Source organism: Musca vetustissima, unplaced genomic scaffold (assembly GCF_032173495.1).
Source record: "Musca vetustissima isolate MV318-11 ecotype Yass unplaced genomic scaffold, APGP_CSIRO_Mvet_v1 utg14379, whole genome shotgun sequence".
NCBI classification, from domain to species: Eukaryota; Metazoa; Arthropoda; class Insecta; order Diptera; family Muscidae; genus Musca; species Musca vetustissima.
Genome location: NW_026875551.1, coordinates 15,007 through 159,185, shown reverse-complemented (window position 1 = coordinate 159,185; position 144,179 = coordinate 15,007). Strand labels below are relative to the sequence as shown.

Below are 144,179 nucleotides of genomic sequence, written 5' to 3'. Positions count from 1 at the left end.
AAAAAAACTTTGATTTGATAAGCTTGGGACATTTTTTGTCATTGAAGATTTTTTCTACGGATTTTTTTGTTGTTTTTATTGTGACCAGAAAATAACAAACGGAAAAATCAATATTTTTCTAAAGCAAGCCAGCCATGCTGCTATTATAGCTGAAGAAAAACGTAGCCAAGATAAAATCTATATGCCTATTGAAATCAAATTTTCTGATGAAACATAATCCCCATGTATTTTATACTGTCGCGGGCATAGAAATCGCAATGTGTTCGAATGATTATGCGATTATTGTATCGGATCCCATTATTGTAGGCATAGGTGAAAGACAAAGCATCAACATATGTGATTTTTTTACTTTCTTCCATCTGCGGAATATGAAAATATACGATGGATCTATTCCAATGACATCTAATAGGTCTACCCTGACTTAATGTTAGTCCACTCAAGCCTACACAAGTAGCCAGAACTATTCGCTCCCACTTCGTAAGCTTTTTCATTTCATAAGACGAGAAATCAAACCCAACTGGCCGGATAATCGTTTGATATATCAACAGCATTACTTTGGGAGTTTTCCCGCCGCGCATCTTCAACAAGCTATGGTAGCTAAAGAAGACCTTATTTTTCCCTAGCCAAGATAAAATCTATATGGCTGTTGAAATCAAATTTTCTGATGAAATATAATCCCCAGGTTTTTTGATACTGTCGCCAGGCGGACATAGAAATCGCACTGTGTTCGAATGATTGTGCGATTATTGTATCGGGACCCGATGGGACCCTAAGCATCAACATAGGTGATTTTCTTAGCATCTTAAATCTGCAGAATATGGAAAAATACGATGGATCTATACGAATGCCGCCTTATAGGTCTACCCTGACTTAATGGTAGTGGTAAGACGAGAAATAAAATAATCTGTTTATATATCTGTTTATATATCAGCAGCTTTACTTCGGGTGTTTGTCCGCCTCGCATCTTTAACAAGTTATGATAGCTGAAGAAGACCTTTTTTTTGCTCTAGCCAGGATAAAATCTATATGCCTGTCAAAGTTTCGAATGAAATACAATCACCAAAACAATAGACCGTGTCAAAAGTCTGGGAAAACGTCGATAAACGATGCACAAATAATGTTGAATAAAAATAATTTTTGGTAAGAAGCTTCGTTTTTGTCTAGATGCGGCGCTTCTGATTGCATTTACACATAGGCATACTATTAAATAGACGCACCTTTAGCCGTCAATTTGAATATCTATTCAAGGGTATCCTTTCCTACTCGTATATGGCATTTTCATTATGGGCATTGTGCGTTAGTTATTCACATCCACTTCCTAAGCCTTTCCATCTGATAAGAGGAGATGTTAAACCCAACTGGTCAGATAATCTGTGGATATATCGTCAGATTTATTTCGAGAAAGAGCTAAATACCTTTTTTGCTCTAACTCATTTTCTGATGAAATATAATCCCCTGATATTTTATACTGCACACAGGACGGCATTGAAATCGTAATGTGATCGGATAATTAATTGTGTTCCAAACATCGAGACCCTATGAATATTTTCATATTTTCTTAATAAATATTAAAAAAAAATAATAGGAAATAATGTTTAAAGGCTCACGAAGATCCATCTCTTTTGCTAGTTTGTACTAGGAAACTTGTAATCCCAAAGAGCTTATGTTTTACTATATCCCATTCGAACAGCTTGCAGTTTCATGACAGATTTAATATTAAGCTATTAAAATTCTGTTGGAAAAAACTAATTTCATATTCAGAAGGTCGCACTCTGTCTCTCTGCATATAAGAATGACAATTGTGGATAACTGTATTTTTTATCCTCTAGCGGTGTCAGTATGATAATCGCTTCTTAACGGCGGTCATGTGTACCAAACATCAAGAGAGTATGCAAGAAAAACAAACAGAGCAAATAAAAGCCACCCAAAAGTATGGCGTAACCACCACAACGACAAAACCAACGACCCCATAAACACATGTCCACCAACCGCTAATGCCACAAGCAATCACGGACGCAGGACAAGTGGCAGAGGGATGCTGATGGGGAGACAATTTTTAAGGCTTGCTGTTTATTTGTTTGTTGTTAAGGACATCAGAGAAAATAAAGAAAAACAAGGAAAGAAAAAACCCAAAACAAGTTGACTGGGGATTGCAAAAAAAATTGGTAAAACAAACCTTCCAGCAGCGGCAGCCGAACCACTAGTTATCATATTTACATACCTATCTACTTTTTGTGTATGTATCTAGGAAAAACAAGATATTGACACACAAATATAAAAGTTTTCCTTTTTGTGATTCTTGTTAAGGGAAACGAAAAAAACAAACGAATGCTTGTCAGATTATTCATAGGCAACAAGAAATAGATCCCTAAACCGAAAGCGTACCAAGAAAATGTACTTTGGCAAATCTTGTTGTCAATGTCCTTAGTAACTATTATTTTATCCATGTATTCTTTTGGGGGCTTGACAAATTCTATGAAATGTGTACATAGAAAAATTATGGTGTAAGAGAGAAATTTAAACAGAGGTTTTTATAAACCCAAAATAATAAGAAACTAAACTTAAACGGAACCCAAAGAAATATTTTTGAAGTCAACTCATCAGCTTACCGTACAACCGAACAGTCATGTTCGTTAAACCACCGCACAGCATACTTTCAATTATAATCTGAAAAAGTGTCCCTGGATATTGGTACCGGCAGCATCCCCAACCACCGTAATTTGCAGTATGTCGCTGCTACTTAAGAATTCCACTAATTCGGTGACCAGGACCCTGTGAATTTTTAGTCTTTTCCCCTATCATAGGTGGATTTATTCGAATAACGACTAATTGTTCTACCATGATTAAATGTTAGTCCACTTATGCCCACACAAGCAGCCAGAAACCTTCGCTGCCACTTCCTAAGCCATCTGATAAGACGAGATGTCAAACCCAACTGGCCGGAGAATCTGTTGATATATCAGCAGTTTTACTTCGGGAGTTAGCCCGCCGCACATCTTTAACAAGCAATGATAGCGGAAGAAGAACTTTTTTGATCTGGTCAGGATAAAATCGATATACCTATTGAAATCACATTTTCTGATGACATATAATCCCCAGGTGTTATATACTGACTAGCCACGATAAAATCTATCTGACAGTTCTACCTTGACTAAATGTTAGTCAATTTCAAGCCTGTGGATTCTCTAGCCTCTTCCCTATCATAGGTGGATCTATTCGAAAGACGTCTAATAGTTCTACCCTGATTAAATGTTATTCAACTCATACCTACACAAGTAGCCAGAACCCTTCGCTACAAATTCCTAATCCTTTCCATTCGATAAGACGAAATGACAAACCCAACTGGCCGGATAATCTGTTGATATATCAGCAGCTTTACTTCGGGAGTTAGTCCGCCGCACATCTTTAACGAGCAATGATAGCTGAAGAAGAAATTTTTTGTTCTAGCCAGAATAAAATCTATAGTGTTTATGTGATAGCATAAAAATCGTAATGTTTTCGGATGATTGTACGAATATCGCCAACATATCTGATCTGTTTAGTTCCTTCCATCTGAGAAATATGAATATATATGTCAGATTCATAACAAATTATTTCACCATAGAAGACAAATTTTGAGTATGTAGTTTGCGTAGAAGACCAAAACGTTTACTCATCGAAAGGCAGGTAGTTTCATACGAGACCACTAGTTTTTCTCAGAGAAGACCAATAAATGTAGATACTAACTATAAAAACCGAACAGGCATCTTACTACAGAACAAAAGGTAAATTCTCTAGTAGATCTTCTCGAAGGTCTCGAATAACTTCTCATCGAAGATCATAGCTTTACTAGCACCGAATTTCTAAGGAAGATTTTCAAGATTAAATTTGGCAATTTGAAGTCTAATTTGAAGCAGATCAATAAACCATTTTCGTTTGTTTTTCCCCTCAATTCGGAACGACATTAGTGCAGTAAAGTAATTCCAATTTTGAATTATAAATCATTTAATACATAAAAAACTATAACTTTATCGCCAGCAAAACAACACATTTCAAATCTAATCACTTGATTATTACGGCAACGATAAGATTATAAATCCAAAAGCAGAAACTTCTAGGGGAATAAAACAAAGTTTTATTGCCGCAATGAGTGGTAATTGAACCAGCACTTCGTCACTGTTCAAATATGTGTCATTACTCGACGATATATACGGCGAATTGTATTCGTGCAGCAATCACTTAACCACAAATCAATATGAATATAAATGCAAAAAGTTTTATGACCATAGAGAGATAATCTGACGAGTCGAATCGTTGCTGACGGAAAAAATACTGAATGCAGTCTGGAATAGATTTCACATGAAAATATTAACCATATCAGAGAATGTGATTATGATTCAATGTTTCATTTGTTCATTTGCAGTATCTGGCGATACAATAAAAATCCCAGGCAATAAAAAGGAGGGGTGGAAGATGATAGCTTATTTATATTTATTTATTATCGTCTCGAAGTCTGCTTGCTGGTCTTTTCATTATGAAATTGCAAAATAATACAAAAAATATACACAATTGCAAAGCACCGCCATCGTCATCATCATCAGTTTTTTTTTCTTGGTTATTTGTTCCGACTCATGATTCATATCTCCATCTCCCCAGGCCCAATTGAGTGTTAATCAATTGACTAATGACCATTGTGATTTGCATATTGTTATAGGCAAAATGTGTTAATTGAAAGCAAATTTTTTATATCGATTTGTGAATAAATTGTCCTAGGCATTGAATGAAATATTGATATTAAATAGGGAAGGAAACAAATCATCGATAAGGAGGAGGAAGAGGACGGTCTTCATTAATATGTGTGAGAGTATATTTCTGGGGAATTCCTGATGAAATAAAGTACACCAATACAAAATTTGTCTATATGTATGTGTCGGCAGACGATGGTTGGGTCCCGTTAAACTTCTGTAAATACATGTAATGCCTATCTAATATGAGAACCATTGGACTTCTACGAAGAGAACTAATGCTGGTCTATGAATTCTAAATGGTGTTTATAATTTCTATGAGGAAATCGAATTCTTATGGTATTATATAAGGAGATCAGTTGGTTTCCTATGAGAGTATATATTGATATTCTTCGATATGCTTCGATAAGAACAACCTATAGTATATCCTCTGTGCGCAGTTATCCTTTAGTTGTTACATATTTCTTAATATATCAGGATACCGAATTGTAGTCCATAATTATATAATTTTTTGAGTGTTTAAAGCAGTAGTTACATTCAAATTTTGTAATTTATGAAACTTTCAGCAAAATGTTTGAAATCAATGAGATTTCTTTTGTCGGATATTAGTCAGGTACCTAAAATAGAATGCTTTTTTTAAACAAAATATGATTCAATTATCATAAGGTAAGGTTCAAAGAAATTATCATAAAGTGACCTGTGATAATTTCTTTGGCATATTGAAATCTTATTAAAAATTATTCCAATCGTAAGGGGTAGGATTTTTATAACGACACTCGGTCTTCTATGAACAGTACTTGGATCTCTACGATCTTTTAAGGTAGTTTATGTTCTCTATTTGAAAGTATTATTTGAGGAGAATGCCAAATATATATATATATATTACATTTTGATCTTGTATCTAATGATTCGTTATGAACATCCCATAGTAGCTATGGGATGTCCTCTATGAGAAATCTTATTGATCATTCATTGTAATTAAGCCCCATTGCTCTTCCATTAGACAACTTATAAGTGTCTGTTAAACCCAAATTGATTATAGGATCCGATGACATATTCTCAGCGAAATTATTCCACATAATTGACCTGATTGACTATTGTGAGATACATTTTAGGTCTTCCATGTCTGTGAGATGTCTTTTTGATTTCTATTAGAACACACACTTTACCGAAAGACGACATACCGATTAACCTTTCTTATCTGATACTTGAGAAAATCTATACGGCGTACTTGACTCTCTCGTACGTTCCGGGTCTATGAAATGAGGTAAAGGTTATTTACATTCCCAAAGCGGATAAACCAAGTCACTCTGCACCAAAGGACTATAGACTATAGATTGATCGACCTGGAGATTAGGAGTCGTGTAGATACCATTTATCTTAGCAATACACAGCACGCATATATAAAAGGCAAGTACGAAAATCAGGAAAACAGTAACAAGAGGTACTCCTCAGGGCGGGGGCTCTCACCGTTGCTATGGCTATTGGTAATCAACCATATTCTGATGGAACTGGACGGGAAAGGTATCAAAGTCGTAGCGGACGACGTGTTGATATTGATTTCCGCAAAATGTCCGTCAACAATCTCGGAACTTATGCAAAGAGCCTTATCGACGCTGTCACGTTGGGCCAAGGCTAACGGCCTTGGAGTAAATCCAACAAAGACAGTACTGGTAATGTTCACTATGAAACGTAAGCTCGGCGTCTTTGCTCCACCAACACTGGATGGAGTGCAGCTTCATCTGTCGCCCAAAGCAAAATAACATAGCACAATCCTGGACTGTCAATTAAGATGGAATAGGAACGCGGAGGAACGGACGAAGAGAGGGTAGATTGCACTCTATGCATGCAAGAACTCTTTTGAGAAAAGCTGGTGCTAAAACCATCGACTATATACTGGTTGTATAACACGGTGATAGGACCCATCCTTTCCATAGATTCTCTTGTTTGGTGGCACTGCTTGCGCCACAAGTCGATATCCAGAAAACTAGACAAGGTACAAAGAGCCGCCTCGATTCTAATAACTTCTAATAACTGGAGGCTTCTTTGTCCCAGCATTAGTTGTGAGGCAGCGCGTAGTGCCCTAAGGCACCATGAACAAAATCTATAGCGAAATTGTAACTACGGGCATGGATGTATCCTGAACGAACTAGGTATGAAATTGGACAAACGCGTAAAACTAAGCGACTATATATAACCAGTCGTGAGATTTGACGATAAAGATGTCGTTATCCCTAGTAGAGACGCCTGGAACCGTAGCAACCCTCCTCTGGACGGTGTGGCTTTATATACTGACGGATCCTAGATGAAAGAAGGGACCTTTACCAGGGGCCTTCAGAGCATTTACCAGTAAATGGGAACGTGATGTTACTGTTTACTGCAGACTCTGAGCTGACAAGGAGGAGACAGAGACAATTGAGCATATTCTGTGTCGCTGTCCAGTTTTGGCCTATAGACGGCACATACTAGTGGATGCTCACTTTCCATAGTCTCTATGATTACTTTGTAGAGGACTTTTATAATAAATTCCCGGGAAATTCTACAGATCGAACATCCTTTATACAAAAAATATAGATCCTAGAAACTGTTAATAGTGAAAATTTAAAATAAACTGAAAATAAGAAAGGGAAGATCGAATACTTCCTGCACTACAGGAATTTTTTGCTAACATCGGACTTTTTTACAAGGAAATTCCAGAAGAGTTCTATGGATCGAAAAATACAGCATAGAGACCTTCAATAGGTTAAACAAAAGGCCAAATTTTGCCTAGATACAGATACAGATCGGTCCTTTAGATTTCGTATCCTCCAAATATATGGATGGACTGGTTCAATTTGAGATTAATAGACTTATAAAAAAATTGTTGCATTTTTTATTACGCTTCGACATAAAATAATTATAACCTATTTCAGAGAGACTAATTGTCCAAAAAATGGGGAAAAAAACTCTTATCGCAGAAAATTCTGTTAAAACAAATAGACCTCAATAGGAATAAATAAAATACCCTCCCTCCTCCCCCACAAAAATTTACAGACCAGACACATAAAATTCCAAACAAAAAACAGTTTATTTTTCTTCGTCTGAAATTGAAGTTTTATTTCTTCTTCTTCTGCGGATGGCAATAAATTTCAAAATACGATATCGCAAAATGTGTGGCTGGCTGTGTTTGCAAAAACTATGGACATGGAATGGCTGATGGTGATGATGTTGTCGAGGACGCTAACTAGGCGAATAAACAAGAACTGAACATTAAAGCGCAAATGTCATGGAAACACACACTCGCACACTCGCTCAAACATAAAAAATTACAAATTAGAAACAAAAACAAGAAAATGTCGCGCTATGTACCGAAATGCGTACAAATAATTAAAAATGTTATGTACTTATGTATCTGTATATATATATATATATATATATATATGGCATGTGATAGATATATAAATAACCATACATACAAACTAACTTTGGCATAATCAAGCCAGCTAAACGGTTTTATGCTGCTGCTTTACGCGCCGCTCAAGGTCTTTCTGTTAGGTTTTACCAGCAAATATCGACCGGCAAGCAAGCAAGTCAGGCAACCAGCCAGCTAGTAAAAAAAAAACAGCCAAAAGCATAATGGTCTGACGATGTTACAGAACATGATGTCGTTTTTTTAATGTGGGCTTGTGCTGACTTAGCCAGTCGGAAGGAAACAACGATTGTCACTCTTCCGTGAAGGCAAGGCGACGAGAAGCTTGCTCTAAGGAATGGGTTATGGCTGAGAGGAACCTCAAAAGATATGAAAATTAATTACAATTTCCTATTAAGATCTTGAAGAGGGTATTCTGTATAAATATGCTCGGCAGTGAAAAAAAAATCTTTTCAGGAACGGCAATTTTATTTACATATGTTTTTAAGTGACATTTCTAGGCGTGAAATTTTTTAAAAAATAATTTTCAAGCTCCTTTAAAATGGAATAGGAATGTTGAGGAACGCTCTAAGAAAAGACTGATAGCACTATATTCTTGCAAGAACTCTATAGGAAAGAGCTGGGGACTAAGACCAGAGATCATACACTGCCTGTATGTGACGGTCGTTCTCCCCATTCTTACATACGGTTGCCTTGTATGGTGGCAGGGGGTCAACAAAAAAGATATTGCTGACAAAATTAAATTCAGTACAGCGATCGGCTTCGATCCTGACTACCGGAGCTCTAAGAAGTACACCACAGGCAGCCTTGAATGCGATCTTGAATCTCCAACCACTGGACATTCTGATTAAATTCCAGGCTAACAGATGTGCCCTGTGTCTCCGAGAAACGCATGCCTGGAAATCGCTGAACTATGGTCACGTTAGTATCCTCAACATAACGTCAGGTTGTGATTTACTGAGGAGAAATACTCCCATTAGTGACTATATTCACTCTTTAATGGCATCAGAGTAGTGTTTCCTAGTAGGGAATCCTGGACTAGTGGGGCTACTTACCTCTGCCTGGGCTATCTACAGACGGGTCAAATATAGAGGAAGGTTCTGGTGCAGGCGTTTACTGTAGGGAATTAGAAATATACATCCCATATAAACACAACAATTTTTGTAGCGTTTTTCAAGCAGAAATCCTTGCAATCACGAAAGTGGTCGAGATAGTCAAAACACTTACTTTCAATAATACGGCATCGATGACTATATATGTCGATAGTCAGGCGGCCAATAAGGCTTGGAAGTCGTGCACTATAAACTCAAAATCAGTTTTTGATTGCAAGTCCGCTCTGCATGATATACGACGTAAATTTAATTTATGTTGGTTTCCAGGGCATAGTAACATAGAAGGGAACCAGATAGCCGACGAGCTTCATCGAGGGGGCTCACAGTCATCCAATCTTCCGATTTAGAGATCTGTGCAACCACTTATTGGCTATTTCATTGACAAAATCCGATTTTTCTACGGCGAGGTAGTCGGTAACAGATGTTCGAGAGAACTTGGTTGAAGAATCTCAAAAGCTATCTGGCCTGAATTCTCTCGCCGAAGAACTTCTTCGCTGTTGGCACATAATAAGAGAGGGAACAAAATCATTGTGGGGATCATAACAGGTCACTGCAAGATTAGATCCTTCACTTTAAAATGGAACTCCATCGGAGAGGATTACTTTCGTCTACGTGAGGACGAAGAAGTGCTAGAAACAATTAAACATATCCTCTATAGATGTCTATCGCGGAGTTACAGAAGACATAAACAGTTTGAAAGATATGAAATTGATAATCCAGCCTTCTTTTCCAAAATAGACCCCAAACAGATTCTGGGCTTTGTCAAAAATCAGGCATGGCTAAAATAACCATCTCTAGGCTCTCATTCTCCTACTATTTTATCCTCTCTTCCACTCTATCTTCTTTTCCCCTTTCCTTTCAGGTATCAAGGATGATCACAATGGCCAATGGTCTCCGAGTGAACGGTTGTTGCTAACAATCGTAAATCCCTAACCTAACGTATGCCTGGATTTTTTAAAAATATATTTTCAAACGTGGATTTTTTTAAATATTTTTTCAAATTCCATTTATTTTTTACAACTCCATTTATAGGATTGGATTTTTTAAATTGTTATTTATTGAATCTTCAACATTTATTTAATTCCCTGTTCATATACATCAACACTTAACCTTCGATGGTCGAATGTCTTTTAGCCGATTTTGTAAATATACAATTATTACATTATGTCATGTCGTGTCTAGGCAATTAGTCGGACACGTGTTGTTGTACGACGAACGAAAATCAATTGACTCGATGCAAGCAAAGTGGTCGAAATTTTTTTTGAAACAAATACAAATAACTAAATGAGGTAGTTAAACGGTGTGTTTGCATTTGGCAAACAAACGTGGTGGGTAGGTTCGCGCCATAATTGCCGCACAATTTATTCTCATTATTTGTTTATATTTTTTTAAAAGCTTAGTACTGATTCTATTTTTGTTGTTGTAACGGAAATGGAAATGAAAAGAAAACAATTTGTTTGTGTGTGTAAACATTGAAATTAATTATTGCAATTGTTTCTTTTTTAAAGAGTTGGGGGGGCAAAAATATGTTTCTGGTCCAGCTCGAAGGACCAAATGTATAATGTTTTGAAATATACATACGTATAAAACGTTTCTGTCACCACCATTAGAAATAATTTCATATTTTTACTCAATTGTAATATAAAGTTTGAGCAACAGATGCGAATAGTTTATATGGAAATATTTAACCTCTAGAGCAAAACCTCTTATGAAATATTCCATTCCATATAAAATAACCTATACCATTTATTTTTAAAATAGTTTACATTTGTTTTCCCCTTTTTTTTTTGCAAACACCATAAACATGACAAACATTACAAAAGAAGGAAGAAAATACAAATCACACCACCTACAATTATTATATCACATTGTGGAAGGCCGTTGAAAAACTAAAAAAATATGAAAACAAAAATTTAGAAATAAAAATAAGTTCCGCGTCCGTTCAAATGTGAGATGATCTGGAAAGGTATACTGTTTTGAAAAGAGGCCACGATAATAAAAAAAATTTTCGTATTTGGGATTCAGAGAAATCGGATAATTTGATGCTCTCTTTGGTTTGACGGAATGACTGTCATCGTCAATACGGAGCATTATGGTTATATGATTACTGAATTTTTTGCCTGCCTATGGAGAATACCACTTGGGAAAATTACCTCAAAAGAATCAATGCTTGCAACAGTTCGCATATAGATCTACCGAATATGTTCAAAATTTCGTAGAAAATTGATTTTATAATACTATCCAGACTATCCGATTTGAACCAGACTTTGCGCACTCTATCCAAACATGAAAAAAATCTGAAGAAGATTGGTCCACTCCTCCCCCACAAAGAGGAATGTCCAATTTGATCCAAATTATTCACATGTAATATTTTTAAAACCCAAATCCCTCCTCCTGCCTTTCCACTCCGACAAAATATGCTTCAAAACTGCCATATTCTGTTTGTTTCTATTATTTATGCAGGGACTGTGTATATCCGTTTGTTTTCATAATAGAATTTAAAAAAAATCCCAAAGATGAAGAAGACATTTTCCACTTCGTGCCAGATTTTAAGCCTAGAATGAGGTGTATTAAATGTTATTGAAATGAAGTTCAGATCAGGGATTATCTTGCAATTCTATGTGACATGTAGCACTTGGCATACTGATTGCAAGAATTGCGGAAACACATAATTACCGAGATATGGCCTCAAAATAAATTACGAATTTACGAATGCAAAAATAATAGCTATTAGGATTCCGTGAACAATGCGGGCAATGATGATTCGCGTTTGACTAGGAGCACGCCTCCCGTTATCCAAAATTTATGAATCCAATATTAGTGGAATGGAATGTCCGATTTGAACCAAACATTGCATAATCTATTATCTTTAAAAAGCCTAGCTCAAATCCGAAGATTAGACCCATTGGTTCACTGCCTCTACCTACACAAATGTTCAACATTATCAATATCTATGAATCCAATATTAGGCCAATGAAATGTCCGATTTGAATCTAGACCTCCATCAGAAAGGGGTCAATATTTTATAAACTTGTAAATTGTATTTAATTTAAGCCAATTGAATACGTGATTTGATCAACATTAAATCCAAAACTTGTTTGATAAGAACATTTCTTATATAAAGCGAATAATAAAACGTGTGTGCAATTCCGAAGACCTCCACAAACCAAATGCTGAGGGTAACCCCGACAAACACTTTTTTGAACCAAACAAACCAAAGTCTATACTCATTTTGGTTAGAAAATCTTCCCACCAAAATTTTTCAATATAAGCCCAAGTTCCGGGATAGCTCCCATATAACGATGCCCCCACTATAAGGTTGTAAAATCTGACTAAAAAAAATATTGGTATTTTAAAGATGTTATAAAAGTTTTTCAAACGAATTTGCCCCAATTTGATATTTCTGATACCCTCCCCCACAAAGTGTCAAAATTGTGAAAATTTATTAATCCAATATCAAGTGAATTGAATGCGCCGATTTGATACGAATTGTGCACATCGGTATAATTTTAACAATCTACTTATCCATTCCGACAAAAAAAAAATGTTTTAAAATTGCCATGTTCAGCTTGTTTTTATTATTTTTTACAGGCACTATAGATTAGGTTAGGGATGTACGGTTTTTAGTAACAACCATTCACTCGAAGACTGTTGTCCATTCTGATCATCCTTGATACCGAAAAGAAAAGGGGGAAAAAGGAGGGAATGGAAGAGAAAACAAAATAGTAGGATAAGGAGAGCCTAGAGATGGTTATTTTAGCCATGCCAGATTTTTGACAAAGCCTAGGATCTGCTTGGGGTCTATTTTAGAGAAGAAAGCTAGATTATCAATTTCATATCTTTCAAACAGTTTATGTCTTCTGTCACTCAGCGATGGACATCTACGGAGGATATGTTCAATTGTTTCTAGCTCTTCTTCGTCCTCACATAGACGACAGTAATCCTCTCCGCTGGAGTCCCATTTCGAAGTGAGAGATATAATCTTGCAGTGACCTGTTAAGCGGATTTTGCCATTGAAATTGCCAATGGGTGGTTACACAGATCTCTCAATCGGAAGATTAGAGGATTGTGAGCCCCCTCTAGCAAGCTTATCGGCTATCTCGTTCCCTTCTATGTTCCTATATCCTGGAACCCAACATAAATTAACTATCCGTCGTGTGTCATGCAGAGCGGACTTGCAATCAGAAACAGCTTTTGAGTTTATAGGGCACGATTTCAAAGCCTTGAGGGCCGCCTGACTATCGACATACAGTGGTGGTCACAGAATTAAAACATTTACTGTGGTAAACATTTTTTGATCAGCCCTCGATTCGTTTGAAGTATTTTTGAAATTTTTTTCATTCAGAACACTTCGATATACTGCACTTAAGAGATTTAGTGTGAAAATAGAAAATTTTTGCACGCAATTTTTCCATAAATAACGGTTTTTATGAAAATACATCGACTTTGAAGTGGCCATATAATTAAAACATTGTGTGGGATTTTTTACTTTACTGCATTTTTTGAAAATATTTTTAGAAAATCTCTTTAATTTAGTTAAATTATATAAACTAAGCACCGATAAAATCATTTACAGATACAAATTGTTGAAAAAATCTGTAAAATCTATCAAAATTGCCAACAATTTGTACAGTACACCTTACGTTCAGAAAATCACCCTAATTATCACCCTAATTATAGAAAATAAAGGTCCGAATGCACCAGAAATTGCTAGAATTAGTAGAAAACATTCACTAATTCTCAAAATAAAGAAATATTTGAAATAAAAACTCAAAAAATTGGAATTAACCTAAAGGAACGATTCAATTTCAATAGCCTTTACTGAAGAAGGCCGGAATATTTTTGCAGTATGATTAAAATCGATTGATATTTTTTATTATATCAAATCGACTGTTCGAGTAGTACAGAATATATTTTATCAAAAAATATATCTTGAGCCAGAGATCAACGCCTATGTATATTAGTAAAAGTTTTGGCACACAGCAGCATGTTTGATGGTCATATAAAAAATCTATTGAACATGACAATATTTTTCCAATATAATATTTTTTGATTCGAATAACTTCCACTTAATCTATTTTAGTATCAAGGAAGTAAACATTTTACAGTTTGACAAATATTTGAAGTTTGTGTTGAACATCAAAAATGCTGCTGTGTGCCAGAAACTTTTACTCGTCAACCTAGGCGTTGATCTTTCTCCTATGGACATATTTTTTGATAAAATATATTCGGCCACAGTCATTTGATATAATAAATACCAATATCAATCGATTTTTTTCTCCCAAAATTATTCCAATTTAGAAAGACTATTGAAATTGAATGTTCCTTTAGGTTAATTCCAATTTTTTGAATTTTTATTTCAAATATTTCTTTATTTATTATTAATTGTTTTCAAATATCCAATTTCTGGTGCATGTTTATTTTCTATAATAAGGATATTTTCGCAATCTGTACAAATTGTTGGCAATTTTGAATATTTTTTCAACAATTTGTGGATTTTACGGTGCTTAGTTTATATAATTTAACAAAATAAAGAGCTTTTAAAAATTTAAAACAAAAATTATTTTTTTATGTAGACCTGCCAATTTGGTAATTTTTCATAAATCCTATATCTATTATTATGCAATTTTGAGGGCCGCCTGACTATCGACATATATAGTCACCGGTCCTGTTTTATCGGCAGAAAGTTTTTGGCTATCTCGTCCGCTTTAGTGATTGCAAGGATTTGTGCTTCAAAAACGCTACAAAGATTGTTAAGTTTATATGAGTTGTATATTTCTAATTCCCTACAGTAAACGCCTGCACCAGTGCCTTCCTCCATTTTTGGCCCGTCTGTGAAAAATGGCATACCTTACAGAAGTAAGGAGCCACTAGTAAAGGATTCCCTACAGGTAGGCACTATAAATATTCATCTAATTTCATAATAGAAAATCAAAGTCCCAACGATTAAGACGAAATTTTTCACTTCGTACCATATTTTGAGCCTAGAATGATGTATATTAAGTTTTGTTGAGATCGGTTTAGATATAAATTTATGGTAGAGCTATATTTAATATAAATGCCGGTCATTTCTAAGCATATTTTACAATTTCGGTAAAGTTTTTTAAGTAGACGACCTTCCACCGGGGCTTTCTCCTATGGACAGGCAAAATCACGGCCACGCAATCTAATTCATGTTAAAATCCAATTTAGAATTCAGATTATGCTAGCCAAGGCTTAATACTATCATTTATAGACAAATATCCACATGTGGATACGCAATCCAATCCAAAATATCACATGTGGATACGCAAATCCATGACATGTAAATTTAAAACAAAAATTATTTTTTTATGTAGACCTGCCAATTTGGTAATTTTTCATAAATCCTATATCTATTATTATGCAATTTTCTTTTTCAAATAGCATTTTTAGAGTGCCATCCAGTTTACCTTTAACATGAACATTCAAAGCCCATAATTCGGAATGTATGAATTTCCCCCACACACAAACTGTATGTCAGTGTAATTTCATTTCGAAAGGACTTCCTAAACCTGACTTAAGCCCTTTTTATCCGGTAGTAACAAAATTCTTCCAAAAATCGGCAACACTAAAATCGATTTATCACCAGAAAAAAGGCCGACATCAAAATTAAGCGGTAATTCTCAAAGAGAGCAATTAAGGGAAAACGCCGCAACAACACAAATGTCAGAGAGGAAGTAAAAAAAGGAAAAAAATATACACATTTATTATATATATATATATATATATATATATGGAGGGACAATATTATGCAAGCAAAAAGGATATTCATTCCATAACCATGAAAACCCAGAGGAAAAAGGCTCGCTCTTTCTTTTTCATTTTTGACATTGACAGCCAGCCAACCTGCCTGACTGCCGTAGTTGTTGTTGTTGTTCTTATAAACCAAAAAAAAAAAAAAGAAAATCGGGAAAAATACTTACAATTCTTTAATCAGCATTTTGATTTAACTCTTTCTTGCTTTGTACTTTCTTTAAAGATGTTTAACTTCTGCTTCTTATTGTTCTGTTTCTTCTTCTCCTGATGGATTATTGCCCCTCTCGTTCTTCTTTTTCTTTCAAATTTATTTGGTTTATGTTGTTGCGTTTTGGGATATTTTTGTTAACTTGTTTTTCTTTAAACGAAGAAAAAAATACGGGGAGGGAAAACACAAAATTTTCACTGTTAATTTTCTCTGTGGAATTATGGGGGAAGAAAACTTAATTAATTTGCACTTTATTTTCTCTGCTTAACAATTATTGTTGTTGTTCGGTTTACTTCTTTGGCAATTTGACACACTGATAGCAGTAGCAGCAGCAACGACGACGACGGCGGCGATAACGATAACACCACCAATCGAACGACCAACTAGATTAGCAAAGCAGAGCAGCCAGCCAGCATTCACTTTCTGTGTTCTTGTAATTTTTTGTTGTTGCTTTTTTCTATTTTTCTTTTTACTGCGTATTCTCGTTGTGGTGTTTTGTTTTTGGTCTTATTAGAGGAGAGAGAGATATTAGGAATAAAGGAGAGCGAACTACAAAAAGGGGAAATAAACTACGAGAGAGCACAATTTAATCAACACACACGAGAGTGAGAATGAGAGAGAGTAAGGTCGCCAAGTAACTTTGAGCTGGCAAATGAAAGTAACTATTTTTTTTTTAACTGGAGACAACACAAGAAATTAAAAAAAAAAATTAATCAAAAAGGAAAACCCTTTAATTTAAAAATGCTTCTGCTTCTAAATGCAAGCAAAAGAAAACCATCGATACTCCAACTGGAATAGCGAACGCATAGCACACAAAAAACATCCAATTGGAATAATTATTTTATCTATGCGATTTTTTGCCTGCTTGCTTATTTCATTGAAAGAATTGCCGAAAAAATAGTGTGATTTTTTCCATTCTCATTATTTTTTGTCGGTCGGTCGGTCGTGGCTTTGATGACGTATGTTTCCGTAACGTTTTTTTGCTTTTCGTTCCTCTATTTTTCTATTGCAAATTTTTTTCCGATATTTTTCCACTATCGCCTCATTGTGACACACAATACTTGTTTTTTTTTTCGTTCGTTTTTTGTCTTCCGCAAAAAGCAAGGTGAACCATGAACTTGTTTGCAGTTTTACCGTTAAATTAACAATTTCATTTAATTCAATAGGGTTTTTGGTTTTCTTTTAAAGAATTGATTTTTATTTCTTTTTTGTATTACTTTTTTATCTTAACACCTTCGATTGCATCGATTTGCAAAAAATACGTGTGTGCTTCTAACCGCTCGAAAAATCCAATGAATTTGACATGCTACTCCTCTTGCTGTATGACACGGAGGTTACTTGGGTACATATGCAATTGTGTGAGTACTCAAGTAACCAGAGCGAAAGAGATTGGCAGTGTTGCTAATGTGTTGAGAAAAAAGCGCAAAAATAGTTGACAGCAAATATTGTGGGAGAGACTAAATGAAGACGTATAACGTCAGAGGGATATATACACCTAAGTCTGTTTTTACACGGTAGATTGGTTCCAGAAGAAGTCGTGTAAAAAAATACATTGATCTTATACATAAAGGGAATTCCCCTAAATTAGTGCTATTCACATTTGCTTTGCTATTCACATTTGAATTCACTTAAATTATTAAGCTAGTGTTCGCAAACTATCGATACTATCGATGGTTTCAGACTTTTTTATTTCATAAATACTTTTTTGTGATATGAACATACTTCGCAAAAGTTAAATTTGACAAAAAAATAAAATCGTCCAAAAAAATTAAAAATATTCAATTTTCACACCGCGTTATATCAAAACCGTGTACAAAAAGACCATGTAAAAACATACTTAGGTATATATATATATATATATATATGGGAAATTAAGTGTATTATGTTTTATTGGACCATACCAATACGCCTTCAGACCTGGCAAGCCCACCATTGACCAGATTTTCACTCTGCGCCAAATCCTGGAAAAAACCCACGAAAAACCCGGTAAAAGTTCTAATGTAAATGCCGTTTTTAAGTCGGAAAGGACCTCTCGGAGCCCTTTAATACCGAACGAGGTATCCTGCTGGAAAATGTCATACCAGAGGCAGAAGCCGATCTGTGTTGACGGTGAATATCACCGTCGAATGAACCATGAGCTGTACCAGCTATTATCGGACATCGGCATTGTTAGACGGATTGAGCTGCAGCGACTACGTAGGCTAGGTCATGTTGTGAGAATGGATGCAGATGACCCAGCCGAAAAGCTATATAAAAGCGAACCATCTGATGGTTCACGCAGAAGGGGAAACCACGAATAAGATGGAAAAACTGCGCGAAAGACCGACGCGCCTGGAAATATTTTTAAGCTTATGGAACGAAAGTTCTGTCACAAGCCAGCTAAGTAAGTAAGTGTATTTTGTATCTAATTGGCTTATAGGGTGAACAATGTGGAAATTAGTACTTTTCTAGATACCATTATTTTGATAGATCATGGGTAAAGGCGAGTACAAACTATCAATCTAGACTGTAAATTTTTTATCAATAACTAATGTCAGATGAATGACGGACATGAAAGGCCATACTGGCCCATATAAACTAAATTCAAAATAATAACCTTTCATTCATTTTTCGTGTTATGTGTGAAATGCGTGTTTTTTTTATATTTTACAGAAGAAGCCACTACCTACATAGTTGCTTTTTTGTTATTCACCATGCTAACAACACAGAACTCTTAGAAGTATAAGACGATATTATATATTAAATATATTTTTGGTATATAAAAAATAGGGTATTTCTCAATTTTATAAAAAAATACAAATTGAATGTTCAATTCATCAATGATATCAGTTCTTTAGTTGTGACTCACAAAGTAGGGAATTATACGAACGTAACATATCACGTTAAATTTATTTCCAGACACTACGACAAATGAAATATATTTTTTACATATATAAAATAGGGAATTTCCCAACTTTATAAAACAATATACACATAATAAATGTTGAAGTCATCAATGCAATTCGTTCAACGTAGTGACTCCAAACAGCAGCCACAGAACCGCAAAAACATAGAGAACAATGGGAAACACCGTATCATCTCATCCCTTTCCACATTTAACGGATTGTGAAATTTATTTTGGTGGACACGGTCACGAAAATGTCACAGTATTCATTGATCTCATTCAGCAATATAAGAAACGGAGAGATATTTGTGATCCTGTTGCTCTGGATGAAATGGAACGTTTATTGTATGGTCCAGCATTGCAATGGTGGAGGAAACAAAACAAACGCAATAATCTAAAGGAATGGGAAATAGCCTTGGAAATGCTCAAGAATGAATTTATATGTAGGAAATAAATTATTTTTTGTTTTATTATTTAAATACTTAAAATAGTGTTCGTTATTCCCTAAAATAAGGGTAATTTGTGACTTAAAAAAAGAATATTAATTACAGAATATTAATTATCCGACAGGGTTCCTCGACTGGACAGAATAACTTTTGTATAAAGGATACTAGCGTTACCATAGTTCAGCGATTTCCAGGCATCCGCTTCTCGGAGTCTCAGGCACATCTGGCAGCCTGAAATTTAATCAGAATGTCCAGTGGTTGGAGATTCAAGATCGCATTCAAGGCTGCCTGTAGTGTACTTCTTAGCGCTCCGGTAGTCAGGATCGAAGCCGATCGCTGTACTAACTTTAATTTTGTCGGCAGTATATTTTTGTTGACCCCCTTCCACCATACAAGGCAACCATATGTAAGAATGGGGAGAACGACCGTCACATGCAGCCAGTGTACCAGAAGCCACAGAAGGGGAGCTCTCGTATGCTCAGGTATCCCTTTAGCTTACGAGAGCAAAATGGATGGTCTTTAGCTTCTCATTGTTGAAAGCTCCCTCAATATAGAGGCACGCTGCCAAGGTGTAGCCAGAGGACTCCATATTCTTCTCAATGCGTCCAACCAACTCATGTAAGGCCGTATCCACCTTTCTAAAGTCTTGAGTAGAAAGGAAGAGAGGCTAATCGGTCCATAGTCCTTTGGTAGCGTATGACTCGGCTTCCCGGCTTTCGGGATGAAGGTCACTCTCTTTCCATGGACTAGGTATGTACGAAAAAAGTATACAAGCCCTAAACATGTCTTGCAGAGGGGCTAGAAGAAGATCAAGAGTCTCACTACGAGAGTTTGTCCACGTTCCGTTTAGCCTTCTTGATTTCACTCTTGTACCTATTAAACTGTTCTCTATAAACATCCCAATCTGTACTGAGTTTTGTCTTACTAGTTCTATTGTATGCTTTTCTTCAGCCTTCCTCAAGACCACCATACTTGCTGAAATCTTTTCCCGGGGTATGTTAGTGGACAAGAAGCCTCATAGCTCTTCAGAAGAATGACCGTGACATTGTTCACAGCTTCCTCAACATCCTCAACCGTTATGAGATCTTTATGACCCAGGACTGAGGCTGCTGTTTCGGCTTTGAATTTGTCCCAGTTTGTCTTCCGAGGATTCCTATAAGGCTTCTGTTAATCTCTGGAGGCAGGAATCTGGAAAAATATCAGTCCATAGTCCGAAAAGTAGCATTTCTCAGATACTTCCCAGTTCATAACCCCAGAGTCGTCCATTTTAGTGAGGGTTATGTCGATGACTTCACCTCTTAACGAACGTTGGTGTATTGCCCATATTAGATATTCTAAGATTATAACTAAGTATAAAATAAAAAATGGACTCACCTCTCGTATTGGCGAGGATTCTCCACCTCCTGATGTGAAGGCCGTCGTGTGATGGTTAGGGTTGCACGGCAAATAGCAAGCCAGCAGGAACTGTCTACTCAACAACACATTATGTAGCATGACTAACAAAATCCTGATCTCTTCATGGAGGTTGCAATTCTGAGTACATTCGTTTGTAATGTTTTCAAAGATCTCCACTATGTGTAGGTTCCAGAATAAGGCTGCATAATTAAGGATGAAAATACCGGTGGTCTAATATGTCGTTACCAATGTTTACTTGTCTTTGTCCCAGGAGGAGGACTGCCAGAGCCTTTAGAACTTTGTTCCAAGCCTTCACAGAAAATTTCAGGATTTTGGTCAGATAACCCTGCGCTGTTGCACCAAACTTCATGAACTTTCTAACATTGCTGGGCTCGAGACATAATATTTGTTCGATTCAAAATTAAATAAGAAAAAATAACCGCCTCAAATGAAGTAAAAGTTCCGATATTTTGTGATAAAAAAAATTAATGATATGTGATTTTGGAAAGGACGATAATTTAAGATTTTTTTAAAGCTGGTAATATTACTTCGTAGAATGAAACAAAATTCAAATTTATTTTTGAAATGTTTGTCTTCTTTTGTGTTTTTTTATTTATTCTTTTCTCATATACAAAAACGATTTATTTATAATTTCTTTTTTTAAAAATTGTCTTCATGCTTCTTTTTCTTCTTTTTCGCTGTTATTATAAAATAATGCCTTTGTTCTTTGTGTTATTGTTGTTAATTATTACAATATATTTACTCTACAATGTATGTATTTATATAAATAATGAATTACATTAAGTATTACAAATTAACTATGGATAGGAAAAAAACACAACATATTTATTTATTTGTTTTTTATGCAAAAAACAAAAATTATTTCGTTTTTTTATATTTCCTTTTTTCGTTAAAAGCTATAAATTGCAATGTCTAAAAATTGTGTTTTCTAACAATAATAGTTAACAAAAAATAAAAAGAAAATTACATGTCTAAACAAAAAGAAAATTATTATTATTTAATTTTATAACTACATTAATTTATAGGAGGAAAAAGGAGGGAGTGTTTGCTGCAAGTTGACATTAAGAAAAAAAAAAATAACAGTCTAAAATATTAAGGTTTTTTAAAATTATTTTTCGTTTTTTTTTCTATTTATTTTTGTTTAAAATAATTCTAACAACATAAAATCACAAGCTTTTTATTTGAATAGGAAAAAATTTCTGTGTGTGAGTGTATGTATGCATGTATATGTGTAAAATGAAACCCAAAATATTGGTGGTTCGGATATAGTATAGTGTGGATATGTATCCCAATGGTTAACAGATATATGGTATACGTTTTTAATTATAACCAAAAAAATTAATTAAAAATCAACTAATCAAATTTTCGGACATCTTTTTTAAAAATCACGCAATATTTTGATATAATCTTTTATATTTATTTTTTTTTTAATTTTTTTAACAGATCATAATTGGACTTAATCCTGATTTATTACAGGCTATTATAATTACCTCTGCCAGGAATTTCTGGCAAATATACTGCAATATGTCTAAAATAATTGAAAAAATGTCCGACTCAAAATTATAGCTGGAAATGTTTTAAGGTCAGTGTTATAATGCTGCAAAGAAGACTGTCAATGTGGTAAACATGCATTCCGAAGGGGTTTAATATCTGAGCCAAAAGATCGATAAAGAAAAAAAATGTTATTTTCGATGTTATGGGTGATATATTCGAACTTATAAATATTTACGGTAAATTTGCCATAACATTGAGGAAAAATAGGTTCGTTCGTTTACACAATTTTTACAAATTGTTACCAAAAGTTTGTTCGTTCATCCTAAAAGTCCAGTAAAAGAGAGTTAATTGAGAGAGCATATTTGACAGTTGTGTTACTGAGCATTTGCAAATTCTTACAAGCAGAAATATACCATCAGCTGTTTTGTTATGTTTTGTAAAGAAAACAACATTTTTCTCAGGAAATTTATTGTTTTGTGAATTTTAGATTGACATTAAAATGGATGATGAAAACGCAAGTATTTATAAACAAGATTAATTTTCCGCTTCTTATCCATTTTTTTTAATAAAAATGCTGTTTTTTTTCGCCAAATTGTTTGTTGTTTTAATCAGCTGTGTCGATACAATCTTTTTACTGGATGTTGTTCGTTTACTTTTTGCAATTTTCGCTCTTCAAATAATTAAATTTTGCAGTGAACACTGATGCCATATGCCGAAGTTTAAGGGAACATAATCCCAAAGCTCACGGCTCAAGAAAAAAGGGATATCGATCATAATAGGGGTAAGTCTAAAAGTCGAAGACGACTTTTGATAATTGAGAAAATCGCAAAGTCGACTTTTCAAAATCGACTTTCGATTTCTTCATAAATACTAGGTTTATTATCACAAAGCCGAAATTGCCAAAATAATTACTTGTGTTTAATTAATTTAATTTGTTGACAACAATTCATATAAAAAATCAAATTTTTAGTCGATTATGCTTTAGTCGGTAAAAGTCGAAAATCGATTTTGAACAGGTTGACAAAATCGAAAGATCGAAAAGTCGACTTTTAGTCAAAGGCTAAAATCGATAAGACTAAAAGACAACTTTTTGGTCAGAGGCAAAAATCGAAAAGTCTGACTTTTGCGCTCGACGACTTATGCGATCATAAGTCCTACTCAGAATTTCAAAACACAGAAACTACAAAACTCAGATTTTCACCCAAAATATATCTCGAAGTCTGGAAAGGTATTCTCAAAATAGAGATTTCTTATCTTGTTCGAATATGATGCATCGGAACGCGATAATCCATAAAAACAAAGTAGGAAAACTTGGACGTAAAACCTCCACGTAATAATTTAATACGTAAAAATAGGACAATTTTTTTAGATCATATGGGAGTTGCTATTATTTTGAGAGTACTTTTTGATAAAAAAAAGTTTTTTTTTTGTGTTTGTATGAATTCAGTGTGAATTCAGGGGAATCGAAGGCTCATTGTCAAGCCCCAACTACATGTTTTTACTTGAGCCACATTTTGGCAATCTATGATCTATTTGTGGTCACAGTCTCGATATTTAATGAGTTCTGAATTCTCAAAAAAATATTCTGTAGCATAATAGTCTCATTTGAAAATAACTGTCTCAATATAATTTCAAACTCTCCCTTAAGAAATATCCAACATCTTTAAGTAACCAAAAAAAAATATTTTTTTATACAACAACAATGAAAAAAGTTAAAATCAATAAAATGTATATATAATATATGTATATACAATTGGTAATATATATAAAGTGTATATTATTGTGTGTATATAAATGTCTGTGTGTATGTATTTCTTATAAAGCGTTTCATTTTGATGGTGTTTGATTTGAAAGTAGTAAATTAAAATCTCTCTCTCAAACTCTTCTGCTCTGCTCTCTCTTTATATATGCCACTTTCTCTAGATGTATTTTCGTCTTTTTTAAAAAGTTGTGGACCATTATTATACCTTAACTTTCATTATTTTAGGATAAAATAAAAAAAGAAACATGAAATTTAAATTTGATCTGAAAAATCCGTTCAAAAACAAAAGCTAACCTATAATAATGATCCCATAAAATATTAATTCAAAAAAAAAAAAATGTTAAAATTTGAATTGTTTTTTTCTACAACTTTTCAAATACCACTGTAATATATTGCATCCTCATCTTCTTCTTTATCTGTTGCAGTTAAAAGGTAGGTTGGTTGATTGATTCTTTTCTAAAGAATTGTATTAATAAAAAATTGCATAGAAATAGCTTACACTTCCGTTTCTTGCTGTTTAAAACAAAAAAATAATATTTGGTTTCATTTATCATCATAATTAAATAACATAAATACAAGGCGCGCGGGCGTCGCCTTTAGCTCTGTGCATCTTATAATTATTGCTATAAGTTTCCTTGGCAAATTGTTTTGTAGTTGTACTTGTCCTTTAGTTTATGGCTTTGTTGTTGTTGTTGGATGTTGATGCTATTGCCGTTGTTGTAACTTCAATTCTCATGAATTTGCATTTCCAATTCAACATCGGTTAAATTCACTTCACGTATTGAATTTATAAACATATAACGGGAAAAATAAATATATAGCCAACGGAACCATTTCATTTGCGATTGATGTTTTTTCATGGCATTGCGAACAATTGAAGACTCCTGCCAGCTTAAAATACACCTGGAAATGAAATGGGGATTAGTAATGTATTTAGTTGGATATTAGTTGATCATTGAATTTATCGGTAGTCCGATAAAGATATCTTCATAACAAATAAAAAAATTTGGAAGAGAGTATTATGTGGGGACTATTCTATGAAGTGCAACCACCACAAAATGCTGACTTTTTGTATTGAAAAGTCTAAAAGTCGAAATCGACTTTTGATCTTTGAGAAAATCGCAAAGTCGACTTTTCAAGATCGACTTTCGATTTGCTTCATAATTTCTTGGTTTAATATCACAAAGCGGAAATTGTCCAAAAAGTACACATTCAGAACTTTTTTCATCTGTTGACAACAATTCTTATAAAATATTAAATTTTTAGTCGATTTTGCTTTAGTTGGTAAAAGTCGAAAATCGATTTTGAACAGGTTTGACAAAATCGAAAGATCGAAAAGTCGACTTTTTAGTCGAAGGCAAAAATCGAAATGTCTAAAAATCGACTTTTTGGGCACAGGCAAAAGTCTAAAAGTTGACTGTTGGGCTCGACTACGTATCCCTTGGTACTTTGAACGTCAATCTTAAGTGAACCAATATTGATGATTTTGGGTGGGACGATTTGAGGAACAGAAGACCATTTAGTTCGAAGTGTTATATATCGGGATCAAATGCGTATGGATCTATGCGTATATTTGCTTGCGTCGATGAAGTGATATGTTAGAAGTTTTGCCTTGGCCTGAAATATATATCATATGAAAAAAAAAAACAAAACAATTACTTACCAATATCTTGACATAAAACATGTACAAATGATATCAAAAATTGATAAATATTTGCGCACTATATTAATGGAGTCCAAGGTATAAAATTTACAATCTGAAAGTAAAATAAAAATAGATATAAGTTTTGGTTTTTAATATATTTCAAAAGAAAAAGAAGAAGAATATATGAAAAAATATATGTAACTAACTCGTAAAAGCAATGCTACACTAATCCTTGAAGTTAAATCTAGAGAATGGGTTGTGGTTAATGTCCTTAGGTTACTAATTGCTTCTTCGTGCATTCGGCTATCAGTCGGAATAAATAGTAATCTAAATTTATAAACGTCCGCATTTTGTTCTTGCAACTGCAGATCTTACACATTTTCACGAAAGAGGGGTCTACAATCCGAAACCTACTCGGCCCATTGTGTAAAAGTAGTAAAGCTTGCGAGTGGCGACGACCACCTGATTGGACCACTTTGTAAGGGCGATCATTACTGATCTGATATCCGACATCACGAATTCCACCCGATGAATGATGTGAAGCGGTGACTTGCCAATTTCTATAATGTTCGGCAAACGTTCTTTGAGTTCCGTAACCAAAAAGCCAAATATCTCAAAATCAAAATGGGAGCCCCGCAAGGCGAGGCGCACTTCCCCACTCCAGTCATTTGGCCACCATGACTAACTTCTTCCAGGACTCAGAAGGTGAAATCTAGGAACAAAGTTCTAAAAGATATCCTGGAGAATAAGGACATATAAGGCTATCGGTCGTTCCATCCCTAATTATGCAGCCCCAGTATGAGCATGCTACCTTAGCGACACACAGTGGATATCCTTTCAAACATCACAAAATAACGTAAAATGAATTGAAATTTGTTGTATCCAGGAGACCAGAATACTGTCACTCAATCAACATAATGTGTTATTGATTAAATATTTCCGGCTGACATATTATCTGGCGTATCATTCCAACTATCACACAGTGATCACCTGCAATTTTAGACATTAAGAGACATCTTCCTAGAAAAACTCCTTCTATTCTGGCACAACTAAGGTCAGGATATAGTAATTTTTTTAACTCTTATGTGGGCATTGTTTCTGAAATCCTTCCTGCCAGCAAAGCCCTCACGACACACATTTTACAACAACAGGTCCTCTGGAGAATGTTGAGTATGCACGTTTGAATTGTGCAACGGCGTTTTGACATGTTTGAACTGTGTAACACTAGATTTCGCGGATCTCATTGACACCGCATATCTGACCCAACCATCGCTTTGGTCAGCAAGGTTCCCTTGTCTACGCCCCAAATGCTGTCGGCTAGCGACTTAAGGACCTAATAAATTATTTTGATTATCGCAGATATCTGAGTCTTGCACAGACGTCTACTGGGAAGTTTGGAATTTTTTTAGGAAGAATATTAGATGCAGACGATATGTGCCAACCATAGAGAAATTAGCCTTCTTCCCATCGCATATAAAGTGCTATCCAGTGTGCTGTGTGAACGATTGAAGGCATATAAGGCTATCGGTCGTTGACATTATTGGACCATACCAATGCGGCTTCAGACCTGGCAAATCCACCATTGACCAGATTTTCACTCTGCGACAAATCCTGGAAAAGACCCATAAAAAACACATCGACCCATACCACCTATTCGTCGACTATAAAGCCGCATTCGACAGCCCTATCCGTTCAGAGGTGTTTAAAGCCATGTCTACGTTCGGCATTCCTGCAAAATTAATACGACTATGCAGGATAACATTAAGTGACACAAGGTCAGCAGTTAAAGTCGGAGAGGACCTATCGAAGCCGTACTATTCCGAACGAGGATTCAGACAAGGTGACAGTATGTCGTGTGATCTTTTTAACATCCTGCTGGAAAAGGTCATACGAGACGCAAAGGTGAACCGAAATGGCACTCTGTACATCAAACAACAAATGTTAGTCGCCTACGCCGATGACATCGATATAGTGGGTCGAACATTGCGAGCGGTACAGCCACCTTTGAACAAATTGAGGAGTCTTACATAGTGGGTTCTGACAGTAAATGGCGAGAAGACCATGCTGATGGTATCAACGCGCAAGACGTCCAGTACGCGCAGACTAGGACCAACTGTGGAACATGAGAACTACAGCTTCGAGGTAGTTAAAGATTTTATATACCTTGGTACCGTCATAAATAAAACTAATGACATCAGTTTTTAAATCCGGATAAGGTCTAAGAAACAAGGCCACCTCCCGCCAGACCAAACTCACACTTTACAAGACGCTGATACTACCAGTGCTGTTATATGGACAGTTTCTGCTGACATCATACGGTGATGGCTGCTTCATCTGCGCTACACATCCTTCAGGACTTCACGTGGTACCAATCTCCGGACGTCAAGTGGTATCGGCCTCCGAAGGCGAAACCATAAACGGCTACAGATGCAATAAAGTACCAAAACAACATCCTCCTGCAATTTCGGACAGTGAGAGTTTTCTTCCAAAAGACAAACTCGTTATATTCACACACAACTAAGTTCCGAATGCAGTAATTTTCTAAACTCTATCAAGTCAATATTGTTCCTGGAATCCTCCTTGTCAGCAATGCCCCCACATTACTTATTCCTTTGTACATCCGAGCCAATAAATATTATTTTCATGGACTTATGGCTACAGCCTATATTGGGGGCACAATTCCCCGGCTACCCTGATTTTCGATAAGTTTTCTTCCGTTTTTATTTGAATTTTTTCAGGAATGAACTTTCCACCACAGCGAACCTGTTACAATTGCAGATCCTCTGGACTAAGTTGAGTAGGCTTGGAGGATGAGGAGGCAGTCTGTTGCTGTTCTCACAAGTTTGACCTGTTTAACGGCGTTTTGAAAGGTTTGAATTGTGTAACACTAGTATTCACAAAACATACCCAGCTATCCCTATGGTCAGGAATGTTTCAATGTTTGCGCCCCAAGTGCTGTCGGCTTAAGAACCTAGTTAATTTTTTAGCTTATCGCAAATAGCTGCGTCTTGCACAGATTTACTTAGTGGCGGATATTTTTTATATTCCTCAGATGAAAAATAACCATATCCTGTTTTTTTCTTATATTATACGACATATGACACTTCCTTACGCCTGTCACTCCCGGGCTACTCTATTGGGAAGTTTAGTATTTTTCCAGCAAGAATATTGCGGCTGGATGCCGCTGTGAAGGCACGGCATTTAATTGCTGTTAGCCAATCATCAGAATAATTGTTGAATTCTCAGAAATTTTGTAAATAGCTTTCGCGGAAGCTTTCAATGGTTGTGAAGGCGTGTGGATAGTTTATTCCCGGAGAACTACGGAAATCTTTCCTAAACCGCTGTCACGTTATAGCTGAACATTTTGGACGGTAAATGGTCCAACGATTAAATTCCTCAACCGTTACCGCATACACAAGAGTCCAGTTCAAGTGAGAATAGACTTCGATTTAATTCTAAACCTAATATATACCTAATATAATATATACTGATGTTGCTCGATTCAATATTTTTGAAAATATCTCCTTAGATATCCCCATCGACCTTGTCATTTCCATTCCCCCCACTCCATACATACCTTTTGGTAACAAATTGGCTAGACACAATGATGCTGCGGCATAATATACTGCACAATGATTTGGATGCTGGCTAACCCCATCACGATCAAACGTAAACAAGGCCTGAATACTCAGCGTTTCCACCGTGTGTAGAATAATGCTGGCCACCGCATCGGTTTTCCAATCGACATTTGGATCATCGGGTAAATTGGTGGCATTGACTAGTATAATATTGCCCTGAGGTAGACCCAGATGAGTGCATGAATGCCATAGTTCTTCGCGACGCTTGGAAGATTGTTTTTCATAGTTGCCTAGCAAAAGAGAAGAGGAAACAAAATTATATTTTTCAAACCCAAATTAACGACAATAAACACAACAACTCACCATTCGATAAACACAGCAAATATACTTCACATTGTTTCTGACGCGTCAGTGAATAGATTAGCGGTCCAAAGAACATACACTCATCGTCGGGATGTGAAATCACGAATAGAACTCTTTTGGCAGCTTGTGAGGTAGGCCATGGCAACCGCAACTGACCCAGACCCTTGTAGCGGAAGATCAGCGTATATATGGCTAGGCATACTAGAAAGTATGCTATCGAAGCGTAGGCTAAGTGCTCCAGGGCTTCGGTCGATTTGTCCAATAGACGTAGATAGACAGTTCGCGGATGTAGGGCAGCAAGGGTGGCCTGCAAAACACTCAGCCCCGTTGAATTTCCAATTAGCAGGCTGCGCTGCTGCTGATAAGCACTGTAGATGTTTGTGGCCGCTGTGCCACAAGTTGTCACTGTGGTATTAATAACGGAACCAATGAATGTATTCAGCCAGGACACATTCATTTCATTGCAAATGGACCCGTTTTGAGCGCAGCGTGCGTTTTCTGTCTGTGTGAGATACGACGGACAAGACCAAGGCTAATAGGAACAGCTGATTTCAATTCCAATTGGAGCTGTTAGATATCAATGGGAACGGTGCGGTGCGGTGAAGGTGGCGGCGTTACACTGCGTGACCAATAAACACAGTTTTAGCACATCTGTCACAATGCAAGGGATCGATGTCGGAGCAGTTTTATTCTTAGCCAGAATACGCTAACACGAATCGTTGTCATAAAAATACGGAATTGTTTATCGGCTTCTTTTCCAAGCTTACTGACACTCGCGCTTTATGAGACCATTAATTTTTTGTTTTGTCTATCTTCACAATTTTCGATATGTTTTACAGCCGTGTATGGTCCCCTAGAATTCTGCTGTTTGGTGGATTTTTCTCTTTTTTTATTTTTTAGTCCTCATTTGCACTAATCTAATATTTAGCATGTGTTTGTGTGTGTATGTGTGCCTGTGATTTGGACGTTCAATCAATGAATTTTTTGACATTTGTTTTGTTTCCAATTTTCGTTTCGTGTCGGCTGACATATATTATGACATCCAATCACTAATCAGCTGATTAATGAAATTCTTATAGTTGTTGTTGTTGCTGTTTTATTAACCCCTATGTGACACAGACAAAGTAGAAATTTAAGCAAGCGTTCACACGGATATATTTTTTTATTTTATAACAATTGTCAATAGAACTGTTTTTGTTTTCCATTTTCCAATAAAATATTTTTATAAGGTGAGAAAGAGAGATTTTATTCTCCACAATGGTTGATTTGATATTTTCGTCGTTGACTATGTATGTTCTGTCAAATATAAAATTAATATTCGCAACATGTTTAAGTGACATTTTTTAACACATTACTAATAACACGAAAAAATAACGAATGAATATGATTTCCTTACAAAATACAGTAGGAAATGCCATGAAATATTTGTTTCATCCTTATCAAAGAAATTACTTCTAGACGAAGCCGGAACAAAATCATTGTTGTAATCAGGATCCTTATCAGCGTCTTATAGAGCGTGAGTTTGGTCTGTCGGGAGGTGGCCTTGTTTCTAAACTACTCACTTAGATCATAGTAGCATCTGTTGGCCAACGACGACGTCGGATCATTAGTTTTATGTCGTTAGTTTTATTTATGGCGTACCAAGGTATGTAAAATCTTTGACTACCTCGAAGCTGTAGTTCTCAAGTTCAGAGTCTACTGAACGCCTTGCGCGTTGATACAATCAGTTTGGTCCTCTCGCAATTTGCTGTCAGACACACTTTGGTAGACTCCTTCTCAATTGGTTCAAAGGTGGCTGTTACTGCTCGCAATGCTCGACCCATTATATCGATGTCATCGGCGTAGGCGAGTAACATGTGTTGTTTGGTGTACAGAGTGGCATTTCTATTCATCTGTGCCTCTCATATGACCTTTTCCAGCTTGTCTGAATCCCAGTTCGGTATTAAAGGGCTCCGATAGATCCTTTCCGATTTTAACTGCAGACCTTGTGCCAGTTAAAGTTATTCCGCATAGCCGTATTAATTGTGCAGGAATGCCCATGGGAATGCCGAAACCAGACATAGCAATTTGCAACCTTTTTGATGCTCTGTAACTCTGTTTGCCACTTTTTAAGCTTTGTGTGACTTTTCTTTCATGTTTTTCTTAGGTTATATTTTCAATTTTATGTATAAATACAAACTTATTTTGATTCGTCGTTTTTGAGGTCCAAGGGTATCTGACATATTCTAAGAACAGTTTTATTGACGATTTTACTTTTCTATGCGACTTTTTTCAAGGAAACGATTTTTTGTACAATTTTTTTAAATTCCCAACGATAACACTGATTTCCATTATGAAAACGTAAACAAAAGCCAAATTTTTGACATTAGACTTGAGAAAAAACAGCTGACTTTCGCTAGCTGGGTGACGTTATTAGTAGATCATGAGACATGACTTTAAACATCGCTGAAAGGATAAGGTTGTCGACTACTGCCTTGTAGTCGACGAAAAGATGGAATGTGCCGATTTGTTTTTCGTTTGTCTTTTCCAGGATTTATTACAGAATGAAAATCTGGTCAATGGTGGATTTCACAGATCTGAAGCCGCATTAGTATGGTCAAATAGTGTCACCATTGACTTCAGTCGTTCGCACAGCACGCTGGATAGCATGGGAAGAAGACAAAAGGCAAAAACACATAAGCAGACTTCATGCTTGGTATGTTAAGTTGGCTTCTTTTATTGTAAAAGAATAAAGGAGAACGACGTACAAAATAAAGTTTGGCTCTGATATTCCTTCATAAATTGACATTTCACACAAAGCCAACTTAACAGGAAAGGCATGAATCCTCGTATGTGTTTCCTTCTTTATTTCTTTACAGTTGGCACAAATCGTCTTGTCTCCTTTTTTGTGCACGGTTCCAATCATTGGGTATGCATTCCTCTAGCCAAATTGTACTTATCCGCCGGTGAATGCTCCTGCCCAGCATTCATTGTTTTTATAAGGTCCATTGTCTATTAATCAGATCACCCAGAAAGACCATCTGCGTCTAACGTTTTCTGTCAAAACTCAATTGTTTGCATAAAACAGTTTTTTTATCTGCCTGGGTGATCTTATTAATTGATCTTGACCAATAGTGCGTTTCTCTTATATTTTTTGCCAATTCCATGGCATATACCTCACCTTATAGTACGTTTACATTGTATCAGATTTAGTTAACCAGCTCTTCCATGCAGCTCTTCTACAGGAAGAAGAATACCTGCAGCTCTTTCACCGGAAGAAAAATACTTGCAGCTCATCGACGGAAAGAGGAATACCTCCAGCTCTTCTATATGAGATCAAGTAGATTTCGTAGATCTAAACCACTAATGCACAAAATAGTACGATAGCGGTGATGATTCTCTTTGCTTCTCTCTTAGCCAATCATTTTTGAATGGGATCTTTCACTTACGCTCTCATACACTTAGTCTGCTTTTCCACAGGCAGATTTTTATTTGGCAAATTTTTTGTTTTCTCTTTTGAAATTTTCGCTTGCTTTTCCATTAGTAAATTTTTCTTTGCCAAATTTGCGAATCAAAATACAAAAGAAAGAAAATAAAAGTCAAAAGTGTTTGCATTTTAAAGATTTTTTTAATATTTTATTTATTTTTTATATATCTTATTATATAAATTGCAAAAATTAAAAATTAAATTTCACTTGCACAAATTAAAGCAACAGGTTCGTAAACAAAAGCCGGCTGTGTGTCAGTAAAGCGAATAGGTTCAAAAGGAAATGTCAACAAAATTGTTTTCAACGAACAGAGCAAAGCAGAATTTGCGTGTACGGCAAATTATGAACAGGCAAATTTTTGTTTTTCTCCCTCGCACCCCTCTCGCCTACAAACTCAGTATTTGCCAAATAAAAATTTGCCTGTGGAAAAGCAGACTTACTCTAAATTTAATTCTGTTCAACTCTGATCTAAACGTACTTTTAAACAACTACAGACAATGTGGCAATATCTGCAAAGCGAATGATAAATAATGGAACAAGATGAACTAACCAAGTTACTAGTTCCAATCGTTCCCTTATCTGAAGAGTTCCTATGAACTGGTTCGTTTCGGAACGACACAAGTGAAGTAGTCGTTCTATCCGCAAAATATTTTTTGTGGTGATTTTCTGTATTAAAATTTAATTGAAGAAATATTAAATATTTTAAATAATTTTATCAATGTGAAATGGAATTCAATTAATATTGGAAATTGATTAAAATTGAGGTGATTATACGACAACCGGTCCGGTCATGCCGGACGACTTGTTCAAGAACCAACGTGATGTGAAGAGATGTGAAACGTGATTAAAGCGGTAATCATCACACGCACTTTACACCGTACCGGTCGGTCGGTCGAGACACATAACATAATTTGCTTAAGGAAAATGAACCTCCGTCAAAATTTGGAGCACCTCACCACCGTTTATGAATCCGCCGTGAGATAATTATGATGAGACCAACCACCTCGTCTATTTATTTTTGCATAGAAAATAATCTATAATTAAAAATTAGAACCGTGTAAAAAATTGATACATATATATAATACATATATGTGTGAATGAATGTAACCGCGAAACAAAAAATCTGTAGATAAATACGAGTATTTTTTTTCCTAATTACTAAATTATTTTTCTATATTTTTTTTAAATAACACCTGCATTTTCTTTGCAATTGGGTTTGGGTACAAAAATCATGTGAATATACATACATACCTACGTACATATCTTTTTACTGCAAGTGAAGAAAAAAGAAAAATACTCCTTTAGCCCATTACCCAACCAACCAGCCACCCACAAAATAGAAACCAAAAAACCGGCACCGGGTGTGTTTGTGTGTGGTACATAATTCTAAAAAAAAATAATCCCGAAAGTATAAAAATAAAAATGTTGATTGATGTGCGTGCGGGTGTTTGTGTGTTTCTGATGATAATGTGAAAGATCATTGCTTTTACAGGTTACCAGATAGAGCGCCAAAAGAAAGCGAAAGCAATTGGTTCATAAAAAACGACAACAACAAAAACTATACACTGACTGTCCACATAAATCATAGATAAATATACTAAGTATTCGGAAACATTGTTGTGAATAGTTGAAAATTTCAAATAGAATTGAAATTATAGAATAATAAAAAGAAAACCAGGAAGACAAAGTAATGACACAACACGTACAAGATCCAGCTGTGTTTGAGAGGCGTTTGCGTCCAATCTATGGTAAGTTAATTTAATTTAGTGTATGTTGTATCGATTTTTATTGAAAATTCTTCTATTAAAATAGAACTTGAAATTACAATTTGATTTAATTTCCAACTTGTTGTCCAGGTCAAATATTGTTAAACAATTACTGCTCAAGTCTAATTTAATGGCCGGTTGTGTATCAAACTTTTTAACATAAGTAGTTTTAGAAGCCATTATTACAATGACATACTTATTTTCTTGTGGAAGTTCATATTTCCTGAGATATGGTCCTCCAAAGTTTTATAGATTGGAACAACTCTAGTTTTGTAAAAACGATCAGATTTTTCTAAAAATGTTTCCAGAGGTAGGTATTTTTACCCTAGTTATGGGGATATCTTTTTTTCTTGTACGACGTTCCCCCCAAAAAATGATGTGGTTGTAATCAGCTCCAAAAGGACTATCTGCTGTAAAATTTGAAACGTTTCGGAGTGGTATTCGTAAATATACTTAATAAAAAGTGGGGGTATTTTTTGAACTTTGGAACCCCATATCTCGGGAAGTACTTTTTTCCCCCCGAAAAAATTATGTTGCTGTAATCAGCATCAGAAGTGCTACCAACTTCAAAATTATCTGAGAGGTGTCCGTAAAGTGCATTTGTTCCTCTCAAACCGTTTTGGAGATATAGTCAAAAAACTGGGTTTTGGTCCCCGATTTTTTTTTTTTTTTTTTTGAAAAACTCCCTAAAAGTCAAACTTAGGTTTTGGAGATATAGTCAAAAAACTGGGTTTTGGTCCCCGATTTTTGTTGAAAAACTCCCTAAAAGTCGAACTTAGGTCCATTATAGTCGCTCTTCAGTCCTGAATCAAATGATAGATCACAATTTGCCCTTTCAAAAATAGTGCGATATGTGGCTATATCTGTTGTGGATCAAAAGATATGGGTCTTAAAACCCTACAAAAACAAGGAAATTCTGTCGCGTAGACGGTGTTGGCATCTGTCCATATGAGAAAGTCTTAAATACCCGGCCGAAGGCCGGCTACACAACAAAATATTTTATTCAGAATGAGTTTCTGCACATGGACATGATGTGGTTATCTCAAACCGTTTTGAGATATAGTCAAAAAACTGGGTTTTGGTCCCCGATTTTTTTAAAAACTCCCTAAAAGTCGAACTTGGGTCCATTATAGTCCCTCTCCAGTCCTGACTCAAATGATAGACCACAATTTGCACTTTCCAAAATGTTGCGATATGTGACTGTATCTGTCCCCCAAGAAAAAAAGATATCCCCATAATTAGGGTAAAAATACCTACCTCTGGAAAACATTTTCAGAAAAATCTGATCATTTTTACTAAACTAGAGTTAAGCCAAAATTAATTATTATTCTACGGAAGAAATCAATAATGTTGTGTTAAAATTGGGATATTGTTGCGTAGCCTGTGTTGTCATTTATCCGTAGGAGATTATAGACTTAAATCCCCAGCCAAGAGACGGCCACCGACAAAAACTATTATTTTTTAAGTAGCCGATCTATTGTTCCGCACATACGACTATGTGGATTGTTGATAGGTAAGATAGGTAGCAATTGATATATGGAGGAAGGAAGGCTATCTGAATAAAAAAAGTTTCCAAAATACCACCTTCGCAAAATTTATCTTAGTATAAATACATTTTAAATCAGAGACGTTCGGTCGGAATTTTAGGATTTTGCCAATGGATAAGAGCCAAACACAATTACTTCCTTCACATCGAAATCCATTTTGGACGACCGTGATTAGAGCTTATCCCCTGGGCTTTGTGTTCATAGTTCAATGAAATAAAATTTAAGGCTCAAGTCTGGGCAAATATTATTTTCTCACACACTCTCACTCAATATAACGATCTCGATTTAGCTATGTCCGTCTGAATGTTGAAATCGTGATAGATATTTAAAATAGATGCATGAATGCATGCCACTCTTCCACAGACAGAAAAATACTTGCAGCTCTCCACAGGAATAATAATACATAAAGCTCTTCCAATTGAAAAAATTGAATGTTCCAGGGGAAGAAAAATACTTGCAGCTCTCCTATAGAAAAAAGAATACCTGCAGCTCTTACACAGGAAGAAGAATACCTCCATCTCTTCTTTAGGAAGAATACATCCAGCTACTCTATATAGTTTCTTTATAGGAAGAAGAATTCCTCCAGCTTTCCCATAGGAAGAAGAATACTTCCAGCTCTTCTATAGGAAGAATAATACCTCCAGCTATTCTATAGGAAGAAGAATACCTCCAACTTTCCTCCAGTTCGTCAATAAAGCACAATCCATCACGTCTATAAAGGCTCTATTTAGCTCGTTTATAAAAACTCCCCCAGCTCGTCTATAACAATTCTTACCGTGTCGCCTATAAAGTCTCTCTTCAGCTCATCTATAAATAAACTTCTGTTCGTCCATATATACTCCGTCTATCTTATCTAAAAAGAGTCCCGTCATCTAGTCTATAAATATTCTCTACATTACCACTACTTCCAGCTCGTCCACAAGTACTTCGTTCAGCTTGTTCATGAATACTCCCCTCATATCGCCTATAAGACTCACTTCTGGTCGTCTTCAATATTTCTATAAAGACAATCCCCCAGTTCGTATATAAATCCACCCTTCACTTAGTTTAAAAAAGTTTAGGCAATCAACCAGATAACTTAATATATTTTAATATATGCATCTCTAATATTATGTATTTTAAAAGTCTTACAATCATTTTTCTATTATTCTTTAAAATATTTACATTCTTTGCAATTATATATTTGAATATAATCATCTAATTAATTGTCTACTGCACTGTACATACATACTAATTCATTCACTCATTCAGTCACTCACAATCTTAACAAAAATTATTATGCATATCACTTTAGCCATAAAAATTTATCATAAACAAAAAATATTTTGTTTTCCTACGTTTGTTGTTTTTTTCTCTACTATATTTTTAGATAATTTGGAGGTTGGCAACAATCGCAAGGCGCTACAAGAATCCGAAAAAGTCCTAAAGAAACATCCAAATCTATTATGCGCAAAAGCACTTAAAGGTCTGGCGCTATTACGTCTGGGACGCTATGAAGAAAGTCATGGGTATCTGCAGGCAGTCGCCGATGAGAAGCCGGTGAATGATGCTACATTGCAAGTGCTGTCATTTTGCTATAAAGAATTGGAGCAATGTACGTTGAGGTTAATTAATCTTAAGAAAATAGTCAAAAATAGTTGAAAGAAAGCAAAAAAAAAAAAAAAAAACAAGAAACAAAATTTTGCATACAAATTGTATTAAATTGAAGGCGTCGTTTGGTAGTTGGCCGTTCGTTCTGCAAATGACATATTTCAAATCTTAAAAATTATGCAGCTGTTGTCTGCTAATGGTACAGTGGAAAATGTTTAAAAGTGTACAATTAGCTTTGAATTTTAATAATACTGATTTTTTTTATTTTAGGAGATGTTATATCTATTGTCTATAAAGGCACCCTTTGATTAAAAAAAAAACTCCATACAGATTTCATTCCGGAAGTCTATTAAAACATTAACTAATCTTTCCAGCTCGTCTATAAAAATTCCATCCAACTCTTCTCTCGGTCCCATGCATTTATAAAGAGTCCCTGTACCTGGTCCATAACGAATATTGTCTGCTGGTTTATAAAGACTAGAGTCTATAAAGACTTCCTCCAGCTCGTCTATAAAGACTCCCTCCAGCTCGTCTATAAAGACTCCCTCCAGCTCGTCTATAAAGACTCCCTCCAGCTCGTCTATAAAGACTCCCTCCAAATCGTCTATAAAGACTCCCTCCAGCTCGCCTATAAAGACTCCCTCCAGCTCGTCTATAAAGACTCCCTCCAGCTCGTCTATAAAGACTCCCTCCAGCTCGTCTATAAAGACTCCCTCCAGCTCGTCTATAAAGACTCCCTCCAGCTCGTCTATAAAGACTCCCTCCAGCTCGTCTATAAAGAAACCCTCCAAATCGTCTATAAAGACTCCCTCCAGCTCGCCTATAAAGACTCCCTCCAAATCGTCTATAAAGACTCCCTCCAGCTCGCCTATAAAGACTCCCTCCTTTATAGACTTTATATACCTCTCTAGTGGTCTATAAAGACTTCTCCAGGTGGTCTATTAAGATTCCTTCCAGCTCGTTTTAAACCCCCCCCTTCAGCTCGTCTATAAAAACTCGTCTACAAAGACTCCCCTGGGTCCAATTTTTTTACCAGTCTTGATTTGCCACCCTATCTATTCATCTCAGATCTCATCAGATGATTTTTAACTAAACATGTTCCACTGTAAGTCAATCAAAAATCATGATACAGCTAATATTTATGTTGTAAACATTAAAAACTATGTTTCGTATTAAAAAACACTAAATTCTCAAAAGCATTTACCGTTAGCATTTAAAAGAGTAAAGACCAGATTTTTTTTTTTTGTTTTTGAAATTTATAATTCAGATAAGAATATATTTTAATAATTTAATTTACAGTGGACAAAATTGTGGAAATTTATAATTATGCGGTTAAACAATCGCCAAATAATGAAGAACTGTTGGCACATCTTTTCATTTCGCACGTACGCATGGAGGATTTCAAATCACAGCAATCGGTTGCCCTACAAATGTATAAAGCTCAACCCAAAAATGCCTATTATTTTTGGGCTGTCATGAGTGTGGTGTTGCAGGTTAGACACATTTTTACATAATAATGTGGAATAATTATCATTATTTAATTCAATCTATTTAATTTTTTTTTTTTTTTTTTTGTATTTCATAGGGTATTCGTGGCCCCGAAAGTACAAATCCAACTAAACGAAAAATCTATTTATCCTTAGCCCAACGTATGGTCGATAAAATGATCCAGGAAAATAAATTAGAATCCGAACAGGAAGCATTTTTATATTTGCACATTTTAAAGTTGCAAGAAAACTATAAAGGAGCATTGGATTTCCTTAACGGGCCGGTTTGTGAGAAAGTTTATCCCGGCGCCCCAATATATTTGAAAATTAATTTGCTCAAATCACTGAAAATGTGGTCCGAGTGTAATGAGCTGCTAAAGAAATTATTGAAAGAAGAGTGAGTCGCAATAAATAAAAATATTTTGTTTGTTTTTAGTTTTGATTCCTTTTGTTTTTCAGTCATGATCGTTGGGATTATTACAAGGATTATATTGGCACCTGTTTTGAATTGTATGACCTACAAAAATCAGAAAAATCTGATGAAGAAAACAATAAAGCCGATACTAAAAATCCTCTTGAAGAATGTAGAGATTTTCTAACCGAGGTAATTAAAATTTATGTAGTTTGTTCAGACTTCCCTTCTGACTAAAAAAAACGTAATCCCCCTAATTTTAGTACCTTTAAATTGCACGGGATTGCAATTGTCAAAAAGTTATAATGTAAATACCTATTTTTTTGTAAATATATGTTCATGCACTAATATTTTAAATGAAGATACTGATCAAAGCTTAAAGCATCGTAAAAAGTAACTTCCCTCAATTTTTAATTTTTTGTGATCAAAGAAAAGTCCTTATTTTTGATGGCGGGTATGATAACTCCTCACTGGAACATCGGAATCCGAAAATTCAAAAGGTGTTAGAAAGAGTACTTGTCTGGCTCTCGTATGAACTAGGATTATTGACTTCGCACAACAATTAACAAAATGGCGGAATTTTGATTTTTTTTTTTTTTTTGGAAAATCGCCTATTTTTGACCACAAACTAGGTTAAAAAATAAGGAAGATCTTCACCTATTGGCTTTATCCTAGTTCATACGAGAGCTATATACTCCTAGAGAAACGTGTCAAAATTTGGGACCGATTGGATTATTAGTTTTTGAGTTATCTCGTCAGACTACCTTCTGACTTCTATGAAAAATGTAATCCTCCAGTTTGTCTATAAAGACTTCTTTCAACTTGTCTCCTCAGCTCTATGAATACTCTCTTCAGCTCCTTCATAAAGACACCGTCTATAAAGACCCCCCACAAACCTCCTCCTCACCCAGCCCTCACCCAGCCCCTTAAACTCATCCTTTCAGCTGGTCCCCTACATGTGGCCTAAAAAGACACCCTCCATCACGCCTATAAAGAGTCTCTCCATCACTTCCTTCCCCTTTTTTTTGGATTTTCGCTACTAAATTTCATTCTATTACTTTCAGATAATTGAAACATCAACGAAAAAGGTAAGAGGTCCAAATTTGGCACGTCTGGAATTGCATCAACGTTTGCGACAACATAATTTAGATGCCAACACCTTCATGGGAGAATTCAGTGAATTGGTAATTAACTATTTCCGATTGTTTGGCGATAAACCATGCTGTACCCACGATATCTCTTTATTTTTGCCGGAAATATCTTTAAAAGATAGACAAGAGCTGGCCAATAAATTGTTAGCCGAAAGTGGCATTAGTTCGACAAATTTACCAAAAGATGTAAGTCAAATGCATACAAGAAATTTACTATTTTTTAACAATTTTTTTTTGTTATCTCGTTACAGAAAGAATCAATGCAAAAACATATTTGCGCCCTGCAAGTATCACGCATTTGTGGTTCCCATTTGGATTTAGATATTGAACACCGTTTAGCCTTTTATACATCACTGAAATTGCACTACGAGCATGGTCTTAGTAATTTTGGCAAAGATTTGTTACCCACAGATATGGGTCCCTCAGATCCATATGCCTTATTGGCAGGTTAGTCCAACACACACATTTGAAATATTCCAAACAATTCCAATGTATTTATCATTTGCAGCTAATGTTATGTACGATATAAGTCAACAGGAACAAAAATCCGATCGCATCTTTGAGGCTCTGTGTCTATTGCAATATGTTTTACGCAACAGCACCAGTAATTTCCACGTAAAACTGTTAAGTCTTAAGATATTCCATATGTTGGGCTGTCTACTGGGTGCCCAAGAAATGTATGAATATTTGGAAATTAAACAAATACAATTGGATTCAATGGGCTATGTTCACTGCAATCCCATGATATTGGCTGGACGTTTCTCAATGGCCCGCTCCGTTTATGATACCACATTGAAATTCTTTACGAACAGCTATAAGGAACGTCTCGAATATATAGCTTTAACATATCGTTTTTGTACGTTCTCCAAATTGGAAGAGTTCATGAATTTCAAGGAACGTCTAACCAATAGTTTACATTATGTGGCCATATCGGTGGAGGCCCAACTAACCGATTTGGTTATCCTCTATGGAAATGTGCAACAAAATCTCAATACATATATGATAATGTCCATTGATCCGGCCGAAGATCGCATTTCATGGAATGAGCTGAGAGATAATCGTGATTTAACTGCCATGATTCGATGGGATCCCGTACATTTGGTCGACACCGAACGCGAACGTAGCGAATCGTTTAAACAAGAAGTGGAAATATTGCACATACGCTCGTTAATGTTACGTATGGTGGCTTCATTCGTTGATTTATTCCATCCAAATTTAAGTGTGAAATATTGTCGAGCTGCAGCCGCATCTGGTCCCAATTTACAGGCCCTCAAAGATGCTTTGCCCGGTGGTGCCAAAGATACTGCAATTATTGAATCGTTGCGTGATTCATGGTTAGAATTGTTTAAACGTTTGCGTGCGGCCGCTGAGGACTTGAAACCTCTGCCGAATCGTTTTCTAGTCGATTTATTACCAACACGTTTGCATTTACTTTTACAAATGCCCTACGAGAAATTCTTTAGTGACTTAGCCCAATTGGTGATTGAAATGTATGTGGGCAATAACAATTTGCCGCTGCAATGTAAGGTCGTGTCGGATAATGCTGTCGAGGTTGTCAATTGCATTGAGGCCATTATAAAGGAGAGTAATGCCGCCAGTACAGATGGTCTATGGCGAAGACGTGAATGGCAAAGCAAAGTTGGTTCATGTTTAGAGGTGAGTTGAGTTAAGGTTTCCTTAAATTGATTTTGAAAATGATAATAATTTCCTTGTTTCCCAGATGATTTCCCTCTATGCCTTTGTGCTTCAAGCAATCTACGAGAAACTGCAAGCATCCATGAAAACGAAACAAAAAAGGAAACCCTCTGCCGATGGTGTAGAACAAATAATGAATGAGAAGGAACGCTGTCAATTGACAGTTGAATTGATGCGCCAATTGAAAATTGAATTCCAACGTTGTGATAAATGTTTACGTAAGTAGTGGGAGTGAACAATTCTGTTTAAAATCAATACAATTCTTAATTTTTGTCTCTCTTCTCGTGAAATGTGTTCATTACAGTTAATTGGAATACTCCCGCACTGCCACGTAATCTAAATTCATTTATGGCCGATATGTCATTGAAACCCGAAATGGAAGCTATACTTATTGGTGATGTTGCATCGACATTCAAAGAATCGCATGAGTTTATGATTACCGAACTAAGGAATCTGTTAAAGGATAAAATACGCATGGTTACCAAGTAAAGACAGACAAAAACAAAACGAAGTGCGCGTACATATTTTTAATATGTGTGCTATAAGCTTAAGCGCCTTTTCAAAAAAAAGCTCACTCGTTTGGTTATCTAGAAAAAGGAAATGTCAACGTCAAAATAATAAACACGTTACTGGACACAACATAGCTTTGTGTGTGTTAATACGCGTATTTTATTGATGACCCCAAAACTTTTTTACCAAACTCGAGCTGTGAAATATATACATAATTTTTTTCAACCATCAATAAAAAAGTCTACAATCAATATCCATTCGTATTTGTATGAAGAACAAGATAATAAAATAACAATTTTTTTGCTGTGCAAATTCTTTTTTTTCTCTAATATAATTCAATTACAAATTTCTATTTAAAATCATAAACAGAAAAAGTGTGCAAATGATGATGATATACAAAATCGTGGTTTAAAAAATAATAAACAATAAATGCATAGTGTTTTTCTAAAATAAAATACAAAAATTAATAATAATTTGAAAAGAAAAAAAAAACTAATTTTTTGGTAATTCAATAAAAAAAACTTTTAGTAATTTAATATAAGTTTTATATATGTATGTATGTTTTTAAAAACATTGTGATTATTGTGTTTGGGGTAAAAATAAAGTTCCTCCATTTGGATTATGTGGATGATATCGGCAAAGAGGTAAAAGAGTGAAATATAGAACCATAAACCCAAAATTCTTGGTGTGATCTTCGATAACCTCCTACATTTCTTCTCGCATTCCAACTACATTAATCTGGAGGTGAAATATAGGAGCAAAGTACTAAAAGGTTTAACGTTTGGTCGTTCCATAGTTTATTATGCAGCCTCCTTCATTAGTGACAAACAGTGGAGATCCTTGCAATCTACTCAAAATAATGCTGCTGTGCATCAACATGCAGCATTAAGTTAAATTATTTTCATTCTCTTCTATCAATATTTTTCTAGAAAGACCATTCAACAACAGCCAATCTATTAAAACAATTATGATGGGAAATGACTCGAGTCTCACTCGGCCAACGTCTTCCAACCCAACAAACCCATTGTGTAACAACAGTAGGGCTGCTACAACAACAATAAGGAGGTTATGTAACTACGACACACGGCGGTGTTATTACGACCCTTACATCGAAAAAGCGCTTACTATTGTTTTTGAAATCGCTCCCTCATTATATTTTGTGCTAGATTATCGATCAGTCATTTAAATTGACTGACGAAAAGATAATACGGGTTTAGCGATCACCTATTTTAAGTGCCCTAGATCAACAGGCCTATTGTAACTCCTTTGAACCTGAAAATATAGTAGTCTAAACCGCTTATAAAGACGTTCAAGGGATCGAAAAAAATGGATCGTTATAAACGACATGTCCTTATAAACAATATCAATAAGTATTACCATGGAAATTCCGTCCGAGCTCAACTCTTTGCCACAGGTGGTCTAAGAGCCAAAGTTGTTGCTTATTCCTTACTTAGCTGTCTTGTGACAGAACTTTCGTTCCATAAGCCGAGCTTAAAAAATATTTCCAGGCGCGTGTGTCTTTTGCGCAGTTTTTCCAATTTGAAAGACCATGCTCGGCAATGCTCGCGACCTTAACCTTCTGCGTGAACCATCAGTAGGTTCGCTTTTATATCCTTTTTGAGCTGGGGCATCTTCACAACATGACCCAGCCAACGTAGCCGCTGCAGCTCGATACGTCTGACAATGCCGACTCATGGTTCATTCGACGGCGATATTCACCGTCAACGCAGATCGGCCCACAGATCTTTTTCTCTCAAACACTGCAAGAGCTGCGTTTTGTAGAGTGTGAGTTTGGTCTGGCGGAAGGTGGCCTTGTTTTTAAACTGCTTACTTAGACCATAGTAGCATCTGATGGCCAACACTATCTGTAGTACCACCAAATTATAATATTTGGTTGATTACAAATATTAACATTATTTTTTATTGGAATATCTATCACAGCCGAATACACTAAAATATATATCTAAACTGTTACATATTTACAGATGGATTTGTTGATGGTCCATTAACACGAACGCTGTCTTCGTCTCGCTTTATACGTTTCAGCAATATTTTTGATCTTGGATCGTTTGAATGCAATAACGTTTCCAAATGGGCTCTTAAATGATGGGAGCGAGAAAAACGTCTGCCACAGAGTTCACAGCTGTGAAAGATAAGAAGAAGAAAATTATTTCGAATTAACATGTAATTGTAATGTAAGTCTATTTTTTTTAAGTTATTTCGACAGATAAAAGATGAAGTCCTTCCTAACTGAAAATATATTCGAAAATTTTAAATCTATATAGTTAATCGATGTTTTTTGTATTTACATACTTGTAGGGCTTTTCTCCGGTATGTGTCAATTGATGAACTTTTAGAACACTGGAATAGGTGAATGTTTTACCACAAGTTTTACAGGCATACGGCCGTTCGTTGCGATGAATTCTGTAAACGAAAATTGTTGCAAAATATATCTCGGAAACAGGTTCTTCTGGTCATTTGCTACATACCTTTCATGTTTTGTTAACGTTGAACTGTCGCCAAATGTACGTTTACAATATTTACATTCATATGGACGCAAACCGGTATGCTTACGCATATGTCGTGATAATTCAAAGTTACTATGAAATGCCTGGCCACATATTCTATTGGAAAAATTAAGAATTAGACAAAAATGAAAATTAAAATGAAAGATCTTTAAATTATAAGAATTAATATCCAAGGCCTGAATAAGGTCGGCCAGTAAGTGAATTCATAGAGAAAAAATGCCGTCAAGGCAAGTATGGAAATTCAAATCGCACAGCTAGGAAAGTACCTTAAAACATATTTTTAACCAGTAAGGAAAGTAGTAAAGTCGGACTGAGCCGACTATATGATACCCTTCACCACTGTGGGTATATTCTACATATGTCTACTAACAGAACAATATCATTTCATTTGAACAAGTTTACACTCAATTCAGTACGTAGTGCCAAATTTCGTGCAAACCGAAAGACATTTAGGGACCACTTATATAAAAACTATATATGGTAGGTATATCTAAATTTGAACCGATTTTCCCGAAACTTAACACATCATACTTGACTTAATTCAGTGCTCTATATCAAATTTCGAGCAAATCGAAGGATATATAGGGAAGTTGGTGCACCATTCACATTAAATCGGACGAAAATATATTTGGGAGCTATATCTAAATCTGAGCCGATTTTCGCGAAACTTAGCACACATCATTCTAGACTTAATTCAGTTCGATATGCCAAAATTCGTACAAATCGAATAATTTAGACGGACTTTACATATACAGGGACTTTACATATATATATATAGGAGCTATATCTAAATCGACTCAGAAAGTGAATCTATGCATATTCTCAAAAGGAACCACGGGTCTATCTCGATTATTTTTGCCTGTTACAAACATATGCACACAGTGTGTTGAAGGGTATAAAGAAGTCGCGAAGTCCTTCAGTCTTCTCCATTCTCACCCCCTAAGATCGGTTAGTCCGTGAAGAGTGTTATTTCCCAAGAATTGTTTACGAAGGCATGTAAATGCGGGGCAATGGCACATAAATGTTCCAGCGTTTCACTGTCTTCCCCACACGCTCTGCACATGCTGCTACTTTCGCATCCAATCTTGAGTAGATGTGCCTTCAGGCTGAGGTGTCCCGTCAGAATACCCGTTAGTCAGCTTATTTTTTTTAGGATTTGCTTAGTTTGTTCTTTATTTGGGTCACTTCATAAGATTGTCGTGATTTTTCCTGTCCCCTCATGGGTCTCATTCGCACATTTCCCGATTTCTTGGCGTGTTTCGCTAAAGGGTTTGGCGGTATTCACATCTATTGTGGTTAGTGCAGTAGCACTCCTAGCTAGTTGATTTGCTATCTCGTTGCCTATGATTTCTTGGTGACTCGGTACCCATATAATTCGTACAGGTCCTTGTTGTGAGAAATCATTAATGGTATTAATACATTCCATAGTTTTGAATTTAACTGTTTTGGAAGATTTTGCCTTTATAGTTCGTTTGCCATCCGTAATAATATTTATTGTATTTGGTACAACTCGTGGTTCATTCGACGGCGATATTCACCGTCAACGCAAATCGGCCCATAGATCTTTTTCTCTCAAACACTGCAAGAGCTGCGTTTTGTAGAGTGTGAGTTTGGTCTGGCGGAAGGTGGCCTTGTTTCTAAACTGCTTACTTAGACCATAGTAGCATCTGTTGGCCAACATTATCCTTCTCCGAATTTCAAAACTGATGTCATTAACGGCACCAAGGTATATAAAATCTTTGACTACCTGGAAGCTGTAGTACCACCAAGTTATAATATTTGGTTGATTACAAATATTAACATTATTTTTTATTGTTTTTATAAAAAACAATATCTATCACAGCCGAATACACAAAAATATATACCCATATAATTCGTACAAGTCATTTCCCACTGCTATGTATTATTTTTTATTGCAATATCTATCACAGCCGAATACACAAAAATATATACCCATATAATTCGTACAAGTCCTTGTTGTGAGAAATCATTAATGGTATTTATACATTCCAGTATAGTTTTGGATTTAACTGTTTTGGAAGATATTGCCTTTATAGTTTGTTTGCTAATAATTATAATATTTATTGTATTTAGTTCTTGGTTTGAACTTAACCAGTGAAGAAATTCCGTTATAGCTTCAACCTCCGCCTGTAGGAGGGTGCTGTGATCTGTAAGACAAAGAAACATTTCTGTACCCGGTTCTTCGATAAAAAGTCCCAGTCCCAGTCCCACTATTCCATTGTTCTCTATCTGGTAATCGCACCGTGTTACTACTCTCGTTTCAGGTATGCGATCTGAACCAAAGGTATTAATTCTTGACTCTGTAGTTGCCTGTAATATGTTTTTGTGCGGTGTGTTCTGTCCGGTGTCTATCCACTCGTCTATTGCTTTGAGTCTTAAAACTGATACCGCCGCTTCAAATTATATTTGGATGTTTATTGGATGTATATATAACATTGTCTCCAAGGCCCTAGTTGGTGTTGTACGTAAAATACTTACTCGCATTCAAAAGGTTTTACATCATGATGTCGACGAATGTGTGCCTGCAATTCGTAACGGCGTCCATAAGCATTTCCACATATTTCGCAGGTATGAGTCTTTTTTGGATTATTGCCAATAGGCTTTGTACTATTATTTTTCTTCGATTTTTCAGCTATAATAGCAGTACCATCCGATGATATCGCAAGTATTTTTGATGATGTTATGGTGACAGAATCCTTTGTTATGCTATTAATCAAATCCTGTTGTAGTGGTACATCTTCTGTTAAAGTTTTATCTTTGGTATTTTTCAATAATTTATATTGAATTTGTGCAGGACGATCAACGGGTAAGGATGATTGTATTTCTTCCTCTTCATTATCATAGCATTCCATTGTGGTAATATTTTCTTCAGAAGGATTTTGAAGTTCATTTTCTTCATGATCATCTGCTTCTTCGATTCGCTGACATTCTTCTACAATTCCATCACATTGTACGTCCTCCTTCAGATCATCATTCATTATACCAGTTTCCAAAACATATTCATGAAGATATTTTTGCGAATTGCGACAGATGGAGGCAAATGTATGTGCAATATTTAAAAATATAAGGCAATTTTTACACATCAATGATGGCAACTTTTGGTGATTTTGAATCTGTTGGAAAATAAAATACATATGTAATTACAACAAGAACAAGAAAAAAAAATCCAATATCTTGGAAGAATACCTTGATGCCAGTACAGTTTTGAATTTTGTCACATATCAGCAATTCATCGGACTTATTGTTATCCTTTGATTGAAATATGGGAAACATTGGACATGTCTCATTTTCCTCCTGACTTTGTAAACATATGCGACAGGCCAATATTGGAAACTCAATGATGGTTTTTTGCGGAGAATTGCAAGTGGATACAATCTTTTCTACCGGAAACTCAGTCACACTTTGAACGGATACATTAGGAGTTTCCGCAGTCGGACTTTCAACTGAATCCATTTAGGCAGTAGAAATTTGATGCAGTAAGGAACTTCCAATGTTTAGAATGAGGAATCAAAACAAAAAGTATAAAATTAATGAAATGTGAATGATTGCCACTCACAGGGATTTGATGGCGCATGGGGTGGTAATAAACTGCGTGAAACACCCTGTAGAAAAAATTGAAATATTGATTAAGTTTTCAAGAATTTAATAGTACGTTTACATTTAACCGGATTTCGTTGACCCAGTGGGTTTCAATTTTTCAATTCCTTTGCATATATGTCAAATAAATCCTCATGAAGTAGGCTAACCTGGTGAAAAGTTCTAATGTATAACCCCAGAAAACTCCAGGGTGGGAGAATTTACTCTTGAAGTCAACAGACCAGTATGCTAGGACAAAAGTGACTAAGCTTTGGCAATACAGCATTGTGGCCGGAACAAGTAAATTGTGGGCAATGTTTGTCACTCTCGAGCCTTGGAAGGATGGACGACAGGACGGCTATTGCATTTAACGACATTAAAGCGACAGATCCGAAGGGGTGTTATTTTAACCGACAGAAGACATAAACAGTTTGGATGTTATGAAATTGATAATCTAGTCTTCTTCTCCAAAATAGACCCTAACCTAATTCTAGGCTTTGTCAAAAAATTGACTTGGCTAAAATAATGTCTCTTCCGCTCCCACCTATTCTGACTACCTCTCTCTCTACTCTTCCACTATCTTTTCTTCTTTCTCTTTATAGGTACACCTATACATAAAGGATGATCACAATGGACATAGTTTCCGAGTGGACGGTTGTTACAACAGCCGTACATCCCAAACCTAACCTAACCTAATATAGCACTCCGATATTGACAAGGTGAAAAGGAGTGAGCTACGTCGAATAAGAGCCCTCCAACACAATAAAAAATGGAAGATTTTGCAGATATCATCAGGAAAGCTATGTCGTCCAAAGGGTTGGAGGGAGAGTTAGTTGACTACAGTAATGATTTAGCAACTGTATGAACCAGGGATGCAAAAGTTGGTACTAATTTTAGCACTATTTGGAAGTCAAAAATACAATAGCACCCCAGTGACATATTTAACACTTTTTCTACATTGTATCAAACTATTCTCACTTAAAAGTATTATAAGTGCTTAAACATACAATATGAAAAGGATCGCCATCCCCCGCTGTCGTTACGAATGGATGAATTTACCATAGTTTAAACTTAGTGTCCTATGCCAATTCAGAATTCAGTATTCCCGATCAGAATGATAAATACAGTAAAGATATTAATTATTATTTTTGTAACAGTTTTATGAGAGAGATGATTTTTCATTGTTTCAGGAATATTTCGGTACAGATATTTCTGTTGTTTTTAAATACTCACCAACTCGGTGGCTTTCACGTCAAGAAGTTATTGAAACAATTTTGGCGCAGTGGGAATCACTTCAATATTATTTTAATAATGATTTCGAAGCTGATTCCTAAAAGTTAAGGCTCAATTCTATTATTTCAGAATTTTCAAACCATTTTTATACCCTTCACCACACTATGATACAGGGTATTATGTCTTTGTGCATATGTTTGTAACAGGCAAAAGGAATCGAAATAGAAATTGGCATATTGTATTAAAGAAAGAGTACATGTCTGGATATTGTATGAACTAGGATTGTTGATTTCGCACAACAATTAACAAAATGGCGGAACTTTGAAATCGATTGGATTATTAGTTTTTGAGTTATCGTGCCCGCCATTCTCAAAAAACTCTGTTTGGAGAAAAACGCGTTTAAAGTTTGAGAAGCCCTCATGCCGTTACTTGATGCTAACACAATAAATCGGCTATATCTTAAAAAATTGTTGAGATTTTCATTTGAAAATTTATGGAGACATTCTTGAATTAGTGTAGGTGGTTGTGTCTTATCGGTCTTCTTAATTAAATCAAAAAAATACAAAACTAAATTTTTTGAAACCGAAAATGGGGGGGTCCCCTTAAAGTTGCATAAACCAAATGGTGTATGGATTTAAAAACAAAAGACACCAAAGAATCCAAGTCTGCCATGCCATTTTTGATATGCAATTTTTCATTGATTTCAGAATGGTATGTATATATTTTTTTAATATGTACAAATATCTATATTTTAGCATCTCTTGTATGTACCTAAAGTGGTGAAGGGTATCGTATAGTCGCCCCCGTCCGACTTTTGAACTTTCCTTACTGGATACTGGTATTTTTGTTCTTGCAATATGTACAAAAATTATAAATAATATCAGATTAGAAATGTTGTCTGAGGATGCCAGAATGCATGTAGAAATTTTTAAGTCTTTCAAAAAGGACAATATATGCACTTGTTGGTCAATGGTGACTGAAGTCAAAACTGAACTACACGAAGATATGTTTCCTTATATATCACAAATTTTTAGATGGTTATTATATATTCCACATTCATCTACAAATGTGGAAAGGGTATTTTCATATCAAAATATAATTAAAACCAACGAAAGGAACAGAATACATGCTTCGACTGCTGCCAATCTTAATTAATTTTTTATGTATGTTTTTATTAATTGTTAATAACAATAAAAATTTTATTAAAAAATAAATAAAAAGTACAATCGGACTGAAAAAAGTACACTTTTTATTGAAAGTCAGTACAATTTAAATAATTTCATTTCGCATCCCTGGTATGAACCCAGATTCGAGTATTTAACATCAAGTAGGCGGGATGGTACCGCAACTATATTTGTAAATTTCAGTCATATATGGAATTCAAAAAAAGCAACTGTAAAACAGAGTTGTCTTAGGTGGGATTTCTCGGAGTTGTTCAACCTTTTTATTGCTGATATTCTATATCCACCGGACAACAAAAATATGTTGTACTCTGCGGAGGAGTACGCTACAAGCAGCTCTGAGCGCAATGCTGAACTTAAAGCCTTTGGTCCTCAGCATTAAGTATCAGACCGCACGTAGCGGCCTAAGGCTGCATGAACGAAACCTCTGGCGAAGTTGTACCTTTAGGCATGGTCGTATCTGAGATTTGACGATGTAGATGTCGTTATTCTTAGTAGAGAAGACTGGAACCGAAGTGGGCTGTGGCTGAGATTTGGCACCCGGGGTTGCAACCGCTGCAGAGATATGCCCTGCCGACGCAGGCACCTGCTCCGCGCTCGCTACCTTCGGCGCATCCACTAGCAACTGCCAAATTGTCACAGCCTTGGGTATCGGCTTTGGCAATTCAACAGAAGGTGGTTGTGTCTTATCGGTCTTCTTAAAGGTCTTTTTACGGGCTCTCCTGCGGGCCGACTTCGAGAGCCCCCTACCTCCCGTCTTTGTGGATGCTGGTGTCTGGAAGTCTCAGTACTCAGTTTACCCTTGAGGGATGCTGAGGGCTTAGAAGTCCCAGCCTTCAGCTGCCTATGTGTACTAGAAGTCCCGACAGGTTTCTCCTTCTTTGAAGGGACTACCGTGGCGGTCTTAGTACTGGGTCGGGGGATCCTTTCAATCAAGAAGTCCCTCTCAATATCGTTCGGATAGTTCCTGGAGAACTTCCGGATAAATTTGAGGTGAGAAAAGGAGTTCCTTTTAATCAAGAGGAAATTCTACAACGAATTTTCCATCATTTTATTGAAGAAAATAGTAATATATAGTCGATTCCTTCTTTCTTATAATCACCTTCCTGACTCACGTCCATCACATTTATGTGAACGGGCCCCCCGAAATTTGGTAAAGTTCTCTATTTTTGATGGTAATAAATATTATGAGACACCCTGTTGTTCAAATAAGCGGTTAACATACGATTAACGGTTTCTCATCTAGTGTGCCCTTTTAACAGCTGATTTTTGTCTATTTGTTTTTATTACAATTCTAAACAAATCACTGTCTTCTCGTTCTTCTTTATTTCATTTCACATGTCAATCCGTTAAAACCCCCATGGTTCCAACCGCCACAAACACGTGTACATATTTAATAATTTTGAATTAAACCGACCAGTGCAAGTGATGATATTGATTAGTGGTTTATTAAGAAGTTTAAAGGCAGGTATTTAGACGATAAACCCAATATTTAAATCATCTTTTTAACATAATTCCCCATTTGTCATTCATCTTTCGTAGAACGCCTAAAACTATTGGATCATCTAACAACAGTACGTAACAAAAGTTTCACAGCCGCAATGTCTGAGGCATTGGATATATTGGAGCAACAGCAGGAGCAGAGGAAAAAAGACAAGGAAGTGGCCATAGAAACCACCAAGGAAATGAAGAAATTGAAACGGAATTTAAAGCGTCGCAAATGGGTTGATTGGAAAACAGAAGACGATGAGAAAACTGATGAAAAACGTGCCGCCTTCAATCCAGCCGATCGGGTGAAGCGAAAAAAGACAGCCATATTATTGTCATATTCGGGGGCAAATTACTTTGGTATGCAACGTAATCCCGGCATGGCAACCATTGAGGAGGAGCTATTCAAGGCAATGCATAAAAATAAATGGATAACCGATGAGAGTTTTGAACAGGCACAAACGTGTCTGTTTCAACGGGCTGCCAGAACAGACAAGGGTGTTTCGGCGGCGAGGCAAGTGTGTTCCATGAAGTTGCGTAAGTTCTTTTTTTTTTGGTATTGGTAGAATATGTTTTTGATTATCATTTTTTTTTTTATTTTTTAGCTGAGGATTTGGATATTGATGCCCTGAACAAAGATCTTCCCGAACAGATACGTTTATTTGGCATAGAACGTGTCACAAAAGGTTTCAATGCCAAAGATCAGTGTAATGCTCGAACATATACCTATACAATGCCTAGTATAGCATTTGCCGATTTCAATGAAAAGACAGAATTTGAAAAATTCCGTTTAACGCCGGAAAGAGTTAAGAAGGCACAAGAAGTCTTGCAGCTGTTTGAGGGTACAAAGAATTTCCATAATTTTACAAGTCGCAAGTAAGTTGGAACGCAACATAACATATTCTACACCAGACAAACAAATTCGTCCGATTTTATCTAAATGGTGTAACAACGACCCTAGATTTGTCCGACCCCCCCGAAATGGGGTTAGAATAACGGGTGTCAAGTTTTATACAAATCGGCTAAGATTTAGATATAGCTCCCATATATAACTTTGTCCGATTTCATTTAAATTTCGTAGCTATACCTCTACTTTTATCCGATTAACACGAAATTTCAAATAGGGTACCAAATTGTGTCTTAAGTGACTCGTTTCAAGTTTGCTTCAAATCAGTTCAGATTTAGATATAGCTCCATATAAAATATTGTCCGATTTCGTGTAAATTGTGTAGAAACGAACCTACCCTTATCCGATTTTAACAAAATACTGCATATGCTACCGAAATTGGTTTAGAATAATGTGTGTCAAGTTTTAATAAAAATCAGTTCATATTTAAATAAATGGTGTAGCAACGACCCTAGGTTTATCCCATGCATATAAAATTATGCATAGACTACCGAATTAGAGTCTTAAATTATGTGTGCCAAATTTCCTTTTAATGGTTCGGATCTAGATATATTAACAATATCAAATTTGGTTTGATTTTATGTAAATGGTGCGCGAAAGTCCCCACGATAATGTGTGTTAACTTTGGTAAAGATCGGTTCAGTTTTAGATATAGCTCCCATATAATGTTTCAACCGATTTCATGTAAACTGTGTAGCAACGACCCTACGTTTGTCCAATTTATACCAGTATGTGCGATTGAGTTTAGAGTATTGTGTGTACAGTGCGATTTCAATCGATTCTTAGGTATAGCCCTCATATATGTTTTTGTCCTAATCGGCTCAGAATTAGATATTACTTACTTAAAGGCTACACCAAAGATGTTTATTATGTTTGAGCGAGGGATAATTTCAAATAACTCCCTCTATATAACCTCTTTTATGAACTCTGGTGTAGAATATCATAAAGTTGACACTCTCCAAGTTTTGTACCCTTCGTACTATTTAATTAATTTTTCTGCATTATTTCTTTTTCACAGGAACTTTTTGGATCCCTCTGCCAAACGTTTCATTATGTCATTTACATGTACCGAACCATTCTTAAGTCCTCAAGGCGTTGAATTCATAACGGTGAAAGTGAAGGGACAAAGTTTTATGCTACATCAAATTCGAAAAATGGTTGGTCTCACAATAGCCATTGTTCGTGGTCACACCGATGTTGCAACACTGGATCGAGCTTTAACCGAGGAACGCTTAGATTTGCCCATGGCACCCGGTCTTGGTTTGGTTTTGGACACGGTACATTATGAACGTTATAATGAACGCTATGGTCAGGACGGTATACACAATCCATTGACATGGGAGAAACAAGAACCGGAAGTTCGCAATTTTATAGAAACTAAAATATTCGATACAATTTATCGAACGGAATGTGAGCAGAAACCATTGTTGGAATGGTTGGAAACACTGCCGTTACATTCCTATGATGCGCGTCGGGATGATGCCACCACAACGAATAATGATAAAACTAATAAAAATGATGATGACAATGAAGAATAATCGAATTAAGTGTGTATGTATGTGTGGTTTCAAAGGCATAATACAAATGCACAATTTTACTTTATTCATATATAAAAAAGTATTAAAATAAAAAAACAAATTCTGAACATACAGGCATGATGTTTGCCCTTGTGAATGTTCGGTCGCGTCATGTCCAAGAAACCATCAATAATCCGTTGTTTTTTGTTTTGTTTAGAAGCGGTTGTTGCCCTTCTTCTTTTTGTGGCCACCCTTGCGGTGTTGCTGGCGGGGTCCTGGGGTGGGCTCTTGATAAACGGGAGTGGCAGGTGAATTCTTACCCAAATTTGCACGATTTGACATGTCACTGAAGAGAGAGAGAGAGAGAAAATTCCCATTAAATCCTACTCTATTACCGAGCAGAAAAATGAAAAAACTTACTATTGCTCAGCTGCTTGCGAGGACATGCCCTGGGAACCCTTGATAATTTCCTTGGTTCTGCGGTCACGTTTCTTGCGATAACCGGTCCGTTCGTATTTGGGCAACCATCTTTCGGGATCTGGTGGCACCTCGGCATTATAGTTCTTGGGCAATTTACCCTTACGCTTACGTTTGTTGTTCTTCTTACGTTCGACAACTGGGGTGCCGGGTGACATTTCAATTTTGGCATTTGCCGATTTTTTAGCTGCCTTAGTTGACATTACCCAATTGGCCGCCTCCAAGGCGTCAATTTCAGAGGCCGTTGTCAAGGTCTCCAACTTGGGTAATTTCTTGCTAACTTCCAATGCCTTTTTGGGATTAAATTGGGCATAGGCTATAACCAATTGAGCCAGCACTTTCATATCGTTGGGTTTCAATTTGAGTAACTCTTCCAGAGAGCTAGCCGCAGTTTCAGTGGCTCCACCACGCAAATGGAATTCAGCAGCCTGGCGCCACATATCCGACAAATCAGCACTGCTGACATTATTCTTTTTATACCAATCAACGGCCGTCTTTAGGAGTTCCGATGCAGCTGGCTTGTTGTTGAGACCCAAATAGAGAGTCACCAAAGCCGATACAATACCAGGCTTGTATTTATTTTCACCCAATGATAGGAACACCTCAACGGCACCCTTGCGATCACCCTGAGACAAAAGTAATTGAATAATTGCAAATTTGGTGGCAAATGCTTGATCCTTGTCCTTAGTGTTAGAGGCATATTTCTGCAATAGATCAATGGCCTCCTTGTGTTTCTTATCCTTTGACAATTGTGTGGCCTTGATCAGCACCGTTTGGAATTCCAAGTCGGGATATTGATTGGCCAGCTTGGCGCAGAATTGTTGTACTTGTTCACTTGAATTGGTAAACAATGCCAGGAGACAATTGTTCAAGGCAATGGCCTTCTTTTGACGTGATGTCAACTTGTGTTCGCATGCCTCAGACAAGGCTGAACGGATTTTCTTCTTCGAATCAAATACATGTTGGTCTTTGTTAATGGCCACCGAATTGTTGCTAGCAACAGCAACTAATGCCGGATCCTTGGGCTTGTTTTTCAACACTTCAGCATAAATGGCAGCTGCCTCCTTAGTTTTACTTTGCATTTGCAAGCAGTAGGCAATCTGGACACGAATAACATCCAATTCTTCACGGATTTCCTCCTCGGAGGCACCATCTTCCTCCAATGTCTCACGGCACAATTTCTCACTGGCACGCAATTTCTTCTCGGCCTCAGCATACTTTTGACGGTTAGACAAAATACAAGACCCATTGAAATGTTGTTCATAGGTATCTTCCGGTATATCGGGAATGTCTTTAGTTTCATCCAGAGCCAAATTGGCGGCAACAGCACTCAGGTTAGTACGCCGTTCATCCTCGTAATCATCACTGGTATTCTTAATGATTTCCTTGTACGATTCGAAACATTCTTCGTAACGCTCCAGGCGATAGAGAACTTGAGTACGCAATTCCTTGAGATTTGGTGGTAACGATGGTAGACGGGCCTCGTCAATAATTTTCAAAGCATTTTCAGGTTTATTCAAGCGATATTCACAATAGGCTTTTTCGAAAATCAATGACGATGAAAGCTTGTTTTTGTCAATAAACTTGACGGCCTCCTCAAATTTGGAGATTTGTATCAAACAAATGACTTTGCAGTGTAAGGCTGTCTGATCGTCGGGTGCAACACCGAGTACTGTAAGTAAGAGTAAAATGGAATTTTATTATAAATTAGATAAATAAAAATATACGTGTACAGTGGGGTGCGTCAATATGTTCGATTACTTCATTAATAAAAAATGACTCTCCTTGGCTTACAAATTAACTGTGGCTATAAATTCATTAGCATCGTTGTATATTGAGCCCCATCACTTTGGGGCAAACTTTTTTTTTTGACAAAAAACGAGTTATACCGAAGACTGAATTTTGGAGCCATGGTTCCAATTAGAATTTATGTATGTTTGCAATTGTAAAATCGCTTTAGTTATATTAGTTCATCCATATGTGCACGCGTAGAAGAGATTCCGAAGCTTGTTTCCCCATCAATTCCTGGTCTCATGGACTTTTATTCAACTCACTTCTATTGACAGCCTTCATAGCCTTATCGAACTCTCCATTTTGTCCGAACTTATTTACATCAGCATATGCAGCTTTGATGATGGATTCCTTGGGATTTGCATCTTTAGACATTTTCAATGTCTATTTCACTTGCACTTTTCTTTATTATTTTTTTTAAATTATTTCAATTAAATTAAAAAAATCATGCAGCACTTTCGCTTCGTAAGGTGCAGTCGTGTTTCGTGGCAGTGCGATTTGCTGTCAAAAAACTACAGGGTAACACATTGTCTTTATATTTTTGAACTGACATACGTTTCATATATATATTAAGGGTTATTTAGACTAAAGGTAATATCTCCATGTGATAAATTAAAAAAATAAACACGTTGTTAAGCGGTGTACACAAAAAAAAATCAGTCGGTATATTTTAATCCCTTGTAAAACGAGTGACAAATTGGGCTTGGACTTCTTTATAATGAGTCGCGGCATTTATATATCAAAAATGGACTATGTAGAAAATGGTTTGCGATAACGTTCAGAACAAAGTGGAAACCTTTAACATATATGTAATGAAACTTTGTACAGTGTTTTGGTTCGTACTTGTTAGCAGACCTCGAATATCTTTTACCGCTTGTTCTGTCTCCCTTGGGTCTTCTGGGGAGCCTCTGCTGGGAACATTCCTTTTAATTCGAATATTCATCCTAAAGGGATATAGCGAGCCGTGATTCCTCTCAGTTACCTCAGAATTTGAGGACATGGTTAGCTCACTGCATCGGCAATCGGAAAACTTTGTAAAACCAAATCGGACACCTTCTTTGGAACAAGTCGGTTACTCTATTCGAGAGTTATTATGCACACCAGACGGACATTCATAAATCGACCCCATATTGTCTCAAATAGATTTGATCCAATGAATTTGTGTACCCTCCTTTCTATAGCTAATGAGGGTATATACACTCAGATAAAACAATAAACAAATATTGAAATTCTTAAACATTGACAATGCTTATTTTGAAATTTTGGTTTTTTTAAAATAGAATTCCAGTTATTGAAATTTTTTTTCTATAAATGTAAACATTTTTCGATCAATAAAAAAGCAGTTTTCATCAATTTTTACCGTTTTCAATTGGCACAGATGCACATAAAGTCCATACGTATTTGGTTAATACGGTCGTCTTACAAACTCTGTATAGGTGAGAAGGTGAGTATTTTTGTACACCGCGCATAATTGACAAACATAGGGTGCGAGATATCCAAACATTTTGATTTAAATGTTCAATTTAAATGGAAAAAATTCGCGAATCTGCAGACTATTTGATGAATCTTACTGAATGTTGTTTGTTTACTTTTCTCAGTATTAATACAGAAGAGAATAAAAACGGCTTACTCTCTGTTGTAACTTATACTATTGTCAACGTCATTTGACAGAAAAATGTAAACAAACAAACCAATTATATTTATTTTAAAAATGTAATATTTCGAATCCTCAAAGAAAATTAAAAACATCAAATTTATTGGTCTATTACAGTATTTTTTTAATAGTAAATCTAGTAAATGGGAAACATTTCAAAATTGCTCTCAGAGTACAAAATAATTTGAAAAGTTCGGGAACGCAAATCTAGTAAATATGCCAAAATTAGATGCCAATACTTCAAAATCAACATAACAGCCAATCAGAAGTAGGCATTCCTGTTTACCATTATTACTCGACCAAATTTCTCGAGTTAAAAGTTTTCAAAGTTATAATTGAGCCATTGCCACTTATAAGTGTTACACATATGAAAATGTAGAGAATTGCGAGTTATTCCATGAAGAAAGATTTGCTTCCTCAAACTTTCCCAGCTGACAGATTGAGTAAATTGGATACGGGATCATATTTGATATAGAACAATTTCAAATTGTATGCGTTTCCAATTTTCCTGTTAGGTGATTTTTAAAAACATAATTTGTCAAATTCATATTGACACTAGTGTTACGTTGGAATCAAATCAGCTGGGATTTGCTGTTACCTTTTATAATTGTACCATGGCAATCAGTGTGTTCTATCAAATGTTCTATCATATGTTATCATTTCACATAGCATGCAAACTGGGGAAAGAATAGGGATACGTAGGTCAGTAGTCACACGGGCAAATTTTGTGGTAAAGTAAATTGAGTTTATGGGCGAAAGAGGTGAGAGGAATAAAAGGGGGTACATACATACTTGTACTCCGCAATTCTCTTTTGTTTCGTTATTCGTTGTAAACAACTGAAGTTGGCTGCAGAAAAGTTTTGCATTTTCTTTCATTTTATTTTTTCTGTCTGCAAACAAACATCAAGGCAGTTATTAAAATTAAAACCTTTTGCGAGAAAAAAAACTACATAACAGGTCTTCATTCTATGGCTATAGCTTCTTCGAGTAATTCAAAACTTCCTTTTATAATTAAGTTTTTTTCTTTTAATTCCATTTTTTTAATTTTCATGAACAATGGTCAAACGAGAAAATGAGTGTGTGGAAGAATAAGAAAATTCATAAATTTAATGCAAGGGTTATTTGCGTGTCTAAACAACAATGCAATTTTTAAAGAAATTGAGAAGAAAATTTGTCATGAAATTTTGCACGTGTGACTACTGACTAGTCGAGCGCAAAAGTTGACAAATATGGGAAACAAACTATAGGGACTATTGAGAATTTCAACAAACAACAACATGCATGCATCAATTGTATCGGTAAAAATGGTCAGCGGTATTAGGAGACAGGCGCATGGTTTTGTATGATTTTAAAGACTGACTTTCCCTCTGACTAAAAAGTAGATTTTCAGACTTTTCGAATTTTGCCTTTAACTAAAAAGTCAACTTTTCGATCTTACGATTTTGTCAAACCTGTTCAAAATCGATTTTCGACTTTTACCAACTAAAGCAAAACTGACTAAAAATTTAATTTTTTATAAGAATTGTTGTCAACAGATGAAAATAAGTTCTGGAAAGTGTAATTTTTGACAATTTCCGCTTTGTGATAAAAAACCAAGTATTTATGAAGAAAATCGAAAGTTGATTTTGAAAAGTTGACTCAAGATGTATTATAAGGTCACCAAGGTAGCAATCAAAATCGAAAAATATCTGTTTTTCTCAAGTCTAATGTCAAAAATTTCGACTTTGATTACGTTTTCACAATGGGAGTCAATTCACAATAATGCATTTTGACAGCAAACTTGAGTGGCGCAGATATCCAGCTGGTCTCGCTGGGTGACCTTATTTATAGGCCATGAGTCGACTTTACGAATTTCTCATAGATCAAAAGTCGATTTCGACTTTTAGACTTTTCAATACAAAAAGTCGATTAATCGATTTTTGTTTTGTGTAAATTATGAAGGAAAAAAGTAGTTGTGTCCACGGTACAACTATTCAAGGTAGGCCATTGCATGGTACAATTATACAAGGTAGGGTAACTTTTGTCAGAAAGGAGAAAATACACATATACCTTATGGGCAATAATGTCAGAATAAAAACAATTGCAACTAGTCATTCTGTTCATTTGATATATTTTATTTTTAACAATTTACAAAAAACGCGAAAAATGAATGGAATGCCAGGTTTTCTTTTCAAAATCAAGTTGGGGATATGATTTACATGTTGATTCATTCACAAATCATACATTTCATACAATCAAGGTACATAGGGCAGCTTGAGGTGAATAACAAGAAAGCAACTATGCTTTTGTGGCCTCTTCTGCCAAAAATAAAATAAATATACGGAACAAGTGTTTGTGTTTATTTGACATTTTTTCAACACAAAACTAAAAACGCGAAAAATGAATGAAAGGTTATGATTTCTTCCCAAAATCCCGTAGGGAATACCATAAAATGTTTGTTCCATCCATAACAAAGTAATTACTTCCAGACGATCGTGTTAAATTTCAATTAAACTTGAATATATTTCAATTTATTTTGAATTTATTTGACATTGTATTCAACAAAACAATACACACACATACACAAAATATGTAGTTTGATTTGATGGAACAAGCCGCCTTGAGAAAAAATCAGTTGGTAGCTGTGCCCTACCTTGTAATAATTATACCATGCTTAGAATGTTGTAAAATTCATCTGTAAACAAATCGATTTTCGAATATATTTTGTTATATTTTTTAAAAACTTGCACACTCACAGTCACACATTTTGTATGTGACTTTGGCATAACAAGCCACAGTATGGAAAAATGTAATTTATAGGTTGCTATGGCCTACCTTGAATAATTGTACCATGGGTACATTAATGCAGAGGTCTACTTGCCACAAGTAAAATTGGGGCTGTTTAAGCAAGAATCGCTGTTTAAAATAGTTAAATAGTTAGCCTTTAATTTGAAAGGCCGTAGCCGTTGAAATCTGTCTACTCCCTTTTATTACACCCTTGTAATAGTATGAGGCTGACAGATTTCAACGGACTTTTGTTTACATTTTGAGTTTGCGCCACCTTTAGGCATCTTTGTGTCAACAACATTGTTATTAGTATTACTTGGTTAACTTTCGTCGTTACCGACTGGCCACGCACATATTGTTGTGATCGGGCTTAAATAGTAAGCCACCGTACATATTGTTGTACCATACAGGTAATATTGTTTACCAATAAATACTCGGCATTGGTCGAAACCTTTTATTCATAAACATATTGTGTTTTATTTCTGTTTCTTTTTTGGCTCACGAGTACGCATTGGACGTACTGACTCTATTGGGAGAATCATTGCACTGTACCTGCCAACCACCCAAGTCCCTATAGTGCGGACTTAACAGGGGCTATTATATCTATTAAATGGAAATCATTCAGAATCTATATAAATCATCGATTTTAAAACAGCGTTAAATTATTAAAATTAAAGAAGGTGCACGAACCTGATAAGTGCAATCAATTTAATTAATTTAATATAATATATTAATTTGAATATATTAAAAATATCTATACGTGTGATTTTCTGTATTGTAATTATGTTACCCTACTGAAGAAGTGGCAAAATTTTCCAATTTCACACTTGGTTTATTACTTATTATACTATTTAATTAAATCCAGTACGATGTAAACGAGAACGTAAACTCTCTTATTTTATAGTCCATCGAACAATGTTGGTCTGTTCCCGTACTGCAAGAATCTACGAGTTTTTACTATTTTTTCCGATATCATAAAGGAAAAAAGTGTTATTGTAGTAAAAAATGGTAGATTCTTGCAGTACGGGAACAGACCATGTGTTATCATGTTATAGTGAAGTGTCATTCAATAAACTAGTTCGTTCCGGAACTACAAACAGCTGAGATCAACTGCTCAAATTGTGATCAGCTGTTGGTTGGTCCTCTCGTTTGTTTTGATTCTCATTCGCCACGGTTGGTCCTCGTCTCGTTTGCTTTGACCTCAGGTTTACAGGGTTGTAATTAGCAAACTCTGAATGTGTGCTGAACTGAACACATATCACGCAGTTTTCTCAGAGTGACACCATTCGTAAACAAACCAGCTCCCATTTAGTCTCCATCCCACCTCCTTCGTAACTTTCCGTCTTCTTCTTTGACTTCTTCTTTACCGGGCATTTTGTCTTATCCCATCCCATTCGTAAAGGTGGAACGTTTTTCAATAAGTTTTCTCAGAGTGACAAAGGGGGTAATAACTTTTTTGTTTTGTGTAAATTATTGAGGAAAAAAGTAGAAATTGCGTTATAATTCTGGCAATTAAACGCATTGGGCGACGCTTAAAAACGTAACAAAACTAAAGAAATAAAAACCACAAAGAATTCCAAAGAAAATCAATTGTAAAATAAGAAAAAAGTGTTGGGTGGTATTACAAAATAAAATTAATTATTCTATAAGAAAAAAGTGTCATCACAAAGAATTGCATACAACAAAAACAAATGCAATACAATACTATTAGCAATGTGTAAAGAAATACAATAAAATTATTCATCCCGAAATAGAGAAGAGAAGCAAAATTGTGAAAGTGCCGCTGCTCGCTCTGTAGTCAGTGCAACGTGATAAACGGGAAGAAAAACGAAACGAATTCCCAGTTTTGAAAGTAATATTTCGTCCCCATCGCCCGCACTACCAACAGCGACTACCCATATCATCCATCGCATTGATTGGAGAAAACAAATATGCAGGTTTTCAAACGGCAGCAGCAGTCACATAGTCATTTGCATTTCTTTATAAAAGTTTTCATATACTGCGTCATTTGGTGGAGTGGCAATAATGTCGGTATGTAAAACAAGAAATATGTTATAGAACGCCCCTTCATTGCAAAAATATGTACTATTTGCATTGTAGGGCAAGTCATATGCTGATAATAATGTTCGTTTTGTTGTTGTTTATTTAGCGGATGCCAGCTTTGTGGAAATCCAGAGTTCCCCGTCGGCTTTAGTGGGTTCCACGGTTAATTTTACAGCTACACTTTACGATGAAAAGGGTAAAATTTCGCCAAAAGATGATTATCGTTATACATGGAGGGACGATGCCAATCCCCAACATAAAGGTGTAAGTTAAGAGATTTTTATTATTCATTAAAAAATGTTTCAATATTTAAATATGTTGGCGGAAGTAATTGTGATTCCTGTTTATTTAAAACTGAGAAGGAGGGTCGTGTGACAATTTGACAAAAAATTACAGTATCTTTGGGATATGATGGGATTTCCAATTGGATTTAATAGATTTTTATATACCTTATGTTAATTATTTTATTTGGCTGACCTATCTCACTAACATTTTGCACCGTGTCTTTAATACATATGTACATATTTAGAGAATGTATTTCAGAGGAGATTTTCTAAAATCAGACGAGCATTGGTAATACAGAACACCATTCGTACAGGCTTACCATACACACAGTAGGTCATGGACTCTAAAACACTGATAAGAAAATTACATTTTTATCGTTGCCTGAGCCCCTCAGAAATGTTGAATGTTGAGTGTTCAAGTCGGTAAAACTTCTCGAAAAATGCCGCTCGAAATCTTATTAGAAAATATGTAATGTTGGTAATTTTTTACATATTCTTCATATAGTCCTTGGTCCATTTTCCACCGAATTGAAAGATCAAACACTTTTTAGGGTTTCCATCATAAATGCTTGCTCCGAAATTTCGTTTTTTGTGCAGTTTTGACACGTTTTTAAATCAAATTGCTTGTAATTTAGTATTTCAAGTTCACATTGGGTAGAAAATTTTCCTAAGAAAAATTATTATTTTTGTGTCCTTTTTCAAGGTAGCCACCATTAAACGGAAAATTTTAGGGTATCCTCACACTCCATTGCTTGTAATTTAGTATTTCAAGTTCACATTGGGTAGAAAATCTTCCTAAGAAAAATTATTATTTTTGGGTCCTTTTTCAAGGTAGCCACCATTAAACGGAAAATTTTAGGGTATCCTCACCCTCCATATAGCAAATCTTCCTACCAACCAGATATCCCATTATCTTAATATTGGATTAACACATTTTCAAATATTTGGGGTTATAATTATATGAGGGCTAATGTCAATTTCGAACCGCATATTTTTGTTTTTGTGTCTCAATTCTTTCCTTCAGGAGGTATTATTATATGGGGGAGATGTCTGAATGATGGCCGACATATTTCATTATCGCCAGGTTCGAGTTTTTTTATCACGATTTCCTTAGAAAGCGGAATAATTATAAGCGTAGGCTAAATCGTCATAGAATTTCATAATTTGTTGGGTAAAACTAACTATTTCGTGTAACGTCTATCCCCTATACTATGGTAGAACACGCCTATATGGGGACAGCCCCTACACATGGAACTAATCAGCTATCTATTTTAATATAAGAAGGGGGCGAATATTAATAATTTTTGGTAGGAAGATTTGATGACTACAAAATACCAAATTACAACGAATTCGGTTGAAAAAGGCGCTCAAGAACCCCAAAATACCGAAAATTAGGGGGTGGCCTTTAATGGGGGCTACCCGAAAAATAGACCTATATCTGTAATTTTTAGTGAATAAATTTGGTACCCAATATGAACCCATTGTACCGAAATTCAGCGAATTCGGTTTAAAACGCTCTTAAACCCGCCAAAATATCGTAATTGTGGGGCTACAGTTATATGGGGGCTACCAGAAAAATTGGACCGATATTTATCATTTTTAGTGGAGACATTTGGTACCCAAAAATAAAAAAAAAATAAGAAACCCAAAATACCGAAATTTTGGGCTGCCCTTATATGGGAACTATGCCTAAACGTGGACCGATATATCCCATTGAATATAAGTATTTAGTTTCTTCTGAGACTTGAAGTGGATTTTGACGAAGAATATTTTATTCTTTGACATTATATACCTAAAATTAAGTTTCATTTACTTTAATGCACTTTGTCAAAAAATACTGGGAAATGTCTTTATATTATATATTCGGTATATACATTATATATGCAGATTTCTCTTGTTCAGTGACTTATGCTAAAAATTGATGGAGAATTAATTTGTCTCTTATACTATCCTTCTAAAACGACATCTTGTGGGAAAAATGTGTAAAAACTAGTAATAAGTACAATATTAACCCTTAAATCAGTTTTTGTCTTTTTAAGATTTTTGACGTTTAGGCTAATTTTTGAGTTTTAGTGTATTCTGAGACTTATAGTAAAACTTTATGGCGAACATTTCTGTAGAATATTCTGAGCAGCTTTAACCCCGTTTTGAATGAGTTTTCAATCACTCCTGGAAAAAGGGGCCGAAAAGACCCCTTTAATGAGTCGGTTGAGGGTTAAAGTTGCATACCAAAATATTCCTCGATATTTTATGAGTAATATTGCCGAAGGCACTATATACCTACAATGCAAGGATTTCAAGAAATCATAATTCGAAAATTATCAAAATTCTAGAAAAGGGGGAATATTGTCCCCCCTTTTTAGATTAACCCCCGACGTAAACCTTCAAACCCCCCATACACGTGTCTTCTTTTTTAGCCCCTCTTTCATAATCTGTTGAAATTTCCCGGTAATTATCAAAAAATTTCAAATTTGTCGCACAGTGTAATAATGTACCCTCCACACTATGGTGGAAGGTATAAAAAAGACTTTACGTCTGACAATTGCTCGAAAAATATTCTTAAAAAAAATCTTGAATTTTTTTATTCTTTGAAATAATAGATTTCCAAAAAAGGACCCCTATATTTGTCATAGTTGAATAAAATTGCTTATCAAATGCATGCATTTTAAAGAGATATTTTGAAAAATATTCTTAAAAATATACCAGCCTTTACGTCTGATAGTCGTTCGAAAAATATTCTTGGAATACTGACAATATTTACAAAAAATATTCCTAAAAATACACGGCCAAGTATTAAAAGTATTCTTAAAAATTCACGCATGTACTCTTCAATTTTTCTAAGATTTCATTTTTTAAATCAAACATTGCGTTCTTTCATTCCTCTAAGAAACAATTCTTAAACATACAAGTAGGCCTTCTAACAATATATATTTGTATCCGAACTATGGGACAATCCCATATTTAATTTTTTAAACTGTCAACATTCTACAAAAATCCATCACCCATCCATACTGATTTCCCAGAAATAAATCATGTATGTATATATTTTGGGTTTTTTTACTTTCTCCAGTATTGTCACACAACAAATTATTAACAGTAGCACCGGTTAACGTACGGCATTACTTTATTATGTATTTGTTTTTATTTTCTTTTGTTGATAAACAAATTGTGACTCATTATTCTCGTTTTATGGTTTTGTTCGAGCTAGTACTAATGCTGGTAACATTTGTTTTTGATAAGTAAATTGTGGTAGGGTTGTCGTTCGCGATATTTAAAAATATTTCCAATTTTGGTATATGTTCAAAGAATTGGAAATTTTATTTTTGGATGTCACTATTTATAGTATGATCCCGTACTCAAAAATTAATAAAACTTTTAAATGAGTAATTGAAAAAATTGGTATATTGAAGATTCTTGCATGTTCTGGAACAGATCCATTATAAATCCCATTTGCGTTTTATTTGATATTTTCAATAATATTCCAGATATAAATTTATTTCAAATCCAATATTTTTTATATTCATTTAAAACATATAAGTGGTACATACTTTCCAGTATTGTATGTATTTATGTGTATTCACCCGAAGAAAAGGAACAAGATGAAAATGATGAAGAACCACAAATTTAACTGAATGTTTTTATGTTATACTATATAATTTTAAAATCCTAGTTCTAACACTATTCAGTTTTATTAAAAATAAGACAAGGTTTGGCCAGCCTTGAAAAAAGTGAGCTATATATGTAATCCATTTCTTAATTTATTACCTTGCCTAAAATTCGCAGACTGTTTTAGATTAATTAAATATATTGTGTGTAGATTGAACTGTGCTTTACTTTTGTTTTTGTTACTTAATAACTGCGTTAAAAATGTAACGTTGTTAAATACTTATTCTATTACAAGCATTTTCCTAAAAATCTCAAATGACTATTTGGTTCGAATGCCTCCATATGATCTCGAAAGGACTAATGGTCTTCTAGTGTTTATTTGGTTCAAATGTCTACATATAGCTCAGGATACCCAATAAAATGCAGTGATTATTTGGTTCAAACGTCACCATATAAACTTAAAAGATCTAATCTTTTTCTAGTGATTATTTGGTTCAAATGTCTACATATAGCTCAGGAAACCCAATATAATGTAGTGATTATTTGGTATACACGTCATCACATAATCTCAAAAGATATAATCTTTTTCTAGTGACTATTTGGTTCAAATGTCACCATATAGTCCCAAAAGAACTACTTAGTCAATATAGTCAAGGTCTACTGGTACTTCTCCTATGACAAGCCTATGTTAAATGTCCATAGGAAATTACATTGGTTGTGGTATACTTTTTCACTAGTACTAGCGACAATGTCACCAGTAAAACACTACAATTTTACTAAAGCTGCTCGCTGCAGGGCAGGTTATTCGAAACCTAAGTTACTTTTTTATTACTTTCAATATTATTTGTTTATTTAAAAAATATCCAGTTCAAATATTTGAACACAATATGCTGTCCATATTGTTACAGAATATAAGGTTTACATATTAACTGATATATTTTTGTTTATCCAAAACAAGAAAAGATACGATTTTATTTAAATATTTAATTTAAATGTGACAATATACAGGCATGTGGATATGATTGTAAAAAAATGAAAACAAAATGTTATTGAACTGTCCTCAAAACGTTTACACAGTCGCAGACAGATAACGAAGACTTATCTTTTCTTCTCCAAAAACGTTTTACGCATTTGCTTTTCACTTTTGCTTAATATCTTTATTGACATACATTTATATTGAATTAAAGTATTAATTTTTTTACGATAAAGATTTTATATGTCTGAAAAAAATTTAGGGAATTGGTCGTTTAATGCAATTTGAATCGCTATTAATATAAAAAAAAAAAATCTTTAATAAAACGTAGTATTTGCAAATTTGGTTCTGATATTCGTAACAAATATTATTAGAAAATAAACACTTGCAATAGTCTTTTAAAAATATACTTAAAAATCAACGCTTAGCTCTAAAAGATTATAGAAAGATATACCTAAAAACATGTCTTCCATTCTGATAGTCTTTCGAAAAATATTCTTGTATAATAAACACCTCTAAAAAGTATATTTAAAAACTCAATACTTAGCTCTGATCGTTTTTAGAAATTTATTCCCAAAAAAATCCATATCTTCAATTCTGATAGTTTTTCGAAAAATATTCTAAAAAATCCACGACTTTGTTCTGATAGCGAGTTGTTAGTCTCCTACCGGGCGTGTCCCCACTTGGCGGATAGGGGGGAGGTGGATGATCCTACTAATCTATTACAACCAGTGTATGCTGTAGGTAATGGAATAGTTTGATCACTCACTGACAAGATGATAGAGGTGGTGAGTAAGGATATCGCCAAACTCACAACCAGGAAGAAGCAGTTGTCTGGGGCACAAATGTGGAAGTAGGTCAGAATGAACCGGATAAACAAAAAGGGCGAGATGCAGACAGAGGCTCAAATGGATAAGCTTGACCTTCACTCCACTTCTGCGGAAGTGCCAAACAGGATAAGGTCTCCGGATGTGCAGACGACTGTCAAATCTGTCAAAAAGAAAAAGAGCAGAGAGAAAGCTGAGTCAATCTAACGTCAAAGGAGACTGCCACGAGAATACACTGACGAAGGCAAACGAAGCTGGCACTAATATCAGGAAGACGAGTGCTGAGTCGGAATCTTCCGCAAAGACCGGGAATCCCAAAAGGACCAACCGGTATTTGCGAAAGGGGAAGATGACAGCAACAGATGCTAAGTAGTCGGTATCTTCGGCAAAGACCGGGAATCCCAAAAAGACCAAGCTGTATTTGCGAAAGAGGAAGATGACAGCAACGGATGTTAAGGAGCCGCCGTCTTATGCCAAATTTGCCAGGAAACGCTATCGAGACGAGCTCTGCTATGCAGTGATCGACGGGAATAGCGCGTCCGGTAAGCTAAAAAGGGGGACCCACAAGGAAGTGTTAAATGCGGTCAACAGCAAGATTATGGAGTACCTACGACAAGGAGGGGGCTCTATTGACTTGGATAGCTACGCTTTCAATGGGGAATATCTAATGCTGGAATTTGAAACTCCAAAAGCCATAGAAGCCCTGAGGAAGCTAGTGGCAAGCATTGGTCCCATGGAACAATGAAACTCAGGCTGTTGAGGAAAAAAATACAATCCTCAACTACAAAAGGCTACAGTCTTTGTCAGAGGTTACTTCCTCCTCAAAATGGACAGAATTTTTGCTGAAAGACCATTTTATAATATATGAATGGGCTATCCGATTTAAAACAAACTTTACACATCGTAATATTTCAACCATCGATCCAATCCTTCTAGTACCTCCCCCACAAAAGGTCAACATTTTCAATATTTATAAATCCAACATTAGGCTAATGGAATGTCCGATTTGATCCTAACTGTGCACATCTTAACATTTCTTTAAATCTCAAATGGAGTTTAAAAATGGGTAAAATCGGTCCACTCCCCCAATAAAATGGTCAAAATTGTGCTGAAAATGCATTTTTTTAATATTTTGCGAACAGAGCATTCGATTCAAAACAAACTTTGAACAATCTAATATTTTAACCATACCTGTATATTGTTGGGAGATGGGATTTATCGGTCCATTCAGTACCTCCCTCTGAAAGGGTTACAATTTTGAAAAGTTCTAAATATTATATGTAGCGAACGGAATATACAATTCCATCCAAACCCGTTAGTCTACCACTTCTCGTACCTCTCCCACAAGGGGGTCAAAAATTTCGAAAATGCCAGGTTTGATCGAAACTTTGCAAATCATAATATTTTTTCCAAACCTACATTAAATTCTTTTATGGGGTTTATAGGGCAATCTCTTCTTTGAACGAAAAAAATTTTTTTTCCGTTGACCTCCGCAAACCATAGGCTGAGGGTATATATCTGTTGGCAACACCGACTGGCACTTTTTTACTTTTTAATTCGACAATTGTTGCTCTTTAAATCCGATATAAAATATTCTTTTAAAATCCAAGCTTATAACTCTTCAGATCCTTAATGAAATATTCTTTCAAAATCATCAGTTCAGATTCTCTAAGAAATAATTATATGTTTACCCTCTTTGTACCTCTTCGGATTCTTTACGATCCTTTACCTCTTCAGATCCTTACGCTTTTAGTTCTTCAAACATGTTTTCCTCAGTATCTCCTCAGATCCTAAAAAATAATTTTTACAAGTCCATGATTGAAGCTCCTAATACATATTCTTTAAAAATTCAACTTTGTAGCTCCTAAGATTCTTTAAGTAAACTTCCTCCTCTTCCACAACACAAAATCTCATAATTTTTGTTTTTCTTCTTCCAGCAATTTGTATCAACATTCCCCACAAACACCTGGTCCATAGAATATCCCAAAAATAAAACACGCTATGGCAAATATCATGTAACCGTTGAAGTGGAAAAGAAAATATGGTTTTGGTATACCTTAGCCACGGCAACGGTGGCTATCGAAGTAACCGATACATTGGGTGGACAGCTGCAGTTGATACAAGACGGAAGGGAACGGACCACACAATATGTTTCCACAAAGGGTTTGGTTAATCACACCATTGATTTGCCCATAGAAGAGCGGACATATCTGATGGAGAATGCAACCTATATACAGACATATTGGTTTCAGAATTGCACCTATCTTGGTGTGTCCGATGGTCTACATTATCAGGCAGAATATAAAGATCCTGAACAATATTATGATATTGAAGCTTTGGTGGTGGTGTCATTTGAAAAATTACCCGATCCAGTAACTACGACGACTACAACAACTACCACGACGACCACTACAACAACAACTACCACTACGACGACAACAACACCGAAACCTACAACACCCACCACCACAACGAGTACCACAACCACAACGAGTACACCCAAACCTGCAACTAAGACGAAAAGGGATATCTCCTCTGCAGAAGCTTCCAAAGAAATTGCTCAAATGGCCCATGCTAATGCAGCATTGTTGGGTTTAAATCTCACCGCCGCATTGCAGCAAGAAAACAAAAATCACAATCCCCTGAATGTGTCGGCTGCCTTGATCAATCCCAAATTGATGTCCAGTTCGAATAGAAAAATTCAATACTACAATCTTTTACCCAAGACGACATATGGCACCGATGAAGAACCACCTTTCAATTGTGTCAATAAATCCATTGTTGCCAAGGATCCAATGAAGGTGTATGGCTATTATCGTCGGCAAATTATAACGAAATGTAAGTTTGACTTGGCATTTTTTTTAATTTGTGTTTTTTTATTTTTCTTTTTAATAATAAAACCAATTCTTATTTATAGCACCCATTAGCAACGTTTCGGTTAGTGGCCAAAATTGGCTGCAACACGGTGACCTATTGAATTTGGAAATAAAATGTAAAGGATCTTCGAAAGTTCAGTATTGTGTGCTAGTTTTCGATGGTAAGTAAACGATTCACATAAAATCGGTTCATCAGATGGTTCTGATTGGCCCTTACCTTCGAGATAATGGTGGATGCAACCTACATGCAGACATATTGGTGCATACCTTACCTCTGAGATAATGGTCCTGACGGGCTCTTAGGGTCAGCCCTTATCTCAAAGATTATGATTCTGATTGACTTATCGCTTAGATAACAGCTCTGATGAGGTGGAATTAGAGCTGTTATCTAAGTGATAAGCCGCAGAGATACTGCTGCCTGACCTTTTTCTTTGAGATAGTAGTCCTGACTGGCTCTTATCTCCTAGGTAATGATCATGACTGGCTTGTATCTCTTAGATAATGGCTCTGATTGGACCTTGTCTCAGAGACAATGTCCCTGACTGGCATTTTCTTTGATGTAAAGGTCGTTGCAAGATCTTGTCTCAAAGATAATGGTCCTGACTGGCCCTTATCGCACAGATAATTGTTCTGAATGGGCCTTATCTTCGAGATAATTGACCTGACTGGGCCTTATCTCCGAGATAATTGTCCTGACTGGGCCTTATCTCCAAGATAATGGTTAAAACTGGGCCTTATCTCCGAGTTAATGACCCTGACTTGTTCTTATTACCGAGATAATGACTCTGACTGGTCTTATCTTCGAGATAATGGTCCTGACTGACCCTTATCTCCGAGATAATGATCCTTATCTCAGAGTTAATTGTCCTGATGGTCCACTACCTTCAGAATAAACGTGACTGGCTCATATCTCAGAGATAATGATCCTGACTGGGTCTTATCTCCGAGATAATAGTCCTGACTGGCTCTTATCTCCTAGATAATGGTCCCGACTGGCTTGTATCTCTTAGATTATGCCCCTGATTGGCATTTTCTTTGATCTAAATGTCGTTGCAAGATCTTGTCTCAGAGATAATGGTCCTGACTGGCCCTTATCGCAGAGATAATTGCCCTGACTGGGCCTTATCTCCGAGATAATGGTCCTGACTGGCCCTTATCTCGGAGATAATGGTCCTGACTTGCCCTTATATCGGAGACTGACTCTTATCTCGTAGGTAATGGTTCTGACTGTTCTTTATCTCAGAGATAATGGACCTGACTGGCCCTTATCTTAGAGATAATGGACCTGACTGGCCCTTATCTTAGAGATAATGGACCTGACTGGCCCGTATCTCTGAGATAATGGTCCTGACTGATCCTGATCTTATCTACGAGTCAATGGTCCTAAATGATCTATTTTTTCTTCTCCTAACTTTTTCCAGCTCCCTATAATGCCACAGGAAATGAAACATGCAAATTTTATTATGACGCTGATAATTGTGAATTTAAATTTTATCGCTATTATGGCGAAAGTAAAACCCTGCTGTTCTTTATAAAGAATGATGTTTCGGAAACTGTTAATCAGTTTACATTTAACCTCTACGAAGGTAGGTTCATACATTTTTATTTTCTCTAAATAAAAAAATAACTTTAAATTAAATGCATTATTTTAGCCAAAAAACAATCCCAATTATCGGTGGTCGTTGTACCTGTATCCTTTACATTAGTTGCTATAATTCTGGTAGTATTTGGTGTTTCATATTATTTACAGAGTCGAAATCGGTAAGTTGTGTTGATACAAAAAGACAATGATTCAAAACTAAATCCTAATTTTTTTTGTGGTGAATTTTAGCTTTAATGTTGAAGTGGCCGATTTTAATTTCGGTGAAACACAATCTGTCGATATGGAATACAAGACATTCCAACAGCGTCTAATCGATAGCATACGTGATGTGTTGCCATCACGACGACGTTTCTCTAATTCCAGTTCAGATTTAGGACCAGAACCTGATAGTCCTGGCGTGGGTATTGATAGTAATTTGCGTTATAATACAATGAATTAAAAATCATTTAAAAACAATAATGAATAACAATAAAAAGGAGATCTTTTAAACCAACCACAAGATATTCCTTATATTGAATTGTTAAAAAAAGTAACACATATTTACAGCAATGAAAAAAAAAACAAATATTTAAGAAACAAACAAACAAAATCGTATATATTTATATATGTCAACAAACGAATGCAAACACATAATACGCAAATGTTTTATACACACACATGATTATTTTTTTTAATATTATAAATTTATTATTATTTTTCTTTTTTGTTAAAGTATTTTTTTTCTATTTTTATAACTAATTATTATAACGTATATATTTTTGTAAATTGTATTTAGATAGTAATCGTTTTACATTTATCTCTTTATATATACATTTTATCTCTTTATATTTTCAATATCATTCGTATTCAATTGTTTGGTAATTGTCTGTCTGTGTTATGTTTTTAAACCAAAAAAAAAAGAAAAAAATATTACAGTTGGTTTAGAGTATTGAGGTAGATTTTGTGCAAATTATATTCATATGTACTAAAATTTGTTATTGTGTATAATTTGAGATTTAATTCTGTAGCTTCAGTTTTAAAACATTGCGTCAATTTGTTAAAACAAAACTGGAATCCCAGGAAAATTAATTTATGTCCACAACTTGTACATAAATGTTTCCATTCCCATTTTTTCCCTTAACCAACGTTTCAATTTCCTTATCCGTCCAAAAGGTAAACTTTTATCCAACCCTGAAATCCAAAGAAATGTCAACACTATTTTCTTGAATAAATCGAATATATTATAAAGCCCGATTAAAATGTATAGATTATACTGACTGGCCTTTATATGTGAGATAATGGTCAGGATTGACTCTTATCTCCGAGACAATGGTCCTGACTGGCCCTTATCACGGTAATAATGGACTTGACTGGCACTTATATCTGAGATAAAGGTTCTAAATGGGTCTTATCTCCGAGATAATGGTCTTGATTGCCGTTATCTTGCAGGTTAATGATTCGGACTGGTCTTTATCTCCGAAATAATGGTCCTGACTGGGTATTGTCTCCGAGATAATAGTCCTTACCGGTCCCTATCGCCGAGATAATGGTCCTTACCGGCCCCTTATTTCCGAGATAATGGTCCTTATCGGCCCTTATCTCCGAGATAATAGTCCTTACCGGCCCTTATCTTCGAGATAATGGTTCTTACCGGCCTTTATCTTCGAGATAATGGTTCTTACCGACCTTTATCTTCGAGATAATGGTCTTTATTATCCTTATCTCCTTATCATTATAATGACTGGTCTTTATCTCCGAAATAATGGTCCTGACTGGCCATTATTATTAAAATAATGATCCTGACTGGACCTTATCTCCGAGATAATGGTCTTGACTGAAGGTGTTCTACGTTGGGTACTTATTTTTGTTATTTTATTATGTTATCTATATTTTCTCAACCTCAAACTAATGGAACCAACTCCTCTCAATAGAACCAACTGTATATAAAATTCATTATGTCCCCAAAAATATGTTTTTGTATACATTTGAAAAACTAATATACATTTGGATAACAAAAATCATTATTCGTAAGCCGTCGTTCTCATTGGTGGCCAAAACAAAACATAAAACATAACCTAGAATTGTTATAGAACAAAAACGTATTTTTCTGTTTAGTCTATTAAAATAAAGCACTAAAACAAATATACAAATTGATACTCTTATAAAAAACAAAACGATTGAAGCGAGCGAAAAAAATTTAAACAAAAGACACAAATTAATCTCAACAAACTAAAAAAACAACAAATTATATGAAAATAACATTACTATTATGAAAAATAAAAAAAAGACTGTCTTTGTTCTATATAGAAAAAAAATAAACATGGAAAACAAGAAACCAACTAATAAATAAATTAACTTAATGCGAAATGGAAACCAAACAAATGCTATCTCAAAATTTATAAATTCATTTTTATTACTATTATTATCAATAATATAAAATACAACATTAATAAACAAATTTATATTAACATTCATTTCATTATCGATCAACCATAATTCCATCCATCCATTACCATCATGTTCCATTTTAATAATTTAATATACCTTACATATAAATACATATATTTGTTCTCATTTGTGCAAGTGATTTATGTTAACCGCAACAACACAACAACAAGAAGAAGAATAACAAACACAAACCCCAATCTGGATTTTTAGCTTTAAATTCATGTCTCGACAAAGAAACAAAAAAATAATATGAAAAACATACAATTACTCTCTTATATGTATTTAGTTTATAGTGTATATATATTTATCCATGCCTAATTATATATATAATTTGAAATTATATATTATTTAAATAACGAACATAAACAAAAAAACAACACAGAAAAAAAACAAAAAATAATAAAGTATTTCATTATTAAAAAAAAACTGAAAATTCTTTTTATTTCGAAATGAAAAATATGGTAGTAGTATTCAAATATTGTTCACTAAATTATTCAATGGACCTGATGACCGGTCATGTGGAAAATTAAATGATCCTGGGAAACCGTTATAATAAAAAGAAAGCTCCATGATGAAATGTGCCCTTATCTCCGAGGTAATGATAGTGACTAGCCCTTATCTCGGAGATAATGGTTCTGACTGGCCTTATCTCGGAGATAACGGTCCTGAGTAGCCCTTATCTCGGAGATAATGGTCCTGACTGGCCTTATCTCGGAGATAATGGTCCTGACTGGCCATTATATCGGAGATAATGGACCCAGCTGGCCCTTATCTCGGAAATAATGGTCCCAGCTGGCCCTTACCTTCAAGATAATGGGACTGACTGACCTTTATATACGAGATAATGGTCCTGACTGGCCCTTATCTCCAAGATAATGGTCCTGACTGGCCCTTATCTCCAAGATAATGATCCTGACTGACCCTTATCTCCAAGATAACAATCATAACATGTACTTATCTTAGATATAATAGTCCTGACTGGCCGTTATCTTCGAAATAAACGTTCTTACTGGCCCTTATCACCGAGATAGTGGTCTTGAATGGTCTTTACCTCCGATGTAATGATCCTTACTGGTTCTTATCTCTGAGCTTTTACTTACCTTGTCCATGTACTAAGATTTTTTAGTAAATAAAACTAACTTCTTTTTTTGATTATTGAGTTTTTTTATTTAAAATGTATTTTCTTTCAGTTGTTTGTTTTTGTTGTTGTTGCTGTTTTGTTATCTTTATTATACTGTTTTTCAAATTTTGTTCCATGGGACGACATAAAATATTATTGATGTTTTATTTTTTGGTATGGTATGTATGTATATAGTTAATGTGTGAGTTTCCTATATATATTTGTTATTTTTTTTTTTCTTTGAAACAATTTTACTATTTTTTGTTTGGTTGGTTGGGGGAAGGGGGGTTTTAATTATTTATGTCTTTTCTTTTTTGTTCCTTTTTTTAAATAATAAACTTATGATATTACAGTTTAATTATTATCTCATCATCCATTGTTATCATAAATGGTTCATAAAATACATTTTGAAAATAAATAAAATAATAGTTTTTTATTAGTTTGTTGTTGTGGTTTTTTTTTGTGTTTCACTTGATAATAAATGCATTCAGAGAAGATTTTTTTATTTCGGAAATGAATTGACAAATAATGATAATTATAATGTTTTTTGTTTTTGTATTTTTAATATAAATTATTAAGTCCATATTTTTGTTGTAATAATTTTGTTTTGTAATTAAAACTTTTGTTTTTCACTATAAGTTTTGTTTTTTTTTTTTGTAAATATAATTTTGTTTTTGTCAGTTTCGTAATTGTAATAATTTGTTGTTCCAAATAATTGTTATTATTAAATATTTGTTGTTGTTTTTATTATATAAGATAATATGTATATATTGTTATGTATTTATAAATCACTAGCAATTGATATTTTTTCTCATTGTTTTTTTTAATATTTATATTTTAAAAATTTTCTTTTCATATTTTTTGTTGGGGAAGGGAGAGATATTATATTATAATTATTTTTTCAATCTTAAAATAATTGATTTTTTATTAAACAATTTAGAAACTCATTGGATATTAATACAAAAATTTTGAAATATTAGAAAAAATTAAAGACTTCAAGTCCGTTTCAATTTCTATGCCCTTCAATTATACGATGTGGGATATACGAATTGCTAAATAAATCCATTTAAAAATGTTAAAACAATGTATATCCCAGCAAACATATTTATGTCACAATTACATACATTGATTTTTTTTACTCATAATTTTTGTGGCATAAAATACATTTAAAAAAAAAAACCTTCAAAAAAAAAAAAAAATCAAAAAAAATTGTTTTTCGATTTTTTTTAAATATTTTTTATCTGAAAATTTTTTGTTTTTAAAAAAATGAAATATTAATTAATTTACTTTTAAAAGTGAATACAATTTTCAGTGATAATTTGATTATTATCGCTAAATCGTTGGAAAAATTTGCTACAAATCTTTAAAATACCGAAAAAATATTTTTTCCTGATTTTTTTTTAATATTTTTTATCTGAAAATTTTTTTGTTTATAAAAAATTGAAATATAAATTAATTTACTTTTAAAAGTTAAAAAAATTTTCGAAATAATTTAGAATACCAAATAATGTACCGATATTTATAATTTATAGTGAGAAGATCTCTTAACTAATGCGAATTCATAATACCAAATTACATCCAGAATAATAGGGCCACGATTATATAAGGGCTATCCCGAAACTTTGGATGATATTGATAATTTTTGGTAGGACGATTTCCCTTCTAATGGTAATCAAAAATATTGCTCAAAATATCCGAAATATCGAATATTGAGGGTACCCTTATATGAGGCCTACCCTGAAACTAGGGCCAATACGGATCATTTTTGGTAGGAAGATTTCCAATCCGATGAGAATCCAAAATATATAATTACATCCAATTCGGTTGAAAAACGTTTGCAAAATCTCCAAAATACCGAATATTGGGGGTACCCTTATATGGGGGGCTACCATGAAACTTGGCTCAATATTGATCTTTTTTGGTAGTAAGATTTTCAACCCAATGACAATCTATAATACCAACTTACAGCCAATTCGGTTGAAAAATGTGCCCAAAATCTCCAAAATATTTTTTTATATGGGGGCTAAAACTTTTTCATTTTTGTTTTTCTACCCAATGAAAAATATATAATTATAATCCATGAAATATTTTTAAATTATTTTACTTATAAAAGTTAATAAAATTTTGCGAAATAATTTGATTATTATCGTAATTTCGTTAAAAAAGGTTGCCGCAAATCTTTAAAATTCCGAATAATGGGAGTACCCTTATATGGGGTCTATCCTGAAACTTGGGCCAATATTTTTTTGGTAAGAATAATCCATAATAACAAATTACATCTAATTCGGTTGAAAAACGTTCGCAAAATCTCCATAATATCGAATATTGGGGGTACCCTTATATAGAGGGCTACCCTGAAATTTGGCTCAATACTGATCAGTTTCGGTAGGAAGATTTCCTATCCGATGACAATCCATAATACCATAATAACAATTTTGTTATCGATATTTTCCATAAAATATGTTGTTACCGATAGAAAATTGTGTTATCGATAATATTTTCCGTAGCACATTTTGATATCGATATTTTCTATAGATGATTTTGTTATCGAAAATAATAAAATAAAAATAAAAAAATAAAATTGCCTATAGAACATATTATCGATAACAACATTTTCAATAAAAGATAATATCAATAACAACATTTATCGATAACAACAACATTTTCTATAGAAAATTTTGTTATTGAAAAAAATTTTTTATAGAAAAATTTGTCATCGATAATATTATTTATAGAAAATTTTGTCATCGATAATATTTTCTACAGAAAATTTTGTCATCGATAATATTTCATATAGAAAATGTTGTTATTGACATTATCTTCTATCGAAAATGTTGTTATCGATAATATGAGAACCCATAATACCAAATTACATGCAAATCGTTTGAAAAACATGCCCAACATACCGAATAATGAGGAATAACATTATATGGGGGCTAAGAAGATTCAATACAAATTAGATCCAATTCGGTTGCTCAAGGAGTTTGAATTGATCCTGTTTTGTTTGTTGAGTTATTTAAAAGTAATTCTACATTTACAAAAAATTCAAATCAAAATTTCAAATTTTCAAAATTAATCATTTTTTATAAAATATAAAACATAAATCAATAAATTATATATATATATATATATATATTTGTGTTGAAAAATAATTTTAAATATATATTTCTTAATTTGTAATTTTAATGAAAACTATATAATACACAAATAACATTTAATTATATTAATAATTTTTCCGATTTATAAAAAATCCAAATAAAATATTTTTTAAAATTTTATTTTCTCAAAATTAATAGAATTTTGTTTCCGTTTTGAGTTTGAATTGATCCTTTTTTGGTTGCTTGTAATTTAATTCGTATTTTAATTCATATTTTTAAATAAAATTATTTTTTCAGGGGTTTCGTTTCCGTAAATTTTTATTTGTTTCAAATTTTTAAACCTAATTAATAATAATTTGCTTGTGTTACTTATTGTTTGTAGTTCTGGTTTTTTTTTTTTAATTTTTTACGTTTTAGTTTTTATTTATATGTATATATCTGTATGTATAAATTTATCAGTAATCATAATCAGTAATTCAGTAATATTATAATTATAATATAATTGTTATTTTTTTTAATATTAATTTTAAGTTTTTTGTTTATAATTAATTGTTTGTTTTTATTACTAATATTTATAGTTCATTTGTGTTTTGTTTTTTTGTCTTACAACTAATTAGAATTATTATATATTATCATTATTATTAAATAATTATAGTTTTGTTTGTTTTTTGGTTTTTGTTTTGTTTTTTTGCTGTTTTACCACCGCACGATTCCTGCCTACGATTTTGTTGTTGTTATTTGTTCACATATAAATATAACCTTTTTTGTTAAAACATAAAATATCCATTGTTGCTGTTGTTCTTATTCTTCTTGTTATGTTATTGTTCGTTAAATTTCTTGTTTTTGTTGTTATTTTAAACGAAAATGAAAATAATAGCAAGACAAGAAAAACCTAGTATATATACAACAAATTATATATAGAAATTTATTGAAAACACAAATGTTATAAAAAATATATTTAAGAAAAAAAACAAAGAAAAATAAAGATTTGTTTATATTTTTTCTTGTTGTTTTGTTTTTTTTTCATCTTGTTACTGTTCTTGTTTGTCGTTCTAATGTATAAAATTGCATAAAATTGATTATATATTATTCACATGTTTCTTTTTTGTTGTTGCTGTTTATAGTGTTATATAATTAACGTATAATGAAATGATTAAAAAATAATTTATGAAAAAAAACATGTTTTTAGTAGCATCAAATGCAAACAATTTTAGAACCAGGATATCAAAGGACCATACCTTATATAAGGATGGTCCGATAAACTGAAAGGAAGATGTAAAACTCTATAAAAAAATATTAAAGCGATCGATAATTTCATATAAAAAGATTTTGTTAGCGATTGGTCTGATCCCATACTGCAAGAATCTATTATTTTTTAATACGATTACCATGATTATGATACTGAAATAAAAAGTAAACAGACCAAATAACTTTTTCTTTAGACAATTTTATTATCGAAAATAATTTCTGTAGAAAATGATGTTAGCGATATTTTCTATAGAAAGTGTTTCTTTCATATTCATATTTTTATAGAACAAATTTTATTTTCTTTAGATAAATTTTGTTATCGATAATATTTGTCATAGAAAATTTTGTTATCGATAACTTTATCTGTAGAAACTTTGGTTATCGAAAATATTTTCTATAGAAAATGTTGTTATCGATAATATTGTCTATAGATAATTCTGTTATCGACAATATTTTCTATAGCACAATTGTTATCGATAATATTTTCTTTAGATAAATTTTGTTATTGATAATAGTTTCTATCCAATATTTTGTTTTTTTCAAAATAAATGTGTATTATCGATAATATTTTCAATATAAATTTGTGTTATCGATAATACATTCAATATAAATTTGTGTTATCGATTATATATTGTGTAGTACATTTATCGAATATATTTTCAGTAGTACATTTATTTATTTTCTATAGAAAATATTATTTTCTATAGAAAATTTTTAGTATATTTATTTATCGACAATATTATATATTCTGTAGCACATGTATTTATCGATAATATTTTCTATAGAAAATTTTGATATTGCAAAGATTTTCAATACAAAATTTTATTATCGATAATATTATCTATAGACAATTTTGTCATCAATAATATTTCGTATAGAAAATATTATTTTCCATAGAAAATTTTGTTATCGATAATATTTTCTATACAAACTTTTGTTATCGATAATATTTTCTATAGAAAATTGTGTTATCGATATTTTCTATAAAATATGTTGTTACGGATAGATAATTGTGTTATCGATTTTTTCTGTAGCACATTTTGATATCGATAATATTTTCTATAGATAATTTTGTCATCGATAACATTTTCTTTAGAAAATTGTGTTATCGATAATATTTTCTGTAGCACATTTTGATATCGATAATATTTTCTATAGACAATTTTGTTATTGAAAATAATAAAATCGAAAAAAAATTGAATTGTCTATAGAAAATATTATCGATTTCGATAAAAGATAATATCAATGACAACATTTTCTATAGGAAATATTATCGATGACAATATTTTCTATAGAAAATTTTGTTATCGATAATATTTTCTGTAGAAAATTTTGTCGTCGACACATTTTCTATAGAAAATTTTGTTATTAGAAATAATTTCTATAGAAAATTTTTGTTTCCGTAATATTTTATATAGAAAATTTTATAATCTATAATAATTTCTATAGCAAAAATCGCATCGATAATATTTTCTATAGAAAATATTGTTATCGATTATATTTTTTGACGATCGTGTTATCAATTACATTTTCTATAGCAAATTGTTTATCACATCGACACATTACGAGAGCACATCGAAGTTCAAAAAAGACACAACGCAATTTTTTTACAATGAAAGCACGCATTTCTAATTTTCCCATTGTAAAAAATTGAGGATGCGTCTTTTTTGAACACCTGTTTCTATATGAAGGAGTTACCAGATCGAAACAAAATTTAAAACGTGTTCATAACACAGATGAAAGTTTCAAAAACACTTTTTTTTTTGTTTATAGCGCGCTCTTTGTGCTAGGCTAAGAACTTTCCGAACTGCCTTCGTAGGGCTGATATCAAATAATCAGGGGTGCCTGGTGCGAAAGCGACTTAACCGTTACCCATAATTACATCGTTCCGGTGTCGTGGTCGCATTCTATTGCGTATAAGAGTATGATCTGTAACACTTGTATTTTCAGGGGCCATACTATGCTCTAGTATACTTCATACATTCAATGTCACTAGAAACAAGCTGGGGCGTGATAGGTCTGTATAACACCGTGTTGTATAATAAGAATGCATGTTCCCCATGAAACCCGTAACCAAGCCTATGAAATGCTTTAAATTTGATTCAATGTTTTACCACTTTTGTGGGTTCAGGAACGGTTTTCGAGTAAAAAGTTGCAAAACTAGTAAAATTAGTAGATTCTTTTAGGTTCTGGAACGGAACTTTTATCCTGTAAAATCAGGTCTGATTAATTCATCCACATTTAAAACTTATTATGGATTATTTCGAAATTTTTTATTGAAAATCTATTCAAAAATGTCGACTGTTGTTTGCATTTGATTTTTTTAAATAAAAATGGATATATTAAATAAAAAAATATAGAATTTTAAAAATATGTATATATTTCCTAAAATATAAATATATGAGATCTGATTAGTTTATTTGTTTGAGACGGTATGAGTTCTTTGCTGTCATTAGAGAATAAAAACTAAGTTGATATAGTGTGATAAGTGTTTTTTCTTTTTGGACATTTCTGTCCAAAAAAAGACTGGAAAACTTGAATTGCTTGGAACACAAATTGCATTGAGTTGTCATTAGTAGATGTTAATTTTTGTTTTTGCTATGTTAAAAAAAAAAACAAATAAAATAAATATTAAAATGAAATGAAAAAACGCTTGTCGTGTGTGGTGGCATCTATCTGAAAATTTTCAAAGAAAAATATAAAAAATAATTAATGACAACTGAAAGAATATTTAGAAGTCCTCATAATATTCTGAATTATAATATAATTATTATTTAACCCATCTTCAACAATAAGAATTATATAGGGATAACCAAGACGTGTCTATTATTACTAAGCTGATCCCGATACTTTTATCGTTGATGATCACTAGTTGTCAATCGATAGTCATCTGAAGAATCTCGTCCACTTTGATACCGATGAGGTATCGAGCATAGAATGGTACATCATAATGAAAAGTCGATCACGATGGGCGTATCATTGATAATCACTGGTTGTCAGTCGATATAGAGAAAACCTTTCTTTCAGACGAAGCCGATCATAGACCTACCTACTCGATGGAGTCATGGCCATTAACTGTGGAAAATAAGGAACTGACGAGTTTCTAACAGAAGCTGGTAATAAATTAGACACCCTTTGGAGAATCATATTGGTCTATGAAATTCCGTGAGAGATGGTTTATTCCTCCGCCTCCATTGATGCTAGAAAAATCTCTAAAATTGCTGGTGAAGAACCAGAACCCCGCGCATCGAGTTACCCGTAACTCATGACTCAAAACCACAGTAATGAAAAGCGGACGAAATCGATCATCATGGGTGTATCAGATCTAATAATTGGTTGTTAATTATTGGTTATCTGAAAACCCTGAGTCAATGGCAAGGGAAATAAGAATCTGTCAAGATCCCTAGAAATAAATTAGCTATTTGTTAGCTGCGACATATTGGACTTTGAATTAGAAATTTAACAAAAATCAATTATAAAAACATAAAGAAAAGAAACAAATCAAACAAATATTGTATTAAATAAAAACGATTTATGTTTATTAATTAATTATTTATGAACAAAACAAATTTTTAAAAATAATAATAGTTATTAATAATAGTTGTTGTACATTCTATATAGGACGAATAAACATGAAAAACAAAGTAGAATATATATTTTTGTAATTTTTTTTTTTTAAATTGTTTAAAAAAGTTTTTAAATCGCCAGAAAGTGAGAGAGAGGGAGTGGGGTCAAAAAGTTTTAAATATTAAATTTAATTAAAAATTTCCTGGTCTTTTAAATTTGTAAATAATTTACAACGTAGTTTGCACGATGTGCAAATTATATCATAAAGGAAGGAGAGTGGGTCAAATATATTTTTGAAATATTTAAATGAATTAAAAATACCGGTCATAAGACACAGCGAAGATTTAATTGGGAGAGATTACTTTAAATGAAATGAAATATTTCAATTTTACTTTTCTCCTCTTTACCCTCAACCCTCCTTTTTTCAGAGAATGAATGAATGAATGTTTGTTTTAAAGATCATTTCTTTTTTACCCCGGAAACCATTCTTTTCCAATTTTCGATAAAATCAAATACCCAGCCTCTGGCAACAGAGAAACAGCATATCATATATAGGGCATTGTAGATCGAATTTTGGATTAATTGTCAACGTTTTTTTGTAGCTTCTTTTTAAATATTTAATAATTTTAATCATTTTTTATAGCTGCATTAAAATATTAGTTTTTTTCTGCAATCATTTTGGGGATAGATTTTAAAATAAAGATATTCCTATTTGAATACAATTTTGTAAATAACAAGAGAAAAAATATATATTCAAAAATAAACATACATATATAATAAACAGTGTATAAATAATTTACATTAGAATACATTTTTTTTGTTTTCTTTCAGCTCTTTGTTATATAATGATATGTTTTTTATTTAAAAATAAAAAATGAAACAAAATAAAAATAATAGTAACTTTTTTATATTTAGATAGATGCCAAAAGAAAAAGTTTGTGTGTTTTCATTACAATTAGCTGCCCTTTTGCAAAGGTATTTCGTATAAGTTGTGTGTGTTGTTTGTTTTTTAAAGAATTTTACAAAAAATATTTATAAAAAAGTTAAAAAAATATAAAAAATATAAAAAAACATAAAAAAACTTAAATAAAAAGTAAATGTTATACTTGAAACCTTTTTTTACTCTAAATTAAACGCCTTTAGTTTTTAAACATTAATATAAAAATAAATTTGTGTTTTGTTTAAATGTGTTAACAAAAAAGAAGAAAATTATGGATCGATAAAATTACATCTTAAAAAAGTGCATTGATTTGCCGTTTTTTGTTTAATAAATTGTAATATAATATAATAAATTAAGTGTAAAAACAAGTTAGCATAAAAGAAATTAAATAGAGATATTTGTAAAGAGATAGAGAGAACAAGAAGTTATATTCGACATTTCGAAAAACTAGCATTTTGAAGTAAAAACGAAACAAAAATTTCTACATACATAAATATTATAGAATTTAAATAATATAAGAACAAATGATAATTGTAATAAATACATATTTGTAACATATATAAATAAATATATATTATTTGCTTTTCCACACTCATTGGTGTTCAATGAAATAAATGAATGAATGCTGTTACTAGTTATGAGAATAGATTTAAATATAAATAGAAAAAAATATATATTTCTATTGAAGTATCCAATCCCCATTAAAAAATCGAATTAAGTTGAAAAAAAAATATTGGCTTCCTGTCTATGAATCTTCTGCAAGATAGCAGCCGAAGAGCTATTATCTATTCAATATCCACCTTGTCGAAGAGACCTTCGACTATATTCAAATTTTTCTACATTAAAAATATGCCAATTGGTAGTAATTGAGGTCTAGAATATGTCTCATGATTAAGTGAATATAAATTGAAAAATTTCTCTAGCTCATAACTAGTTCCGTCATGTCCAAGTAGACACTTTTAATGTAAATGAATGAGAATGGTGTGATGGAATTTGTTTAGGGATCATGATGAATCCTACAAAAGAAAAACAAATACTATTAAGGATGTATTAAAAAATTGTTAACTAATATTTTAAAAGATTTAAATATTTTCAGTGAAAATTTTGATTTCAAAATTAGATATCCTTCAGGGATAACTTAAATTTAATAAATCTTTTAAAATATTAATTAAAATTCATTAATAAAAAAAGAAAGAAAATCAAGAGAAGAAAGATAAAATAATAAATCTCTAATAAAAAGGAAAGAGTGGTGGGTGGGTGATAGTTTCAATGGTTGGTGGTTTATTCCTGTATGTGTTGGTGTTGTGTAGATGTATTAAAAAATATATAAAAATTAAAACAAAATGCAATACAATGATCTAAAATATGAACATCATTATAACATTCGATTATTATTGGATGGTGATCTACTACATGTTTTTTTTCATGGCTATGAGAATGAATTACTATATTGATTTTTGATGTTGTTGTTGTTGTCTATATATATATGTATATATGATGGTTTCCTTCTTTTGTTTCATTCTTTCATCTCGTATATATATTTATGATTTTACAATGATTATTATATACTTTGAATGTTTGGTTTTAAACAATAATAAAAATCAAAACATAAACATTTAGTGGTGGTGATTTTTCTTTTTTTTTTGTATTATAAAGAGGTTGGAAATGGAGTTTGGAGAGAAAAAATATTGAGTTTTTTTGGATTAATATCAATCAGTAGTACATTTATAAGTAGATATATGTAGTATATATGGACAATAAGTGTTATATATAATGGTATTTTTGTGGAGATTTTTTCTTCGGAGAAAAAGTAGAGCAAAAGTTTTCTAATACGTTTACAATTACACATGCACAGACACACACACATACTACTACATTGTTGTACGACAACACGATAGCCAAAAAGGTTTGTTTTATTTTACTTTTTTTTTCGATTTTACTTTTATTAATTTGTTTTATTGTTCTGTATTTTTGAAAAAGGGTGTTAAAAATCAGTGAAACATGTGGTAAATAAAATCAAAAACAATGCTTAAAGGATTTTCAACAAAAAATAAATAAATAAATAAATCTTCTTATGAAAGGCTTGTGTGAGCGGGAGAGGGTAAGTTGAAAATTTTGTAATAACATACACCACCACAAACTTTTTATTTTATATGTGTGGATTTTACAATCCAAAATTGTCGGAATTTTATAGATGTAATAGTAAAACAAAGTCCACTAGAAGTTGAGTCCATATCAACGTATCTCTATTGTCATAAATTTGTCCGATGTCTTACTAGATTTATGCAACAGAGGATAGCCTTCCATTGTTCCTGGGGGGAAAACATGATATGGCAGAATTAAAAATGTCATTCAAGCCTCAAGGCTTTAGTGTAAAAAATGTAACCTCCCATCCTCGCACACGAAAATTTATAAGAAGATAAAACATATTCTACTCCAAGATAATTGGCCATCACGTGCCCAATAGTTTGTTTCTTGTTTTTTTTTTAATCATGGTACATAGGAGCCACAAGGAAAACCGATTAGCAATTTATCATATGAGGCACACAGCAATTGAAGAAGGAAAGAAAATTCAAATTAATGCCTCTACCAGGCTTTGGAATTCGAATTCCCATTTCAAGGAAGCCTCACAAAATTAAAAAGAGAAATTAATATCAATGTAATTCCCACAACTCGTACACGAACAAATTCGTTCGATATCTTTGATACGTCAAGTCACCTTTCATCAGGGTACAACTGAGGGTATTACCCTCTGTTGTAGATATATGATGACCACTTAGGAAAAATACGGCCAATCCAAAAATGTACCAAATTTGGGTGCTGCGGAGAGGCAAGAAGTCATCCAAATAGGAAAATTCCTCAGGAGCTCTCAAATGCTAAACCGAAGTCTCAGTTACTCGTTACGTTTTCCCTCGTAGCTAACTGCAAATCCCTACATATGCATCTGCCAAAGTCATTGGCTGTTGATTGATGGTCATCTCTAGAACAAGGTCGATTAACTGAGCTAATGGTTTAGTCTGATCACTGTTTATAATGGAGTCAAGTTTATCAACTGTGAAAATAAGTATTTGTGAAAATAATTTCTCCTTGATTAATAGGGTTGAAAACTGAGTTTATGAGATTCCTCTATCTTCCATCCGACAATAAATCCGTGTAGCGTTCTTCTGAATTGGACTATGCTACTAAGAGGAGTTTGCGTCTACGAATGTCCTGTATGCAAGGACCATCTCTGCCTTAGGCCTGGATTTTTTAAAGAATATTTTTCAGGAACATTTCTGCCTTAGGCGTGGATTTTTTAAAGAATATGAAAAACTCTCACTCTTAGGCTATTTTTCAGGAACTGACCTTAGGCTTGGCTTTTTAAAGAATATTTTTCAGGTACCAACTCTGCCTTAGTCATGGATTTTTTAAAGAATATTTTTTAGAGACTATCTCTGCACAAGGCTTGGCTTTTTTTAAGAATATTTTTCTGCCTTGGGCGTGGATGTTTTTATTAATATTTTTCAAGCAAAGGCTAGAACGTTCGCTGATCGTTCGCTATAAAAAACTGAAAAGGAATTATTGTTGATACCGATATCGATCCGGTAGATGTCACATTATTATTATGGTGATGTATGTTATATATAAATATTATATAAAAGTCTTCTTGTTGTTGTTTTTATAATATTTATATATATTAATGAATTAAATAATAAATGTAACATATAATGTATAAAAAATAAAACAAATTCCAAACTAAAAAAAAACAAATGTGCAAATGATTTTTATATATATACGATGATATAGCTGTTTTATATATATATGATTGTATGACTAACACATATATATGTTTTGTTTTATGTTTTTTTTCATTCTATGATGTAGTTAAATATATATATGATGTTTATATATGTAATGTATATATATATATATATATGCAATTCTAATAATGCTTATGATGTTCTTTGTTGTTGTTGTAGTTCTTGATATATATATATTTGTTTTGTTTGTGTTTATGTTGTTCTTGCATTTGTTTCCAATGGTTTTTTGGGTTTTGAAATTTATGCGTAGTTAATGTGATTTTCTTTGTTTTTGTTTTGCTACTTCTTCTTCATCATCATCCTTGATTTTTTGTTTTAAATAATTTTTGTTTGAATACAATAATGTAATATATAAATATGAGTGTAAATTGTTGTTGTCCTTTTTTGTTGGTGTTGTTATGAATGAATGAAAAACATGTAGAAAAAAACTAATTGCATATGTTTGTTGTTTGACTGTCGGTCGCTATGTCTGTCTGATGGTGGTTATATCATTTTTTATGCTGCGAGGATGACAATTTTTTTCTTTTTTGGTGTGTGTGTGTGAAGGAATAATGAGTGGATTGGGATTCTGGAGATGTGTGTGTGGGAAATATTTTGTTTTTGGTATAAATGGAAGAAGGTTTGTTTGTTTCCTCGATTTGTTGTTTCTTTTTAACAAAAGAATATACATATTTATAAAAAATACAAAAGAAAGAAGAACAGAGAGATAGATAGAAGAAAAACCTAATAGATTCAAAATCATATAAATCATAATAAAATAATAATAGTAATCATAATTATAATATTTATAATTGTTAATAAAAATATTTGTTTCGTTTTCAATTCAAAAAGTATACTTATATGTCTAAAGAACGACGTCAGGCAGGTCGTGCGGCCTGGCCTAGGCGCGCATTTGGTTTTCATGTACAATTTTTCTTTCCTTATAGTAAATCTCCTCGGATTCTTTGTCGCACAGTAATAGTACGACGGCTCCAAATAGGAAAATGGCAGCACCCCAGCCAACGCCATAGGCCCAGCCAAATTCCCAAATTGGTCGATTCGCTGTAAAAATAAAAAAGGATACGAAAGAAGGCAATTAATAATATAACAAAATAAATATATATAATAATAATTACCCAGATTCAGTTCTCCAGCAAAACATACGGGATAAATTATTAAGGCCGATAATACAGCTAATACTGCAAAATATAGAAAGAAAATTAGTAACAGGAAATGTAAGAAGATTTAAGCTGTAAAGAATATACGCAATCCCGGGCGTGAGTTTTCTTAAAGAATATTTTTCAAGGACCATATCTGCCTTAGGCGTGGATTTTTTAAAGAATATTTTTCATGGACCATGTCTGCCTTAGGCGTGGATTTTTAAATAGCAAACCTATGCGTGGGGTTTTAAAGAATATTTTTCATGGACCATGTCTGCCTTAGGCGTGGATTTTTAAATAGCAAACCTATGCGTGGGGTTTTAAAGAGTAATTTTGAGAGGGCATATCATTGCTCTAGGCGTGAATTTTTAAAGAGTAATTTTGAAATGCCTATCATTGCTCTAGGCGTGGGTCTTTAAAGATGTAATTTTGAAAGGCCTATCATTGCTCTAGACATGGGTCTTTAAAGAGTAATTTGGAAAATCCTATCATTGCTCTACAGTGGATTCTTAAAGGGTGATTTTGAAAGGCCTATCATTGCTCTAGGCTTTCATAAGGCGAGGATTTCTTAAAAAACATTTTCAAGGTCTATCAGTCTCATAAGGCATGGACTTTTCAGAGCATATTTTTCACGAGATTCTGGGTCATAAAGCTTAGATTTCTTAACGAATATTTTTCACGAGATTCTGGGTCACAAGCTTCAGACTCATAAAGCTTGAATTTCTTATAGAATACTTTTTTAAGGGTTTCAGGCTCATCAGGTGTGGATTTTTTTTAAAGAACAATTCATACTTACATGATAATAGCATTACTAATACCGCAATTCTATAAAATTTATATTTTAATGTGTGATTTTGAGTTTTTAAACCAAGTCCGGTTAATATTGTTGCAATAACATCCGTTATTAGCGTTATAACACATAGTACAGCTGTTGCTTTAATATAAACTGTAATAAATTTTCGTGAAAAGAAAAAAAAAAAGAAATATGAAAAACAAAATAAATAAATTGAAAATGAAATTAATTAATTGTGGTCGAATAAATGTGGATGGATACACGTGTCATCATCAAATAATAAATGGCAAAAAAAACAACAACACGAACATGAACATGAAAATAGAAATATGTACTTACAAACATCACGACTGGGATAACAGCCTGGAGGATCAATTATATTAAATGGAAGTGGTGGCAATACATCCTCTTCGATGCAATGGACAAATAGACCTTGACGCCAGCCTTCAGCCATTAGCCAATCGGTGGATGCCAATGCCATAATCATTAATAGTATAACAATAACGCCACAAATAAATGCAATGACCTGTTAGTAGGTGGTTCGTACGTTCGTTCATTCGTTCGTCCATTCGGTGGGCATATTTTATTGTTATTCGATTGAGAGATTCAATTGTGTAAAAGAATAATGTTGCGGCCAGGTCAGGTGGAGACATGAAATGAAGAAGAAATTTGTTTATTAGACACACACACACAGAAAAAATAGCTATTTATTTATTTTTTAATATACAATTTTGTTCGAAAACAATAAATCTACATAATTTACAAATTTATGGTGTGTTATTGTTCTTCGTCACCGCACACCACTCACTCTAACTCCTAAAAATGGACAAATGTAATGAGACGTACATTAATTGTAATGGCTGCCCGCCCGCCATTTCTGGCGTTGGCATTCGTATAATAATTATTGTAAATATTTTTTTAATAATTGAACAAATGTCACCAAACAATGATTAGCTAGATACGTATCGGAATTCAATGGTTATCGTTTATTTGTCAAAGATAAAAATGAACACTGCCTAATTAGTATTCATAACTTTTATTCCTTATTTATGAAAATGTATGAACAACAGGTAATTTTTTTAAAGCCAATAAAATGTAGTGAGGTGTGGATTTTTTAAAGAACATTTTTATTTAAATATATTCAGGACTGTAAAACAATTCAAAACATTTCAATTTTATTTTAAATTTATATATATAAAAGCTTAGTGTTAAGTGAGTGAGTGACTGACTGACAGATCATCGCCCAAACGAAACGGCTGAAGCCAGAAGCTTGAAATTTTGAGTGTGGTTTGTTGTTGGTGTGTAGGCGTGAGATAATGCTGGGTTTTTGGAAATTCGAACTAGAAGGGTACGAAAAGTACTAAAATGTGCCAAATATAGTACCCTCTGTATTAGGCGAACGTGAAGAGCTAGAATTCTGAAATTTGGAATGAGGGTCACTGATGGTAAGTTAGAAAGCTGTACAAAAGGATTTTTGGAAATTCGTAAAGTACTAAACTTTACTAAATTTAGTTCTAATTTTATATATGCTGAACATATATAGCTAGAATATAGAAATTTTATATGGAATGCCGGTTCGTATGTTTAAGAAACTCGTACTTATGTGCATAAAAAGTAAAAAATGGTACTAAATTTGGTACTATTTGCATTTATTTATTATACGGATAGAGATGAAAACATAAAATTTGGAATTCAGATTACTGTTGAAGATTAAGCTATAGAGACATCTTTGTAAATTTGTATTTATGTGTACGAAAAAGTACTAAACGACACTAGATTTGGTACAATTTGGATTTGGGTGAACGGAGAGAGCTGGAAACCTAAAATTTGGAATAATGGTTGCTGTTGAAGTATGGAATTAAGATATGGAAGCATAGTGCTTATGTGTACTAAATGTAACTATATTTTGTACATCTTGATTATGTGTGAACGGATAGAGTTGGACTTTAGAATTTTGCAATTAAAATTACTGCTAGAGTGTAGGATTGAAGTAGATTGGGTAAATAGTACCAAATAATTTACAAATTGTTTTTGTGTGAAATTTTGAATTAAAATTACAGTTGGAGTACAAGATTGAGATGTGCCGGTAGTTTGGAAATTTCGTCATTATGTGTGCTAAATGGTACTAATAGATGGAAAAATTTAAATTTGGAATGAAAATTATTATGAATACGAGAAATGAAAAGTACTAAATGATACTAAATATGGTACAATTTGGATCTATATGAACGGATAGGTCTGGGATCATGAGATTTATGATTAAAATTACTGTGGGAGTGTGGAATTAAAGACGTTTTGGAAACTCGTACTTACGTCTGCGAAATGTAATAATGGTACTAAATTTGGTACAATTTGAATGTTGGTGGACGGATAGAACTGGAATCCCTAAATGTGGACTTAAAGTTATTATGAAGTGCATGACTGAGGTAGTTTAAAAAATCCGTGCTTATGGGTACGAAAAGCTCAAAATTTGGTACAATTTGGACTTTGGTTAACGAGTAGAACTCGAATCCTAAAAGTTGTAACGTAGGTTAATGTGGGAGTGTATGATTGATATAGATTTGGAATATGGATACAGAATGTTACGAAATCTGGTACATTTTGGTGAGTAGACAGATCTGGAGTTCTTAAAATTGGAGTTACGATTGCTACTTGAAATATTGAGATAGGTTTGGAATGTGGGTACCAAAAATTACAGAATGGTACCAAATCTGGTACAATTTGGTTTTTAATGAACAGGCAGAGCTGGAATTCTTAAATTTGGACTTAAGATCAATATTTGAAAGCGGGATTGATGTACATTTGGAAATTCGTACTTATGAGTACAAAAGTACTAAATTTGGTACAATTTGGACTTTGGTGGAATTAAGATTGTTGTTAAACTGTAGGATTGATGTAGTTTTAGATATGTTTACTTATGAGCATGAAAACTTCCAAATGTGAAACAATTTGGATTTGGTTGAATCCGGATATTTCAAATTAAGATTACTGTTGAAGTGTAGTGTTGAACTATGGAGACAACTTTAGAAATTCGAATTTTTATGTAATAAATTTAATTTACGAAGGATATAAAGTGACTTTGGTACACTATTTACCTAAAATCGGACGAAAATATATATGGGAGCTATGTCTAAATCTAAACAGATTTTCACGAAACATATCACTCTAGACTTCATTCACAACGTTATGCCAAATTTCGTGTAAATTGAATGTTATATTGGGACTTTGGTGCACCATCTACATAAAATTGGACGAAAATCAGCCCAATCCACTATAGGTCAAAGCGGCAATTTTTGTGGTCAAAAGTCATAAAATGGAAAAAATAATTGTATTTCAACCAGAATAGCTTTCTTAACCTTCTAAAAGAATAAAGGAACAATGTTTTTAGAAATTAACCATTTAAGTCATTAATGTATTAACCCTTTGGGGACAAAAATAGTTTAATTCATATATTTGATAACATTTTATTTGTATATATTTTTATTATTGTGAATAAGTAAAATTAATATAAATATAATATAAAAAAAGTTAATACAAATACACATAATTCGGGCGGTGTCGAACACCAAGGGCACCCCTCCACTTTGCTACGTCTGTGATTACATACACTATTTAAATGAAGTCCGCTTCATTTTCTAAATCTAAGTCATTAAGAATATTTATATACGTTGTAGTCCGTCTTCATTGAACTCAACGCTCTCATCACGTCATCTGTCTTCACCGTCGAATTTAGTTTTAAAGATTCCAATTCTTCAATAGAATTTTGACATTTAAACATTTCAGTCATTTCAAGCTTTAACATTTTCGCTGCTACATGCCTTTGATTGAGCTAATTGATGATGTTAAAGGATCTAATGTATCCAAGGCTCTAGTAAATATATCTAATATGTTATTCATTAGGCAGCTTTTAGAGCGTGATGTAACTTGTCGGTCTTATACATTTTATGCCTAGATTCAGCAGCATCTCTCCAAGAGAAGAACTCCTAAAGGAAGTACACAATTTTCGATTATCTGCGTCGAATGAATTTGTACCTTATGGACAGCCAAGAATATTCCATCAATATTAAATTACCTGTTTCATAACATTAACTTCGAAATATGTTTAAATCTAATGAAAACTGACATAATAATGAAATTAAAATAAATTTGAGGCGAAATATAAGAATTACCTCTACTCCAGTTATTTCAGATTCATATTAATTCGTATTTCGGTAAATGGTTTAACATATAAAAATGGTAATAATTAAAAAATCCGCACAAATCCACAAAACCACATTAGGTTATTTAGATTAAGGAGGGTTCAATAAACAAATATCAATTTTTATTTCAATTGCCAGACGTTGCCCACGGATTTAATGCTTTCATAACCTCAAAGTTTAAAAATTTCTGCGATCAATCTAAAGTTATGCTTATTTTAATACTATTTTTACACATATACATAATTATAGGTACATTTTATGATGAAAAATATCGAATACTTTCTTATTAATTCTTTACTTATAGTTATACTTATATTTTATTTCCACTTTAAATCTTAACAAGTAACATATCAATGAATAAATTTTTTATGATATTTTAATAATTCACGTTTGACAGCTTGCCATATAATGGTATAAGTGATTATGTAAAAACAAAATTAATTTTTATTTGTTTTGAAGTGTTCCTTACTCGACAATGTGTGAAATTCGACATTTGGCCAGTAAAATGGTCTGTTTGACCTATAGTGCAATCGTCAAAAATAATTCCGGAATTTCTTTATTCTCCCTTTTTCCCCAATCGTGAAGAAAATTCCGCGCGGAAATAAGGGGGGAAAGGAGAAAAAGTAGGCATCATAAGAAAGTTCGATTTGTGTTTCCTAACAAAATATCTCACAAACAAAATCGAAGAGAGGTTTTTCAAATATAAATCGAAATAAAAATAAATAAATTATTTGTAGGTAGGCCCGCCCTTGCACTCTAGCGGTCAGCTCAACTCACACGGATTCTTACGCTCATTTGTTTAGTCGTTGTTGAGACTTCAACAAGTAAACATGTCCATGGTGGTGCACATCATATTGCGGCCACACTTAAGCGCCCCACACACGTCAAACATGTACGTTTGATCGCTGTGAAGCTGATACGCCATAAATGAATCAACAAAACTTTGGTTTTTTTTTAATGAAGATGGTCTGCGATAGTGACGACGCAAAAAAGACCGATCAATTTTATTTATTTTAATTTTTTAATTTAATTCACACCGATGGAAAGCACATGTTTAACGTGTGTGCTAGTCTCACACATACATTTACAAATTTAAATGTCATAAAAAAAGAGATTACGACTTACCTTTAACGGTCGGGTGATTGTTATGGTTTCGATAGTCGTTGTGGGCGCCATTTTCGATGGTGATGGACGTCGTGAACTGTAATTGGGTTTTTATCAAACAGAAAAAACGGAATTTTTAATATTTATATTTTAATTACAAAAAAATAAAAAATAATTACTTTTGCAAAAGCTTTTAACTTAGGTTAAACACAAAAACAAATTGTTAATAATATTAAAATTTTTCTTAATATTTTGTTTATCATACTTACCAATATTTAACAGAATGTTTGTAGTTTTTATGTTACTTATGGTTACGTTAAAAAATTGGTTGTTTTTGTTTTCGTTATGATGACGATGATGGTTGCGTTTTGCAATTTACAAATTTCAATAATTTCAGATCTTTTTGGAAATTATTAATGGAGGATAATGCGTATGTTTTGTTGTTATTATTGGTAATTGCTTATTTTGTTTTGGTTAGAGATACTTCTGTCTTATTAGAATAAAACTTTTTTTATTTGTACAATTGGAAAATAAATTAATAATATTACAACAAATGCTTTTTGAGTTTGCTTCGTAGGTTGGTTGAGTGGTTGGTTGTTTTGGTTTTGGTTACAGGGGAGTAAGTTTTGTATTTACTTTTTGAAGAAGTTTTTCTCTTCTTTTCCAAATTATATTTGGTTAGTTAATAAACATGTATGTATCTTCCGTTTTGATTTACAATATTAGGGGAATTGGAATGCGTTTTTTTGACTAATTTGTAATTGTTAATTGTTCTTTTAGTATTTTTGGGATTGTTTTTTTTTTATGAATTTCAAGTTTGTTTTTTCTTTTCTTTTGTTAAGTATTAGTAGTAGCCTCTTTTTTATTTTTTTGCTTTCAACTGGAATTGTCTTTATTAATTTTGTTGTATTTTTTTTGTTATATTATTGTTGTTGTCCTTAATGCACTTTTGAACACCTTTAAAGGAGAGGAGGATGAAGCATGAATCAAATATAAGTTAGGTAATATTAAAAACAAGATAGTTAATTTAAGCAAAAATATTCCATGAAACGAAACGGCATGAATGAAAGTGAATCGAAATAACAAATATTAAATAATATTATTTGTATGCTTATATATATAAATATATTTTTAAGTATACCATATAACAGCAACATGCCATGAGCTAAACAGCAAAAAAAAAATTTTAAGTAATATTTCCAATCATAAGACCAATCCTAAAACTAAATACTAATAAACATTATTAAAATGTTTAATTTAAAATGAAACCAATAAGAAAAGTAGTAAAGTCGGACTGGGGCGACTATATGATACCCTCTCACCACTTGGGTATATTGTACATATGTATCCTTACAATTGCTTGTCAATGTTCCCTCGAAGGAAAATACTTAATTCGGGCAGATTTAGAGTCGTCTGCATACCATCGAACAAATATATGGAAAATGATTTATAGCAAAATTGATGCATGCTATTCGGTACGCCACACTATTGGAAATTTAATCTTAATCAGACACCCGTTCGAAATACATATGGAAGTTATGGCTTGATCTGTACCGATTTCAACAAAACCTAATAACGTCATTCAAGTCCCAAATTTGATACGTTGTGTAAAATTTCGTGTTAATCGGACAAATGTTAGGAGTTTGGTGGGAAATTTAGCACACATCATTCTAGGCTTAATTCAGTACGCTGTGCCCAATTGCGGGCAAATCAAAAGATATTTAGGGACTTTGTTGCACCATTTACCATAAATCGCACGAAAATATATATGAGAGCTATATCTAAATCTTAACCGATTTTCACGAAACTTAGCACACATCATTCTAGGCTTAATTCAGTACACTGTGCCTAATTTCGTGTAAGTCGAAAGCTTTTTGAAGGCTTTGGTGCACCATTTACATTAAATCGGACGAAAATATATATGGGAGCTATATATAAATCTCAACCGAGTTTCAAGAAATTTAGCACACATCATACTAGGCTCAATTCAGAACGCTGTGCCAATTTTCGTGCAAATCGAAAGATATATAGGGTCTTTGATACAACATTTACCTTAATTCGTACGAAAATATATATGGGAGCTATATCTAAATCTTAACCGATTTTCACGTTCTAGCACACACCATGCCCAATTTCGTACAAATCGAAAGATATTTAGGGTCTTTGATACACCATTTACCTTAAATCGGACGAAAATATATATGGGAACTATATCTAAAACTGAACCGATTTTCACGAAACTTAGCACACATCATTCTAGCCTTAATTATGTACGCTGTGCCAAATTTCGTGCAAATCAAAAGATATATAGGGACTATGGTGTACCATTTACCTTAAATCGCACGAAAATATATATGAGAGCTATATCTAAATCTTAACCGATTTTCACGAAACTTAGCACACATCATTCTAGGCTTAATTCAGTACGCTGTGCAAAATTTCGTGTAAATCGAAAGCTATTTGGGGGCTTTGGTGCACCATTTACATTAAATCGGACGAAAATATATATGGGAGCTATATATAAATCTCAACCGAGTTTCAAGAAATTTAGCACACATCATACTAGGCTCAATTCAGAACGTTGTGCCCATTTTCGTGCAAATCGAAAGATATATAGGGTCTTTGATACGCCATTTACCTTAAATCGTACGAAAATATATATGGGAGCTATATTTAAATCTTAACCGATTTTCACGAAACTTAACACACATCATTCTAGGCTTAATTCAGTACGCTGTGCCCAATTTCGTGTAAATCGAAAGATATATACGGTCTTTGGTACACCATTTACTTAAATCGGATGAAAATATATTTGGGAGCTATATCTAAATTTGAACCGATTTTTCCCAATTTCAATAGGGTCCGTCCTTGGGCCAAACGAATAAGCTGTGCCAAATTTCAATTCGAATAATAAATACGACCTGTACGTTGTTTACAATTTAACATGGGCAGACAGACAGATGGACGGACGGACGGACGGACAGACAAGTATAAATCGACTTAGAAAGTGATTCTATGCATATTCTATCTCATTTCTTTTTGCCTGTTACAAACATATGCACAATGACATAATACCCGGTACCACAGTGTGGTGAAGGGTATAATCACCAAGACGTCGTAATTAAAAAAATATATATTTTTGAAGAGCCATAACAGGCGTGGATAACCGTGGATTTCTTAAAAAATATTTTTGAACAACCAGTATAACCGTGGATTTTTTAAGAGCCAATATAGGCGTCGATTTTTATACCCTACACAACTATGTTGTCAGGGTATTATAGCTTTGTGCAGCCCCAAAAGTTTGTAACGCCGAAATATTGGTCCTATTAACAGGTGCTTACGTATACATATATTTTTTAGTAACCTATTACCACACTGGAGGGTGGAAATTTTTTTTGAAATGTTCCATTTCCCGCTATGAAGAGCCTAAAATGTTAGATGAAGATCAGATAATAATTTTTTAAAAATATTTTTGAAGAAAGCCAACATCACAACACAACCCACGGTGAAGATTTTTTAAAGTAATTAAATATTTTTAGTAACATTTGCCAATTTAGGTCAAAAGTGTGCATTTTTTAAAAATAAAGTTTTTTCATGAAGTTTTGTAATTTAGGCGTAGATTTTTAAAAATACTTTTTCTCTATTATCCGCAACTCAACCCATAAAAATTACTTTGCGGAACTTATATTCTCTTAATTCCCCACCGCCCTAATGAAAATCTCTGATCCGTACTCCTCTTCGTTGTTGTTGTTGTTTTTTTATTAATTTCAAAAGACATTTAACCCAAATTTGGCATCACTTATTTCCCCATTCAAATTGCATTGTTGTTGTTGTCTTTACTCCACAACAACAACAAGTCCCACTATATTCAAAGCCCCCCTTTTATATTTTTTAGATATGCATGGATGAGGATGCATAATCGTTGTAATCAGAAATGTCGTAGACATTTAAAAAAGAAAACAATACCAAAAACGTTTCAAATATCAGTTTAACAGAACAAGAAGAAGACGAAGATGAGAATGAATGAAAATGTGAAAATGTAAATTGGGTAGCTGTAGCAGCAGAAGATGGAGGAAGAATCGAGTATCATTCCATTTTATTGTTGTTATAGTTGTTGGTTTTTTATTTTGTACATTTTCACAACAGCATGCAATAAATGCAACAACTCCCATTACAGCAACAAGAAAAATCAGAAAAAAAAAGAAGGGAGCTCAGCACACACAAGAATTCAAATCTAAATGATTTCAAATGGAAACGAGAAGCAAAAGACAATGACAGCAACAAATGCAGCAGCAGCAACAGCAACATCAGCAATGAAAATGGATGAAGATAACAAATGAAAATAAAAACAACAACAACACAGTATCAGAAGAGTTCAGGCGACAAAACTGAAAACCATTTGAAAAACAATTCATGAAAAAATATGAAATGAAAAATGCCGAAAAAAACAACAATATAAAAAATAAATAAATACGAAGGGGAATTTTTCCCCCCGTCACTAATAGGGTTATAGCACGGGAATAGTTTTTCAAAGACTCACACAAGCCTGGATTTTTTTAAACATGATTTTAGTAGAGTCACAACAGTCTTAAATTTTTTAAAAATAATTTGGCCACTAAAAAGGCTGGCATTTTTTAAAAATAATTTTTGAAGGGCAACCAAAGGTTTGGATTTTTTTTTAAATATTTGTTGAAGGGCCAACGAAGGCTTGGATTTTTTAAAAATAGGTTTTGAAGGGTATATTTTTCTAGGAGCCGTGGATTTTTTAAAAATATTTTTTAGGGGAGTTAATACAGCCGTGTGGGTGGCGTAGAGGATGATTGATACCAAGCAACGGCTCTGATTGGTTTTAACATGGCGAAGCCCAGGCTTATCTTGGTCCCTCTTTCATCTCAATTGTGTACACTGACCTCCCCGGGGTGCCACCTGGGGTTGCTATTTTTATCACCCGTTGAAATAGTGAGCTGATATGTGCCGCGAGTTCACCCCTAAGAACTATAAAAAATGGGTTGAGGCGTCGGGTTAGTTGACCACACTCGGAAAACCCCTCCTACTATGAAAAAGCAAATAAAAAAAGAATACCAAAACCCTCCAATGTTGACGGTCCCCGCAAACGTATAAAGGACCACGATCTGCGAAGCTGCACTTGGAATGTGCGCACGTTGTACAGAACAGGCGCAGTGTTCGCTTTGACGGATGTACTCAAGAAGTAAAAAGCCGATATTATTGCCTTACAGGAAATGCGATGGAATGGGACAGGCGTAAGTAAATCAGACGATTACGCCTAGTATTATAGCTGCCAGGAAACGAGACGTGAATTTGGCTGTGGATTTATGATCAACAGGAGAATAAAAGACCTCGTCTCCAGATTCACTCCAGTTGATGAGCGAATTTCTATAATCCGTATAAAAGCGAAATTCTTCTACATCAGTCTCATTTGCGCCCATGCTCCGACCGAAGACAAAGATGAGCAAACCAAATACATATTTTACGAGCGCCTAGAAACAGCATATGATCGTTGCCCTGGCCATGACATTAGAATTCTGCTAGGAGATTTTAATGTAACAATCGGAAGGGAAAATATCTTTGGCCCCACCTCCATGAAGAAACATCAGACAACGGCATGAGGTTGATTGACTTCGCGACTGCAAAAAACATGGTAGTTAGCAGCACCAGATTCAAGCATCTCGATATACACAAGGCCACCGGGATTTCTCCTGATCAAGCAACGAGAAATCAAATTGATCATATTGTGATAGACCGAAGGCATTCATCCAGTGTTTTAGAAGTCTGATCCATTCGGGGAGCGAATATCGATTCGGACCATTACCTTGTGACAGCCAAGGTTCCCAATCATCTTATTGTAGCAGCAAAGGTGCGATCTAATGTAGCACGGAAATTTGACGTCGAAAAGCTGCAAACACAACAGATAGCAGAAGCCTACTCCGCTCAATAATATAGAAGCGATAATAATATAGAAGCCCAATGGCAAAGAATTGCCCACTCCCTACAAACTGCAGAAAAGCAAAACATCAAAAAATCCGTGGTACGATCAGGAGTGTCGTAATGCTACTAATATGAAAAACGAAGCGTATATGGCAGCCCTGCGGGCAGTAGCAACACGTAATGCGATGGAGAACTATCGGGAGAAAATGGGAGAGGAGAAACATATTTTCAGAAAAAAGAAGAAAGAACAGTAAAAACGTGATCGTGAGCAAATCGTGATGTACAGGAGTCAGAACGAAGGCCGAAAATTTTACCAACGGGTAAAACACCAAAACGAAGGCTTTGGCGCAGGCACATCCTCCTGTAGAGATGAAGAAGGAAACCTGGTGGCAGATACAGACAGCGTGCTGAGGATCTGGAAGGAGCATTTTGAAAAACTTCTGATATAAAATAGTAGCAGTGAAGTGGATACCCCAGAACCAATAATAGATAACGGTATAGAGTGTATACCACCTAGCCAAGATGAAGTCAGAATAGCAATAAATCGGCTGAAGAATAATAAAGTAGCAGGTGCCGAAGGGTTTCAAGCCGAATTATTCAAGACTGATGGTCAGATGCTGGTAAGGAGCATACACCAGCTGATTAGTACAATTTCAAGAATGCATTCCCAATGATTGGAACCTCAGCATCCTGTGTCCCGTGCACAAAAAAGGAGACAATACGATATGTGCCAAATATAGAGGAATAAGTCTCCTTCCCATCACATATAAAGTACTATCATCCAGCGTACTGTGTGAACGACTGAAGCCAATGGTCAATGACATTATTGGACCATACCAATGCGGCTTCAGACCTGGCAAATCCACCATCGACCAGATTTTCACTCTGCGCCAAATCCTGGAAAAAACCCCACGGAAAACACATCGACGTATTACACCTATTCGTCGACTATAAAGCCGCATTCGACAGCCCTATCCGTCCAGAGATGTATAAACCCATGTCTGCGTTTGGCATTCCTGCAAAATTAATTCGGCTATGCAGGATAACTTTAACAGGTACAAGATCAGCAGTTAAAGTCGGAAAGGACCTCTCGGAGCCCTTTAATACCGAGCGAGGATTCAGACAAGGTGATAGTTTGTCGTGTGTTCTTTTTAACATAATGCTGGAAAAGGTCATACGAGAGGCAAAAGTGAACAGAAATGCCACTCTGTACACCAAACAACAAATGTTACTCGCCTACGCCGATGACATCGACATAATGGGTCGAACATTGGGGGCGGTAACAGCCATCTTTGAACAAATTGAGAAGGAGTCTGCCAGTGAACGGGTCTGGCAGTAAACGGCGATAAGACCAACCTGATGGTATCAACGCACAAGACGTCCAATAGACTCGGACCAACTATGGAACTTGAGAACTACAGCTTCGAGGTAGTCAAAGATTTTATATACCTTGGTGCCGCCATAAATAAAACTAATGACATCAGTTTTGAAATTCGGAGAAGGGTATTGATGGCCAACCGATGCTACTATGGTCTGAGCAAACCACTCAAAAGCAAGGCCACCTCCCGCCAGACCAAACTCACACTCTACAAGACGCTGATACTACCCGTGCTGTTATATGGATCTGAAGCATGGGTACTTACGCAAGCAGATGTGGCAGCTGTTGGAGTGTTTGAGAGAAAAACTCTCTGAAAGATCTATGGGCCGATCTGCGTTAACGGTGAATATCGCCATCGAATGAACCATTGTTAGACGTATTGTGCTGCAGCGACTACGTTAGCTAGGTCATGTTGTGAGAATGGATGAAGATGCCCCAGCCCAGAAGACATATAAAACCGAACCAGCTAATGGTTCACGCAGAAGGGGAAGGCCACGTATAGGATGGAAAGATCAAGTCGAAGACAACATTGCCAAAAATTGGCTTTCAAATTGGAAAAACTTCGCAAAAGACCGACGCGCTTGGTAATTGTTTTTAAGCTCGGCTTATGAAACGAAAGTTCTGTCACAAGCCAGCTAAGTAAGAAAGTATTTAATTACCCTTTTACTTCCTACGTTTGTTATTTAAATAACTAAACGAATTATCAAGAAACACTTCTTTCTCTCTTTGCCTGAGAGTGTGTGTGTGTATGTCTGTGTTAGCATTGTTAACAACTGACTTTCTGAACTTTTTTTATTGTCTGTGACGCTTTGTTGGTTAATTTTTTGTCGGAGGATGAAAGAGGGGATGATGACGAGAATTTAATGTTGGGACAAAATCATATAAGGGGGCCAAAAGGAGGAATGGTATGGGGAAAAATCTTCAATTACCATAAAATCCCCTCTAAATGCAATGAATGGAAGGGAATGGAAGAGCAACAGTGCCAACACCACAACATGACAGTCACTTGTGTTTGTTTGTTGTTGTTGTCGTTGTTGTTGCTGTTCGTCGTTTTAAGTGAAGTGGCGCTTTTCAATTTAGTTTTTATTACAAACAAATTTTGAACTCATTTTTAGCGGATGGCTATACATTTTTTTCATTTTGTTTCTTTTATATATTGTTGTAGTTGTTTGTTTCTGAAACTATGAATGTATTTTGTTCATTGTCAAAAAATTGTTATTGTTTTTTAGATTTTTTTGTTTCTTTTGTTTTTACATGTAAAGTTTGCCAGCAGGCAGATCATAATTTTGGGTGGGGAAACAACAGACTACCTACATCATTTGAATTATATGACCTCTGAACTCATCATTTTTGTTGTTGTTCTTGTTCTTCTGTTATCAGTATTGTTCCACTTCATTTATTTATTTGTGACTGGCTAACTATTGGTGCATATAGTATTGTATAATTAGTTTTTTTAAAAAATAGACAATAGTTTTTGTTTTGTAATGGAAAATATCGATATGTTGTTGGTGGAGGGGAAAGGGTGAGTACTTGAATTCGATTAGCTTCAATAAGCACCTAAGTTGGGGTTATTTGTATTTGGTTTTTTAGGGATTGGTTTATTGGATTTTGTTTTATTTATTCTTTTAAGGACCAACCCATGCTTGGTATTTTAAAATATTTTTTTTTTTTCAAAGACCAACCTAGGCCTAGTTTAAAAAAATATTATTTTTAAAGTGGGTCTCCCTAAGCTTTAAAAAAATATTTTTTAAAAGACCGTATATTTTTTGAAAATATTTTTTTAAGAACAAACATAAAATCGTGTTTTTTGTAAAAATATTTTTCGAGGGCCAGATTAAAAAAAAAACATTTTTTAATAAAAATATTGCTTGAGCATTAGCATGGATTTAAAAAAAGTATTTCTTTAAAGATCCACATATCTGCCTGGATTTTTATAAGGGATTTTGCTCTTTACAAATATTCTTTAAAAATTCCACGCCTGTGATGGGCCTTGAAAACTATTTATTAAAAATTCCAAGCCTATAATGGGCCTTAAAAAATATTCTTCAAAAATTCCACGCTTGTGATGGGCCTTGAAAAATATTCTTTAAAAATTCCACGCCAGTGATGGGCCTTGAAAATATTCTTTAAAAATTCCACGCCTATGACAGAAAATGTCCTTGAAAAATATTCTTTAAAAATTCCACGCCTATGACAGACAATGTCCTTGAAAAATATTCTTTAAAAAATCCGCGCCTAATTTAGAGATGATCCTTGAAAAATATTCTTTAAAAAATCCACGACTAATTTAAAGATGATCCTTGAAAAATATTCTTTAAAAATCCACGCCTAATTTAAATATGATCCTTGAAAAATATTCTTTAAAAAATCTACGCCTTAGACAGAGATGGTCCTTGAAAAATATTCTTTAAAAAATCCACGCCTTAGACAGAGATGGTCCTTGAAAAATATTCTTTAAAAAATCCACGCCTAATTTAGAGATGATCCTTGAAAAATATTCTTTAAAAAATCCACGCCTAATTTAGAGATGATCCTTGAAAAATATTCTTTAAAAAATTCACGGTCCTTGAAAAATATTCTTTAAAAAATTTCGCTTTAGCAGAGATGGCCCATTAAAACTATTCTTCAAAAAATCCCGCCATAGGCAGAGATGGCCCATGAAAAATATTCTTTAAAAAATCCAGAGATGTTTCTTGAAAAATATTGTTTAAAAAATACACAGAGATGATCTTTGGAAAATATTTTTAAAAAATCCACATTTCCCCATATTTAAACCCTCCTTAAAATTCCATCTCTCTCTCCCTATCCTGCAAATAATTATTCACTTTTAAATGCTGTTAAATATTTCGTACCATTTTTTTCACACTAATAGCCTTTTCAGGCAAAGGCGAAAAAATAAAAAACAAAATCCCAACTTCTAAATGCAACTTAAGGATGCTGGAAAAACAACAACAATTCATCCATAATCGATTCCAAGACCACTTTACATAAATTCAAATGCTAATTTTTGGGTAAATGAAATGAGTGGTCGTCATTAAGCCAACAATATTTATGCGTCTTCTCCAACCATACGCCTTCTACTCTCGCTCTTCCTCCAACTACTCCTTCCTTCATTTTCGAAGCCGAGCACCCAATCAACCAACCATTCATCCGGCCACCAACCAACCGCCTAATATTAACGCTAATTATGTGTAAGCAGGCGAAGAGTCCTCATACTGACACTTGAGAGAAGATGTTGTTGTTGTTGATGATGAGAGATGGAGAGTGAACATGGTGCATACGAACGACGACACACACACATATGTACACCGCGAGACACTTCTATAGGCCAACGATGTTAGGTGCCACCAAAAGGAAACATCCTTTCTAAAAATAATGTGGCACAGCCACACAAACGTACACACAACGACGATTGAAGGCAAATTAGTTTGAAGTGTAAATGAATTGTTTTTTTTTAATGGCTAAACAAAACCGATTAAAAAAATTGAAAGAGGTTCAAGTTTCCTAAAAATAAGTTTTTAAATCCACCCTTATATTGTTATTATTTTTTAATAAATTAAAATTAATAAAATAAAAAAATCAAATGAAATATAAAATATTTTTCAAGGATCATCTCTTCCTAGCCGTGGATTTTTTTAAAGAATATTTTTCAAGTACCATCTCTACTTAAGGCGTGAATTTTTTAAAGACCATCTCTGCCTAAGGCGTGGATTTTTTAAAGACCATCTCTGGATTTTTTAAAGAATTTTTTTCAAGGATCTTCTCTGCCTAAGGCGTTGATTTTTTAAAGACCATCTCTGGATTTTTTAAAGACCATCTCTGGATTTTTTACAGAATATTTTTCAAGGATCATCTCTGGACTTTTTCAAGGACCATCTCTGGACTTTTTAAAGAATAATATTCAAGGACCATCTTTGGACTTTTAAAGAATATTTTTCAAGGACCATCTCTGGACTTTTTAAAGAATATTTTTCAAGGACCACCTTTGCATTAGCCCTGGATTTTTGAAAGAATATTTTTCAAGGACCATCTCCAGTTTTTTTAAAGAATATTTTTTAAGGGCCATCTCTGGACTTTTCAAAGGACCATCTCTGGACATTTAAAAGGACCATTTCTGGACTTTTTAAAGAATATTTTTCAAGGACCATCTCTGGACATTTAAAAGGACCATTTCTGGACTTTTTAAACAATATTTTTCAAGGACCATCTCTGGACTTTTTAAAGGACCATCTCTGGACTTTTTAAAGGACCATCTCTGGTCTTTTTAAAGGACCATCTCTGGTCTTTTTAAAGGACCATCTCTGGACTTTTTAAAGAATATTATTCAAGGACCATCTCTGGACATTTTAAAGGACCATCTCTGGACATTTAAAAGGACCGTTTCTGGACTGTTTAAAGAATATTTTTCAAGGAACATCTCTGGACGTTTTGAAGGACCATCTCTGGACTTTTTAAAGAATATTTTTCAAGGACCTTCTCTGGATTTTTTTAAAAATATTTTTCAAGATCCATCTCTGGACTTGTTAAAGAATATTTTTCAAGGATCCTCTCTGGATTTTTTAAAGAATATTTTTATGGACCATCTCTGGCTTAGGCTAGGATTTTTTAACGAATATTTTTTAAGGACCATCTCTGGATTTTTTTGAAGAATATTTTACAAGGACCATATCTGCATTAGGCGTGGATTTTTTCAAGAATATTTTTCAAGTTCTACGATTGCATTAAGAGTGGATGCTTCAATGGCTGGATGGACTCTTTATAGAATATTTTTTTCCAAATCGATCCGACTTCAGCTATTTCAAAATAATCCAAATTTCAAAATACCTTCCCAATTTACACAATTCACGAACAAAAATTCCTTAAGAAGTACGAAATAATTATTCTCAAGAAATAAACAAGACCTTACATCTTTTCAAGGTAATGTACAAGAAAAGAAAAAAAATAACAACAAAAACTTGTGAAACAACCAATTTTTTTGTTGCTGCAATATTTCAACGCATCGTAAATTTGTGTGTTTTTTTTTATTTTGAAAATTACGATTCAATGCCAAGTTGTTAATAGTCAAACTGTTAGGCAGCTAGCCAGTCAGTCATCTAGCTGGCAGTCATTGAAGCAGCACCAGCACCACCAACCAGCCGATATATGCGGGTGGAAGCATATTATATCAGCCAAAACTGGTAGTCATCGACATAGTCATAGTCCAAGCATCAATGAATACTGAATCATTCATTTGAGAGTGTGGTGGAGTGGACAAGAGTGGGAGAGGGTATGGGGATTGACAACAAATTACACATCTTTCAACAAAAAAAGTAGTCTTGTTCTTCTTTTGCCGAACAAAAACAACAACACCAACTACAACTAGTTTTATTGCAATTCATGGCTATGAATTTTGAAGTAGAATGATGATGCTGCTGCGGAGATGTTATAGACCCCAATGGCTAATATGTTGGGTTAGTAAAAATAGAGAGAGAGACCCCGAAAAAGAACCGAAGAAAAGACTCAGAAGAAACTAAAAACCTAACAGCAATGTCATGTATTGGCAACAAAAGCAAAAAATTCAAAAAAAAAAGACCTACAACATATTTCACGTTTTTTTTGGGAATGGTATGAGGGGGACCCTTAAACAATAAGACGGCGGACAAGCGGCAGCAATGCAAGGCAATTTTACAGATTCCCAACAAGATAAAACAGGGGGAGATAGATAGTCTTGTTAAAAAAATGAATAGAAAAGTGAACAGCAGTTTACGCTAGACAGACGGACAGACACAGATAGTCGGGACAAACACAATGGGAACACAAAAAATGTATGAACATCTTTTGTCACAAACGTTTGAGGAGGAAGTGAATGAACAAGAACAAGAAGAAGAAAATTGAACTCAAAAGAGAAAGAAAGCAAAACAAAAAAAAAAACCTACAAGAAAAAAATTTTGGCAGCAACTACCGTCTGGCGGTATATAGTCTTCTTCACAGGCAAAAATTAAAAAAGTTCCAAAGCACAAAATTAAAATAAATCTCTTTTTTTTAAATTAAATACAATAAAGATACTAAGCAGACATCTTGTTTTTAAAGATTTATTAGAAGGATTTAATTTTTGAAAGAAAAATTTTTAAAGGGCTTACAGAGTTGAAGACTTGGATTTTTTAAGGAATATTTTCAAAGAGTATCCTAGATATAGACGTGGATTTTTAAAGAATATTTTCGAACATAGACGTGGATTTTATAAGGAATATTTTTGAAGGGCTATCTGAATTATAGGTCCGGATTTTTAAAGATTGCTTTTTCAAGTGCAATCAGAGAATGGATTAAAAAAAAAAAAAAACATTTACAAGGACCATCTCTGCCTAAGAGGTGGGTTTTTTAAATAATTTTTCATTTCTCTCAAAGCCTTTTTCAAGGACCAACTCTGCTTTAGCCGTGGATTTTTAAAGAATATTTTTCAAGGACCAACTCTGCCTTAGGCGTGGATTTTTTCAAGGACCATCTCTGACTTAGGCGTGGATTTTTTCAAGGACCATCTCTGCCTAAGAGGTGGGTTTTTTAAAGAATATTTTCAAGGACCAACTCTGCCTTAGGCCTGGATTTTTAAAGAATATTTTTCAAGGACCAACTCTGCCTTAGGCGTGGATTTTTAAAGAATATTTTTCAAGGACCAACTCTACCTTAGGCGTGGATTTTTTCAAGGACCATCTCTGCCTAAGAGGTGGGTTTTTTAAAGAATTTTTTTCAAGGACCAACTCTGCCTTAGGCCTGGATTTTTAAAGAATATTTTTCAAGGACCAACTCTGCCTTAGGCGTGGTTTTTAAAGAATATTTTTCAAGGACCAACTCTGCCTTAGGCGTGGATTTTTAAAGAATATTTTTCAAGGACCAACGCTGCCTTAGGTGTGGATTTTTAAAGAATATTTTTCAAGGACCAACGCTGCCTTAGGTGTGGATTTTTAAAGAATATTTTTCAAGGAGAATATTTTTCAAGGACCAACTCCGCCTTAGGCGTGGATTTTTAAAGAATATTTTTCAAGGACCAACTCTGCCTTAGGCGTGGATTTTTAAATAATATTTTCAAGGTCCAACTCTGCCTTAGGCGTGGATTTTTAAAGAATATTTTTCAAGGACCAACTCTGCCTTAGGCGAGGTTTTTTAAAGAATATTTTTCAAGGACCAACTCTGCCTTAGGCGTGGATTTTTAAAGAATATTTTTCAAGGACCAACTCCGCCTTAGGCGTGGATTTTTAAAGAATATTTTTCAAGGACCAACGCTGCCTTAGGTGTGGATTTTTAAAGAATATTTTTCAAGGAGAATATTTTTCAAGGACCAACTCCGCCTTAGGCGTGGATTTTTAAAGAATATTTTTAAAGGACCAACGCTGCCTTAGGTGTGGATTTTTAAAGAATATTTTTCAAGGAGAATATTTTTCAAGGATCAACTCCGCCTTAGGCGTAGATTTTTAAAGAATATTTTTAAAGGACCAACGCTGCCTTAGGTGTGGATTTTTAAAGAATATTTTTCAAGGAGAATATTTTTCAAGGACCAACTCCGCCTTTGGCGTGGATTTTTAAAGAATATTTTTAAAGGACCAACGCTGCCTTAGGTGTGGATTTTTAAAGAATATTTTTCAAGGAGAATATTTTTCAAGGACCAACTCCGCCTTAGGCGTGGATTTTTAAAGAATATTTTTAAAGGACCAACGCTGCCTTAGGTGTGGATTTTTAAAGAATATTTTTCAAGGAGAATATTTTTCAAGGACCAACTCCGCCTTAGGCATAGATTTTTAAAGAATATTTTTAAAGGACCAACGCTGCCTTAGGTGTGGATTTTTAAAGAATATTTTTCAAGGAGAATATTTTTCAAGGAAAATATTTTTCAAGGAGAATATTTTTCAATGAGAATATTTTTCAAGGACCAACTCTGCCTTAGGCGTGGATTTTTAAAAAATATTTTTCAAGGAGAATATTTTTCAAGGACCAACTCTGCCTTAGGCGTGGATTTTTAAAGAATATTTTTCAAGGAGAATATTTTTCAAGGACCAACTCTGCCTTAGGCGTGGATTTTAAAAGAATATTTTTCAAGGAGAATATTTTTCAAGGACCAACTCTGCCTTAGGCGTGGATTTTAAAAGAATATTTTTCAAGGACCAACTCTGCCTCAGGCGTGGATTTTTAAAGAATATTTTTCAAGGAGAATATTTTTCCAGGACCAACTCTGCCTTAGGCGTGGATTTTTAAAGAATATTTTTCAAGGACCAACTCTGCCTTAGGCGTGGATTTTTAAAGAATATTTTTCAAGGAGAATATTTTTCCAGGACCAACTCTGCCTTAGGCGTGGATTTTTAAAGAATATTTTTCAAGGAGAATATTTTTCCAGGACCAACTCTGCCTTAGGCGTGGATTTTTAAAGAATATTTTTCAAGGAGAATATTTTTCCAGGACCAACTCTGCCTTAGGCGTGGATTTTTAAAGAATATTTTTCAAGGACCAACTCTGCCTTAGGCGTGGATTTTTAAAGAATATTTTTCAATGAGAATATTTTTCCAGGACCAACTCTGCCTTAGGCGTGGATTTTTAAAGAATATTTTTCAAGGAGAATATTTTTCCAGGACAAACTCTGCCTTAGGCGTGGATTTTTAAAGAATATTTTTCAAGGAGAATATTTTTCCAGGACAAACTCTGCCTTAGGCGTGGATTTTTAAAGAATATTTTTCAAGGAGAATATTTTTCCAGGACAAACTCTGCCTTAGGCGTGGATTTTTAAAGAATATTTTTCAAGGACCAACTCTGCCTGAGGCCTCTGCCAGAGGCCTTAAATTCAGTATTGCTTTCAGAGCAGCTTGTGGGGTGCTCCTCGTGGCTTCTGTTATTAGAATCGAGGCGGCTCTTTGTACCTGGCCTTGGGTATGTAGAGGTGCTTGAATCTGGGGCTGCCGTAAAGTCAATCAACCTCATACCGTTGTCGGTTGTTTCTACGTGGAGGCAAAATCTTCCGACGATGGGCCAAAAATATTTTCCCTTCAGATTTTTGCATTAAAATATCCTAGCAGAATTATATTGTCAGGGCCAGGGCATCGTTCTTATGCTGTTTCTACGCGCTCGTAAAATATGTCTTTGGTCTGTTCATCTTTGTCTTCCGTCGAAGCATGGGCGCAAATAAGACTGATGTTGAATAACTTCGCTTTTACTGGAGTGAATCCGGAGACGATGGGTCTTTTATTCCACTGTTAACCATAACGCAGCCAAATTCATATCTCGTTTCATGGCAGCTGTAATACAAGGAGTAATCATCTGATTTGCTTACGTCAGTCCCTTTTCATCGCATTACCTGTAAGACTGTAATATCGGCTTTGTTCATCTTGAGTACATCCGCCAAAGCGAAAACTGCGCCTGTTCTGTACAACGTGCACACATCCCAGGAGACACCGCGACGTGGTCAGTGCTTGAGATGAAAGAGGGACCGAGATAACCATGGACTTTGCCATGTTAGACAGCCAATCAGAGGGTCTCACTAAAACATCAATCCCTATGACCATCGGTACAGAACCAAACATCGAAGTCCAATTAACTAATCCGTATCCCTCATACCTTCATGTGGCAATGTTCCACTGTATTTGCAATGTAACTACCCAGTTGTTCAAAAAATATCAATCAAAATATCAAAAATGTGTTTTCCGTAAAAATATAATTTCAATATTCAAATAAAATACAGATAATTCGGAGGTAAGTTTTTTGTAACACAATGTAGACCAATGTAATCCTTCTACAGGCTTCATTTCCAGATTTCAGAAGCCCCCACAGATTCTTCAAACTAAATGCATTCCTAAAGAAGTATTGGCATGCCTTCTGTGAACATTTAATAGCGATACAGGAAGAGGTGTCGCTCCATAGAGGTCCTCAACGCATCACTAAATGCTCAAGGGGTATACTGCCGATTTTCTATAGGTAAGTTTTCTATAACAAAAAAGTTTTATGTAGGACTTCTAACTTCAACTGTTTCTAAATGGTCTATTTCAGATAAATCTATTTAGCCAGGGAGTCATATTTGAAAGGCACTCGGCCGACAAATGAATCGTGTACTAGGGACTTTCAGATGGATCAAACAATATATATGTATACAATACTCTGTTATAACAAATATTTTTGTATGAATAAATTGTAATTTTTCAAACTGTTATACATATAATTTTCTATACATAAGTAACTAGGCATTTGATGTATAGTTTGTATCTACCCAAGTAACTGACTATAAAACACTAGTTGAATAAACAATAATTATTTACTACCGAAATGACTGTATACTGGTAACGCAGGCAGGGGACAATTGACTTCCCCAATGACATACCCATGTTAAATTCACCAGTCTAGGGTATGAAGAGGTAACTAGTGGTACTTACAGGTAATTAGTAAAATAACTAGTTCATAACCAGTTACTCGAACTACTGGGTATGTACAGACATGCATACATATTTACTTATATACAAAAGTACAAAACCTGATAATTTTGGCAAATTGTCAAGAATTTTGGGTCTACCTACTACTAACAGGCTCTTTTTGGCTCTCTCAAACAAAAATTTCGGTAATAAGACTACAACAACAACAAACTGCAACAAGACACAGATACATTTGGCGGGGCAATGACGACGACGACACCTCACCACTAAAATCATGACCACAGATTATTGTTCCTAACAAAAAAAGTAATAAAAGAATACAAAAAAGAAATGGAATGAAAGAAATGATTTTTTTGAGGGGCTGCTAAAATAAATTAGTGTCATAACTAGTGTTTTGGGAAATGTTCTATAACAAAAAAAAAAATGAAAACTATGAAAAAGAGAAAATTGGCAATAAGGTCTCAGAAACATAAAAAAGAAGTCACTAAAACCCCGGCAACAATAAAAGTAACTTGGAATGTCATAGTTGGTGGTCGTTACGACAAACAAGTCACTAATTCAACGAACTAACTGGCACGTCTAGTTAGTTCGTTGAATTAGTGACTTGGTGGTGTTGGTGGTAGGCGGCAGAGTCAGTCAATTTGGATTATGTGCTAATTTTAGTTTAATTAAAATAGATTATACCGGCTGGCTGGTTTCCATGAAAAACATTTTCATTGTTGCTTTTGTGATTGTGTTTCGTGCAAGAAAAACGACAACGACAACAACAACACAGCAATTGTATTTCATTTAGTCAACATTGTTTTCCTAACGACATTTGGTCCGGGTTTTTTCTCCTCCTTTACATAAAAATATCGCCATCCATGTACCTAGGAGGGAGTCAAGAGAAAGAAAGCAACAAAGTCTTTTTTGCTAATGTCTAGTCGTCATCATGTGGCCCTTTGCCCTCCCCCTCTACTCTTGCCCTGCATATTCATCATTCTACCATCACCTCGAGCAAGAAAGCAAGAATTTGTTGTGTGTGGGATGTCTATGCTAATTTATTGTTGTATTTATACAAAAAAAACAGAGAGTGAATTACTCTGAACTGGCTGGCTGCCGGTTAGGTTGGTTGGCTGACTGGCTGGCTGGTTGCTGCTCATAAAATAATTCACCGAAAAACTTGTGTGAATACCAAAAAAAAAAAAAACTCGCACACGAAACAAATGTCTTATTTTATTGCCCACGACGGATGGACAGACGGTCGGTGGGACCAGCCAAATTTCCCAGTTACAAGAAAAAGTTTCATTTTGCAACAGATAATAATATTCGTCGTCTCCCACCTCCAAGGTTCTGTTTAGGTACAAATTTGATGGAAACTTAAAAAAAAAGAGAGCAGCAATTTAGTGCGGCTGTAACAAATAAACTTTGAAGAAAGTCAAAACTGGAACAATTATTTGAAATTTAATAATTATAATCGGCTTTGAAATTATTTTGGTGGTGGTGGTTATTAAACCCAGAGACAAATTTTTGTGTGACCACCACACTACGAAAAAAATAATTAGGTTATAGAGAGGATTATGATATTTCAAATTTTAGGAGGTTTTAAAATTAAAGAACCAAATATATTTGGTTTGGATATTTGACAGCCAATGGCAATTCGAAATACCCAATTTTAAGAAATTCTGATGAAAAAATTCCCCAAGAAAATACCAAATAATGGGGGTACCGTTAACCTCAAAACTGCACCGATATCGATAATTTTTGGTAGGGTGATTAGATATCCAATGGGAACTCAAAATACCAAATTTCAGCACATTCGGTATAAAATCGTGTCCAAACTCTCCCAAAATGCCAAATAAAGACCTGTACCTGTGAAGACTATCCTCAAAAGTGGACCGATATCGATCATTTTTGGTAGGGATTTAATACCCAATGGAAATTCAAAGTACCAAATTACAGCCATTTAGGTTAAAAAACGTGTCAAAATTCCCAAAATACCAAATATTTTGGAGTACCGTTATAGGGGGTCTATCCTAAAAAGTAGTTCGATATTGATAATTATTGGTAGGGAGAATTGCTACCCTATGGGAACTCAAATTACCAAATTACAGCCAAATCGGTTGTAAAACCACAAAAATACCGAATATTAGGGGCTGCCATTATATGGGGGTTACCAACAAAAGTGGAGAATTGGTAGGGAGAATTGCTACCCAATGGGGACTCAAAGTACAAAATAACAGCCAAGTCGGTTTACAAACGTGATAAAAATCACCAAAATGTCGAATATTTTTGGGTACCGCTATATGGAGGCTATCATCAAAAGTGCGTTGATTTCGATAATTTTTGGTAGGGAGAAATGCTACCCAAGAAGATCTCAAAATACCGAATTACAGGCAATTCGGTAGACAAAAATGCAAAAAATCCCCAAAATACCGAATATTGGGGGCTACCGCTATATGGGACTTATCCTCAAAAATGCGTCGATATCGAGAACTCAAAATACCAAAAAGCAGCCAAATCGATTGAAAAACGTACAAAAAATCCCTAAAATACCGAATATTGGGGGCTATCCTCCGATACCGATAATTTTTGGTAGGTAGAATTGTTACCCATCAAGAACGCAAAATGCCAAATTACACGCAATTCGATTGAAAAAGTGCCAAAAATCCGCAAAATATCGAAAAATATGGGCTACTGTTATCTGTGATATCCTCAAAAGTGGATCCACAACGATAATTTTTGGCAAGGAGAATCGCTACCAGCCAATTCGGAACCGAATATATGGATAAATGAAGCAGGGGACCGATTATAAACCAAATATTTCCAATATAGTGTTGTTTTAATTCCGAAATTCACTCAGCCCAATTCAGATACCCCACCTGTGGAGTATTAAATGATTAAATCTGTTTTTGGGAAGCATAGCTGAATGCTATTTGAATACATACACAGGTTGCGGATAGTGGGAAGTCCAGTCGATATATTAGGTAGCTGCGAATTAAATACGAAGTCGCGGAAAGTCAGCGGGTCTCGAAGGAAATGAACAAGTGCCGAAGAGTCTTGGAGTGACAAGGCGACCTGACGAAAAACCTGTACTCGCGGACTCTTCATCCAGTGTATAAGGTACAATACCATGCTCCTTGCAAAGGACCTCAATCGTGGGTAGTGACAACGTCAACACCGCCACACATAACAACAGATTGAAGAACTCCTCAACCTAAATTAGGAATACGTCAATTTCCGCTTGAGCCAGGAAAACATTTCGGAAGAGTTATGGGATGACACCCCCATGACAGAGGAGGATACTGACTATACAGTCAGTGTCTTACCACCGAAACAGAAGGGCTCATCAGTTATGAAACAAAACAATTTTGACCTCTCTGTGGTTGAAGCTCCCGTTTCTGTGGAAACTCCGAAGAAACTCAGTGGGGTTACCACTACCGACAACGATGTCAAAAGTGAAAAAGCAATAGAGACCCTGAGAGAGGAACTACCCTTCGAAGGGGAGCTCCAGATTGTAAGGAGTCTACTTTGACTAACCCCGTTAAGCCCAAAGAAAAAGCTGCGACTACCGGGACAGAAGGAAGAAAAAGCTGTCACAGCAACAACCGAAACATCAGTGGAAACAAAGGCTTCCTCAAAGCATTTGACAATGAGGTGTATGTGGTCGACGGAGGAACAGCGGAACGTGCTGCAAAGAAACCGTCTGTCTCATATGCTTCGGTAACTGCAGGAAGGATGGTGGGAAATTTTCCGCTGGATAGACGAAGGTCGTACTAAGTACCAAGTTTTTGAGGAACCTTAGAAGCAAACAGAAAGATGGATCGAGACGGCAACTTGCTGGCAAATGGTCCCAATGTAACCAAATAGCAGTCATAATCGATACAAATAATCCCGATCAGTTGTTGTACCAGTTGCTCTTCTGCTGCTTCGTGTGGGATTGTTCTACGAGGATTGTATTCACTCTGTATTTTTGAATACAATTAAATTTTTCTTAATAGGTTTCTTGATCTAGAGGCTCCTTTTTGTACCTCTGGATCCCTACTTCCTTCCTGACCAGCCTATCCTTCCTGGTGGTTATGGTTTGGAGAAAATCTTATTCTGTTGAACCAAAGGGAGGATCTTCGTCTCCTCATGTAAGTGGTTTATTCGAGTCATAAGGAGACACCCTGTTGCTTTGAATATTTTACCATTTTATCGTTGGCGGACCACATTGGAACCGCATTGTTTACCACAGACTGGTCTATTGATTATATGTTGTTAACAAGATTTCGGATCAGTGCAAGTCATTGGTTGCTATTCCATGTGCAACTGAAGATCTTTTAAAACTAAAGGATGGCGTTGACCATCAAATGTTGCATTTCGGCAGGATTATCCTTTGTAAAGGTGTCGAAATCATAATCAGTGGAAATATGAAGTCTGTCGATTACCTTATTAAGACAGTGAATGACTTTGAATACCCTTGGGAGGTAGTAATCTTGCAAATGTTCACGATGAGATCCCGTGAGGCTTGGTAACCTAAGAATGGTTACCACCTGCTCTTTTCGCATTGGAACATATGCTAAGGATTGTCGTTAAAACTCAATCGTTAATCGTCGTTTTTTAAGTCATTTCAATAGAAGATTTTACTTCTCAACGAAGCAGCATAATAATTGTTTTTAACCACAAATAAGGCTTTAAACATTCTCCTTGTAAACTAAACTCTTAACGCTTATTTTCTGCACACGTAACAAACACAATCAGTTTCAACAAAATTTAAAATTAAATTAGTAAGAAATTCACAATGCATTCCACCAATTATAATCTCTGTGCATTCTCTGTTCTCCTCCGCACACTGAACATACACAATAATTTTCCTTTCATTTTTTTTTCTTCAATACACCTGTGTATGGATATCAAAGATCATTGGTAGACGATGTCAATGATAACAATAACAACAAAAATAATAAAAAAAAACAACAACAAATAAATGTTGAAAGAGTTATTTAATTTTCTAGACAAAGAAATGAGTTGATGGCTGCAAATAATAAATTTCTGTCGACATTTTTAATGTAAACAACAAAAAACTTGGGGAGAGAGATAAGGGGAGTGTGAGTGGCATGTAATTGAAGAAATGAGATTGAAGGCTCATCTCAATTGCATGCACTCACTGCTCTCCTTAACAATCAAACACCAGCAGGCAGTCAGACAACAACAACAAAAAAGTACACAAATAAACACACTCGTCTTCGCACACACACACTTGTTATTTTGAGGAGCAAAAAAAGGGGGTCGTTGAGAAAATGCACAAATAAACAGAGAGGAAAAAACAGAAGAAAAAAGCGGGCAAATGGGCTGGGCGGCATTGAACAAACAAAAAGGACATGTCATGAAAATAATGATAGCGCAATATTGTTGACAATGATGATGATGATAATGATGATTGCTTTAAGATAATAGTGTATGTATGGTTGTTGTTGTTGCTGCAAATTAAAATTTATGTCTCTCCTTACAACAAATGAAAACAAAATGAAGCATGTAAACAAAGAGCATGAACTTCACAGGAAAGCAGTAAAAAATATACGTCAAAAAAAACGAAAGAAATACATAAAAATAAACAACAAAAACAAACAACTGCAAAAAGAAATCTTCATGGGCTTGTATTGTTGTTCTCCATGGTAAGACTCCCAAAACTGTGGACAGACAAACAGGCATACGCAGGCAAATGTCAAGTAAGGCAGGCAGGCAAAAGACAACGCCACAAAAGGACGGCCGTAAGTGTAGAGCGTGCGGTTCGGGCCTACCTTTCCTTGAAATAGTCCAATGTTACCGATTCTGAATCAAATTCCGAATAATCTGGTAGCGAATCATCATCGAATGAACTCATGCCACCAATAATATTGGCATTGTTGCTAAGATTCAGATTGACACGGCTGCCATTGCTCAACAAGGATTGTTGTTGTTGCAAGCCATTTGGATGTTGTTGCTGTTGTTGTTGTTGCTGCTGATGTAAAAGTTGAGCTACCAAAAGATGCTGTTGTGGCTGTAGCGACGACGAATTGTTGCTAAGCTGAGAAATGGATTTTTCGTAAACTTTAGCCATTGTTTGTTGTGCTGTATACTCGTCGTGGTCGACGTCGTTCTCCTCGTTGGTGCTGTTGTTGTTGTTTTATTTTGTTCCTTGTTTGCAATCCTTCGTGGTTTCTCTCGTCTTTAATTTGTATTACTTTTTTCACCACACACACACAGACACACAGAAAAAAATCACATCAATTTCTGCTCTTGCACTAAAAAATATTTCTAAACAGGGGCGAAAGAAAAATAAAATAACAGAGCACACCACCAAATATATATTTTCATTCATTCATTATTATTTTACTTAATATTTCTTATTTTCTTTCGTGTGATATTAAAAATAGAAGACTGAAATATTTTGCAATTTTTCTCGTTTGGCCACAAAACTCTCACACACACGCACGTACTCACATAAACACTCGCTCACTCGTTCGTACACACCACAAATGCGCATATATACAAAACTCAAAACTGTGGCACGCACAATTATTATTTTTTGCTCTTCTTCTAATATAAACTTTTCTTTTTCGTTTCGTTTTTTTTTGCTAACTTTGCTTTATGTTGCTGTTGTTGTTGTTATTTCTTTCTTCTCTTCTTCTTTTTTGGCCAAAATGGCGTCAACTTGTTCTAATTATTTTTAATATATTTTTCTATTCAAATTTCCTCGTTTCACTTTTCTTCATTAAAACTTTCGCTTCAAAGGCATATTTTTGTTATTAATTTATTTGGTAGGTATTCCTTCTCCACACTATCGTCTCGTTGTCGTTCTTCGTTTTCTTACATTGCAGCAGCTTCACCACTCACGAGAGAAATTTAACGGAAATTATCGGAAAACGAAAAAAATGATGAAAAATTATAAACTGTGTTGTGGAAAAAGCGAACAACAAATTCACACATTCAATTTTCCCGTCCGTTTCGTATCTGTGTTGTCTCTCTTTTTCTGTTTCGTGTAACACTAAAGAAATTCAAGAAAATTTTTTACGACACTGGGAAAATATGGCAATAATCGTTTTTTTTTCGATAAATCAAAGTTGATGTAATAGAAATATCGAGATGATTAGGGTTCTGTAGTGTAGTATTTAAAGGCGAAACGGTAGATGGAGACGAAACGATTAATGTTGTGTTTATATAAATTATACGTCATTTAAATTGATTTTTTCAATTGAAAGATATTGCAATTAATAAAACAAGTAAAATGATCTGTTTTTACTACGATAAAAGTTTTTTTTCTTTATGATATCAAAAACATAATAAAAATTAGGAGATTCTTGCAGTAAGGGAAGCAGACCAAAAAGGTTGTTGAGTTGGACATTTAAAATACCTATAATCGTTCGGGACCTTGACGGTCTATGCCATGGTTAATTGTTGGTAGGAAGAAAATTAGTGGCAATTCGGATAAAAAACATGTCCAAAATTTCCAAAACACGATATAATAATACAGCTATATGGAACTATCCTAAAAAGTAGACCGATATCAATAAATTTTTTTAATAGGAAAAATTGCTACCTATTGGTCTGTTCCCGTACTGCAAGAATCTACTCGATTTTACTATTTTCTTCGATATCATAAATGAAAATTTGTTATCGCAGTAAAAAGTAGAAGATTCTTGCAGTACGGGAGCAGACCATATGTTAAGGCTAGATTATCAATTTCATATCTTACAAACTGTTTATGTATTCTGTCAATCAGCGATGGACGTCTACAGAGGTTATGTTCAATTGTTTCTAGCTGTTCTTTGTCCTCACATAGACGACAGTAATCCTCTCCGCTGGAGTCCCATTTCGAAGTGAGAGATCTAATCTTTCAGTGACCTGTTATGATGCCCACAATGATTTTGATCTCTCTCTTATTATGTGCCAACAGCGAAGAAGTTCTTCGGCGAGAGAATTCAGGCCAGATAGCTTTTGAGATTCTGCAACCAGGTTCTCTCGATTATCTGTTACCGACTACCTCGCCGTAGAACAAACGGATGTTGCCAATGAAATAGACAATGGGTGGTTGCACAGATCTCTCAATCGGAAGATTGGACAATTTTGAGCCCCTTCGAGCAAGATCGTGGGCTATCTCGTTCCCTTCTATGTTACTATTACTTTTAGCGCTCCGGTAGTCAGGACCGAAGCCAATCGCAGATCGAAATTGCTACCTTATGGGAGCTCAAAGAACCAAACAACAGACAATTCGGTTAAAAACCTAACACAATGTTTCCGAAATACTGAATATTAAGTGCTGCCACTTTATGCAGACTATCCTCAAAAGTGGGCCGATATAAATAGTTTTTGGTAGGGAGATTAGCAACCCAATGCAAACTCAAAGTACCAAAGAGCCAATGCGGTTAAGAAATATCAGCCATTTCGGTTTAAAAATTTGTCCAAACTTCCCAAAATACCGAATAATGGGAGGTACCATTTTATGAGGGCTACCTTAAAAGGTGAATAAATATTGATAATTTTTTGTTGAAAGGTCTGCTTCCCGATGAGAAATCAAAGTACCAAAAAACGTGCCAAAAATTTCCAAAATATCGATTATTTTGGGGTACCGCTATATGGGAGCTATCCAAAAAGGAAAACGATATTAATAATTTTTAGTATGGAGATTTGCTACCCAATGGAAACTCAAATTATCAAATTACAAGTAATTCAGTTGTAAGACGTACCGAAAATCCCCAAAAATACCGAATAATGATGGAAACGTTATATGGGGTCTATCATAAAAAGTGGACCGATATCGGTAGTTTTCACCAATGGGAACTCAAAGTAACAAATTACAACTAATGGTGTTTTTACACGATATGCATTTTACATACGTGCTGTCACTTATTTCATCCATATGTAATTCCTTATGTGTGTCAAAATTAGCAGTGTACACAAAACATTTATTTTTGTGTTCAAATCGGCATATGTATTTTACATATGACATAACCTATAAACAAAAAAACACTTTTATTTTTTCTTAAATCAACATCATTTTTTATTAAGCACCTACAAACGAAATAATAACTTGTAATTGTTGCCTTTTCATCCTTTTCTTTGAATTGCAATTGAAATATTTTCTTCCAACAATGTGTTTCATTCAAACAGCTGATTTTCTTATGTTTCACATACGAAAATAGAGCGCGTCCTATTCGGAAAAAAATACATATGTAATTGCATATCGTTTTGACACATTGAAATTTCCGTATGTTTCACATGACGAGTTCGATTTCCATATGTAAAAAAGTGACAGCACATATGTGAAATACATATCGTGTAGAAACACCATAATTTGGCTGAAAAATGTGTCTAAAATACAGAATATTGGGGGCTAATGTTATATGGGGACTATCCTCAAAAGTGGACCGATATCAATAATTTTTATGCGTGCAAATTATTTCTATTTTGATTTAACCGAATGATAACGTAAATCAGAATTACCGATTTCATTTGTTTTATCAATTTATTTGACATATATGGTATGGAATTGACAATTTAAGCACAATGTAAATGTACTATAAGATCCATATTCTTATGTTATCAACTCACGATGAATAGCGCAGGACCTGACAATATATGTATTTAAACGATTCCTTTTAAAATAACCCTAAAAAGGCTAATATGTAGTAGTTTGTTGTATCGCCGTAATACTTTAGTGTTATGTACGTTTTGCTATCAATCCTTAGTGAATACTATAATTGATTTAAAGAAGAAACATTAATCTTGCATTAATTCTTTTCAATTTCAATTCGTTATCAAAACACGATGAATAGCAACGAAATCAAAGGAAAATTTATTTCATCCATCTGTACCATTAATTTTTAAGACCTGGCAATATTTCTCTAAAAAGTTTTATACAAAATAACGCTAAAATTAATTTAAAAAAAACATATGTTTAGCAATTTAATGTATCGCCATACTACTCTAGTCGTAATGTTATCAATTCCCAGTGAGTACTTTAACCGATTTAAAGAAGAAGAAACGTTAATCTTGCATTCTTTCATTTGCAACCAAATTCATAATTATTCTTGTTACTTTTTGACACCTTATTCGTAAATAAAAATTCCATAGTAATGGCAACCCTGCCCCTTTGAAAAACTGCGAAAGAATCACAAAAAATCTAAACAATCAACAAAATATTGCAAATTGTGAAATAATAAACAACGATATCGAAGTCTACCTAGCTAATTGTGTTAATTATTTAATTCTTGTCATATGGAAATTGTAAGAATTTGACTGTGAGTGAGTGACGAGAATCCATCCCATCCATCCATGGCTGCTGCACAAACGCCAAGAGATTTAATCACCACAAAAACAACAACAGTAACAGCTGCAACAATAACAACAAATGCGGCGATACCATCATCAACATTGTCCTTATTGACACCGGGAAATGGTAGTGTTGGTGGGACAATAGAATGTCCAAATTGTGATAAGAAATTGCTGCCCCATGAAGTGGCTGGTCATGTCAATGAAGAAATGCAACGTCTCAAACAAACGCCAATAACAACAACAACGGCGATAGCAATGCGTAGTACTGCCTCGGATGAGCTATTGGATCCTCATGAGGACACAACAACATCATCGTCAAATGATGCCGGAACCACATCATCATCTTCGACAACAGCAACAGCCAATGAAAAACCTAAACCCTGGTCAGTATTTCAAAGGGTACAACGGAACCGCCAGTCACGCATGAAGGTGAGTAGAAGAACAATCTCTTTTTGTATGGCTTCATTTGTAGAGGATGTTATTAAATGCAAGTTTTGCTATTTTCTCTTCTTGTTGTTGTTTCTTTTATTTAGCGTAACCGCAAACGTCCTGTCCTACCCGAACATCCATGCCCTGTGTGTAATGTAAATTTCCCCCAAGATGAAATCCAACAACATGCCGAAGAGTGTTTGCGTCGCAGTAATCGCACCGCAAATGGACGCAGCAACAGTGCCGATGATCATTCCAGTAACGATGATGAGCCTGGCGAGGAATACGAAGAATATGAATGGGCCGGACAGAAACGTATACGTGTCTCAAGTTTACTACAAGGTGGCTATGCTGCCATAGGCATTGGCCAAATCATTACCAATGGTAGTGGTAGCAGCAGCAATCGTCTAAATGGAGCAGCAGCAGATGATGATGAAGAAGATCTCAATGTGGATGAAGATGATACCCACATATATGGTCCATCACAATATGCTGAAAATGATGTCATACCCTCACACATCATGGATGAGGATGAAAGTGATGTCACATCGTACATGCGGCGTTTGATTACGGCAGGTACTTCGCAGACTTGTTCGACCAACCGGACGACAAACACTAACACCACAGATAGTTGCAATTTGAATACATCTTCCTCCGCCGCTTCGTCGTCGTCCTCGTCCACATCTACAACAACCACACCGTCATCATCATCCACAATGTTGCCACAGACAACAGCATCCTCGTGCTCCTCAGCTCTGGTGGCGGACGTTCTAAACAACGACGTTCAAAACGAACCAAAAACGCCTGCTCAATATCAACAAATTATTGATTCCCTAAAGGCCAAGTTGCGTCACTACGAACAACAGTACATACCCGGAAAATATAAATGTCTCATCTGTTTGGATGACTATCGGAATCCGGCAATTTCGGTGGCCTGTTGGCATGTCCATTGTGAACAATGTTGGTTGCGTTCGTTGGGCGCCCGTAAACTGTGTCCCCAGTGTAATTTAATTACAACACCCAAAGATTTAAGACGCATCTATATGTAAGAAGGTTTGCAAAAAACAGTGAGGTGAAAAAGTCGGAAAGTGGTTAGTGGTTCTCCGAAGAGATTTTTCCAATTTCCAAAAACAAACACGAGAAGAGTTACGTATTTATGTACCCCAAGCGATCATATTGAATGTGTAGTCTGATATTGTGTCAATGTATGCAACTCAGATACTAGATGGAATTTCGAAAATTTCACTTGGATCCCTAAAAAAACTAGACTTCAAAAATGCTCTTAAAATAATCTGGGCCTGGACCAAAAACAATAAAATCCTCACACAAGTTCCCTGAAAAGCAAAAACCTCTGGGATATTCTTAAAAATCTCCACAAATCCTCACCTCAGGGATCTTTAAAAAAAAATCCTACACATCTTCACCAGTATAGACGGAAAATGGAAGTTGTCAATATAGGCTTTGATCCTATATACCGGCCCGTTTCCTGGTCTTTTGTAATTTTTGTAAAGGTGATTTTTCATTCCGGGTTTTTAGAGTCTAAAAAATCTTCTCGCAAATGAGCCATGGCGGACCACCATGTAAGGGTCCAGGCTGATTTTACAAGGTATTTCGAATTTAAACATCTTGTGACAGAAAATTTTCAAAATTGGTCCATGTGTTGACATAGCAAACATGTATAAAGTTCCACCCTAAAAGATCGGTTCCTGTAATATAGTATTTCGATTTGCAGGAGAATGTAAAACTTTCAAAGTCGGTTTAGACATTTTAATTAGAAAATCCCCCCTCTTGAGGACCATGATCCCCCTAAAATGGTGAAATTCATTTACGGCATTTAAAGGCCAACATATAAGTATAGGCCCATATAACCGCAATATGTCCGGCACCAACATATATATTTTTTATTAAACAATATAATTTGAAACTTGCCTATATTTTTTGGAGGTTGCAAAATATTATCAGATTATACATTCACAACTCCTGTATACATAAATATATGTTTCCAATTACTTTGAAATTTCAATTAAAAATTCATCTCTCAAAAATATGAATGTTTTGTAATCCTTCTCTAGAACCGACCCCACACCCACGCTTCTCCATGCTATGAATTGTTTTAATTTTATTTTTGTTTGTTTTTTTTTTTTTTAATAATTTATTTTCTATTATTCTTTCCACAATTTTTTGTAATATTTAGCGTAAGATATGTATTCCATTATTTGTAAATTATAGTTTATTTGCAGAGCTATATTAATATACAGTGTATATCATTCGATATATATTTTTCATGATTCTGTAGTATGTAGAGAACATGTTGTATTTGATTTTTAAATTTTAAAATCATTTTAACTTCGTAATTTTAATGGTTATAACAAACATAAAAAACAGGTATTTTATAAAGATATATATAAACGAAAAAATACAATTGTGTTTAGCTTTTAAGACTTCATCAGTGCAGTTACAATAAATAATAATAATAATAAATAATAAAAACAGCAACAATAAACTTAAAGAACAGAAATAAATAACAAAAATAGTTTTAATATTTCATTCACATTCATGTCATTCACATTCTTAACAAATCAAAAATATTAAAAACCGTACTAATTAAAACAATACTTAAAAAAATCCTCAAAAAATATCCAGGAGATCCCTCAAAAATATTCTTTTAAGGAATTTTCACATGGATCGAAAAAAATTACTATACTATACTAGATACTTAGAAAAGATTTGTCAATAAATTCTCTACTGAATGCTTAAATAAACCCTTGCTGGATCCTTAACAAATCCTCACATGTATCCCTAAAAATCTTCTTAAAAATTCTTGGCCTGAAACCTTCAAAATGTTCTAAAAATTATCTTCGACTGAATCCGAAGTATAATATAATATTTCCGAAGTATAATATAATATTTCACTCGGGTATCTTTAAAATAATTCTACCAATCTTCGCCTTTATCCCTAAATAATATTCTCGAGAATTTCTTACAAAATCCTCCCCGGTGTCCTTAAAGTTATCCTTTTCAAATTCTCGTCCGTATTCTTAAAGAAAATTCTTAAATAGCCTGGATCCTTATTAAAATATTTTTTCAAAATCCTCGCATGTATCCTTTAAAAGTATTCATAACAGTTCCTCACCTAAATCATTAAAAATTGCGTGGAACCCTTCAAAATCTTCTTAAAAAACTTCGTATGGGCCTTAAAAAAATATCCATAAAAATCCTCACACCAAAAAATGTTCTTAAAAATCATTTAACATGTTTCTGAAAAATCCTCTACTCCGCGATCTTTAAAAGATTCCGACAATCCTTCGCCTGTAACCTAAAAAAATATTCTTAAGAAAAATTCTTACGAAAAATATTCTGACAAAATTATCGCTGGTATCCTTAAAAATATATTTTGTATAAAAGTTCTCGCCCGTATCCTTAAAAACTTTTCTAAGAAAAATCCTAACCAGGATCCTTATAAAATATTTTTACCAAATCCTCGCCTGTATCCTTAAAAATATGCATAACAGATGTTCGATTGTCACCTAAATTTTAAAAATGTTTTTAAAGTCGTTGACGTAAAAAAATCTTCAAAATCCTCGACTGCAACTTAAAAAAATATTCTTAAAAATCTCGCCTGGGTTCTTGAATATATAATTTCCATAAAATTCATTAAAAATCCTCTGCGTGATCATTACGAAAAATCGGGATCGTTATGAAACATTTTTATTTTTTTCTGTATTCTTTTTAATGCTCTTAACAGATCCTCAACCAAGTCTTTAAAATCCTCGCTTTAAACTATAAAAAAAAATTTAAATCCTTAAAACAAATTCTTATAATATATGTTCTTAATATCTCCCCTAAATTCTTAAAAATATACCCAAAAATACTAGCGAGGACCCCCAAAATATATTCTTACAAAATCCTCGAATATATCTTTAACACTAGAACGCCGAAGGCGGTCATTTTGACCGCTTTTTTTAAATTTGGTGAATTTTTTATAATAAACGCATGGTACAATTATAAAAGGTAACAGCAAATCCCAGCTGATTTGATTCCAACGTAATACTAGTGTCAATATGAATTTGACAAATTATGTTTTTAAAAATCACCCAACAGGAAAATTGGGAACGCATACAATTTGAAATTGTTCTTTATTCAATGTGCTCCCGTATTCAATTTACTCAATCTGCCTGCTGGGAAAGTTTGAGGAAGCAAATCTTTCCTGAAGGAAAGCATTGTCATATGTGTTACCCATATATATGGCAATGGTATAATTAAAGGAAAAATGTGGAAGCGATAGAAATATAAATTTGATAGATTTTCATTCATGTTTTTCAATTTTTATTTTGAGGATTCGAAAATATTCCATTTTCAAAATAAAAATAATTTGATGATAATTTGTTTGTTTGTTTACATTTTTCTGTCAAATGAGTTGACACTAGTAGAACTTACAACAACAAATTTCCATGTGGTTGTTGTATCGTTTTTTGTACAACAACACTTGCTGTTACCTTTTATTATTATACCATGTAATAAACGTAATTCTATGAGGTACAAAAAGTCACCATATTTAAAAAAAAGTGTCATTAAATGCACAGTTGCTTTTGTACTTGAAATTGGAAAGCGGTCAAAATGACCGCCTTCGGCTTTCTAGTGTTAATATATATTCAAAAAAACCTTGCAAAAATATTCTTTAAAAATCAAGGTCTATTGATCCCTGCGAAAATATTCTTTAAAAATCCACGACTGTATCTCAAGAAGTCCTTTAGAAAAAATTTTCTAAAAAAGATCCACGTGTGTAGCTCAAGAAGTCCTCTAGAATAAATTCTTTAAAAAATCCAAGCCTGTAGCTCAGGAAGTTCACTAGAAAATATTCTTTAAAAATCTACGGCTTTCACAGTCCTCTAGAAAATATCCTTTAAAAAACCCACGCCTATTGCTTTAGAAGTTCTTTACAGTCTATATCCTTTAGAAAATAATCATAATAAATCCACGCGATAGTCATCTAGAAATTAATATATATATATATATATATATAAATATAACGCTCTGGATCCCTCAAATATATTCTTCAAATTTTACGATTATAACTGATTGAAAATATATTTATTAACAATTCCGATAACTCATTGTTCAAAAGTCGACTTACAAATCCCTAACATGATGAACTGCAAAGACATAGTGGGCTTTTACACTGTTGGTCAGGGGCATTGGTCATGAGAGTTTTTTTTCTCTCTCATTGGTAAACTGAGAGATATTAGAGTTGCGCTATTTTTAATTTTGTAACTAGTGTACTTTTTGTTCACATAAAAGTACCAAAAAAAGTAGATTTTTTTACTATTCGTGAATACATTTACGGTTACATTATAACAAATAATGGGTTTAAATATTGGCTAATATTTCTCGATAATTATTATTTATTGTCATTTGAAGTAAAATTGTAGGTACCCGCTAACAGGCAAAAGGAAACGAGATAGACACATGGTTCCTTTTGAGAATATGCATAGAATCACTTTCTGAGCCGATTTGCAGTACGTTTACATTTAACCGGATTTCGTTAACCCAGTGGGTTTCAATTGTCATTTCCTTTGCATATCTGTCAAATAAATCTTCATAAAGTAGGTTAACCCGGTAAAAAGCTCTAATGTACAAGGAGTTTTATGCATCTTGTAGATGTTGAAAACAAAGTGCAGGTCGCATTTATGAACCGATTTGGATGACATTTAGCACATCTCACTTATTTGGCCTAAGGACGAACCCTTTGCAATTGAAGAAAATCGGTTCAGATTTAGATATAGCTTCCGTATAAAGATTCGTCAGGTTTAAGGAAAATGGGGCACCAAAGTCCCTATATATCTTTCGATTTGCATGAAATTTGGCGTAGGGTACAGAATTAGGTCCAGAATGATATGTACTAAGTTTCGAGAAAATCGGTTCAGATTTAGATATAGCATCTATATATAAATTTCCTCCGATTTAAGGTAAATGAGGCACCAAAGTCCCCATATATATTTTGATTTGCACAAAATTTGGCATAGGGTACTGAAATAGGTCCAAAATTATATATGCTAAGTTTCGAGAAAATCGGTTCAGATTTAGATATAGCGACTATATATAGTTTTGTCAGATTTTATGTAAATGGTGCACCAAAGTCCCCCATTCTCGGTGTCAAAATTTTTTTGATTTATTTCGAATCTACTCTAAATCTTGAATGTCCCTACGAAATTTCAAGTGAACATCTCAAGAACACTTGAAGATCAAGTGACGGCAAGAGTAATTCTCAAACTTTAAACGAATTTTTCTCGAAGCAGTGTTTCACGAATGGCGGGCACGATAACTCAAAAACTAATAATCCAATCGATTCCAAATTTTGACACGTTTCTCTGGGAGTGTATAGCTCTCGTATGAACTAGGATAAAGGCAATCGCTGTAGAACTTCCTTATTTTTGGTCAAAAATAGACGAATTTCGAATTTTTTTACAAAGGTCCGCCTTTTTGTTAATTTTTGTGCGAAGCCAATAAAATCTAGTTTATGTACTCTCTCTATCACCCTTGGAATTTCCGGATTCCGATATCACCCTTGGAATTTCCGGATTCCGATATTCCGGTGAGGGGTTATAATGCCCGGCATCAAAAATAACGACTTTTCTTTTCGGTGCGGAATATTGATAAACTACTCAAAATTATAATTACTTGGTCTGTTCCAGTATTTTTTTAGTAGTAAAGCAAAATTGCTCTCAGAGTACAAAATAATTTGAAAAGTTCGGGAACGCAAATTTAGTAAATATGTCAGAATTCGATGGCAATACTCCAAAATCAACATAACAGTCAATCAGAAGTAGCCATTCCTGTTTACCATTTTTACTCGGTCAAATTTTTCGAGTCAAAAGTTTACAAAGGTGACGCCATTTTGTTTTGATTCGATTGAGGTGGGTGACAATGCCAATATCGACAAACTCCTTGCTCGGCACACAAATCGGTGTACCAACTTTCACAATACCATTTTCGACCATTACACCCATGACAATGGGGTCACGAGACTGTTTAAGATGAACTGTGGCAGTATCTTAAGTATGCAGGAAAAGACGGCAATTGATTTAAATTCTTCGCTCTTCTTTTGTTTCAGTTCATCGCGATAGGCGATAAACTTATCAAATAAAGTACGCAAAAAAAATAAAAATAATAATTTCATAAAATTTCAAACTTCACTTTTGTAACCAAAATAATCCAGGTCTAGTCCTCTAGTAAATATTCTTTAAATTCTCAATTGGTCTAATGTCGACTTACAAATCCCTAAACTAATTGAAATGTCAAAAGACCAAACAAGAAAATCAATTCAACAGAATCAATTGAACTATATGAACGAAAGGAACTAGTTACACGAATGAATTGTAACTAGTTCCGTTCGTTCATTTCACAGAGTCGTGCAACACAACTCGTACTACAATGAAGGCACCAACAACCTACTACGACGGATAAATGAAAATGTACACATGAAAAACAAAAAATAAAAAAAAACTCTTTAAAGAGATGAAAAAGTGAAGTGAATATGAAGAAGAAAAAATGCAATTAAAGAAATAACATGCAAATAAAAAAAAGAAAAATAAAAAACCTGTACATAAAGAGTAAACATCCCAAAAATGTAGTGCGTATAAATGAATGAATTTTGTTGTTGTTAATTGTAATGATGGCGCTGAACTACGAATACAAATAGCTGACTGGCTGGATGGCTTGGTTTGCTTGCTGGTTTACGCAAATAATACCGAAAAAAGTGAGCAACAACAAAAAGAAAACAACAAGAAGAAAGAATAAAGTGGAGTACAAACTGGTTTGTGTGAGTGTGTTTGACATCGCTGTCTCTTTGTGTTTGTGGGGGGATAAATACGAAACGAAAAAAGTGATTAAAACAAAAAAGTGAAAACTTGAAAAGTTACTTTTTGTTGTTGTATTTGTTGGGGATTTGCTTTGAAGTGGTTTGCTTGTTTATTATTATTGTTGTTGTTGTTGTTTTTGTCGTGTTTGCTCGTCGTGACGTTATCGTGTGCATTGTTGTCATCTAGAACGTCTCTGCCGCCGACGTTGCCACCGTTGTCATTTGTTGTTTTTGGTGTGTGTCTGTTTGCATGGCTTGTTTGCCCTCTGCCTTGCTGCTCTGTTGTGTTTGATGCGCACACACAAACACATACACAAGCAAATGTAAACATGTCCGCCGTTCGTCGCCGCACGCTCGATGCCTGCCTGCCTGCCGTGGCTCGTTTAGTTGGTTTGCCATGTCGTTAATTCCGTGTGTGCTTTCAGTTTTTTGATTTCGGTTTGTGCTAAAACAACAAAGCCGTCGCAATTTTTGCAACATTAAAAATATAAAGTTGGTTAGTGAGTGAGGTTGTGTGTTTCTCTGCACTCGCTCCCCCCTCTCACCCACATAAGCGCAGTACTGATACTCTTATTGAGGGCCATAACACATTATTGTTGTTGTTGTTCGTTTGCCGTCGTGTTCTGTGTGTCAAACGAAAAAGAAAACAAAAATGAAAACAAGGAATCTGTGATTTTGTATTTCCAAAGAATTCTAAGAAATTTTGAATTGGAAAAAAGGTTTGAAAAGAAAAAGAAGAAAAAACAAAAGCAAAAAATAAAGAATGGAAGCGAGATAAAAGTTTAGTTGGAATCTTCCTTAAAGTTTGTACCCATAATTTTTTTGTCGGTTTGTTGTTCCATACAAATATACAAAATGAAGAAGATGCATTTGTGTATGTGTGAATCTGTGTTTTTATTTTGTATTCTTGTGAAAAAGGGTTCTTTGAAAAGATAAAATAAACAACAACAAACAACACAGCAAGAAAACAAAAAGGAATACAACAATCAGTTGAAAAAAATCAAGTTGATTCTTAAACGTAGAAAAGGAAGAAGAAGAAAAAGAAGTGGAAAAAATAAAGAATACCCAACAATAACAAGTGAGAACATTTCATAAGAAAATGCATCACCGCCACCATAAGGAAGTGCAAAAGCAAAAAATTGCAAAGCCGCGCGCCAGTTAGACGAAGAAATCCAATCGGTACGAAAGTAAGCGAATAAGTGACCGGTCGCCAAAATCGCGTTTACCCCACACTATTATACGCGAAGAATGTGAAGCTCCACACTTTCCGACGCCATCTCGAAAATTCCAAATTTACTGGAAAGAATAAAAAATAACTATAAAACTAAAAAAACGTGGATCATAAATATTAATTAAAAAATTAAAATAACACAAGAATGATTTTTTTTGTCAAATGTATATGTCTATAGAAAAAAAAGCAACAACAATGGCAACTAATTAAAAATTATGATGTACAAAAAAATTATTTAACAAATTTAATTAAAAATAAAATCAATGAAAAATTCGTGAGTGTGCTTGAAACCATGTGAAACAGTTAAAAGGGCCAAATCCCTCCCCACCCCAACTTTACAAACACCATATTTCGCTTTTTGGAGTTTTATAGAAAGTTCTAACGAAAAATGCAATTTTGTTCATGTTGCTGTTCGTTTTTGTTGCAATTGTGGTTTCCTGTATCCGTCAGATAAATAAGTGAAATTTTATGTTGTGGCAATAAAGTGAAATATTTTAAAAAACCGTGAGAAAAATAATAAAATATTGTTTTTAATATTTTTTAGAAAAAAAATTGCATAACAAAATACTTGTACGAAAAACCATGAAGTGGTTAATTTTCATTTAAAATAAAAATGTGAAAACAACAATATGCAATATTCAATTTTTTTATATTTAATTTTTTTTGTTTGTTTTGGGAATTGTGAAATAAATTACAAATTAAAAGCACCATTTCGTGAGAGAAAACAAAAATAAAATTTGGAAAAAGAAAAGCATTTTTGCAAATAATTACTCTCCCATTCAGTGAAAGTCCTTATATGAAAAACCCAAAAAGGTTAATTTTCATTAAAAAAAATATGTGAAAACTACAACAAAACGAAATAATAATTAAAAAAATATAATTCAAGTGGTACGATGTTTTTCTGTGGTATTTTTGGCAAATTACAAAATTTCACTTTGACACATAACATAACTTCACTTCGAGTTGCAAAAATTATTCTTCTACAATTGTTTTGCAATTATTCTACAGCCATTTCTTCATTAGCAAAGGGAAACATAAACAATGGAATACATTTTATAAAATTTAAACATAATTTTGCATATTTTTTCAAATGATTAATCAATAACTTCTGAAAAGTTACAAACAAATATTTTTTTGTTAATTTTTAACATCTTTGCCGCCTTTTTTTGACAACTTGAGCTAGACAAATGCAAGAGTAACATCATCGTCATTAATGACACTAAATGTGAGTGCATTAGATGAGATCCCTTAACATGACGATTAACGGGGGGATACAACAACAATAACATGTCAATAACTCATTGATTGGGGGAGTACACAGAGTACATAATGGGATGTGAGATGATTGAAGGGAGAGTGAGTGTCAATTATTTCTCTGCAAACAGTTTTTTTAATTGATAAACAGACAATTTTGCAAGTAAAATTTCTGATTTTTGAGGATTTTTACAATAAATGAAACAGAAAATTAATAAAATAGTGGACTTTGTATATCAATAATATATTTCTAGTATTTTTGGAAGTAATCTATGATTTTTTATCTTTAAATAGTGCAAAATGAAAGAGGGAACTTTTAACAATAACACGTCAATAACTCATTGATTGGGGAGTACGCAGAGTACATAATGAGACGCGAGCTGATTGAAGAGAGAGAGAGAGTTGTCAATTATTTCTCTGTCAGCTGTTTTAATTGATAAACGACGCAGATAAAAGACAATTTTGCAAGTAATTATTAAAATTATTAATTATAAAATTATTAATTATTAAAATTATAGAAATTATTTAGATGAAGAAATAGATTGGGTAATATAACTATTTTATGAAAATAACATATTATCTACGGACATAGATAAAAAAGGTTTTAAAAAAGTTGGTGTTCCCTTGTGTTACATAGAATTTTGCCTTTTTGTACGTTTGTATGCAGCATGTAGAGTGTAACATGTTCTTGTTCTATCTAAAGATGTATGCATAGTTAATTTTGAGGATATACTTATAATTTTTGAATTGTGGCATTTGTAATCCGATTGCGATTTAACAAAATATTGGAAAAAGGTAATAAACCTTTAACTCTTAAATTTCAATAATTAAATAATAAATTTATTTTTCAGTGGTATTGGTGTGTTCAGGGCAAAATTTATCAATCGAATTACAAGCATAGTCCATAGCAAATCTTTTCTGAGAGTTTACACGTCGTTTACTAAACCCGAAATCAAGAACACTCAACCCAAAACGTACTGCAATCAACTTAAAATGTTTATTTTCAATTTGAAATGGAAGGATAAAACGACCTCTTAAGGTTGTTCGTTGTCCGGTTTATAGTAAGCATCGCTTGTTATATTGTACTTATGTTACAGCACTATTTATATTCTTAAAATACTTAAAGGTCTTACTCATTGTAAGAATCCTATATAAGGGCGCAAATTGGGGATATTTACAGGATTATTTGGCTGAGCATAATAGCGTTTATTTCGATCATGATTCATGTGACAACTTTCATTAGGATGTTTGAGATCTACGTATAGATCTGTGAAACGCTCTGCGTATCTATATTCGAGCCTGGGCAATATTTCGCGATATTTGCAACCACTTTCATACCCTGACATCTCTTTTAATTAATGTTTTCACGAGGTAAACAAAATTATTGGTTCTTTTGATCCGCTAAATATTGACTAATCATTTTCGGAGTAGATATTCTAAATAATTGGTCAAATTAATATCACCTAAAAAGGACCACGATTGTTTCTTGGACAAATCGCTTTTTCAGTTCAAAATTTCGTGATGTTAAGGTCATTATTGTGTTCTCTGGAGCTGTCAGCAAAACAGACAAAAATAATGTTTTGAGTCAATTTTTATAACCTACAAAACTATAACACCCTAACAACATAGTTGTGTAGGGTATAAAAATTAAAAAAAAAAATCCTCGAGCTCGTCGTCAAAGCTTTTGTCAGCATCTAAAAAAATGGGCTTGCCCACTACATGTTTAAAACCATTCGATTATAATTGATATCAATGAGATTGCCTTGACCTAATATGTATATGTTGATAATAGCAGCCAGATTAAAAATATCACATATAAAATTTTTCAAACATTGTTAACACAGGCCTGGATTGTGCTAATTACAATGTATAAGTGTATAAGTCGATCACATTTCAAACATTTGTACTGTGAAGAGCAATTTCGATTTTTATGTGTGAATTTTTTCGAAGAATTTTTCATTTAATAGTAATAGCCATCTTTGCGCAATCTACCGGCTGATTTAAAGAGTTTTTAAGATGTGGTATCAAAATTTATGAAAGTGTAATTTTCTCAAAAATGCTATAATCTGAAATATGCCACTTTAGAATTGATTTTCTTTATATATTTTTTCAATTTACCAATTTTCAGAGTTAAATATATATATAACTCAACATCCAGACCAAATGTCTAATGTGTTTGTTATCTGATTATAACCCATTCCTTATCACCGGCATCTGACAATGCTGATGGGGCATATACCTATATTTTTCTAGATAAAAATCTAAAGATATTTTTTTAAAAGTAGGTTATTTTCTTTTGATATTGATAATAACAATGAAAATGTAGGCTTGCTAAATTTTATTTTTGAAAACCCGATAAGAACAAAAATAAACGTCAATTGATATGAGATTGCTAGGTTTATGCTTATCTACTTTGTATACCGAAAACGAGGAGATTTTTTGGTAATGTTTCAATTAGTGGAATAATACAGATCCAAATAATTTGTAAGTTGTAGGCTCAAATCCCCTGTTGTATTTGTCTGGCTATTTTCTTAAAGAGAACAAGACACGAACGATTATATTACTGAAAAAAATCGGACACAGAATTAAAAAAATCCTAATTTTTACTTCGACCCTAAGATCGTATTGTAAATTTATTTCCAAGCAAATATCACCATTAAAAAACATTTAAAATGTCGGATTTTTTACTCTGAACTAAAAAAAATTGACAAGAAAATATTTTCATATCGGGAAAAGTGTCAGGCATAGGGTAATACATTTCATAACTGAAGGGATAAATGTATCTGAAAATGATCGAAATCATGAGAACGGTCGATTTTTTTTACTCTGAACAGATAATAGGGAAAATATCTGCCAGATTCTGAAAGTATACATTTACCAAGGAAGTAACTAGACACACGATAGTTAACACACACAATGTCATATTGTATTGGTAATAAATTCTTAAGGGATACTCATGTATGATTATGGGTGGAATGGTAGGCTTCTCGGCAGAGTGGAGATTTGTTGGTTAGTTTAGCATGTCTGGACCCACTCTAGATAAATCCCGCATCCGCTGGCCATATGCTGCAGACTTTCTCGATGTATCTCTTCCGGATTACGCTAATGAAATAGCCAATTGGAGGTCGTACAGATCCCTCAATCAATAGACCGACAACTGCGATCTCCCTCGATCCGATTCGTTTACTTATTCGATTGATTTACTTAGAGCACAGTCAAGAAACACATTTGAATTTATAGTACTCGACTTAATGTCCTTGAGCCGCTTTCGTTACTAATTGAAAAATGCTACATAGATATTTATTGCTAATGGCTTGCAGTTAACCAGTGCCTTCCTCAATTTTCGACCCGTCTGTATATATCGTCAGTACAGCCAGGGGTAAACAGGCACTTGTACAGGATTCCCTTTTAGGAATAATAGTCACTGATGTGAGTGTTCGGATCTAAGTCACAATTTGAAATCGTTTGAGGATACTAAAGTTACCGACATTCTCCACGTCTCCGTATTTCGGATTCTCAGAATACACACACCGATGCCTGGAATTTAATCGTTAGAGATTTGAAAGAGTAGAGTGCTATTAGACCTTTCTTAGTACGCTCCTCAACATTCCATTTCCATTTTAGCTTGTGGTCGAAAACTGTTCAGGGGCATTTTGCTTCTAAGGAAAGGTTTATGGCTACTTTACCCAAATATGGGAGGCGGAAGTTTGGGATCTTACGTTCCTTAGTAAAGTGTACCATTTCTATCTTCGTGGTGTTTACCCAAATATCATCGGCCTGGGCCCAGTAAAGACATCCTGCGTTATATCGGATATTGTCGGCAGAAATTTTCCGCCGATTATCAAGACAACATCATCGACATAGGCTACAATCGTTATCTAATGATAATCAAATTTCACCTTACTTACTTAGCTGACTCGAGAGATAATATTTGTTCCATAAACCGAGCTAAGAAAAGATTTCCAGGTCCGTCGATATTAAGCGCTGTTTTTCCACATGATCTTTCCATTTTATTCTTGGCCTTCCCCTTTTGCGCGAACCATTAGTAGGCTCACTTTTATATGCCTTTGCTTTAAACAACTCTTAGCGGATGGGTCTGTTAAATGTGCCAAATCTTGGAAAAGACTCACAAAAAACACATCGAAACATTCCACCTACTCATCGACTGGATGTAGACGAGTTGGATTTTGCATATCCTATTCGAAGGAGTTTGTAATTTCGATGTCTACTAGTAACCTTTCTCTAGTGTATTGGGTAGAAAAGAAAAAAAAAGCCAATCGGTCTATAGTCAGCTCTTTCCATAGACTTGGTATGTACGATAATTTCATGCAAGTCTTAAACATCACTTGTAGTGTGTCCAATACACGATCATCTGCATACTGCAACATGAACGGTATTATGTCATCTGGGCCAAGAGATTTGCAGGGCTGAAAGCTATTAACTGCCTTATCTACTATCAGCTTCTCATCCTCCTCCGTTCGAATCATATGTCGACTTGTTGGTTGCACATCGCCACACATCTTGCACATCGGCAAGTGGGTCGAAGATAAAATATCAAAATACTCTCTCCCAGAGTATGTCCACGTTCCATTAGTTCACTTAATATTACCTATTAATTTAGGATCTTTAGATATTGATTCACTTTAGCAAATCCAAGACCTACATTTAGCCTTCACGATTTCACTTGTGTACCTATTGAATTGAGATTTCCTCCCTGGGTATGTTAAGGAAAGGAAGCTTTATAGCACCTCAGAAGAGGTCGAGTAACCTCGTTCACCGCTTTCTCAACATCCTCAACCTTGTTGAGATAGTTATGAACATTGGATAGAGATGTTGTTTTAGCTTTGAAATTATTCCAGTTCGTCTTCCGAGTGTTCCTATTAGGCTGAAATAGTATCATCATCCTATGATCCGAGAACAAACACTTTTTAAAAACCTACCAGGTTCTAACCCCCGAGTTGTCCATGTTTGTGAGGCGATTCACCGACTTTGCCTCTCACTCTGTTTACGAACGTAACCAATCATAATTTCAGAGAACTTTCCATATCTTCTGATGTACGGGTAGCAGAAATGAAATTCCATGATACTAATACAGTTGCAGCCGCTAGATTTATTCCTTCTGATCGAAATTTCGAGATGAGACCTAATTGGTACTTCAGTGCCGAGTTTGTGTGTTTTGACGGGAAAACTTCTGCCATAGTCTATTGGGGCGGACTTCCCCCATCCAGGTACATCTAGGAGAGATCTTCAGGGTCTAGATAGCAGGTCTAAATAGATTTTTTTTTTGAAGATAAAGTCGCCTAGGCAGTAGAATAGCTGACCAGATGAACACGACTAGTTTTAGCACAGCTAAAATAAGGGTGGTGCAACCGCCCCAATTCGTATTGAGCAGGAATTGGAAGTCCAATATCTAACACGTGTCCATCATATGGACTGTGACCAATATGACACATGATCAGCTAAGACTACTCTCATGTCTTCATTAATTAGAGGTGTAAGCGTCGGGAAATTTTGTATTTTTAGTCCAGAGTTAGAACTTAAAATTTTGTGATTTAGTGATCGAAGTGAAGTTTCAGTTCCCAGTTCTCCAATGAAAAGTCCCACTTCCATACTCTTCAATTCCCAAAGGTGTATTAATTTGGAAAATATTATTTTTTCGAAAAATTTGCCACATATCTAAATAGAAATTTATCGTACCACTTGTTACTTATCGATTCTCAAAAAATAAAACAAAATACCTCTACTCTTATAGCTAAAAAATATGTAAAACCCGGAGACTTAGAAAAAAAAAAATACTCCCGCAACAAAGATCCCCTAAAGAAGGGTGACAATGGAAATTCAACTAAAATAATACTGAAAAATACGTTCCTTAAAATCTAAAACAAAATAAATACCAATTTGCAAAAAAGGAAATGCCAATGCATTCAAATTAAAAAAAAATCAAAAAATCTCTGTGACGCAAAACAAAAAATCCCCTTTTAAAGAAAGCAAAAAAATCTAAGTAATCATCAACAGAAAATTAAAGCCTAGCTTTTTAAAACACAACAGGTGCCAATCAAATTTAAATGGCATCATTTAATACCAGTTCACAATCCAGCTCCTCCCAACAACATCAGCCACAACAACATCCACACCATCATCATCATCACTCAGGCGCAATTCATCATTCCAATGGTGCTGCGGCTGATGTTCTGAACTCAACAACATTGGGTGGTGCAGCCGGCGGCTCCAATACTCAATCACATGCCTCAAATCATCATTCGCCGTTTTCCACGGGCCATCATCCGCCGCCGTTGCACCACACTTCTGCTGCTGCGGCTGCCCAGCAACATTTCGAACGTTCTAGTTCCTCCACAACTACCACATTTCTAGTTCCAGTTACTTCATCGGGTCTGGTGGCACCACTAGATACCTCGACTTTCTTAACGGCAGCAGCTGCTTCGCCACATTTTGTTACCTCTTCACCGGTTGCTTTCAGCTCACCACATGCTGCCAATATTGGTGCTGCAGCCGCCGCCTCCTCTTCCACCTCATCATCTTCGTATACCTTTGTACAGATTAAACGTGAACCTTGTCAAGTTTCGGAAGTGACCACATCAAATAATCATCAACAGCAGCATCATCACCAGCAGCAGCAACAACAACACCACCACCATCAGCACCATCCCCATGCAATTGGTTCTCTGACATCGGCTGCAAAAACAATGTCCTCATCGACATTGACAACATTGGTGAAAATCGAAGCTTCCTCCCCGAAAGTTCATGAAATGGATAAGGGTCATATGTCGACGGCAGGAAATTCGTCTGCGGGTGCTGGCGCAAATATGGTGAATAGTTCAAGTAAGTAGAACCAAATTTTTACTTTGTATATAACCTCATTTTTATTAGGTTTTAGTTTACGAAATACTTTGAACAGATTTTTTGTTTGATATTTTCATAAGATTCGATCGTTGAAGTGTTTTAAGATAAGAATCTTCTGAGTCTAGGAGGGAAACCCCGAAAAGGTAAAATCATATTATGAGAACCAAGAGTTTATAGATTCGAGCTGCAATGTGTTGGCTAATCATTCTTCTATATCGCTACAATTAAGTAAATGGATATTGAAATAAAATTAGTGCCTAACAACCTATCAAAATGGTCGGTCGTTCTCCGTCGTAAAATATATCCGAAGACGTATTAGAGTGATGCATTCCTAATGCA

The 144,179-nt window shown here is 34.2% G+C and overlaps 8 protein-coding genes across 9 annotated transcripts; 4 read left to right on the top strand and 4 right to left on the bottom strand.

Annotated features, from left to right (window-relative positions):
* Positions 1 to 24,956: 24,956 nt before the first annotated feature.
* On the bottom strand, positions 24,957 to 30,296 carry LOC133338038 (N-acetylglucosaminyl-phosphatidylinositol de-N-acetylase). Its single transcript, XM_061546221.1, has 4 exons — positions 29,819 to 30,296; positions 29,455 to 29,745; positions 25,896 to 25,989; positions 24,957 to 25,135 (listed from the first exon to the last, which is right to left on the bottom strand). Exons 1-4 carry the CDS (start codon positions 30,273 to 30,275, stop codon positions 24,958 to 24,960), a joined length of 1,020 nt encoding a protein of 339 aa, XP_061402205.1. The 5' UTR covers positions 30,276 to 30,296; the 3' UTR covers position 24,957.
* A 4,660-nt stretch (positions 30,297 to 34,956) lies between these two features.
* Positions 34,957 to 43,422, top strand: LOC133338039 (phagocyte signaling-impaired protein). Its single transcript, XM_061546222.1, has 10 exons — positions 34,957 to 35,033; positions 37,968 to 38,192; positions 39,488 to 39,681; positions 39,774 to 40,072; positions 40,135 to 40,279; positions 41,152 to 41,424; positions 41,490 to 41,685; positions 41,747 to 42,894; positions 42,959 to 43,151; positions 43,238 to 43,422. Exons 1-10 carry the CDS (start codon positions 34,976 to 34,978, stop codon positions 43,420 to 43,422), a joined length of 2,916 nt encoding a protein of 971 aa, XP_061402206.1. The 5' UTR covers positions 34,957 to 34,975.
* Positions 43,423 to 45,414: 1,992 nt separating this feature from the next.
* LOC133338037 (zinc finger protein 333) lies at positions 45,415 to 49,445 on the bottom strand. Its single transcript, XM_061546220.1, has 5 exons — positions 49,179 to 49,445; positions 48,471 to 49,105; positions 45,933 to 46,067; positions 45,757 to 45,867; positions 45,415 to 45,586 (listed from the first exon to the last, which is right to left on the bottom strand). Exons 1-5 carry the CDS (start codon positions 49,443 to 49,445, stop codon positions 45,415 to 45,417), a joined length of 1,320 nt encoding a protein of 439 aa, XP_061402204.1.
* A 4,111-nt stretch (positions 49,446 to 53,556) lies between these two features.
* LOC133338041 (pseudouridylate synthase 1 homolog) lies at positions 53,557 to 55,915 on the top strand. Its single transcript, XM_061546225.1, has 3 exons — positions 53,557 to 54,007; positions 54,076 to 54,346; positions 55,396 to 55,915. The coding sequence occupies exons 1-3, from the start codon at positions 53,584 to 53,586 to the stop codon at positions 55,913 to 55,915; spliced, it is 1,215 nt and encodes a 404-aa protein (XP_061402209.1). The 5' UTR covers positions 53,557 to 53,583.
* Positions 55,916 to 56,107: 192 nt separating this feature from the next.
* On the bottom strand, positions 56,108 to 58,584 carry LOC133338040 (signal recognition particle subunit SRP72). Its single transcript, XM_061546224.1, has 3 exons — positions 58,426 to 58,584; positions 56,315 to 58,043; positions 56,108 to 56,240 (listed from the first exon to the last, which is right to left on the bottom strand). Exons 1-3 carry the CDS (start codon positions 58,535 to 58,537, stop codon positions 56,108 to 56,110), a joined length of 1,974 nt encoding a protein of 657 aa, XP_061402208.1. The 5' UTR covers positions 58,538 to 58,584.
* Positions 58,585 to 64,607: 6,023 nt separating this feature from the next.
* On the top strand, positions 64,608 to 75,240 carry LOC133338035 (uncharacterized). The gene is made up of 7 exons (XM_061546219.1): positions 64,608 to 64,613; positions 64,683 to 64,889; positions 72,253 to 73,153; positions 73,233 to 73,352; positions 74,613 to 74,777; positions 74,844 to 74,952; positions 75,023 to 75,240. The coding sequence occupies exons 1-7, from the start codon at positions 64,608 to 64,610 to the stop codon at positions 75,231 to 75,233; spliced, it is 1,719 nt and encodes a 572-aa protein (XP_061402203.1). The 3' UTR covers positions 75,234 to 75,240.
* A 16,504-nt stretch (positions 75,241 to 91,744) lies between these two features.
* On the bottom strand, positions 91,745 to 122,031 carry LOC133338042 (transmembrane protein 47). Of its 2 annotated transcripts, none has more exons than XM_061546226.1 (6): positions 121,695 to 122,031; positions 98,251 to 98,326; positions 93,266 to 93,452; positions 92,930 to 93,079; positions 92,110 to 92,172; positions 91,745 to 92,035 (listed from the first exon to the last, which is right to left on the bottom strand). In XM_061546226.1, exons 1-6 carry the CDS (start codon positions 121,991 to 121,993, stop codon positions 91,875 to 91,877), a joined length of 936 nt encoding a protein of 311 aa, XP_061402210.1. In that variant the 5' UTR covers positions 121,994 to 122,031; the 3' UTR covers positions 91,745 to 91,874. The 2 variants fall into 2 exon arrangements, with proteins under 2 accessions (XP_061402210.1, XP_061402211.1); XM_061546227.1 differs by lacking the exon at positions 121,695 to 122,031 and adding an exon at positions 98,499 to 98,589.
* Positions 122,032 to 126,207: 4,176 nt separating this feature from the next.
* On the top strand, positions 126,208 to 127,685 carry LOC133338034 (E3 ubiquitin-protein ligase RNF220-like). Its single transcript, XM_061546218.1, has 2 exons — positions 126,208 to 126,636; positions 126,741 to 127,685. The coding sequence occupies exons 1-2, from the start codon at positions 126,208 to 126,210 to the stop codon at positions 127,683 to 127,685; spliced, it is 1,374 nt and encodes a 457-aa protein (XP_061402202.1).
* Positions 127,686 to 144,179: the final 16,494 nt, after the last annotated feature.

What these genes read in the sequence shown, in the direction of transcription:
- LOC133338038 (XM_061546221.1), bottom strand. Translation starts at nt 30,275, where the DNA reads ATGAATGTGTCCTGGCTGAATACATTCATTGGTTCCGTTATTAATACC. An exon ending in TTTGCTGTGTTTATCGAATG is followed by an intron (nt 29,746 to 29,818) that starts GTGAGTTGTTGT and finishes CTCTTTTGCTAG; the next exon opens with GCAACTATGAAAAACAATCT. An exon ending in TGTTTTATGTCAAGATATTG is followed by an intron (nt 25,136 to 25,895) that starts GTAAGTAATTGT and finishes TTTCATTTCCAG; the next exon opens with GTGTATTTTAAGCTGGCAGG.
- LOC133338037 (XM_061546220.1), bottom strand. Translation starts at nt 49,445, where the DNA reads ATGGATTCAGTTGAAAGTCCGACTGCGGAAACTCCTAATGTATCCGTT. An exon ending in GTAAAACCTTTTGAATGCGA is followed by an intron (nt 46,068 to 48,470) that starts GTAAGTATTTTA and finishes TTTTTCCAATAG; the next exon opens with AATATGTGGCCAGGCATTTC. An exon ending in ACCGGAGAAAAGCCCTACAA is followed by an intron (nt 45,587 to 45,756) that starts GTATGTAAATAC and finishes TATCTTTCACAG; the next exon opens with CTGTGAACTCTGTGGCAGAC.
- LOC133338039 (XM_061546222.1), top strand. Translation starts at nt 34,976, where the DNA reads ATGACACAACACGTACAAGATCCAGCTGTGTTTGAGAGGCGTTTGCGT. An exon ending in GTAGAGATTTTCTAACCGAG is followed by an intron (nt 40,280 to 41,151) that starts GTAATTAAAATT and finishes TATTACTTTCAG; the next exon opens with ATAATTGAAACATCAACGAA. An exon ending in CGACAAATTTACCAAAAGAT is followed by an intron (nt 41,425 to 41,489) that starts GTAAGTCAAATG and finishes ATCTCGTTACAG; the next exon opens with AAAGAATCAATGCAAAAACA.
- LOC133338034 (XM_061546218.1), top strand. Translation starts at nt 126,208, where the DNA reads ATGGCTGCTGCACAAACGCCAAGAGATTTAATCACCACAAAAACAACA. An exon ending in ACCGCCAGTCACGCATGAAG is followed by an intron (nt 126,637 to 126,740) that starts GTGAGTAGAAGA and finishes TCTTTTATTTAG; the next exon opens with CGTAACCGCAAACGTCCTGT.
- LOC133338035 (XM_061546219.1), top strand. An exon ending in TACATTTAACCTCTACGAAG is followed by an intron (nt 74,778 to 74,843) that starts GTAGGTTCATAC and finishes GCATTATTTTAG; the next exon opens with CCAAAAAACAATCCCAATTA. An exon ending in TATTTACAGAGTCGAAATCG is followed by an intron (nt 74,953 to 75,022) that starts GTAAGTTGTGTT and finishes GGTGAATTTTAG; the next exon opens with CTTTAATGTTGAAGTGGCCG.
- LOC133338041 (XM_061546225.1), top strand. Translation starts at nt 53,584, where the DNA reads ATGTCTGAGGCATTGGATATATTGGAGCAACAGCAGGAGCAGAGGAAA. An exon ending in AGTGTGTTCCATGAAGTTGC is followed by an intron (nt 54,008 to 54,075) that starts GTAAGTTCTTTT and finishes TTTATTTTTTAG; the next exon opens with CTGAGGATTTGGATATTGAT. An exon ending in CATAATTTTACAAGTCGCAA is followed by an intron (nt 54,347 to 55,395) that starts GTAAGTTGGAAC and finishes TCTTTTTCACAG; the next exon opens with GAACTTTTTGGATCCCTCTG.
- LOC133338040 (XM_061546224.1), bottom strand. Translation starts at nt 58,537, where the DNA reads ATGTCTAAAGATGCAAATCCCAAGGAATCCATCATCAAAGCTGCATAT. An exon ending in TATGAAGGCTGTCAATAGAA is followed by an intron (nt 58,044 to 58,425) that starts GTGAGTTGAATA and finishes TCTTACTTACAG; the next exon opens with TACTCGGTGTTGCACCCGAC. An exon ending in TCGCAAGCAGCTGAGCAATA is followed by an intron (nt 56,241 to 56,314) that starts GTAAGTTTTTTC and finishes CTCTCTCTTCAG; the next exon opens with TGACATGTCAAATCGTGCAA.
- LOC133338042 (XM_061546226.1), bottom strand. Translation starts at nt 121,993, where the DNA reads ATGGCTAAAGTTTACGAAAAATCCATTTCTCAGCTTAGCAACAATTCG. An exon ending in TTGGACTATTTCAAGGAAAG is followed by an intron (nt 98,327 to 121,694) that starts GTAGGCCCGAAC and finishes ACCCAATTACAG; the next exon opens with TTCACGACGTCCATCACCAT. An exon ending in ATTAGTAATGCTATTATCAT is followed by an intron (nt 92,173 to 92,929) that starts GTAAGTATGAAT and finishes TATATTTTGCAG; the next exon opens with TATTAGCTGTATTATCGGCC.